At 35.7% G+C, this 116755-nt stretch overlaps 2 protein-coding genes across 2 annotated transcripts; both read left to right on the forward strand.

Annotated features, from left to right (window-relative positions):
- The first annotated feature begins 14538 nt into the window (after positions 1–14538).
- Positions 14539–59212, forward strand: LOC138711930 (cytochrome P450 6j1-like). Its single transcript, XM_069843231.1, has 6 exons — positions 14539–15649; positions 20145–20418; positions 25424–25521; positions 32569–32790; positions 39515–39769; positions 57842–59212. Exons 1-6 carry the CDS (start codon positions 15127–15129, stop codon positions 58009–58011), a joined length of 1542 nt encoding a protein of 513 aa, XP_069699332.1. The 5' UTR covers positions 14539–15126; the 3' UTR covers positions 58012–59212.
- Positions 59213–78641: 19429 nt separating this feature from the next.
- Positions 78642–102592, forward strand: LOC138711929 (cytochrome P450 6j1-like). The gene is made up of 6 exons (XM_069843230.1): positions 78642–79314; positions 85050–85323; positions 89042–89160; positions 89599–89820; positions 92424–92687; positions 98610–102592. The coding sequence occupies exons 1-6, from the start codon at positions 78792–78794 to the stop codon at positions 98777–98779; spliced, it is 1572 nt and encodes a 523-aa protein (XP_069699331.1). The 5' UTR covers positions 78642–78791; the 3' UTR covers positions 98780–102592.
- The last annotated feature ends 14163 nt before the right edge of the window (positions 102593–116755 follow it).

Below are 116755 nucleotides of genomic sequence, written 5' to 3' on the forward strand. Positions count from 1 at the left end.
ACTTTTTCAGCCACGGAGCCCTTTTTGAAGCAAAAGTTTGTCGTGGAGCCCCAAGAAATGTTTACTTTTTAGTTTTATCTGTCTACGTTCTATGAAGCATATTTCACACGATACATAAACGGAAGAATGTGTGTGTGTGTGTGTATATAGTAAAAAATACTGGATATAATTTATTTAAATCTACAAAATGATATTAACAAGTAGTTAAGATATTTAAAAAGTGTTACAATGTTATATGTACACCGAAGTTTATGTGAAGAATGTGCCTGTTTCTTGCGACAGAATTTGTCAATGTCCGGTGTCATAGAAGTCCGTTGAAGACGTATATCGTCTTCTGTGTCCAAACAAGTTCGATATTTTGTTTCTGTACCCGTGTACCTCGAAAAGGTCGTTTCACTGAGGTACACAGTAGGCTACCAAAAGGCAGTGAGAGAAATTTAGCTTTTGAACTTAATATCAAAAGATCCTCCCCTAACTTAGCTCAAAATTCGGCAAATGGTTTGCTTTTAAATGATGCCTGACAGTGGCTGTTCGAAACCATGTCTATAAGGAACTCATATTTGAAGCAGTGAGGGCTTCTGATTTTGACATCACTGGAAATGGATCTACAATCCACTCATATTTCTTTAGAATCGATTCCTGAGTGTCCCTTGGAAAGTATGAATTCATATTTTGAAGCAAATTGTCAAGATGTTCTTTCATTATTGCTATGAATGAGACATTCATTGTTATATTATTTTCTTCTATCAAGTTTGAAATCAATGAGAAACGTAAGATTCTTATTGTCGAAGCTTTCTATGTAGAACGCTATCTTTTTCTTCAGTGCGACAATGTCGTCATCAGCATCGAATATAGTCTCCCGTTTACTTTGTATGTATGTGCTGAATTCATTTTTGAAAAATGTCTACCAAGTAAATAATTTGTACAACTATTCCTGATCATTCAAATAATCTGCTAGCAATCTGTTCTGGTAATTCAAAAGTGAAGAAACTTCCGTTCGAAGTTCATGTAATCGGGGCACCATTTTACCGCGCGACAACCATCGCACTTCTGTGTGTAATACAGTATTACTAACAATGACTTGTGTATATTACCCATATCTTCACATAGGATTTTAAGTAGCCTACACTGCGAAGGTCGTGCCTTAACAAAGTTGATAATTTTGACGGCGTTGTCTAGTACCTGCTGTAATAACGCTGGCATTTTTTCGTTGTGAGGACGTGTTGGTGCAGTACACAGTGACTACTTGTTCAGTTTTTAAAACTTTTTTGATCCTTGTAACAGCGCCAGCAACAGGCCCAACCATGGCTTTGCGCCATCTGTGCACACGTCAGTGGAATTGTCCCACGGTATCGAGTTTTCAATGAAGAAGAAAAAAATTCAGTATCACTTGTAGAGGATGGCAATGGCTGCAGAATAAAATATTTCATGAAAGAACCTGAAAATTCATACCGCACAAACATCATTAACATAGCTAATCCGGCAAAGACCGTGGATTTGTCAAATTGTAACGAAAATTTCGTTTAAATGATACGGGAAATCATGATCTTTTTTACTTCTTTTCATAGATTCTGGATTCGATTATGCAGTTTTATTTGATAAGGACACACTGGAAATCAAGTTTGCAGTTTTCTTGTCCACCATGCACTTCACTACCTTCACTAATAGTGGTTTCATAAGAGTTTCAGCAAGGGTGAGGATTACCACCAAGAGCCTGGTCATGACTAACCAAGTACGTTTTCAGTACTTTCTCGTTGTTTGTTTTTACACGAGGTAAAATTTTGTCTGAACTGCATGGAGTTCGTCACTTTTTCTTTCGAAGTAGTCTGCAGTTTCATTTGTGAATTTTTTAATTGAGAAATGCCGTCTAAGCTTGGCAGGGAACATAGAACTATTGGGAAGAACTTTGTTACATATCACACACTGTGGACGTTCATCAGCAAACTCAGTGAATCCCATGTCCAAATATAAATCACAATATTTTCGTTTGTTACTTTCAATACCTCCACACTAGGCATCGTAGACTCTGAGACAGGATCATGTTCAACATATTATTCCGAACTCAATTCCCAGGAATTCGCACTATCTTCTTTGAAAGTAAGGTTATAGCTGTTGTTATCTCCCTTTGACTGAGCACTGGTTGATGGCCAATGACTCTTAGGTCTTAGGGAGCCCGTCTTAAGCCACAGTTCCGGTTCAACGAAAGTTTAGCTAACACATCTGCTATCAAATTAATATGCAGGTATACAGATTTTATATATATATATATATATATATATATATATATATATATATATATTTAGGTAACGTAACAGTCAATAGATTGTAGATTCTACGTACCACGAATAACAAACGCTGCCTGCCCGGTATATGAAAAATAAAATAAATTTCGAGAATCATTGAGTACTTAGCAAGCAAGAAAGATCGAGATAGTTCCAGTGACGAGTAGATCTAATATTAATGCTTCCATGTAGCAAGAAGAACGTAAACTACTTTCTCATGAAGTATTTTTCGCTTGATAGAAGTAGTTTCCGTTTTCCCCGTTAGAGACTAGATGGAATTAGCAACTTTTGTCATCTTCATAACTTCTGCAGACGGAGCCCCAGATAATCATTCGCGGAGCCCTTAGGGCTCTGCGGAGCACACTTTGGGAACCGCTGTACTAGACTGTGATATTATCTCCAGTCATTCTTTCACATCCCAATAATCTGCCACTTCACGACCACCTCACTGAATTTCGATCCATTTCATTTATTTTTTCTTTTTTCAAGGAAGAAATCTAACCTTCCCTCACTTATAGCAAACTCCATAGCTGATTACTAAAACTGGAGGGAATAAGCTCATTGATCAATGTTAACAACTCCCTACGTTATAGTGTAAATGGCAATGGCGGATCCGGGTCCATTTACCGCGAATTTCAAGCTCAAGAGAATTTTAGAAAATGGCAATTTTTCCTAAAGGAAAAAAAAAACGATCTGGAATACAATGCCTGTACGAAATGTCACAATTTTTTAAACAAAAAGCTACAATTGCACTAGAAGTCTTTCAGATATGTTTAACTCTAAACCAAAATTCACTGATCTAAATTAACCCATTCTGGAGTAAATAATATTTGTCCTACGAAATATGTAATTTTTCAATAAGTTTTAATAACAGAAAAATTGTTATATAATCCACAGTTCTGAAGATAGACAGATAGGGTTTGCAGTAAGAACTTGACTTTTCATAGGCATTTGGTCCCTGTATAAACATCAGGGGTTTTCATATAAGGATAAGGATAGGAGTGAAACATCACTTATGGAAGGGTTTTCTTAAACTTTTTGTAGGATCTGTATGTGTATTTCAACAGAATTAGGGTATTTGAGTAATAGAAACGTTTGAGCGTAACTGTTAAAAGAACAAAAGTTTCGGACTAAATAAAAAAAAAATAATATATGTGTTTTACACACAAAATAATTACCAATCTGGAAAAGTTACAGTATGAATACATGATCGAAATACTGAAATATAATTACTCAACAATTTATTTTATAATACAAATTTTATGGTAACTGAAGAACAACTGCTAATTTTAAAACTACGTATGAATGAGTTTGAAGAGACTCAGTAATGTTAATCATTGCCAAAATGAATTTTGTTACTTAAACTATCGCACTTCATTAATTGTGAATGGATTTTCAAGTAATTTTTAGGCATGATCATAAGGGTATAAAATTTAAAATGCAAATTCACAGGCTTCTAACGTGCATAGACTAAATCCAATTTTTGGTGCAGTCCATAGCTTCACTTCGCTAAATTTGTCTGGCAGTTATGCAATATTTTACAGTAATACTGTGTATGTTAGTTGCAGGGATGAGACATAGGCTTACGCCGGGCATATATTGGAAAATGTGAAACATTTTGATTTATTTAGGGGTTACTTTATCAATGAATAGGAAATGGGCTAAGCATATTGACATAACGAAACGCAAGTGCGGAGTAAAGTGCACAGAAGTATTGAAATTGACCACTAAAGTGTCAGACATTCCTGCAGCAACATGGAGCTAGTATACGGAGCTGTGGTAAGATCATCTATATTTTATGGAGCGGAAATTTGGGGTTGGGAAAATGTAGAAAAATTAAATAAGATACAAACGGATTTCCTAAAAGGAATACTTGGCATTGGAAGAAGCACAAGTAATTGCGAGTGCTAAAGGAGTTTGAGCTTCAAAACAAAACAATGCACATGAAAGTCAGGGTGGTAAAATACTAGCTAAAAATTGAGACCACTCGCTTTACGGTCGATTTGTTAGAGTTCAACAGAGAGAGGAGTGAGAAAAAGGATGGGTTTATAAACTCCAGAGAGGGCTGGATAATATAGGAATGGGATGGGTGCGAGAAAAAGGAGAAAATAATAGAAAAAATGTAGGGCGTAATGTGAAGATGCGTTTAATTGATATCGAAAGGCAAGAGATTGAGCTCCAATGTTCGGAAAAATCCTCACTACATTTACAATAAGATCTCATGCTTAATTGGAGGAGGTGTAAGTGCCTACAAACATTCTTGTAGCAAAGGTATTGTAATAGAGCAAGTTTAGCGTATTAAGATTGGGGACATGGAAGAGTAATATAATTGTCACCGAAGAAGGAGACCGCATCTGTCCATTATGTGGGGAAAAGGATTCTTGGACACACATTTTAGCTCATTGTGAAAAAAAAAAAAAAAACAGAACACAGGCTATCCGGAGAAAATATTTACCACCCTCGATGCTAAGTCGGAATAGGGGTTCGCTTGGATATCTTGACCTCATGGGGAATAGAGGATGAGAACAAAAGACTGGATTGTTCCTCTTGAAGGCGAGACAGATTAGAACATCAGCTGTTGAAGTTTATGATGCGAACTGAGAATGGACAATGCTAACTATTAAATTATACACGTCTATGCCTGTTTGTATGTTAGGTTAGAATATATGATATAATGTGTTTCGTTTGTACCATTTTCATATTAATCTTTTTTTTTTTTTTTTTTTTTTTTTGAAGAGTGGATTTAATCATAGGTGGGGGGGGTGAAACATACAAAGTAGGACTTGTTTTGTAAAGCACGTATGGTCAAACGACCCGTGCATTGGATTTAAGAGCAAATTCTGATATTGTAATGTATCTGTATGTATAATATTGCTGAATAAATCCATCTATCTACTTGTATCTACTTAATAACCCTATAAAAATCAATTCGTGTTTTATACTGTGGTATTATTTACAAATACGTTTTTGCATATTAGGTTTTGTTAACTCAAGAGCTTGCCACCATCACGGTCTATGCTATGGGACTCTGTAATCAAGACTATGCTTCGGGTATGGCTAATTAACTGATTGGGTCTCTTGTGGAACTTTCAGAAATTATTGTAAGACGAATGTGTTAGTGAGGCATTCGAATAATCCCGCCAGTGTACTCTCTCCCTTTCACCTATAAGCGCGCGGGTCATAAAACGTCGTTTAATACAATACATTAAAACTATGTGTTCAGGATTTCTAAGGCCAAAGTAAGAGTATTACTTTCAATATAGATGAAATAAGTCCACCGCTGTTGACTAACGGGTAGCATTCCTGACTGTGTAACGAGCAGACCCGGGTTCAAAACCTGATTGGGACAAGTTACGTAGTTGAGATTCTTGCCAATTGAAGCAGAAATGCTGGGTTCTTTCGGCGTTGGACCTCAGACTCATTTCGCCATCATAATTACACATTTCCCCTATATGAGTCCGCAGCGAACAGCGGATCAGTATAGACGTGTGCGGAGGGAGCTCGGCAGTGGAGAAATATTGTATAGAGGCATTGACACCGACATCGCGTAACAGTGTAATAATGGCGAATATTGAATAAAATAGTCAAGCAGTAGTAAAACTGGAAGCGAACATTGAAGAGATCTACAAGAAGTTGGAAACGCTACAGAAAGAAAATGATCTAATGAAAAGTAAGGTGAAATATCTAGAAGAAGATCAGAGAAGAAAGAACTTAATATTTTTTGGAATCGAGGAAAAGAAGAAGGAACAGGCATTGGAAACATACGAGACTGTAATGAAAGTGTGCTGGGATTGGTTCAGGATTGATGTGAGTGATGGTCAAGCAAGAGAAGCATACAGAATCGGGAAAAATGGAAATAGACCTACACTAGTTAAATTCTCAAGTATAATGACAAAAGAAAAAATGTTGAGCAAACGAAAGTACTTTAAAAACTCAAATATTAGACTGGAACATGATTTTGAATATGAAGTAAGATGCAGGAGAAGAATATTGATTCCTTTTATGAAGGCGGCAAGAAAAAATGGTAATTTCGCTAGATTATACGGAGACAAATTAAAGATAAATGGGCAGAAGTTTGATGTGGAATTCTGTTTGGAAAATTTGAACCATAAAGAGATAGGGACAGTGAAAGAGGAAATAAGGAGCATTATAGTAAAACATACAATGGGAGAACTATTTGAAAAATTAGAAGGTGGAGAGGTCATCACACAGGAAAGAATAGCAAGCGATGGAATGAACCAGTCAGCGAGTAACATGAACCAGGAAGAGAGGCCAGCGACCAGAGGAATGCATAGCTCAGCAACAGCATCGGACGAGGATGTCAACAAACGATTAAAGAAGAAACAAAAGACTTGCACTAAAATTATGATGACGACATCAGGTAGACAGGGGAGAACAGAAGGAGGGCATACAGGAGCTGAGAACAGCAAAAAGAGTTCAGAGAATCCAGCTGGAAGAACAAATATGGGTCAGCAATTACAAAAGGGATCGGGAGATGAAGAAAATACCAAGATAAGAAGACAAGATTCTGCAAGAACTGGAAGGGATGACGTAACATTAGCGACACCGAACAGAGGTTTGTCTGTGGGAAGAAGTAAGGGACAGAAAACTTAACTTAAGAAGTTGGTGCATGAGTGACAAGACATAGGAAAATGATAAAGTGAAAATAGTATGCATGAGTGACAAAACTTAAGAAAGTGACAAAGTGAAAAGAGTGACAGTGACAGAAAAGACAGTAAGGCAAGGGAATAATAGTGAAAAAGGATAAGATACAAGTAATATCCAGAGATTGATAATAAGTAAGTAGTGATATAATATAATAACGAAAGTGGGAATGGAAAGGTAATGAAACTGTAGAAACTACTTCGTCTGAAAATATACAGATTAGATTAATGGGAATAAGTGGTTAGTGAATGTTAGTGATTCAAGTGAATAAATAAGTTAACTATGGAAGAGTTCAACAAACACAAACAATGTTCGGAACAATTAATAAGAGATTGAGAGAAGTCATTGTTTAGTTAAATGAGATTAGTAATAATAAGATAGATAACTAGGAAAGGGAAGGGTAAATATAAAAAGAAGGGAGTGAAACAGAGGTGAGGGACGTGATAGAAAAGTGATCAGGGTCAATTATATGTAATAGCCGGATGTTTAGAAAAAGCGTAAGCAGAATGTTATGTATCCAAGGGAGTGATGGCACTGTATACAGAAATGTGAAGGGCCATCACGACCGATGTAAGCTGGTGGAATAAATATATCATATCATATCATTTCCCCTATATCATCATCATCATCATCATCATCATCATCATCATCGTTTCTTTCCCATATTTCAGGCTACAGTCGGCTGCGGGCCACCTCCGAACTTGAACATCGTGGCATGTAATCATTAGTTGCTGCTGGTAATGCAATGTACTCTGGTCTCATGGTAGCTCGTGGGACCGCGGTGAGATCTATGCGGAAAGCTAAAGGGATTCTGCAGGCTGTAAAGAAGTTCGGGGGCGGCCCACGGGAAAATCTGTAGCACGGCAGAGCCTTACGGAATGCAAATCATTCCATCCAGGGTGGTTCAATGGGCTCACCCAAGCGGGCTACAGTATGTGCGAGAGTAGTCCCCAGCCCGTGCTCCTCCCCCAAGGGAAACTAATATATGTACAGGTCTCGCAAGCAGGGATTACCGACAGGAATGCGAACGAAACAATTGGATAAGAAAGAGCGGGCGACAGGAAAAGTCACGAGATAACTTGAATGATATTCAAGACTACAATCGGAAGAGAAACGACATCAGTAGAATCAATCTTGCATTGTAATAGTTACATTATGGTTTTAGTTTCAGTTCCACTGCATGTGAATACGTGTCTTGTTCCACGTGCGTTTATTATTTTATTATGTAGTGATGGAGCGTTCCCCTCGCAGAGTATCATTATTTTATTCGTAAACATAATATTGCGCGTTTAATTCGCTTCAAATTTTTCACTTGCTACGCTTTCATTTCCACAAGCGATGTTCCCATCTGTTCATCTTCTCGGAAGAAACAGTACTTCCATCGGCTCGTACCTCTCGCTCCCTTGGCGTGCCTACATACACACGTCAAAACAGACAAAAAAGCCACTACTGCTTTTGGTAATCGTTCCTTGCGCGATCTGTAGTAATAATGAGGAGGAGGAGGAGGAGGAGGAGGAGGAGGAGAATGGGCTAGGTGTACATCTTCGTAAAAGAACCAACGCCATTATGAATTAGAATTTATATCTTGGAAATATACAGAGTGGAAGTGAAATAGTCTTGCAGATTTACAAAGCAAATGTTGTATGTAACAAAAAACTATAATATCATATTTGTGGAAAGTTCATAGTTTTTTCAGAAACATTTTTTTTTTCAAATGTTTAACATTCTCTCATTCGGGGAACTATTGCGAGTAGGATCGTGATTTTTGTCCATATCGATAGGAAATCTAATAAACAATATTTCAGCCCTGTGGCGTACTTCAATAGCGTGGACGGTTTTCGTGTAGGCCTAAATTTTATTTTAAAAACCCCTAAATTCAAGTCATTGCACGAAACGAGCGAGTGGCAACATCTTCCCAGCTTACGTACGGAGACTCACCGAGTTCGTTGACCTCTTACATCTGTATACGAGTAGAGTGTATTAACGATGATGTTGCTGGACTGCTGAAACTTCAAACTTAATTTTTTTAATTAAGCATGCATTTAATCACAAAACCTAATATATTTATAGGTTTTATATTCACTTACGTGTACCCAATCGTTCCTTCCAATCGGCAAAGTTATTTCACTTCCGTCCTGTATATAGTTGAAAAACAGCAATAATGTAGTGTACAGTACACGATAAATCAGTTTCTGAAAATATTTCTTTATTACTACATTTTTCATACGAATATAATCGTGAAATAAATCATATCTCAAAGAAATGTACGTTTTGAAGTGTCTCGCAAGCGTTTGGCTCTTTTCGTAATAACATCTGCGTTTATATGTAAAAGTGAATCTGTGGCGGAATGTTGGGACTAAGATACAAGTAACCACTGGCGTAGCTCGGGCGGTAGCGCGTTTGCCTGCTGATCCGGAGTTGCGCTCGGGCGTGGGCTCGATTCCCGCTTCGACTGATTACCTGGTTGGATTTTTTCCGAGGTTTTTTTCACCCGTGAGGTGAATACCAGGTAATCTAAGGCGAATTCTCGGCCTCATGTCGCCAAATACCATCTCGCTATCATCAATTCCATCGACGCTAAATAACCTAGTACTTGAGACAGCGTTGTTAAATAACCAAGTAAAAAAAAAGATACAGGTTACATAGTTTGTAACTGAAGGACTTCTTTAAACCTAATCTTGCGATTTTCAGTTAAACTGTTCAGTCTTCTTTGCGCTGTGATCAATGCAATTATGTATCCAATACCTTCCCCCTTCACTTTACGTGATTCGGGTTGCTTTCTGATCAATTCTATAGTTATTTTACTGAATATCCTAACGTAGGCTCTCAGATTACGTTATATTGTCGAATTTTACAATTACAACACATACCGCTAATTAAAGTTAGTGATAGAGAGAACAGGAAAAACATCTATATAATTTCACGTCAATGTCACTATAAAATGTTATAAAAGTTGACAATAAAAATCCCACGATGTTATGATGTAATGTCTTTGAAACAAAGTATTGATATTCTAATCTTCCAAAATTAGTGCACTCCTATATCTGTTGTTAGACTGTACCAGGACTTCATGAATTCGAATTTATTCAAAATTAGAAATGCCAGGTTGACACGGACACAATGACCTTCAATTTTGCTAAGTATATCTTGGGAGATTATACACTTCTTACACAGCTCTACTCAATTTTCAAACACGTACTGTCGACCGCTTTTCGTCACCTTCATTAGAACAGTCAAGTAAGCTTTTCGAAACTTTGTACGTCGTAACTACTTTGTAAACGCCATGTGTTACATCGTATTTGTTTAAAAGACAATGTTCTCACTTCAAATCTAGCCTTATGTAACCTTGCGTTATCTTGAAGCAGTAATCACTCTTCTCGGAAAACAAATATTTCGTTTGTTTTTCAAGGAGTTCTTAAAATCCCATTCAAGGAGGATAAACACCATGATATTTTTTCTGTGGGACCCCAAGTGCTGCAGAATAGCCTCTCTGGCGACAAACACAATCAGCATAATTTAATACAAGGGAAATTGACGTGATTATAATATTTTTCAAGGAGGGAAATACGCGTGTTCCCAGATTCAAGAATGCTGTCTTATTTCATTATCAAAATTCTCATGCAATAAAGATAATGATGATGATGATGATACTGAGAATCTTTTAATAATATCCTGAAAGTGCTTCATGATAAATTTTGATTCCATTTTTTCAGATATTCAGAGAGATCTTACCTACTTTGTACAGACTCAGAAACAAAATTTTGGTCACCTGAATTTTGTTTCTAGGTCTGCACAAACATCCTAATTTTAAGCCATTTTAATAAGCCTCTCTTCTAAAACTCATACACACAGACAATCTCTCGTAGTGAGAATTCCTCATTCCAATTCAGTAATCCCAGTCCTCACTCCACTCTTCTATCTGTAACTCAGCCTCATTTTTCACATTACTTTCGTCGTCATCGTTGTAATGTTGCCACAATTGAGAAACGCAGATTTTACATTGCATTTTCATTGCAGGCCTCACTATGAGATGAAAACAAATGCGTAAGTTACATAACACTGTTTACAGAATAATACCGTTTTAATGATTAAAACTAGCAATGAAGCCAGCATACGGATATTTCAAACAGGTCATACAAGTAGAGAGAACTTAATTAGTAAAGTGGCTGGCAAATACAATATAAAAAGTGCGTGATTCGATTCCCAGCGTACATAACGTATTTTGTTTGTTCTCGTAAGTCAAAGAACAACTCTGAAGCTCAACTACTTTCTATATAGGTAAAACCAAAGTGCGTTTCCTAGAGTAAAGGAAAAATTGTAAGACAACATACTCTGTTCTGAGCTGTTAGTAGCATAGGATGAAAATAAATGCAAACAGGACGAAGACCGTGGTTATCGGAAGAAAACGTAAGAAATAAACTTGCGAATTCGAAATGAGGCAGTGAAACAAATGGACTGTTTCACATACTTGGGGAGTATTATAAGTAGCATTATGAACTGCTGCCAGGATATCAAAAGAAGACAAGCAATGGCAAAGAAAACTTTTAATAGATAAAGAATAATCATCTGCGGACCTCTGGAAAAAGAACTAAGGAAGAGACTAGTGAAGTGCTTTGTATGGAGTGCGACAGAAACATGGAGAGTACAACAAAGTGAAGAGAAACGATATAGATATAGATATAGATATGGAGAAGACTGGAGCATGTGAAATGGACAGACAAAATAATAAATGAAGCTGTGCTAGAAGAAAGAATAATGCTGAAACTGATCAGAAAAAGAAAAATAAATTCGCTGGTTCACTGGCTCTGGAAAAGTACCTACTGAAGGACACACTGGAAGTAATAGTGAGTGGAAGAAAAGTTCTGAGCAGAAGAAGATATCGGATAATAGACAATATTAAAATACGTGGAACGTATGCGATGACTAAGAGGAAGGCGGAAAATAGGATTGATTTAAGAATGCTTGGTTTGCAGTGAAAGACCTGCCCTTGGGAAGAACACTATGAATGAATGAATGAATGAATGAATGAATGAACGAATGAATACTCTGTTTTATTATCGAAAATGGGACCTATTACCCCTTTTCTCTACTTTAAGTTACGCGTTTAAATTGAAACTTTACTTATGTACTCGTGTATTTAAGTATAGGCAGATTATGAATTGGGTGAAGTGACAGAGAGGTATGGGTCATTTTTAAATAACTTACACATTTTACCACTTACAAAAACTTTTTTCACGAAATAAATTTTAGTTTGTAATCACCTTAAATAACAATTCCTAAACTTACTCATGCTGCTCAGGTTTGCCTGCTGCTCATAAATCTGTGTTTCTTTTTATTGGTGACAGCTTTTACCTCAATTCTGTTACCTTATTTTATATAATTGTTTTTAAATCACCTAAAGTTACTAATAACTTTCGACACAACTAACCTATACACAAACATACCCATAAAAGATACACTACAGATACTAGAACAAATGCTCAAAAACAACAACACACCACAAGAACAAATCAAAGAAATCATCCACACCACACACAACAACACTACTTCACATACAATAACAAATACTACACATAAACCGAAGGCCTACCCATGGGATCACCCATTTCAAGCATACTAGCAGAAATATTCTTACACCACATAGAACAAACATACATACTAAACAAAGACAACAACAAACACGCAGACAACATCATATATTGGCACAGATACGTAGATGACATACTAATACTATACAAAGGAAACAAACAACAGACCCAAAACCTACATCAACACATAAACAAAATACACCCAAAGCTACACGACACATTAGAAATTGAAAACAACAAATCCATAAATTTTCTAGACATCACAATAACAAAAGTAGACAACAAACACACATTCAAAGTATACAGAAAACCCACAACAACAACAACAACAACACACATACACAACACATCCAACCACCCCATACAACACAAACAAGCTGCATTCCGAACAATGGTACACAGACTACTCAACATACTAATGAACTAACAGGATTACAACGAAGAACTAAACACAATCAAATACATAGCACAAGAAAACGGATATAACTCGAACATAATAGACAACATAATATGTAAGACAAAACAAAACTACAAAAAACAGAAGAATACAACACAAACACAAGAACACAAAAAATACATCACACTAACATACGAAAACAAAAACACACACAAAATTGCAACCTCATTCAAGAAATTAAATTACAACATCGCATACAGAACAAATAACACTCTACAAAAACATTTCAACACAAAACAACACAAACAAACAAATACAACCACACAGGCGCATACAAACTCAAATGTAACACCTGCAACAACTTCTACATAGGACAGACAGGCAGATCATATTTTCAAACACGTTACAAAGAACACATCACAGCCATAACAAAATTACAAAACACCTCCACAGATGCAGAACACATCACAAATTCCAACCACACCTACAGAGATATCAACACAGACATGGAAATACTGCACTTACAACCAAACAGCCAGAAACTCAACACACTAGAATAATATGAAATATACAGACACACGAAAACACACCCCAACCATATTCTCAACACACAACTCAATTTCAAAACACATACACACTCTTTGACTCTACACTACGAACGCACCCTCACAGGAAACAACAAGAGGCGCCAAGACCAACAACGACCAGTTCTGAAGATGATCCATAAATAGGTCGAACATGTAAACCAGGTACGTTAAAATTTAACACAAGAAAGTCTTATTATACATATTCCGAAGTGATACAGTGTAAAAAGTTGTGTAATCAAGATGTATTATATTTCCAGTTCTGAAAATGAGTACCATTGAAGATATGAGATTGTGGCCCTTCACTTGCAGCGAAAAAATTTGAAATTATCAAATATGCGGAGGAACACGGAAATAGTGATGCCTCCTATTAATGTTGTAGGATATCGTTAAACAGTCGATTAAGGAAGGCAATCGACATGCATGCAGTGTATGCGCATAGGATATGTTTAAAGATAAAATTTATTTATTTATTGTTAACTAAACTGTATTTGTGTTTAATCACTTTTGATTTGTCGAGAATACATTGTTGAAAGTTTTGTTTTTGTATTTTTTTGGGTGTGGGGTGGGCGGCTTACTCGAGGGAGCGAGGTAATCGAGAAAATAAGGTAGCCTATTGTATTATTGCTAGGAATAATATGTAGCCTACAGTAGTATTCGTCTTGGAAATATGTCTACCAAAGAATCTGTCATGTCAATGCTCTTAAAAGAACAAGAATATACAGTAGGCTACATTGGAAATCGATAAGAACATTCCAAGTATTGTTACGTAAGTTATGGGAAATACGTATTTTTCTCCATTAACGTTATCAGGCCACAGAAAAATAGAAAAATCATGACAGCATGAACGTCTGGATGAATGTCATATCTTAACATGCATAAATTACTTTAAAGAATAGTGATCTTTCTGCAATCATTATGCATCATAGCAAACGAGATAACGGACTGACGTCAGTTAGAAAAAATATACAATTTAATTCTCTCCGCTAGAGTATATATATCAATATTAGCAATAAACGTTTCAGTTCCCATTTTCTTCTGAGAAGCCTGAGCCGCACTGAACTAGATCAAATCAATAGATTACTCTCTGGCAATACTAATTTGTAGTTCAAGTATAATATTGTATTGAAGCTCGTTTACAAAATTATATATCTATAAATTTACAGTGAAGATAATTTTAAAACTATATTACAAATTATACAATTATTCTCACAGAAATCTCGTTTTTATTAATTTAATTTTAAATAATATATTTTAACAATGCAAAATATATGTAAATTAATTTTAATTTTCGCGTAATTCGCTTATGACCTTATTTCTATTAATTTTCACTCAGTATCAATAGCTCCAATTAATTTAAAATACAGATTTAAAAGTAGTAACCTCATTGGAAACTTTAATTTTTTTTAATTTTGTCTTCAACTTTTTAACGATATCGATAAAAAAAACTTAACACACATTCCACATTTCCTTCCTTAAAACTTATCTACAGTAAATACTGGTACACGCGAACGAACATTGCAGCCTGTAAATTGATTTAAGTCAAGACTGAGGTATATAAGTACATTATCGCGAACGTAACACGAGAAATCCGTAGAATTACAAACACAATGACATCTTCCTCTGCTTCCCAAGGCTTCTACGTGGTCGCTGCACTCGTTACAGTGATTGCAGCAATATATTTCTACGTCACACGAAAGTTTAATTTTTGGAAGAATCATAGAGTGGCGTATGTGAAGCCGGTGCCCTTCTTCGGAAGTCTCAAGGACTTGGTGCTGCAAAAAGTGAGCATTGGCACGTACCTAAAACAAGTGTACGACGATCACAAGGGCGAGCCCTACGTGGGCATATTCTCGTTCGATAAGCCTGCAGTAGTCGTGTGCGACTTAGATCTCATCAAGAACGTCCTGGTGAAGGATGCCAGCAATTTCAGCGACCGTGTTGCAGCCATGGACGAAGGTCTTGATCCTCTAGGAGCCAGGAACTTGTTCGTAGTGAACGGGGATAGGTGGAAGCACATGAGAACACATCTGTCTCCAACTTTCACGTCTGGAAAAATGAAGACTATGTTCCACCTCGTAGACGCATGCGCGAAGGAACTTGTCTGCTGCTTGGATGAAGCAACGGTCAATGGTAAGTGAAATATTTTTAAGACTATTTTGCTCTTATACACTGGATTTCATTAATGTTGTTTCAATCCTTTGTCGTATACTGACAAAGAAACTCCGTATTCCACCCCACCCTTACCGTGCACGTGCGTCTGACTGTCTTGTGTATTCCGGTTTTCAATGGTATTCATGCTAGAACAGGAGCTACGTAATTAGAATTCGTTTGCGATTATGCCATCATTGCAGAGGTAGAGCGGCACGCCACTGCTCGTAGCAATGGCTTTCTGTGTGTATAGTGTAATATATATTGTTGGCACAACCAGTGGGAGGAGGATGATAAATATCAAATCGTGACGGCATTAATGGAACAGATTGCACCAATGGAGTGTAAGAATCTGTTGAGTTTTAATCAAACAACTGCACTCTTTTCGAAACAATCTTCATGATATTGTCTTATTCAAACATCACAAGGGTTCTCGTTTTGTTCCTCGTTTGAATGAACGTACCTAGTTCAATATAAAACGTTACAGCCTCGAATATTTGTTTAATTTTGCTGTTTCACTAATCATAATTTCTACAGCTATTTTCAAGTGCTTACCCATGAATTTCATATTGCGGGAAGCCAAGGCCTTGCCGGCCAATGAAAGTTAGCAGTTTAAATATCTTATTTAATAGTACCCGTGAATGACGGATAATCGAAATATCTGAAATCATATTTTCGGAAATGAGCTATATTACAGGCCTACGATTATAAATGGAGCACACGATAATTATGGAATTCTTAACTTACCTACCCTGTTCAGTACTTAATTAAAGTCCAACAAATATTTTTTGGCTGATCGTTATTTTAACAACCTTACCGATGTCGTTGGTAGACCTTGCAAGTTAAACTTACAACACACGTGCCGTAAGTAAATAATTCAAATCAACATATTTATTTACTTAAAAGTAACGAACTATCAGTGTAGCGCACCACTATGTGGTATGAGAAAATAACTAAATGTCCTATTATACCTGTACATTTTCTAAATGAATTTATTGGGGTGGAGATTAGTAAGAAAACAGGAATTAATGTAGATAAGACGTAAGCGTGAAAACCATTTCTGACTACTTCCGGTTATTGCTGTGAGCGGCACTCGTGGGGTCGTGGCTGAACGCGAAAACATCCAGGGAGTAAAATACATAGGTATTCAAGCATTAACCTATATCGGTATGCAATTTATTTAGCCTACACTGATGTATAATTAATGCGCCACCTACAAACGTTTTCTATATGCTATTTATTTAAATTGATGTATAATTAATGTGTCACCTACTTCTTTGAAGACAAAACTAAACATTCTATAATTTAGTTTATTACATTTTCACAATCGCCGCCGAATAAAAACGAATGAATAACACTATCGACAAATACAAATAATAACAAATGAATGACACCTTCGATAAATAACAAACAGCGATCACACATGAAAATGTTAGCGTCCAAAAACAAACTATTTATTTAAATTAAAAATGATTAATAGTAATTAATTCTTTTATTAAGATCGGCCAAAAAAATGTATGCAATACATGTGCATAACAGAATCTCGGAAAGAGAAAATACTCGATTTCAACTCGTCTTCTCTAACTTTTCCTCGATTCTGTTATAATGCACTTACCACGCTTATATCGCAATATAACTAAAAGGAAATTAAGAACAGAAACAACTGAAGAAATGTAAAATTCGCCGCAACAATGGCTAAATAATGTCACTTACAGTAATTCAATTCGTGACACTTCGAATCCATTTCTAATGCCCAATCAGTGCTCTCGGTTATCTTAATTTTTTTTTAATTATTCTTCTTTGATTTAGTTCGTCTTTTTATCTCATCTGTACTTCTACGAATATGTTTTAATTGCTTTTTTCATGTTTCCTGATTGCGTAAAATATTTTGTGCGAGATCGTGCGTATTTGCTTGCTTTCCGCACAAAACCAATATGCGGTAAGTGTGAAATACCACATTCAGTATTCCCAACGTAACACACATAACAATTTCCCTCTTCTTACCGCTTAAGAGACATATTCATTTTACTCCTTTAGGCTTTTAACATATTATTTTTAGAGACGTTTAACATAGTAATAATTATAAATTGGAAACTTACCGCTGCAATTTCACCTAAATTGCACTGTTTGTTTTTAGATATTTGCAAAAATTAAGTAAACTCTACTACTCCACTAAAGTTATTGCATTCGTGATGCCAGTAACATTAAGGAAGCCGTGAAAAAATCAACAAGATTCCAGACGCCGATGTTATTACTGCAATAGCCTATGTTATATAAATAATTTTCTTAAAGTATTAAAATGAAAAATAAATTATTACATATCCTTACCGTTTGTTTTAAGTTCGCATTTATAGACTGGGGGAAAAAAAGACAGACGTATATCACGGTCTGCTGGAGTATAATAAACACAGAAAACATTTTATAGGAACAATGTTGAAGATGGATATATTTGTTTTCCAAAGTTGCCGTCATTGAACAGAAACCAAGATGGAGATTTCATTGCAACTAATTAGAAATTCCTCTTTCAGGTATGTAATAAACGATCTTCGCACAAATAATGTACGATACACGAGCGGTATGTTTGTTTTCATGTTCTCCGAAATTCAAAAAGCTCAACTACGTTTCGCTTTTTCAATCTTTTCCTCGAACATGAAAACATCAACATACCGCTCTTGTAACGCATATTACTAATTTGTGTCTCTCACTATTTTCCTCTTTTCCAGCAAAAGTCTAAGTTTTCTGTGTCTTTTGATAACATAATACAAGTGTAACACCGCTTTACGAATGGTTTTGACCTGAAAGATCTATACTCGAGCTACAAATTCGGAAATATGTAACACAACACTTTATACAAGTTGAATTTACTAAAGTTGATTACAGCACCATCGCTTTCGTTGCTGAATCAGCAGACGGATGGCAATTTCTAAATGGAACGTGTATAAAATGAAATGATGACGTCATACACTACTATTAGTGGTCGGCTGTGCAAGTGCAAGCTAGATGATTCCACTTGTACAAGAGAGGTTACGTACTTAATTTTATAAACCCAGTATTGTTTTATTCTGAAAATGAAAAGGTCTTACACAGAAAACATACGTGCTTATCGCAAACGAGAACGACAAAGTAATAATGAATGGAAAAGGTGAACCTCTGAAATCAAAATGTGCCAAAAAGAGGAGAGGGGGAAACAGATAACGAAAAATGAATGACAACCAATTTTACAAGACATAATGACTATAAATAATAATGCATCTACAACAAACTGAAAATGTGCAAAATCATAAATCAATGTGTTACAAAGAATCTCTTAATTATTTTAATAAACATTTTATTAAAAATAGGTTTGGCTACATTTATAACGTGTGAGACAAGCTATACCCATGTATTGTGGGTCCCTATCACCACGACATGGCGCGTCCTCAGGTTGCGGATAGAGGAGACGGCCTCAGATGTGGAGGGTAGCTGCGAATATGTTGAATAAGCAGTCGCAGACAGCCGATAAGAGGTAGTTTTCCAGCCTGGGGGTTGGGCGAAGGCGAACAACCCTCACCGAAAAAAAAAAAAAAACTGCTTGTTACGAAACCTCAAAATAAGCCTCGGAATGGGACTGATTCTCTGGCACGACCACAGCAAAGAAATAATGTTACCGGTTTTTCTGTATGGTTGTGAAACTCGGACTCTCACTTTGAGAGAGGAACAGAAGTCAAGGGTGTTTGAGAATAACTTGCTTAGGAAAATATTTGGGGCTAAGAGGGATGAATTTACAGGAGAATGGAGAAGTTACATAAAACAGAACTGCATGCATTTTATTCTTCATCTGACATAATTAGGAACATTACATCCAGAATTTTGAGATGGGCAGGGCATGCAGCACGCATGGGCGAATCCAGAAATGCATATAGAGTGTTAGTTGAGAGGCTGGAGAGAATAAGACCTTTGGAGAGACCGAGACGTAGATAGGAGGATAATATTAAAATGAATTTGAGGGAGGTGGGATATGATGGTAGAGACTGGATTAATCTTGCTCAGGATAGAACCGAAGCAGGCTTATGTGAGGGCGGCACTGAACCTACGGATTTCTTAAAACCCATAAATAAATAAGAGACAGGTTGTACTACGCACCTCTGAACTCAAATACCAATAATAAAAAAGTTTCATCCAATTCAAGTGATTTTATACATCCGTAATCACTTTTCAATTGATTCTTTATATTTTATTTTTCCCCTTTTAATACTACCTTCTTACAATAGTTTCTTTTTTCCATATTGTCTCCTTTGATTTTTTATATTTTCTCCGCTTGTGTACTTTCTTCATATATTACTCTTTCTTCGTTTCCTACTTGCATTTTTCTTTCCTTCCTTATTTTTCCTTCATGCTAATTTTGAACTCCTTTTTCACACATGGTTCCATTTTCTTAATTTCCTCCTTTATTCCTTTATTCATATCTTAATTCTCACTCAATATGCCGTGCTTGCAGGTGACAGAGTGGAAGTGAAGGATGCAATGGCACGCTATACAACAGACGTGATAGCATCCTGCGCCTTCGGCATCGACAGCAACTCGCTGAAGAACCCCAACTCCGAGTTTCGGACGCAATTGCGCAAAGTTTTCGAGATGTCGACCGTGAAGTCCTTTGCTTTGATGCTGTCCTTTTTCGTGCCCGGGCTTCTCACTTCGTTCAGGCTCAGCATCATCCACGACAGTGTGAACAAGTTCACACGCGAGACCGTTTGGAGTACTGTGGACTACAGGTGACTGCAATACGTAAGGCACCGTTTACACGCTCATGCAATTTGCATGAACTAGTTTGCATATGCAATATGCGCAAGTGAATAACTGTATTGCGGAAAAGCCTGGTGGGAAATATATTCCTTGTGGGTGAGCACCAGTCTCTAGATGGCTCTAAATCTACCTCTCGCTTTTTATTGGCTAATAATATTTAAGAGATTACTTTCAAGTTATATAAACTAAAGAGGTTTCTGCAAAAAATAAATGCATGGACACAGCCCTGTTTGTACAAATTTGCATGATAGTGTAGACGGTAATTTGAAGAAAGGTAATCATACAACTGAATATTAATATACCTTGCAATAGTTCTTCACACAAAGAATAACTAACAAAATATTATTCTCAAAGATACACAAATTAGAGAGAAAATATAGGATGTCGTTCTACTGTTTAAGAATCATGTACCAATGTAACATACCGGCATGACGCACGCAACTGCCTAGGCGTGCAGTTTTAATTTCGCTTACAAGGCCCTGTCGTGGGTTCGATATATACATTTATCAAATGAGATGTTATCTAAAATAACAACTTAAAGCACGTTACGTCGTTCTTCAGTTCCCAGTATATATTGAATTCTTAACACTTCTCCCTCCTGAAAACATAAGCTTATTATTTACCTCGAACAAACACAGCGCCCTTTAAAAATTTAACGTCGTTCTCAGCAACGCTGTTATAATAATAATAATAATAATAATAATAATAATAATAATAATAATAATAATAATAATATTATTATTATTATATTATATTATATTATATTATATTATATTATATTATATTATATTATATTATATTATATTATATTATATTATATTATATTATATTATACGTGAATATGTTAGGAGAAAATCCACAAACGATTAGGGAAAACACGGGAATTTTACTGGAAGCAAGTAAAGAGATAGATTTAGAAGTAAATCCCGAAAAGACAAAGTATATGATTATGTCTCGTGACCAGAATATTGTACGAAATGGAAATATAAAAATTGGAAATTTATCTTTTGAAGAGGTGGAGAAGTTCAAATATCTGGGAGCAACAGTAACAAATATAAATGATACTCGGGAGGAAATTAAACACGGAATAAATATGGGAAATGCCTGTTATTATTCGGTTCAGAAACTTTTATCATCCAGTCTGCTGTCGAAAAATCTGAAAGTTAGAATTTATAAAACAGTTATATTACCGGTTCTTCTGTATGGTTGTGAAACTTGGACTCTCACTTTGAGAGAGGAACAGAGACTACGGGTGTTTGAGAATAAGATTCTTAGGAAAATATTTGGGGCTAAGAGGGATGAAGTTACAGGAGAATGGAGAAAGTTACACAATACAGAACTGCACGCATTGTATTCTTCACCTGACATAATTAGGAACATAAAATCCAGACGTTTGAGATGGGCAGGGCATGTAGCACGTATGGGCGAATCCAGAAATACATATAGAGTGTTAGTTGGGAGGCCGGAGGGAAAAAGACCTTTAGGGAGCCCAGACGTAGATGGGAAGATAATATTAAAATGGATTTGAGGGAGGTGGGATATGATGATAGAGAATGGATTAATTTTGCTCAGGATAGGGGCCAATGGCGGACTTATGTGAGGGCGGCAATGAACCTCCGGGTTCTTTAAATGCCAGTAAGTAAGTAAGTAAGTAAGTAAGTAAGTAAGTAAGTAAGTAAGTAAGTAAGTAAGTAAGTAATAATAATAATAATAATAATAATAATAATAATAATAATCATCATCATCATCATCCATGGTGCTACAGCCCTCTAAGAACTCAGATCGACTAGCCGACTGCTGGCCTCAAGGTCATAATCTAAGCAGAGGTGGACGATCATCCAGTCAGAATGGAGGTATCATTTGGTTAGCATGATGATCCTCCCATCACTGCTACTGTTTCGATCTACTGCGCTAACTCTCAAGCTAGACGGATTCCCAAACCCACACCGGCTGACTAGGCCTACGCTAAGCTCGCTGCGTACCAGGTTTCGAGCAGCAACCCCCTCGACCCTCGGCCAGCCTCCTTCGCCGTTCGGCGATAGGGGAATGCTATGGAATAATGACGAAATGAAGAAATAGTGACGGAATTATGTAGATGCCTAATATTAGAAAAATAGGAGAAACCCGAGAAAAAACTCGATTGAGACCTTGTACGCCACAAGTGTCACTATGAATTCTGTAGTGCTCGGGAAAAGTGGCATAAGCAAAAATATTAATTTTACAGGGGAAGGAAAAAAAACTGTCTTCACACTGGTTTATGCCGATTTGATTTTCTTCTGTGTGAATTATTGTAATGGGAGAAATACTTATGTCTCTTTTCCCAAGCGAGCAGATGTTCCGTAAATTGTCAATAAATTATTAAAAAATGTTTGTGGAAACTGACTTTCCCCAAACACTGGAGAATTTTTCAATTAAAATTCCAGATCTGACAGGAACTCGAACCCGGGCCACCTGTGTGACATGCTGGAGGTCTGACTACGAGCCATCGCAGGACTAACGATGAGGGTTAGGTTAGTTTTGAAAATTGATGCCCTAAGATCCTAAAAATTTGTATCTAAAGAACTCACGTCAACATGTAATTCTGTAGCTATAAATTAATTTTTAGTGAAACAAAGTAATGTTTCCGCTCTATTCCGAATCCAGTAGGGTTACGTTAATATTCTGCAAAGCAATTCTGGTAGAAATTTTAAGACCAATTTCATGTCAACGACTTTCAGATGTTTAACATATTATGTAAATAATAATTCCTATGATATGAAACTTTTGGAAACATGCCGACTATAGAATTTCATTTTTCACTTCATCCTACGCAAGAAGTAAAATTTAAGGGGAAAATTGTTTGGACTAAACAGTTATTCCGTATTTTTCATTTCAAATAAAGACAATTCATTTATTACTAAAAATTATTCCACTTTATGTACTCGTATGTCACTACTGCATAAATTGACCTATATAGAGTTGCTACTGGTTTGGTTTATCGACCTACGTCATGTGGACCGACCGACGACGCCAGTTTCCCGTCTACCGCCCACGTTGCTCCCCGTTTATCCTTCACTATGGGCATGCTTGTGTTTGTTGTGCAATTGTGCGATTTTTGTGAGTGCAGTTTCGTGTGAGGTACCGCATAGAATGGCTCGCTATTTGACACTAGATGACTAGTGTTTGTATGCAAGAGATACACGTATGAATAGGCTCACAGGCCTGTACGGAGTTCATTACGAAATTTCCGAATACTCGGACGTCAACGAGGCAGACAGTGGATACGATAGCGAATAAATTTGAGAAAAATAAGTTGGTGTTAAACTGAAAACGCCCGAGAAGCAGAACACTTTTGACAGAGACCAGATTAGATTACAGTAGCGCTACTCTGAAAAAATCGTTAAAAAATTAGCTCAGTAGACTGACATGTCTGTATCATCTGCAAGAAACGCAACACTTTTATTACAACTTAAACAATAACACTATACCCCAGTGCACGCTCTCAAACAAGGTGAGGCACGTTCCAGAGTGTACTACGTTTCAGAAAGTGAAAATTAACACTGCGTTAGAAATTACAAGAATTTCAGTAGGTATGAGCACCGGAAAGAAAATACATATTTACACGATATTCGACTTATGTAAGACAAGAGAGTCGACATTTTCTGTATCTTTATAAGGTAAGTGTGTTGCAGTTTAATTGAGCTGTTACGGTACCTAATAATTCTGGCTGTCGAAGCCTCGCCGAGAACTCTCACGTCAGTGCACGGGAAACCAAACCAGTAACAACTCTATAGATGAGGAATATAAATAAATTCCGCCTATTACTTCTAGAGAAAGCGCTGCATAAAGGTATGTGCAAAACCATTGTTCTGTAACATAGATACTGAAAACGTGTATTTCCGTGAAAATCTCGAAAAGATTTGTTGCAGTATCATAATACTTCCTTCCTTACTTACTTACAAATGGCTTTTAAGGAACCCGAAGGTTCATTGCCGCCCTCACATAAGCCCGCCAACGGTCCCTATCCTGTGCCAGATTAATCCGCTCCCTATCATCATATCCCATCTCCCTCAAATCCATTTTTATATTATCCTCCCATCTACGTCTCGGCCTCCCCAAAGGTCTTTTTCCCTCCGGCCTCCCAACTAACATTCTATATGCATTTCTGGATTCACCAATACGTGCTACATGCCCTGCCCATCTCAAACGCCTAATTATGTCAGGTGAAGAATACAATGCGTGATGTTCTGCGTTGTGTAACTTTCTCCATTCTCCTGTAACTTCATCCCTCTTAGCCCCAAATATTTTCCTAAGAACCTTATTCTCAAAGACCCTTAATCTCTGTTCCTCTCTCAATGTAAGAGTCCAAGTTTTACAACCATACAGAACAATCGGTAATATAACTGTTTTATAAATTCTAACTTTCGGATTTTTTGACAGCAGACTAGATGACAAAAGCTTCTCAACCGAATAATATCACGCATTTCCCACATGTATTCTGCGTTTAATTTCCTCCCGAGTGTCATTTATATTTGTTACTGTTGCTCCAAGATATTTGAATTTTTCCACCTCTTCGAAGGATAAATCTCCAATTTTTATATTTCCATTTCGTACAATATTCCGGTCACGAGTCATAATCATATACTTTGTCTTTTCGGTATTTACTTCCAAACTTATTGCTTTACTTGCTTCAATCATAATACTTCCTGTAATGAAAAAGTAAAACTTCACTCTCATAAATACGTGAAATCACTCTCTCGTTTATTCATTCACTCATTAGTATAATCACATAATTACTCACTGCTTATTTCAGATTTAGGACGAAAGTTTGTTGTGACTCCTCTTTTTGATGCTTTATTTTCCTTCTATTTCCCGTATTACACGAAACTTTCACGATACTTTTGATCGAATTCCAGTACATATTAATTTTAATTGTAAAATGTTTAAGAAAAAAAAAGGTTGATTTACAAGCTGAAGAAATGTGTCTCTTCTCAGGGAGAAGAATGGTATTACGCGCAGAGACTTCCTGGACATCATGATAGAACTCAGGAGGAAGGGCAAGCAAGCAAATGGAAAGCAAAAGCCCGTGTACCGTAAGTACTGCATTACTTATACATTTCGACAATATTAAACTCGGGTCAGGTCAAGGACTTAAACTCCTCCTATTACTTCAATACATTACGAATTCACAATGAAAATATATAATTTTCATGTACGAAACTAACAGTGTATATTGAATATAAAATATAAAGCGTGGCCCATTTAACTCTTTCACCTCCGATAATGTGTGAAATATTTTAGATGTACACAAACCGACAATACTACAAGTTAAATTACATCGAAGGGGACATCTCAAACACGTAATATATTTTTTATTCATAAAATGCTTTTCAAGATACTAGAGTGATTTTTTTTAATGTGAACCAACTATGTTTAGGACTGGAAATGTTGTGTTAGCTCTACCCAATAACAACTGGCTACTTTACTGACTGTTTGAATGTCTCCGGTAAGAGTAAACATAAACAATGTCTGACCAAGGATCGAACAGAGGGAGGACAATAATTCTGGTTAAAGTTGTGCGTCAATTAAATCACAATCACAACGTACTGTACATTTTAATAACATGGAAATGTTGCACATGGTGAAGTGAGACATAAAAAAAGTATTGACGCACAACTCTAATCAGAATTGTCCTCCCTCTGTTCGATCCTTGGCCACACACTGCTGTATCCATAACTTCATAGTGTTCCTGCTAGGAACGGCACCATGATGTGGAACATTAAAATGTTGACAAAATGTGTAATGACAACTGCGTCAACATTTAAAAAAAATGTTTCCACCATAAATGCACGATGTTCAGCATTCCATTTTTACAACAATGGCATACATTGCGCGTGCGCATAACTCACGTACCCAATGTCATTGTTACCAACTTTTTGTATGTTAAAAATTGTCAGATTCCCATGGCCCACTCTGTATAATATCACGAAGAAAATAGATAAGGATACTAGTAACGGGAATAACAAGTATTATGTGGCACAAAAGCCACTTGCCAAATACAATGCATTATTCTATTTGGACATGACTGCTATCAAATAGCTTACTACTAGTAACAGAAAGCTATTTGCTGCTCAATTCTACAGACAGTTTGTGTTTTGTTCGTTTATTTTTTATTTATTTATTTTTTTTTAATTACTGAGAGCTGAAGGAGAGATCATCATTATTTTGAGTTGTAGTTATTGATTGGGCGTTGAAAAAGAGATCGTGTTAACTCCTTAACAGCGAGTGGACCTACTACTGCTCTGTGGGGATACTCTCAAAACAATAAGAGAGTTCCAACGTCGTCGTACAGTTTACACTAGTTGTCAATAAGCCTTTGTACAGGGTGGGGCATAGGAACCAAGTGTTTTTAAAATAATCATAAAACAGGTAGTTTTTGTTTTCAACACATTTTATTGGTAGAACAACATTTGTGAGAACATACCATTTCAATTATGAGCGGAAAATTACATCTGACATGTGATGTCCGTCTGTGTTGACGCATTGTTTAAGGAGCTAACGAAAATTCACCTCTATTCTTTTCAGGAGATCTCTGTTGATTTGGGTGATGTGTTGACGTACTGTGTCCTTTAATTCATCTAATATTCAGGGTTTATCCTCGTAAACACGTGCCTTTAGGTACCCACATAGAAAAAAATCACGTGGACAGGTCAGGGGACCGAGGGAGCCATGAAACATTACCAAATCTCGAAATGAGACGATTGGAAAACAGGATGCAAAGAACTGCCATTGACGCTATGAGATATGCGCCGTGGCCCCATCTTGTATGGGTGTAAATGTAAATCGCCTTGCAAAATCAGTCTTACCGTACGATTTCTGATTCCAAGATCAGCTGAATGTCTTCGAGCAGAGCGGCCTGGGCTGCGCAGTATCGCTTATCTGACTGAAAATTTTCTGGAGTACGCACTCTGTGTTGGGGGCCGGGCGATTTATTCTTAAGTATTGCGTTTTTATTTTTAAGATTTTTTAACCCAACATATGATTGTGTCACGCACGGGAACAGAATCACTGCGATTAATATTGAATCTGTAGCAAAACTCACGCCGCATTGAGGTCACCGACCCGCCATTTCTAACAAAACAATCATACTCAAACATGCATCCACTGCTCCATGATGCCGACTGCAAGTGAAATACTATGAGCCACGGAATGGAATGTCACTTGCCGCACGTCTCTCCCTTTCATAATGACTGAGTACAAGCCATTCCAAAAACACTTGGTTCCCATGCCCCACTCTGTAGTAAACGGACGTGAGTTGAGCGCGGCTCTGACGTTGCAAGTGGAAAGGCATTGCCCTCAGGAAATGTTACGGAAGGAGATTCAATCCAAGAAAGTGAAAATGTATAGGAGTGTACAATAGAAAATATTAGCAGAGGCGAAATAATTAGTAGATCGGAATATAGGAGCTGTAAATAATGAAGAAAGGGCAAATAATAATGAATCAAATGACAACAGACAGGATATTGAAAGAGTTAAGATAAACATAGAGGGACACAGTGAGAAGATTGAATTGTTGAGACAAGAAATAGAACAAATGAAGAGGAAAATTAAGCAGTACGAAATAAGTAAAAGAAAAACGATATTGTTATTCTTCGGAGTAGAGGAAGAGGGACGTAAATTTGCAATAGAAACCGGGAAGCCAGTACGCAAAGTATGCTACGAGATCTTCAAGGTGGAGGTAGGAGCAGAAGACATCAAGGAGGGTTATAGAATTGGATTAGGATGTAACAGGCCTATTGTGATAAGTAGGGAAAGGGATTTGGAGTATTATAAAGAATGGTGAAACGTAGTATAGATATTCGATGATCAGTGACTGTCAAGCGAGCTGCGTCACAGAGCATGGACGAGTACAGTTCACTTCATAGAAACTTGCACGCAACGTGCTGTAAACGTATTTCAGAATAAACAAATGGAATAGTTTAATGACATATAGTGGCCTACATATATAATCTGCATTTCACTTTGAACTACATGTGTTTTTCTTGGCAACGCACAAGACACCAATAAACAACATTAAAAATATACATAATTAAATATCAATCTCTGCGTCCTCGTGTGTCAGGGGAAATATTGATGGCTGATAGTTGTCTTCTGTATGGAACTCGACTCTGAATATGTGTGTTTTTCTGCCATGAGCGTGTTAAATTAAAAGCTTTATTTATAATATCATGAAATATGATAATATGTATACAACATACACTATAGTATTTAGAATATACAACATAGCCTAATAGAATATCATTAAATGTTGAACAAAATGTAGAGCCAAATGAAATGGTATTTTCAATTAATGCTATGTTTTGGTGATGAAACAATTATTCCTGCTGTGCATTGTTATAATAAATTGTAAACATCATTTTAAAATTTTCTAAACACAACTTTGCTCTTTTGCAAGGAAGGAAATTTTTTAACATGGAAAAACTCCGCTCTAAATCTGCAGAGACAATAGGAGAGTATTTGAATGACGTCATTGGGACACGTGTTTGTTAGTGCATCTAAAATCCGACTGAGAATACTATACCTATCATTTTTAATCGAAACTCTGTTCATTTTTTCACCAACACGTTTTCCTACTTCACCTTCTACTGGACTCAGTTTATTTACAATAGTACTCGTAATATTTATTTGCTCAACTAGTTCTACTCCTGACTGTACTAATCGAATAATGACATCCGGTAAATATAAAAAATTTGACTTAATATCCATGAATTCTTTTTTTATTATTCTATCATTTAGCAGTTCCTGGCATATTTGAATCGCAGCCGCGTCATCAAGATCGAAAGACTGGACCACTTTCTTCACAGATTGGAGGTGATATGCGTATAATAATTATTGCAAGCTTCTAACCATGACCCCCATCTCTAAAGAAGTGAAAATGGGGGAAGCGATAATTTAGGAAATTGTTTCCTGAATTTTAATACTCGATCTTAGCTTTTACAAATATAGTCTTTCAATTTTGTATTGTTAGTTGGTTCCACTTTCGGCATTGTACATGCACTTTACTACGCTGAACTGCAAACCTGCATGTTGAAGTTCTTATGCGACAACTGTCCCGTTCACCTGTTGTTAACGTGCAGATATCTGCGAATATGTCATGAAGGGGAGGACTTGGTATAAAGGGTTGTAAACAAATGACTGCGTAGATGCCAATATTAGCTTTTACTACTCCAAATTCCGTTCCCTAGTGATAAGATTCTCAAACACAATAACCACAGAACAAATATTAAGGAACTTACACAGAGTGCGAGAAACGGGAAAGATGGTGGAAAAAGACCTGATCTACGAGATCTGATGTGAAAGGAAGCTACTACTCCGTCTCACGAAGGCGGCAAGAGCGAACGGACAATGTGCAAAGTTGTATGACGATACATTAAAAATCACTGGGAAATTCTATGACGTAGAATTCTGTAAGGCAAATGAAGATCACCCAATATGTGAATTAAATATGAAGAAGCGAGAACATCAATAAGAAAAAGAGCAGAGAAGATATGAAGAAATGGACATGAGGTCGTAAGGTACTAATGGGCAAACTGATGGATTTACAATCGTGAAGAAGAAGGTCAACAGAACAATGAATGAAGCAACCGCAGTTATCACACAAACTAGAAAGTATGACAAATTAAGAAAATCATTGGCATAGATTAATACCGATCAGCCCAGATTAAACAGAGGTTAAGAGAAGATCGTAATTCGAACTGGGACAAAAAATACGTGATGGACAGTCTGTTCAATCTGCAATTGTGGTGGAAAGTAACTATCATAACAAGATTGTTGACCGTGTACGTATAGACGACGGAGAATTTGCTGGATTGCAGAATAAGCACTTCGTGCCTGAGGAAGCGAGATAGAACCAGGAAAAGCTGAGATCAAGAATACATAAGAAGGAAACATATGTGAAGAAATCAGATAAGAGCTGCTTAAGTACCACAAGTGCAATGAAGTCTAGTGACACGAGTGAAAATTAAAGTGATTCGGGAAGTGAATTAATTAGCTTAGTGGGAAGGAAAGTCAATGCAGAGGGGAAAAATAAAAGTGTTTCTGTGAATGCAAGGGACGGAATGGGGAGAAATGAAGAGGAGAGAAGAAAAAAGAAGACGAGTTTATGACAGAAGTGGTGAAGTGGATATGTCTGGTCCAGTGATGATTGAATGTATAGTAAGTAGATTATATAATACATTTGAGTTGTTTAGTAAGAATATAAGTGAGAAGTTAAAGGTAATGAAAATAAGTGAGATAGAAAATATAATGCAGAAAATATAATACATAATAACGATCCGATTGGATAATGGCGTAATAAGGACTAGCAACAAGTATTACTAGAAACAGTGTGTGTTCGATATAAGCGAACTGGAAATTAAGAAAGAAGTTGTAAAAGTGTTAATTTTGAATGGTTTAAATTAGTAAGTCGTTAGGTTTTAAAGGTGGGAATACTGATGAATTCTGATGGGGACAAAAGTAAGAGATTATAGTAAATAGTGAATGAGTGTAAGGAAAAAAAGGAATGTAAGCAAGAGGTATGAATCTAAATTAGAAGAGCGTCTACAAAAGTTATATCTGTAATGAATGTAATTATGGCACCGGATACAAAATTGTGAGGTTCGCATTACATGAATGTAAATGTTAACATCAAACATATATCATATATTACAGTTTACACCACCGTGTAGGCAGTTTATTACATAAATTTATATCAACGATCAGTGTGTTCAATGAGAAACGAAGTGGTCGTCCTAAATCGGCTACCGATAAACATCCAATGGTTGTGACTGCAAAAAATATCAGTCAGCCCTATAGGGTCAGTGAGCTATGTGAATCGAGAGAGCGACATTATTAGAGAAACTGTTCCTTCAGCATGCTGCATTGTGTGACGAATGCTCGTCGTTTCTGGATTGGTATTTTCATACACAAAATACACCGCACTGGTCTGAATAAAACTCAGTGTGTGAACTAGTACATTGTTTAACAGCATTGCGATGAGCTTCCTATATTACAACTAAATAAAAGGAGGAGTATGTGGTTTCAGCTAGACGAGATCACAGCACACTATACTATGACAGTTCGTGAGAAATTAAATATGTCCGGTGTGCATTGGATTGGACGAGATGGACCTAAGATACTGCCTTCACAGTCACCAGATCTCGCATTGCTACATTTTTCCTATGAGGTTGTAAGAAACATTACGTTTTTCATAAAAGGCTTTCATCTATAGATGAAATGAAACATACGATCACTCATTTTAGCCAACACAATCTAGAAGAAATACTGTTAAGAATGACAGAGAAATATCAGGATCGAGACACTTGTCTTCAAGTAAATGGGACACACTTCGAATGTTTGCGGTAGTGCATTGTGTAACTGCACTGGCAACAATAATCTTTACATGCAAACCTAGCCACGTTTGCCTGCGGGTAATATAATGGTAGGCTAATAAAATTGTGCTATACGATATTTTGTGGCAGAATGTGATTACCGAGAGATTCGCTCCAAAGAAAATAATTCGTTATACCTACATTTGTCATTTCAAAATAACATTGTTTTCCGCATTTGACAGCTGACTTACGTTACAGGCCCGCCTCGCACAAATCCGGACTACACGAGGGATAGTGAGTGGTTTCTATAGTTGCGAGGTGCGCACACCTTGCATCTCGCAGTTATAGAAACCACTCACTATCTCTCGTGTAGTCCGGATTTGTGCGAGGCCGGCCTCGCACCTCGCACGTCGCATGACTCGGTTCAGAAAAACCAAGGCTTTATAGAAACCACCCATTGTCTCTCATGTATTCCGGATTTGTGAGAGGCGCGCCTAGCACCTCGCACGTCGCATGCGTCCGGTTCAGAAAAACCAAGGCTTAAAGGTAATAAAATTAGTTTTATTTCATTGTATGTCTGATCATGTGCATTGTCTTTTTTTCTAGGACTTATAAACTTTTTTCTAAGGTTGTACAAGATTCAGTTACTAGGTAAAAATGTATTTCCCCCCTTATATTAAAGTATTTTATATAAAATGTATGATTAAGAAGGATTAAGCTGTTACATTAAAATAGCACAAAAAGTAACCAAATATTGTTCGCTTGTTACAGAGATGGACGGCGATGACTTCGTAGCTCAGGCCCTAAGTTTCATGACGGCGGGATTCGAGACCTCGTCTTCCACAATCAGCTTCACGCTGTACGAACTGTCCCTGCAACCTGAACTACAGCAACGCCTGCGCGATGACATCGTTGACGTACTGAACAAACACGATCATCAGCTCACATACGAAGCCATACAAGATATGAAGTACCTCGACATGGTAGTATCAGGTAGGTCTAGGTTACGTATCTCAATACAAGCTCTGAAAATATTTTGCATAAAAATATAGCAGGGTTTTCCGGAAAGCAATTCACCATTTTTTTTTCTCAGCAAATATTTATCATACAAAGCGATGACTAATCGACATAGGTAATCTACATTTATTTTTCAATATAGTATGGCCTTGTGCCGAGTAACGAGTGCATATGTTAAGTTTTTCGGTACCAGTCCTCGTCCTACCCACTCAGCCACGATCTCATGTTATACTTCCTTCCGTAATGTCTGACAGATGACATAAGTAACTCTTGTATACACGTAACTTTTGTCTTATTCAATCTGTTGTGTCCTTTGTAGCTTGCAAGATCATTCATAATTATGTACGTATACTTGTATGTATGCCTGGTATTTTGAAATTATCTGATTTAAAGCCTTTTACAACTACTGGCAGCAGAATCGATGGAATATACTCTTTGTCAACGATCATAAGTCTCTTTGTTCCTCCTTGTTATGGTTGTTGCTCATAGGTGGCTAGTAAATTGAGAGGTCGAAGTGCGAATGTAAGTCTAAATAGATATTTTCAATTCTCTTCAATAATTAGTTCCCTTGACTTTTATATGTAGGTAGCTGTAAAATCATTATTATTAAGTTTTATCATAATTATTTTGTAATAAAATAGATATTAGCTAATATACTTTATGCTCGACCTTGCCGAAATGTAGTAATTGTACACCTGGTAGCAGCCCTTTAATGGACCTCATTAAAGTACACCTATTCATTAAAGTTCAGGTGTTCCACCAATCAGAAAATACCATTGTAGCAATATGAAAGCGCAAGTATCGATTATTCTCAGATATGCAATCGAAAGACAGCTAGTTCTGTTACTATAATAATCAGCGTTAATTGTAAATAATATACAAATAAATAAAATTTGTCATCTCGTTTTTCAATGTCTAATTAAATTTCAAGGTTATATCAAGATTGATGTTTATTTTACTCTCTAGATTATATCAAGGTCAATGTCGACATTTGTTTCTCGGAAAAAAATCAATACTTTCGCGTCTGCGCACATCTCACAATTTACGAGATATTGCACAAGGTCAGTTCCGCTCCTCAGTCAGATAAGAATAACATGAATACTTATGAATAATTTCAAGTTAGAAATATGGTCGAGTATAAAAAGTCGTATGAAACTTGCCTATAATGGTAATTAAGACGCTCGTATTAAAAATTATGAAACTCGCTTGCGATCGTTTCATAAACATACTCGCGTCTTAATTACTACCATTATAGGCTCGTTGCATAATGTACTATTTAAGTATGATATAAGCCTAAATGTGTACTGTAAATATTTTGTAATAAAATAGACATTGACGTAAATTAAAGTATAATATAGGCCTAAGCCTAAATCTAAGTACATATTTTCTGTCCTCTTTTTTGAAGCTTTGTGTCCTCATTTTTATCGATGTGAATCTGGTCACTCTAATCTAACACTACTTATACAGTTCATGTCTGCTGTTCAGTGAACACGCAAAACAAAACTAAGCTCTTAGATATTAATGCTGTAATAGTAGAATTTGGTAGCAAATATTTCATTCGAGAAAAAATAACTTTTCATTTGAAACAGTTGGACTGTTTACAGCCATTGATTGTAATGTTTAGAGCAGCGTTCCTCAGCGCAGAGCACCCTGGGGCTAGCGTCTCTTACCCGCCAAACACAGTGCACCATGGTGCACTCGTAGCTGCTAGCGGGTATGCTCTCTACCTCTTCCTGCTGCACGACGGTGCACACGGGACTGTACTGCTTACCCTTTGCACATTTCAGCAAGTGCTGACGACCACTGGTTTAGAGACTCATAAAGCACGCTCTCATAATAATAATAATAATAATAATAATAATAATAATAATAATAATAATAATAATAATAATAATAATAATAGTAGTTTATATAACCTGGCAGAATTAAGGATATAAGGCCTTCTCTAACAATCAACCAGGAATAAAAGTGTGATACAAAAATACTACATTTGTTTCTTTTTTATTTGTTAATTCCAACCTTCAATTAGATCTAAAATATCCAGATGTGTTTTACTTATAGTAAAATTCAGAGGTAGATAAATTCCGAATGGCATGCAGCATTGGTGATTGAAAATGTTTAACTCCATACACTGTCACTACATATCTTCAGTGAAGAGCACAGAGCTTCTCTAAGAGCGTGTGTTTACACTGCGTATATATTTAATATTATCCAATATATTTCAGTAAATGCATTTTTATCTTAATGTGCTGGAACGCGCAAATAAAGGAAATTATGGCTCTTGTTTTTTTTTTTTTTTTTTTTTTAAGTTCCGACTGTCCCTGGTAAAAATTATATTGCATTGCATTTTGTTGCATATAAGCTGCCTTTAAGTAAATACTTCGTTATTACTATTATTAAATCGAAGTGGTATTTTGTACGGCATTCCTGTTGTTCACCGACATATACATACAGATACACGAATAAATGGATGTAAACACACAGTACCGAAGCGCACGGAGAGACCACTAGTTTGTTTTTATCTAAAAGAGGTAAGAAACAATGGTGCATTGTACAGAAAAGGTGTTGACTGCACTTTTTCATTGCTTAATTCTAAATTTCACTAATTCACAACTTTTTGAAGACTGGTTCTATCTTCATCTTCAGATAAGAAAAAAGAGAAGATGAAAAGGACAGCCCACACTTTGGGGTCATTACAAGCATACTATATTCTACTTCACTAAGCAACAAGAGGTTGTAGAGAGCGGAATACAATGTACGAAAAGGATTTAAATTCAATATGAGGATACACAAGAACGGAGATATGACGAAAATAATAAAATATCTAGAAAAAATAAAACAATTTATAATTTATATAGGTACGTGGAGTAGGGAAAGATGATCTGTTTGACGCAAATAACAGTGCATCTAGCATAAAAGAGTATTCAAACATTCATAGTTTTCTGTCTAAGTCTTTCACAGCAAACCCAGCGTTTTACAATCTTCTCCATTTTCCACCTTCCCCTAAGTCTCCGCAAATGATCCATATATCTTAAAGTTGTCTATCATCTGATATATTTTTCTGCTCCGAACTTTTCTCTCGTTCACCATTTCTTCCAGAACATTCTTCAGTAGTAGTTTATTCTTAGCCAGTGACCAAGCCAACTTTTTTTTTCTCATTCTGATCAGTTTTAGCATCATTCTTTCTTCACCCACTCTTTCCAACACAGCTTTATTTCTTATTCTGTCGTTCATTTCACACTCTCCATTCTTTTCCAAACCCATATTTTAAATGCTTCTAGTCGTTTCTCTTCATTTCGTCGTAATGTCCATTTTCTGCCCCATACAATGCCACACTCTACACAAAACTTTCCACCAGTATCTTTGTTAGTTCTTTTTTTCAGAAGTCCGCAGAAAATGCGCCTTTTCCTACCAAAAATTTTATTTGACATTGTTACTCTCCTTTTGACTTCTTGGCAGCAGCACATGTGAATAAAGATTCTGGAACCTACAGTATAACAGGGAATAATACTAATAACCAGAGCTGAGATTCCTGTAACCTGCGCGGTCCTGTAAACGACGCAGCGACTATGTTTCTAGACGAAAGAAAGAGGCAGAGAATACCTTTTACAATCCCATTCGAAAGCAGTGCTCGCGTGTATATAGGTACAATCGGGTGAATAATCTTCTAGCAGGTCAATGAACAAAGTTTTATGTCTACTAAATTTTACATTATTCAGAAACATTTGCACTGGAATTTAACACAGAACTTCATAAACATTGAAAAGTAATTAAATAAAATACATAAATATACAAAAATAACAAAAACTAGTAATTACAGTTTGACATAGACCTACATAAATAAAATGCACTTTTATGCATAACAAATACCAGTATATGGTTCAATGATCTTTATGACAATAAATTACAATATACATTCTAATTGTGTCAAAAGGAAAGGAGGTGCAGTCGGGTGAAAAATCATGTTAGGTACTTGTACTCCGTGAAATAGACGGGAGTTCTTCAGGTGTTTTAACATGAATGTTCATATGTTCACTATGTCTTCTTGAATTACAATGTGAATGAGCAAAATTTATTTTTTCTGTTCTTATTTCCACATTACATTCTTTACAAAATATATTACACCCTTTCACACGAAAGTACTCACAGCCAAATTCGTTTACCAATATTTGTTGCATGTTGTGTTTTCTTATTTTCGGCATATTTCTGAAGAACGTAAGACTACCTTCTAACTAGCGCTTGAGCTCCATGTACCTGAGTAAGTAAGACAAATCTTCACGGGCGATTTCCTTTGATATCGTGTTCTCGTTGCGAGAGTACGCTCGCAACTCTATACGTCAGACTCTAGCTATAGTCTAGACCAGTCATGTTAACTGATTCCCATAGGCGCAAGCGCGAGTTTTAGAGCTCAGGAGAGCCTGAGCGCTTTACAGCGGAAAGGAAAGAGACAGACGAAAGCGTTAGTAGCCTATATGCCGCTTGGTCGAGCTGTATACAGGGATGGCCAGGACTGAAGCAATGGATGAAGGGAAGATAACTTATTAAAACAGTATCCATGTTAATTTTTAGATTTGTCTGAGGACTATAAGTATATTATAAAAATATAAGTTTTAATTTCAATGCTCATTTTTCACAAGTTTATTTTTTTATTCAAAAGGAATATTTTCTCACCTTCTTTTCTTACAGAAAAGTGAAATTTTCAGATATGTTTACTTAGTAGCCTTACAGGTACTGAAACAATGTTTTCGTAAATGTAATATATCGTAAATACGTAATACTGAAGATAGTGTATTGAACATTTTGAAAATACTCGTATGGAAAATGTTTGTAAGGAAATAAATTAACAAAGCAACAACTGTTACATCATAAAAGATATGTGCCCATGTGTTGTAAAAACGTCATCTGTATAGCTTCAGCAGATTTTGAGAAAATAATTTAATATTGTGATGTTAGGAAATTGCGCACCAACATCACCTTAAAAGCATAATGCGATAAGAGTTTTCTTATGTACTATTAGTTACAGTTAAAACATATACCCAGGTATATAATATTGCTATAATATTGTTTTGATTAGTTTATTGATTACTTTTATAAGGCTAAAGATACCATCAATATTAATTCCAACTTATCATGTAATACTCAAACTCTTTCTTTGGGATATCATTTTCTTTATGAATGATGTGTTTCATTCACTAAGTACAGTATAGATGTACTACTATGAAATTTATGTGAATATTCCTTCTTAACTCTTTATTATGTTATTAACGTTTAAACCACAACTGCAATATTAATAAATTGGTGTTAGTACTTTTGTTTTACTGACAATATAGATAATATCAAACAGAAAGAAGCCATTTAAAAATAACGACATAAAATTTCACGTTCCGTTTGAAGTTTGTGCACCACTGTTTTCTTAATTCAACAGGCTACTTATTCAGATACATGCGCTTGTTTTGACATCACTGGTTTAGATACCACTCACCTATTTTCAATGTTTTGGTTAAACAATCGCAGCTCTGCTAATAACAATCGATTCTTTATAAATGACAGAGACTCCATAAAAATTATAGTCCATATATTAGAACAGTGGTCTAACATAAGCACCTAGGGTGCTATTCATAGACATTTCGCAGCACGCGCTACGAGCGTACTAAGCTAGCCCCGGCTATCCACTGGTTACTAATACAGAATTCAGACCATATCCTATCGCTAACACTGGTTTATGAATACGAAAAACACTGATCATCCACCGGAAACCCGCGCTAAAAATGTCTATGAATACGGCCCTTAGAGATGTGTTCTCTTAGGATAGTCACGCCATTTGAATTTCCACTGTATGTTTGGAAATGTGGTTTGTATGTGATAAAAATAAACCACCAATTACGATTACTTAACACTAGAAATAATAATAATAATAATAATAATAATAATAATAATAATAATAATAATAATAATAAAATTTTGGCATGTTTGTCTCGTATTCGTAAGGTCCGGGGTTAAATTCCAAGAGCAGGCTATTCTGAGTTAGGTTTTTGGTGGTTTCTTTTAAGTCTCTTCAGGAAAATGCCATGATAGTAGACGAGGGCCAGGGCAAGTTTCCTGTCCGTCCTATAGGTCCTAAACCTTGCTCACCACGCTTCGACATATCAGTCATCATAAGTGTTGAAAGACAAGATTATAAATATAGAAATAAAAATTCTCTCATCATTTATCATAAATGTAGTCATATTCGAACTTTGCATTGTCACGGACTGATAGGAAATTAAAGCCCTGCGACTCCAACCTTCATGAGAGATGAAAGAACATAATTATGATAAGAAGAGCCGAGAAATTGTTTTTCAAGATTTGGCATATGCTTATCATTGGGTCCAAAATTCTCGGGTTCAAATATGGCCGATGGCAACAGAAATACTCAGCATGTCTTCTTTTGGAAACGAAGTAAAGCTGAAGCTCAGTGGCCTAAACGTAGGGCACGCACAAGTGCGGTACCCTTTACTGACAGCGCTCCAGTAATATTTACTTGCCAGGTGTTCTTACCCTCATAAATTCTTGTTTGTGGACGGATATCTATATAGAATATCTCATGAGAGAGCAGGGATCTGTAACGGACAAGCAGGAAACAGTACAAAATATGAGAATCGGCTGAAGAGAATAAAAATGTCACAAGCTTCCAACTCTTTATAAACTACTCTGCTTACAGAGACACTGAGGAAGTACCCGATACTTCCATTCTTGGACAGGAGATCCTTCTCGAAATACCAACTCCCCTGTACCAAGTCTGTGACCATTCCCGAGGGAACTTCGGTGTACATTCCCGTGCTGGGCCTGCACTACGACCCTCAGTACTTCCCGGAGCCCGACAGATTCGACCCAGAGCGCTTCTCGGAAGAAAACAAAGTGAATCGACCCGCATACTGCTACTTGCCATTTGGAGAAGGACCGAGATTCTGCATTGGTAAGTACTGGGCATTTAAGAAAATATTTTTACATTAGTGCAAGCTCCTATGATGATGAAGTATACAGTACAACTTTAATTCCTGTCCTTTTCCTGATTTCTTCGTTCCTGATCCCGACTTCTAATCCGACGCTCAATATTTTTCGCTCGAATATCCTAAGCATTTCGCTTGAGATTCTTTGTAAAGGTCGAGTTTTGGGCTTCATATAAAGAGAGTAGGAAAATACGTGTGCTTATTAGTTCGCTTCTGATGTCAATGTTGTAACTTTTGTCCTAGATGTAGATAGTTGTAGATATTCCTGAATGTATTGCATAAGTTTCTTGTTTGTTATTATATCTTTTTCTATATGGTTTAGCATGACTTTAGTTTGTCTTGTGTTCAGTATCAGGTTTACTTCAATGTTGTTATTGTTATGTATTTAAGTCATTGCTTCTCTTAGACATTTGAAGTTGTTAGAAGAAACATGTCATCTGGAAATGGAAGGTGGTTAGCTTCCTTCCATCTATGTTTCTACAGTGTAGATCTTTCATTTTTCCCGAAGATTTCTTCAAGGAGACGGACTACTATTACTTACGAACAATATGTTAAGTGTACATGGAAATTGCTCTCAGAGTTACTACCGTCGCGCGCATTATATTTTCACTTGAGTACAAAGGGAGGCAGGCATTTCACAGCAATGTAAGATGAGGTTACATTATCGCTGTTATTGCAGCTTTCCTTTCCAAAATAGCCATCTCACCATACTCCTTTGCCAAAATGCATTTCTGACAAGTAACGGATTTTGACGAGTATCCGTCGACCTGAACTTGACAACACTTCAATATTATGGATATTCTTGAAGCGAAATTTTCATTCATACATCTATATATCCGTATGGAGACATTTTTCGGGCACACACACAATGGAAATAATTTGAAAAATCATCACTAAAATTCCAAAAAGAAACGTGGCAACGCTACTTCTCTATCTCCCTCTTATTTTTTTCCCACACCTTTGCCAGAAGCTGTCAAAAGAAGTGTTCACGGCTTGGATGTTTGTTCTTTGTAACTGCAAATTTCTATATTGTTTGAAAAGAAAACTCTGTTCCGTTCTCCCCCATACTATTGACTCCTTTTGTCCGTCTAGAGTAAATCAAAAGTTCAAAATATATGTTCAGTACAAATTTAATGGTGAGATACAACTTAGATGCTATGTTTTATTTAACGACGCTCGCAACTGCAGAGGTTACATCATCATCGCCGGATATGCCAAAATTTTGTCCCGCAGGAGTTCTTTTACATGCCAGTAAATCTACTGACATGAGTCTGTCGCATTTAAGCACACTTAAATGCCATCGACCTGGCCCGGGGTCGAACCCGCAAACTTGGGCATAGAAGGCCAGCGCTATACCAACTCGCCAACCATACAACTTAGAATTCGACATGATAGTATTACTTAGGGTAATACTCCTAATTCTGTAATACGTATTTTTCACTGAATGTCACGGGGTTCGGTATCTTGCTAGGAAGTCCACAGAGGTCTCAAAAGTAGGCGAAAGATGCACTCTTTCGAGAAAGATGTCTGGCACTATGGTCGAACGGCAAAGCTTTGACTGACATTCAATTTTAAAAAATTATCACGGGATTAGGGTATCAAGGAAATAGGCAACTTTACCTTATATAGTGTCACTAACATTGTAGCACTAAACATTGAGCATTTACATGCAATTCACGGATCACAAATAAAAAAAAAATGTCACAAAGATGATACTTTCTCATACGTTTATACGTTTCGTAACAATTCAGATGCTTTATCATGTATCCAGTGATAGTACTGTTTATAGTTTAATTTTCTGGAGTATAGTTGTAAGGAAATACATTTATAAAATAATTTTATGTAAATTAAAAAAGGAAATGAGGCTTTTATTCACTGGATTGTACATAAAAGGAGTTCTTTATAGAATCCAAGTAGAAATATATTTCGTTTATGTTATATATTGTACTGATTAAATACATTTACTCAATTAATTTTGCATTATCTTAATAACAAGCGATAAAGGACCCTTCTTTATCATCAGCTCAGTCTCAATAGTGACAAATTCGCAACGAAAATCAGAAATAGTTCTATATGTATATTGATTATTTCTCCTAGTAAAATGTTTTTCAGTACCTATATATTAAGTCGGCCGTCTTTTCTTGTCAGTTCTACGTAATAAAACCGTCTTATAGTTCTTGATTAAAGTGTCATTGTGTGTTTTTTATATCAAAATTTTTGCTAAAATTATTGTATCTAGTTTACATCATAGTACCCAGATAGAATTACTCATACTTTTTAGTTGGTTATTAACGACGCTGTATCAACTACTCGGTTATTTAGCGTCAACAGGATTGGGGATAGAGATATATTTGGCGAGATGAGACCCAGGATTCACCATAGACTATTCGACATTCGTCTTACGGTTCGGGAAAATCTCGATCCAACAGATAATCAGCCCAAGCGGGAATCGAATCCACGTCCGAGCGAAACTCCAGGCCGGCAGACAAGCACCTCAGCCGACTGAGCTACGCCGGTGGCTACTGGTATTCTGAATATGAACAAAATTCGTCGAACAGTTTACGAGAAATCACTGTCCACGGACGGACGGTCCGAAGGATAGCATGGTCATAATGGCCATAATTACTATTTAGTACCATGGATGCTGAAAAATAGAATTTGGGAAAACATTTCGAAAACGATGCTTTCTCTTTGTATTTCGTATAAGGATTTTTTATCGATTAGTTAACGACGATTTATCAGCTAGTAGGTTGTTTGAGGTCGATGGAATTTGTGTTAACGAGATACGGTAAAACCTCACTGATTGGGATTAATTGGGGTAAAATCCAGTCTGAATTAGTGAAAGTTATAATTAGAAAATTTACTGGAACAGGATTACTTAGACAATTAAAAATGATACTGTATAGCTGTTTTATTTCTAAATTAGTGTTTAATAATTCTGTTTTACAAATACAGTATATGGAACACGAAACATTAATTATGATTTAAGTTCTTTTACGCCATCCTGGTATTATAAACAGGTTTCACTACATCCAATATCATGCGTAATCGGCTTATTATGGCACGGCATGCCAACAATAGCAATAACGTATTCGCTATGACGTAATACCGGAACGCTTGGGTAGGAATGTATGTAACTCTTCTGGCTATCTTGCTTACCTCTTCTATGCGCCACGTAACAAGAAATGAAATGCAGGATAGAAGGTAACGTATAATTTATTTCCAATCTTTAACAATTTGTGTCTGCGGGCTAAAGCAGGGAGATGCACTATCACCTTTACTTTTTAACTTCGCTCTGGAATATGCCATTAGGAAAGTTCAGGATAATAGACAGGGTTTGGAGTTGAATGGGTTACATCAGCTTCTTGTCTATGCGCATAACGTGAATATGCTAGGAGAAAATCCACAAACGATTAGGGAAAACGCGGAAATTCTAGTTGAAGCAAGTAAAGCGATAGGGTTGGAAGTAAATCCCGAAAAGACTAAGTATATGATTATGTCTCGTGACCAGAATATTCTACGAAATGGAACTACAAAAATTGGAGATTTATCTTTCGAAGAGGTGGAAAAATTCAAATATCTTGGAGCAACAGTAACAAATATAAATGACACTTGGGAGGAAATTAAACGCAGAATAAATATGGGAAATGCGTGTTATTATTCGGTTGAGAAGCTTTTGTCATCTAGTCTTCTGTCAAAAAATCTGAAAGTTAGAATTTATAAAACAGTTATATTACCGGTTGTTCTGTATGGTTGTGAAACTTGGACTCTCACTTTGACAGAGGAACAGAGATTAAGGGTGTTTGAGAATAAGGTTATTAGGAAAATATTTGGGGCTAAGAGGGATGAAGTTACAGGGGAATGGAGAAAGTTACACAATGCAGAGCTGCACGCATTGTATTCTTCACCTGACATAATTAGGGACATAAAATCCAGACGTTTGAGATGGGCAGGGCATGTAGCACGTATGGGCGAATCCAGAAATGCATATAGAGTGTTAGTTGGGAGGCCGGAGGGAAAAAGACCTTTGGGGAGGCCGAGACATAGGTGGGAAGATAATATTAAAATGGATTTGAGGGAGGTGGGATGATGGTAGAGACTGGATTAATCTTGCTCAGGATAGGGACCAATGGCGGGCTTATGTGACGGCGGCAATGAACCTCCGGATTCCTTAAAAGCCAGTAAGTAAGTAACAATTTGTAGCACTTTTGTAATATCACATAAAACAGTTCTGTGATTCACAGAAACTATATTAACAAAATAAAGGAACATTTGTAACATACAATTTGATACCTAAGGTATAACTAGAGTTTGTAATACCTGCAAGGTCTTCTATTTCTCCTTATTCAATGCCAATGCCAGGCGCAACTAATCGATACGATCAATAGGAACATATCAACACTTATGTCAGATATGGATGCCGAATTATTTCATAATTTATTTACTACAATTTATAATGCCAAGAATGCCATAAATTGTTGTATCCAACTCGTTGATAACATTATAACACTCGTGAAAATTGTCGCACTAACGATAGTGAGTGCGACATTCACTCATACTGTAATCATCAAGATTATCCACTTGTTGCATAAATAATTATAGTTCAACTCAATTAGTCTAATGTTTAGGAAGTATTAGCTTTGGAACTTCCAGATTGTGCTTTAGTTTAAAGGAAGAGGTAAGTGTTGTCTGCGTCTGTTTTCGCTGCTGTTCTTTATGTACACCCCTTGACACGGAAATTGGTGACTGTTTAGAGACAGAGTCCCACCTCGGAATAGCTCGGGAATCATCGTCTGCGCTGTGTTTACACACGTGCGTTTTATACCGTTTGAACCGTAAGTAATATAATTAATTTCAAGGGATTATTCTTTGAGGTATTTCAAATAAAAAAGTTTAATACAATTTTGCTCGTTTTTGCTTCCTTTTCGAGATGAAAACTGTTTTATATGAAACATTTCATAGCGTGTTTTGGGAAAGTCATTGATTTAATTCCCAATATGCTCAGTCAATTTAAGAGAGCAGTGTATTATGATAATAATTTAATAAATTATTGAAATAGTTTTAGTTTTGTCCTTCAAACGTGTAGAAATTTGATCGAAGAAATGTACATTTTCGTTCTGCAAAGTAATTTTATAATGCTACGACTTGACTTCATCCTCGGACCTCGGAGCTTATCTTGTCGTGTGAATCTCGCATTGACCAGAACGACTCTTAGACAAATTCACGCTACAGGAGAGCAACTATTTTCCGTGTCAAAGGTTGTATATCATGACACATTTCTTCTAGGAAGATAGTATTTCTCATAGTGTTAATGTATCTAAATTAATCTCATGACTGATAATATGAATTTATTACCACATTTTTCACCTTCAGTGTTGTGAAAATTAATCTCCAAGAAGCTGTTCGAATTATCGCGAATTCCGAATTAGCGGGCTTTCACCGTATTTGACGAGATGAGACCGAGGACTATCCGTGGTATTATGTGACATACACATTACAGTTAAGGAAAACCTCGGTAAAAATTTAACCAGTTGTGAACCCAAGTGGCAATCGAATCCATTCCCGCACAGCTCCAAATCAACACGCAAACGTGCCGAACGCGCGTCAATGGCTTTCTAGACAAAGTAAATATATAAATGTATATACGTATATATAAGCATAAGTATATGCATGTTGTATGTCTAATATAGGCCTACTGTCTGCAAAGTGCAACAAGATATTTTCAGGGCCAGTTCAAATATCGAGTTCAAAGATACAAAGAGCATAAGTTCGATGTAATGTAACAGGTTAAGGTTAAACAAACAATGTGGAGTAAACGACACACATCTTGTAAATTGCGTATAGTTGTGCTAAATTAATTTCCAGAGATGAATACTTCTAATTTTCTTTCCGTTCACGAATTCACGGCTTATATCACAAAACTTTTCACGGCCCACATCGCAGACAAAATACAAAAGGTTTGGATTTTAAAGTGCAGGGTACAATTCTTTAGCACTTTTCCAAACTGCTAATTACAAAGTTGTACTAAAACCAACTAGGATCTTGTGCCATTTCATTCACTCTCTAAAACTACTGGAATTAAATAGTTATTTCCAAATAATTTTACAAGTTTTCTTCTACTCTAGGAATGTTTTCCTACAAGAACTTCCATTTCATATATATTTTTGTAGATCTTATTCCCATACGTTAAGCGTGTATGCAAATTTGTTACAGTTATTGAATGACAGATAATTAAGACTCCGTTTCACATCTTGTGAACAAAATTCTATGCTTAGGACCTATATTTGGCAATGTTTGTGTGAGAAAAATATAAAGATTATCTTTACGTTCGGTTTTCAGAAAAATAACGTTCAGTGATATTTTCTTTTTCGTTAAGTGTTTCAAATACATCACGACGACTGCACTAATGGGCAGAAAGCAAAAATTAGCTTTACTCTAGTGGTAACAGGATGTACATAATATGTGTGAAAACCTGATCCAAATATTTTCCCTATACGTCATAAATTGAGGGAAAACGTCTAAACATTGTCTTTCGAGCACAAAAGAAAGCGTGCACTCTGAAGTCTAGATATAATTGAAAACTGAACTGGGCCTATTCTTAAACCGAAACAGACAATATATCAAGATTTGACTGTCGTAGGAAATGCAAGTGTGATGTTATTGTACTTCGTTACCCAACCTATTAAAATTAAAACCTATAATAGGGTAAACTAGGGTCTGTTGGACAGTCGGGCATGTTGGACACTCGTTACTTTAACGTGTTACCACGCCACTTGTAGGCACCACATTCAGCTAGAAGTCAATGACGGAAGTAGCCACGAGTGGGGTTACTTCCGTCATTGACTTCTAGCAGAAATTGGTGCCCACAAGTGGCGTGGTAACACGTTAAAGTACGGAGTGTCCAACATGCCAGACTGTCCAACAGACCCTAGTTTACCCTAATTATATTATCGATGTTCTAGTAATATCATTTTCAGTCCTGCGATGCTGTGTGTGGACTAAACCTTAAGCCTGTCATGCAGTCCGTCTGATTCGAGTTCCGGTCATTTTTGACGGACAAGGTTTAAGTTGGGGTGTATTCTCAGGGTTCTTACATTCCCTCACGTTAGACAATCTCATTCCGTCCAAATCTCATTTCGTTATCACGCCAAAGTATTTCCCGATTGTCGGTGGAAAGGCACTATTTGGTATGATCTGCAGACGAATGCATTGCCTGCTCAAAACCTAGATACTCCACGAACCTTGATGTAGTCAGCTGGTGTGGATGGAAATGCGCCTATAGCCCAGCAACAAACGTTTCAAAGTGTGCAGAAACAAAGTGCTCCTGTCGGTCATACTGGAGTGGAGATTAAGTCGTTTGTTATGAAGCTCTTGACGATTAAAGTTCTACTCGTATGAAGTACGGTTTACACTAGATAATGTGAATATAGCATTGTTGTATTCATATTACGTCAGCGTATTTCAGATAAATCTTAAAGTGTAAAATGGTCTCTGTCACTTCTCACGTTATCAGTTAGTGGGCATGAAAATATGACGCCATGCGATAAGCTGGAACGGAAGATCTATGTGTAGTAGTAGTAGTAGTAGTAGTAGTAGTAGTAGTAGTAGTAGTAGTAGTAGTAGTAGTAGCAGTAATAGTTTTTTGCCTGGCAGAGTTAAGGCCATAAGGCCTTCTCTTCCACTCAACCAGATTTCAATAATATATATGAAATGCATAAACAGAATACAAAACAACACAAAAGAAGATACCTTAGAAATTATATAAAATAAAGTAGAAAATTACATATAATTAAGACTAGTTACACAATATAAGGGGAATATATGATCCCTTCAGTAAAAAACTGGTCATGTTCACTTTCGGTGCATTTCAAGATATGTACATCTTCTGAAAGTTAAAGAGCATATGTATCAGTAAAAATATGGATCACGTCCAGAAAAGTGAATTTCCCTTGCATCTGGTGCCATACTTGTGTACTTCGAAGAAGTAGAAACATTTTGTTTAGTAATATAATGGGTCATGTCCAGCAGCTGATTGAAATGGCGGGATCTGAAGTATATTTCACTCATATCAGTGATTCTGGAAGTGCTAAGAGTAAGTATATATGCTATAATATAACATATATTTGTGTTCAATGTTTAAGTGGCATGAAGCAAATTGCTTCAAGAGGACAAGGTGAAATTGGTTCATGTGTAATGAAGTACTGTCAAGAAAGGTTAAAGAATAGTGTTAAAGATATTGTAACATAATCTGACAGTTGTGGAAGCCAAAATCAAAACTTCAAGATAGCTATGATAGGATGTTTTCTTATCAGCAAAAGGCGTTAGAAGTTTTGAACAAATATTTGTGAGAACATGCCACAGCACAGTTTTCTACCAAATGATTCCGATTTTGGTGTGGTTGAAAGAGCTTGCCACAAGCACGACTTATACATTACTGACCATTGGATGGCATTGACATCAAAAGCAAAGAAAAATAAACCATTCAAGGTTATTAAAATGCAGAAAAACGATTTTCTGTCACTTGCTGATTGAGTGAAAGACGTTGCTGTTAACAGACATAAGACTGTTGGACAACAGATTAAATGGTTACACATTCAGTGTCTACGTATAGAATCTAGAGACGCAATGATGATGAAATTCAAGTACTTATTAAATGATTTAGAAACTTGGAAGATTGTGAACTTTTCAAGACGAAAGAAAGGTTGCCCTTCATCCACAACTGGTGTTGGTCCAGTTATTTTATATCCAGAAGGAAGAGAACTCACTGAAGCTAAATTGAAGGATCTCAAGCAATTTCTTCCTTATATACCATCAGTGCACCACAGATTTTTCCAGAATCTTTTTTTTCTTTAAGTTAGTCATTTAACGACGCTCTATCAACTACGGGGTTATTTAGCGTCGATGAGATTGGTGATAGCGAGATGGTATTTGGCGAGATGAGGCCGAGGATTCGCCATAGATTATCTGGCATTCCCCTTACGGTTGGAGAAAACTTCGGAGAAAACCCAACCAGTTAATCAGCCCAAGCAGGGATCGAATCCGCGGCCGAGCGAAACTTCAGACCGGCAGGCAAGGGCCTTAACCGACTGAGCCACGCCAGTGGCTTTCCGGAATCTTACATCCGAGGGTGAAGATAGTGAAGATGAGATTTTTATTTCTGAACAGCAGCGGGAGAATAATGAACCAATGCCTAAAGTGTTCATTGCAAAGGAAATGTGATTTAGTTAGTGATGTGCTATGTTATGTCATGAAATCTGTATGTTGTGAACAGTGGACATGAATAAAATGGACATGGACCAATGTTCTCTTTAAGTTTTGCCATTTAGTAATTAGAAGAACAGTAATTTTGTACCACTACAACCAATCAAAAGCATTTTTGTTAACAATTACATTTTGCGTATGTTACTGACTCTTTTGCAACTAATGAAGTACTTGTAGTGTGTATACTATTTTATAATGTATCATATAAAACAATTTATGTAAACAAATGCAGTTTTCTCGAAATGTGATATTATGGACACGGCCCACTATTTTACTGAAGGGCTCATATAGACCACAACTTATAAGACATAAACTGCTCAAGATAAACCCGACGATTACGTATATTATATCAATAAGAGACGCATCGAGAGAATGAGAATATAAAAAAATTAGATGATAACGAAATCACTGGAGATAGAATGTACACATAACGGCAAAAAGATTGGCCCCCCGAAAATTTCAAAGGTCCAGAAACATAACATTGCGCATGATCGTCTCGTCAAAGCCGTAGTTCACCAGGTAACACATAATTAAACATTTAAATTTGCTGTATTATGTTTAAGAGTCTAAAATATATTATAAAATCGAATGGATCGTTGATTCAAGATATATCAGGACCTCTGAAGAGTGAAATAATAATAATAATAATAATAATAATAATAATAATAATAATAATAATAAAATTGATAAATACAAAATCAACCAAAGCGAATATGAACAGGAAAACCACGTATTACGCCGAAACGATATTAACAGTCTCAGTAGCTAAGTCGTTACGACATTGGTCTATTGAACGAGTTAATAGTAGTAGCTCAAGATTCGAATCTCCCACAATTTTTTTTAATTACAAATTTGCCATCATATATGTCTCGCAAAGCTATATTTATATGGCGACATCTCTTAGAATACGCACACAAACTGTAATAAATAATAAACCTACCTCTCTTTTCCAAGCAATACTCCTGTCTGTTAATAAAACGTTCTGCCTCGTCATCATGCTTGAAGATGGCAGAGAGACAACTCCGCCAACAAGTCATTGCACTGGTTCGCGTAGGTTATTCTGCGTCAATGGCGGCCAGATAAATTGGAGTCCCATTGTCAACTGCTAGGCTAAATTGTTTATCGAGAATAGTGAAGTTGTGAATCGTCCCATTCTTGGTCGGCCGCACATTTCTACAAGGGAAGAGGACGCCATGTTACTGAGAGAAGTTGAGAACCACCCCTTTAAAACTTCCTCCCAATTCGAGGTGACGTCCAATTCTGCAGGTTCCCCACAAACCGTGAGGAGACGTTTCAGAGAGCATGGCCTACGGTGACGTCGACCTGTGAGGAGAGAGCATTTGACGATGGAGGATGCCGTGGACCGTCTAACGTATGCTACTCTCCGACACGACTTCGATTGGAGAAATGTCATTTTCACCGACGAGGTAATTGTATCCAGTAACAACGATGGTCCTGCCCTAGTTTATCGTATGGATGGCCACCAATACGATGAACGCTTCGTGAGACGACTTAACAGGTCGGATCGCATAAGCGTCACGTGTTGGTTCTGGATGTCATACGATGGGGCAGTACTTCTGGAACGCATCCACGGTCGGTTTACGGCAGAACTCTACAAACACATTTTGGCAAATGTAATGATCTCTTCCGCCCGAGGAAGATATCCAGAAGGAACACTTTTCTTCCAGCAGGATAATCACCCGGTACACACCGCCAACGGGATTCAATGGCCTGATGAGGCCTGATGTCGACCTGGTCGATTGGTCTCCAAAATCACCAGATATGAATCCGATTGAAAATTTGTGGGCTACAGTCAAACGGATCCTACGCTCTAATTTGGCAAAACAACCACCCGTTCAGACAGGTGACGAATTGTGGGACAGAGTTCTAGATGCGTGGAAGGAGGTGGTCATGGATTTAGACTTGTTTCATAATCTTGTGGACTCCATGCCGCGCAGAATGAGGGCAGTTGTTGACGCAGGTGGCTTGCGGACGAAATACTGTTACCTAACCATAGGTATTTTTTTTAATATATTAACAAACTGTTTTTTGTTTATTTAATTATTTATTTATGTTTAATATGCGTCCAGTTTTTCAGAATGTGAAAAAGGTACAGGCTAGATCTCGCCTATTAATAGCCCACAGGTGATGGGCAATAATATTTTTCGAAGCAGGCATAACAAAGTTTATGAACAAATTCCATTTCACATTTAAACTAATAAATTAATTAAAAAATAATAATTTTACCTTACCGGGAGCCGAACTTACAACCTGTGGTACAAATTTCACACATCTTACCACTGGGCCACACACAGATCGTAAGGTTGACTAAATTGTAGACGTATGACTTTCAATGAAGAGACACGACAGCAATGCCTTGGAGTGCAGTGTGTTTACAAAAGTGAACCGGTCGATAGAACTTAGCATTTCTATCGACCATAAGTCGGCCCATTCTTTTTGCCGTTGAGTGTACATTTATATGTTACTGTAAATGTACGAAGACCGGTAAATTCTAAGATTTACCGGTATAACCTAACATTTACCGTTATAGTGTGGTAAAACCCCGAATTATCTTATTATATGTATACATTTTGAACTTTTACCAAGAGATGTTGGTAAATCTCAGGATTTACCGATCAGCTGTGGTAAAATCGTATTAATTTAGTAAAAAAAAATCTTTATTAAAATTTTCTGTTCTTCGTACTTTCACATATCTATTTCCGATTCATTTTTTATTCTTATCTATTTAAAACATAAATAAAAATCACCTCAGCAGTAACTGAAATAATTTGTATTTATTTTAAATTGAAGTTATTCAAATATTCATACATTCTAATGTGAGTATAATAAACAATATGCCTATTCCATATTAAAAATAGTGAAAAATATTATAGTTTTAACCACTAATACAAAAATTAACAAAACCTTTACATTCCCTCAAACAGTCTAGTTTCACAAATAAAGTAAAACATTATGAATGTTAATTCTTGTTACAACAAGGTTGGCTGTTATTACTTTTAGAATTACACAACATGGGAGATGATTTGCACAAGCACTTTTTTGTTGAACACTTTTTAAACATTTACACTTTTTGAACCCTTGTCCTCCAACCACTTCCCGTACACTAATTTCTTCTTTTCGTACTCCTTCGATTCTGATAAAATTGTATTTGCAAAATGTAAATTGGTTCCTAGTGTACAAAGACTTCAGTTTGCCAGCTTTGGTACCAAATTGATAATACTCATCTTAAATATTTATGATCACTGTTATTATTGATTTTGCGTCAATTTTTGCAACCGGTAATTTGATTCTCACATTCTGTCCGGCTGAAAGTTTTGGAATTTTGTTACAAGTGGCTGCTTTCATTTTTTTTCGCTTGCATTTCAAGACGTTCCTTGGCAGCCTCTCAGAATCGCTTCACTTTATCGATCCTGCAAACATGTCCGAATCTGCACAACGGAGGCGGGATTCTTCGTTCTGGATTCTTCGATTTAGCTTTTACCAGCTCGCATAGGTAAATCCTGAGATTTACCAATATTTCTTGGTAAAAGTTCAAAATGTGTGCATCTAATAAAATATTTTGGGGTTTTACCGTACTATAACGGTAAATGTTAGGTTATACCGGTAAATTCTAACATTTACCGGTCTTCGTACATTTACAGTAACATATATACTATAAGCGAGTTACAAGACATAATAGGTTGAATGGCGAAAACGTACTATATAGCATAAAGATATAAACGGTTAGTAAAATATCAAGATAATAAAGAAAAGGAAAAAATTTAAAAAAAACTTGGTCATGTAAAGCAAATTACTTTCGCAAGAGTCTAGTTCTGTTAAATAAAAATATTTATCCTAATAGAATTACTTGCGTTTCACATGGATTAAGATTTAGCCAGCATTTTCTAGTCCAGCTACCGATTGATATGAGATCATGATTAATTTTGATAGGCTGTCCTTAAGTGAAGATCATTTGCATAGAGATGGTGTTGACAATGTTTAAGGACAGTAGAGATGTCGTTAATGTAAATAGCGAAAATTAGAGGCCTTAGTACAGATCCTTGAGAGATTCATTCCTTCACGTCTCGCCATGAAGAAAACCGATTATTGTGTGACATACGAATACATTGATAACGATCACTAAAGTAAGACTCCATTCTCATGATTGCCGTGTCTGACTAAATGCAACATTTTCAGCTTTGCAATAAGAATATCAATGTCGACTATCTTAAATGTTCGAGATAAGTCCAGTAGTAACAGTAAGGTCACTTGGCGACTATCCATAGCTTCACAAGCATCTTAAGTAGGGCAGTAGAGGTGCTATGGTTTGGTCTGAAACCAGACTGGATTGGGTCAAGGAGATTATACGAGTCCAAGTAGTCGGTGATCTGCTTGTGGACTATACGTTCTAGTACTCTAGATAATGTTGGAAGAATACTTTTTGATCTGTAGTCTGTTGACGTGGTAGGCTGGGTGAATTTAGGGAGGAGTCGAACAAGAGCATATTTCCATTGTACAGGGTAGGAGGATGTGATAAGAGAAGCGTTGAAGATATGTAGAAGAGCTGAAAGAATAATGCCGATTATTTTATTAAGGATTATTATGGTACTATCATCGGTGCCTTGTGTTTTCGTTTTGATACCTTCTAAAGATTTAATTACGTCTGTAGGAGAAACATCAGACAGAAAGGGTGGGGATCGGAAGATGAGCTTACTTAAAACTTGTTTTGTGAAACTGTCAGGATAATTGGATGGTAATGAAGTATAATGGTTATTTAGTTCGTCGAGTGAAATGCTAGTAGTATCAGTGTGCGGTTTTTGTTTACATAGTCTCATTGCGCGCAGGTTTCTCCATAAGTTGTTCCCTATGGCGTTAGGTTCGATGAGTCTATGGCTGTACTGAATTTTGGCATTAAGTATTATTTGCATCGTTTTGTTTCTTAGGCTTTTGTAATGCTGCTAGTTATTATCGGTTTTATGACGCTTGTAAGTACGAAAAGCCGCCCCCCTTTTCGCCACTTTTAGTTCTCTTGTGTCGTCATTCATGGGCAGGAAGTCTGGATATTCGTCTAATCTTTACAGGTGCATGTGTCATATGGTTGTATCATATCAATGAAAGCTTTCACTTTCTCGTTAACAGTATTCATTAATTCAGTGTTCCGTCTAAGGTCAGGTCTTTCACTGCAAACCCAGCATTCTCAAATCTTTCCTCTTTTCTGCCTTCCTCTTTCTCTCCTCATATGATCCATATATCCTAATGTTGACTATCATCTGATAACTTCTTCTGTCCCGAACTCTTCTCCTATTCATCATTCCTTCCAGTGCATCCTTCAGTAGGCAGTTTCTTCTCAGTCAGTTGTCCAACCAATTCCTTTTCGTCTTCCTGATCAGTTTCAGCATAATTCTTTCTTCACCCACTCTTTCCAATATAGCTTCATTTCTTATTTTGTCTGTCCACTTCACACTGTAAGTTCCAAATACAATGACTTCATTTGGACCCGTGGCTGGCTGGTGGGGATTTGCTTGGCCTTGCGTTGCACTGCTTCTGACCGTTTATGCCCCTCTTCACTCTACCGTCCCTCAGTATGCCAGCTAAATCAGTTTCAATGAGACCACGTGTTTCAGTGTGCAGGCCCAAAGGGGATTTTAAAAGTTTAGTGGCAATCCAAGCCGAGGTTTGCGAAATTTCTGATCCCTGAACAAATTTTCTCAGAGATTTCCTTGGACTTTTTCTAATTTTTGCCCGATATCATCGAATTTTCTCTCTGTAAGAGCAAGGCGATTTACTCTTGGTTTATTATCAAGAACGGATCCCGTTTGCCTAAACCTATTCACGAGATTACGAACCGTTTCTCTATGGGTCGCACGAACAGCAGGGAATCTGTCTATAAATCGCCGTCTCACTTCTCTACAAAAGTTTGTTTTCACATAGGAATCACATAAATATTCTGTGTTCTAACGTATACTGACTTTTTGACATGATAACAGCACTAACAGACTGTAGAAACACACTGAAACACGTGTAAACTTCCGTACAGCACAAAGACTTCGCTTCAACTGATTTAGCGAGCACACTAAAAGACGGGAGAGTGAAGGAGGACATAACCGGTTACAAGCAGCGCAAAGCGAGGCCAAGCAAATCCCCGCTATGCGGCCACGTTTGCAAATGAAGTCACTGTAGAATTTCAAGGCAATTCTAAAGTGTCAGCTTTAAGTTGAGTTTCGTTCGATGTTATTCACGTCCCTAAAAGATATTATCTTGGATATCCGTTTATTACATGGAAGCGAGTACTCCACGTGCTCAGATAGCGGGTACTGGTAGTTGTCGGTGTCCTAGGATTTTCTGTGCGTAGAGGAGTTCTGGACGGGTTGAACACTGGGAGAGAGAGTATAGAATAATTTTAGGTTGGAGATCATTTCTAATATAAGCTGCTATGATACCTCCCCTATATCCTGTTCTGTAATTTCGAAGTTGTGTATTCCCATCCAAATGGATGAGTGAAGAGGGAATTGTGGATTGAAGTCAGGACTCAGACACAAGTATGCAATGAAGTTCAAGCGGTTAGAAGATGGAGAAAAATTAATTGGGACAATAAGCTTTGTGCATTCACATGAGCAACTTTAAGCGTAATGGGAGCGGACGAGAATGATAGCTTTAACAGATCTGAGGCAGACGTAGGCGGAGGAAAGTGATGGTCATCATTATCGGTTTTCTTTCTTTTTTCTTATTTTCTTGGACAAGGTCAAGCCTAATGATAACTAATAGGATAAGAATAGCTCATGAAATCTCATTAGGGAAAGAGCCTTCTGTAATGCCTGTTACAGGGCTAGCTCGATTATTCTCAATTGGCGAGCCAATCCAATTGAAATTTTTGTTTTCTCTCCTCTGTTTGCGCATTCGGGTTTTATAAGCTACATAAAGTAAAATATATACTATCAGGGCTGCATCATAGGAATGGGTTTGGTGTGAGAAAAAGGAGTAAATAATAGAAGAAATGTATGGAGTAATGTGAAGATCCGTTTAATTGATATCAGAGGTAAGAAACTGAGCTCCAATGTTCGGAAATATCCTCACTGCATTTACAATCACACCTTATGCTTAATTGGGAGAAGGGTAAGAATATATATTCTTGTAGCAAAGATAGCGGATTTGATGTGGCTAAGAATGAGTGCATGGAAAGGTTATAAAATTATCACCGCGGGACGAGACCGCATCTATCCATTGTGTCGAAGAGGAGTCAATGAAGCACATTCTAGCGCACTGTAAAAAAAAAAAAAGAAAAGAAAAGAAAAGAAAAGAAAAAACTTCGAAGAAAATATTATCTACCATCTTCGATGCCAGGTCGGAATAGGGAAATTGAGAATACGAACAAAAAACTGGATTGTTCTTCTTCAGGGCGAGAAAGTTTAGATCAGGACATCAGCTGTTATAGTTTATGATACGAACTGACGAAAGGATAAAGCTAGCTATTGAATTATACACTTTTATGTCTGTTAATAAGTTAGGGTATATGACATAACGTGTTTTGTATGTGCCACTTGCATATTAATATATGTGTTTTATGGAGAGTGGTTGAATTCTAATAATAGGTGAGGAGGGCGCAACTTACAAAATAGCTTTTTTTGTTGTTGTTGCAAAGCACGTATTGTCAAAATACCCGTACACTGAATTTAACGACAAACTCTATTAGTTTAACGCATCTGTATGTATAATTCCTGATTAAATCCTCATCTATATACTATATGTAGCACAGAGCAATCCAAGTAAACTAAAAAGAATTGACAGTAATTCCCTAATTCCACTTACAAACGAAACATCGGTCCCAAGACTCTGTAAAACTCCATTTTAATGTTATTCAGAAAATAATAAAAATTCACTAGGATGAGGCTCGAACCGCTCTCGTCTGCATGACAGCTGAAGTCCGAGCCATCTGATCTACCGATTTAAATAATTAGTTATTTAGACTGGGAAGTTTTGAAATGCAAGCCCTGTATGTATAGATAGGCCTATAGCTATTTACAGCAAATCCATTGTCTTGGCATCTCTTCAAGTGCGTCTTAAAACGAGTTATGGCAATATTAAAAATAGAACGAATTTAAATAACTCCATCAACGATAACTTATGTATCTGTGCTCTAGGTCTCTAAGTATGTGCAGTGTCTTCTATCTGTGACTTAGAATAAACAAGCGGTCCATTAATTTTTTCTTGTATACTGTTTTAAAATGGTCTCGCCCCAGGAAAAAGGTACCAAGGAAAAAGCTAGGAGATCGCGGAGAGGAGGTACTTTAAGAGCCGTGGCACAACGGAGTCTGAGAGAAAAAATTGGATGGAAAACCCCATCTGAAATCTGTGAAAAGGCGTCCTCTGAAAAGTGAACAGACCTGTGATGATGAAGACGATGATGATGATGATGATGATTATTATTATTATTATTATTATTATTATTATTATTATTATTTACAAGTTTCGACCTCCATTTGTTGGACGATACCCTTGTAACGTATGGCGTCGAGTACTTTATGACTTCGCTTTTGCGCAAACACTAGAATACTGTACTAGATCATCAGTGTGGAATTCTAGCGAAGTAGGATGTCACCATCCTTGACCTCCACCTAACACAAACACAGCATTTCACACCGAAAAGGGGCACAAACATATTATATTTACAGACAATTCTCAACAACAATCTGATTAGCACATTTTCCAAATAACATCTACCTCAGACTTTCAAGTGAATTTCATTATGTACTTATGAGACATACTTTGTCTTGTTTCAGGAATGCGATTTGGACTGATGCAGACTAAAACAGGCCTCATACACATTCTCTCACGTTACGAGGTTGCGCCTTGCAAGGATACTCCAGTGCCACTAGTGCTTGACAGGAAATCTTTTCTTGTGTCTACAAAAGAAGGCATTCCACTTTCATTAAAAAAGATCAAAACATAAATTACTCTGTAATTATCATTTCACCGTACTCTAAACAGCAAAATATACTCCCACTGATAAGACTTAAGTAATTCTCCGATCTCTAGAACGAGAATTTAATAATACGTCTACAAGAGAATGGATTTTAATATCGTTTATGCTCGACCATGCCGAAATGTAGTAATTATACACCTGGTAGTAGCCCTTTAATGCACCTCATTAAAGTACACCTATTCATTAAAGTTCAGGTGTTCAGCCAATGACAAATCACCTTTGTACCGTTATAAAACCGCAAGTATCGATTATTCTCGGATATGCACTCGAAAGACAATTAGCGAAAAGTCACGGAGGCTGGAAATCCAATACTGTCGCAGAAGGTTACGTTCTGTTACTATAATAATTAGCGTTAATTATAAATAATATTCAAATAAATTCAATTTGTCATCTCGTTTTTCAATTCTAAATCAATTTCCAGGTTATATCAAGTCTAATTTTCATCGTATTCGGCCTCGGAAAAAATCAATACTTTCGCGTCTGCGCACATGTCACAATTCAGGTCAGTTCGCTACTGACTTACATAACCATAACATGACTTTTGAATAATTTCAAGTTAGAAATATGGTCGAGCATAAAAAGTCGTATGAAACTTTCCTATAATGGTAAGTAAGATGCTCGTATGAAAATTATGAAACTCGCTTGCGCTCGTTTCATAAACAAACATACTTGAGTCTTAATTAGTACCATTATAAGCTCGTTGCATAATGTACTATTAATACCTAGTCACGCAAACATTATAACACATCTACAGTATAAGCATTCTAATAACAACCCGTACCACTGTGTAAACGACTCTACAAGACAACAAATGGATGCTAATTTGCAGATAGTTGAAAGATCCTTTAATATTACAAGCATCTTGAACCGAATTATAAATTTATAAACATAATTAAAAATACAAAGCAATTAATATTCAAAGAACTTCCACAAAATGATTCTACAGTAGGCCTACATATGAAGAACAGTTCTGTGAAAACTGTAGTTTTAATATACATACATACATACATACATACATACATACATACATACATACATACATACATACATACATACATACATACATACATACAGACATATATGTAGAGTATATATACACACACAGATACACACACGCACACGCGGTTGTGTTGTTTATAAAAGTGGTTTCTCACTATCCTTCCCAAGATATAGCCTACTCCCTTGTATGTTTCCTCATTCCATTCAATACCATCTCAGTCGATCTTGAGATTTCTTCAAAATTTTTCGTTTCAGTTTGCATTTTAACAACTTTTCTAACTCAGGATATGAATCTACAGCACAAAAGTTAAGTATGAATCAATATTCCAAATCCGATCGAACTCATGGCTTAGAGAAAAGTGTAATGTAATTGGGAATAAGTTCACAAGAATTTCAATAAAATATCTAACCACAAAAAAGTAATTTTTATTTAGTTATCCACCATTCCTCTCTTATTTTATTTGTCTCAACTAATTTATTTTCGCCTCGTTACGAATTATTTCAACATCCTTGAAAACTACAGTGTTTCAAAATCATTTCAAAGATGACAAAACGGTAATGCAACAACAATACAGTGACCGCTCACGTGAACTTGATTATTCGTAACACCGAATAGTAGGATAGCCTCCTCTCCCTTTTGTTTACGTAACGATGGAGCTCCTACTTCGAAATACTGAAAGTTTTATATAACAGCACTTCACCAACGATGGATAAAATCTGCGCTATAGGCTACCTTTTCTCAGTAATGTACCATTGCTTTTCCTGATTTATATTGATAGCTATAGCGAGGTTCTCACTCTGATCCAGACATATACGGCGTACGAATAAATAATGAGATATTATGAAGATATGTAATCAAATCATGGTCCCGCCACGATTCACTGTGACACACCTGTTTCTAACCATATACAAAGTCATTTAAATTATGGTATTATTCTTTGGGGTCACCATACTTCTGCTCAAGCTGTTTTCATATTACAAAAGGAAGCTTTAAGATTAATTTATGGAGTACCAAATACGACTCATTGTAAACCTCTTTTTATAAGGTCACAAATCTTGACATTGCCATCTATGTACTGTATGTATTGGTCTGTCTTCTTTACATTCGGAATAACATTAATAATTACATAGCATGTACTTCTGATCATAAATATTCTACAAGAAATAATACAAATTTATTTATTGACAAATGTGAATACAGTATTACTCAAAATAGTTTTATATTCTTTGCTTTTAAATTATTTAATAGTCTACCTGTTGATATAAGGAATCTTCCATTCCGAGTGTTTAGGACACGAATTAGGACTATATTATTGGCAAATCCATTGTATGATGTCGATGAGTTTTTTAATATTCATGTATCTTAATTTGTATCCATTGTATGATATCATGTATTTTTAATTGTATATGACGATGCCATACATGTTCCACATGTTTTTGCAAAATAAACTACCTACCTGTCTGTCTGTCTGTCTGTCTATCTATCATAATCAAACTCTCCATTTTTCTGTAATTGTACAGATCTGCTACAATTCGAAGAGCATTTTTAGATAATTTGACGAATACATGGCATTTTATAAGAGTTTCCAAGAGCATTTTCAAAATTAAATACCAACCGCGAAGGGATATTCCGGTCGTGCATCCGCACCACTTCGCTTCAGCACAAAAGAGAACTCACCCGTTTGTAGTTTATTCTACATTACTATTTCCAGTAATAATTGTAGAGGGGTCCATGTAAGAATGCTAGAAATCAATATATCAAAGGAATAAATAAAACTCAATAATAATTTTCCTAAACATTATAATAGGAAGTGGCCTTTGAGAAAATTATATGGACAACTTTTAAATGTACACTCTTCGTGTGGCACAGAAATATTTCAGAATATCATATGAAATGATGGTATAACATTTAGATTCTATGGTTTTCCTAAAAAATTAAAGTTTCATCTAAAATATTTTTCTAGAATATAATAGTAAGGCAGTGTATCGGTGAAAAACCTAAAATTTGTATTTATTAACCTATAAACTTCAAATTTTTACATGACCATGAAAATGCAATGTTAATACAACATCCCAAATTGCATTGTCGTATAATGTATCATTCCTGAGATATTAAGTTTAATTACATTTTTAATCGCTAAATTTTTATTTCATCAATATGCACCATGCGATGAACGGTTTCAAATTTCTATCTATAAATTTAATACTTGCCTCGTAAGACCAACATAAACAAACTGATTTGGGTTTTTAAGAAACTGTTGTTAAATGACACTCGGGAGGAAATTAAACACAGAATAAATATGGGAAATGTCTGTTATTATTCGGTTAAGAAGCATTTATCATTCAGTCTGCTGTCAAAAAATCTGAAAATTAGAATTTATAAAACAGTTATATTACCGGTTATTCGTTACGGTTGTGAAACTTGGACTCTCACTTTGAGAGAGGAACATAGGTTAAGGATGTTTGAGAATAAGGTGCTTAGGAAAATATTTGGGGCTAAGAGAGATGAACTTACAGGAGAATGGAGAAAGTTAAACAACATAGAACTGCACGCATTGTATTCTTCACCTGACATAATTAGGAACATTAAATCCAGACGTTTGAGATAGGCAGGGCATGTAGCACGTATGTGCGAATCCAGAAATGCATATAGGGTGTTAGTTGGGAGGCCGGAGGGAAAAAGACCTTTAGGGAGACCGAGACGTAGATGGGAAGATAATATTAAAATGGACTTGAGGGAGGTGGGATATGATGATAGAGAATGGATTAATCTTGCTCGGATAGGAACCAATGGCGGGCTTATGTGAGGGCGGCAATGAACCTCCGGGTTCCTTAAAAGCCAGTAAGTAAATAAGTAAGTAAGTAAGAAACTGTTACTTTTCTACAAAAAAAAATTTAAATATTGATAAGAATTTTCTTTTCGCATTTTAAATTACCTGCCTATTATTTAATCATTATTAGTAATACTGTGAAAAAATCCCAAATCCGATTTTTAGTTTAGTATTTATACAAAATTGCTGAAAATTTCAAGACAATTGCATGAAAACTGTATCGCATAGTCGATTTTAAATGCAACAAAATGATGAAAAAAATATTAGAGAAAATTAATTTTAAAATTCAAATGTGAAAAACTGTACATTACCATCTTCCTCTTGCCCTAGAACTTTCCAGAGGAAAGCGCCATATTAAAATAGAAAATTTGTTCCTAATATAATACTGAAGAACTAAAAGTCGTATTTTTTTCCATTTTTGACCAAAATTTCACCGAAGACTTGCATTAAAAAGAAACTAATTTTTTAAAGTTCGAAGCCATACTGTACTAGGTAAAGACACCAAACAAGTAACAATTGCAAAGTTAATTACTATACGCATAGTTATTATGTGTTCAAAACAACCTCTAGTAACATCTGAATAACAATAAATCCTTTATTTAACGGACCTCAATTGAATGGACTTCGGATTCAATGTTTATTATTATTATTATTATTATTATTATTATTATTATTATTATTATTATTATTACTATTAATTGTGGTCACCAGTGAGATAAAATATACATTAGTCTTGTGTGACGTGGTGATATTCTAATATTGACGTGAGAAAAATGGCATGTAACAGTAGTTCAGACTATAGTGTTATATTTAGGAATATATATAATTTTTAATTCGTGATTTAACATACTTTAGAATTAACAGGCACCGCTTAATCCCCAAAAGTCTATCAAATCGAGGGTTTCTTATATACAGAAACGGTAAATAATGTCATTAATTTCAGGGAGTTATTTTTTTTAGATATTTCAAACAAAAAAGTTTAATACAATTTTGGTCATTTTTTCTTCCTTTTCGAGACAAAAATTGTTTTATGGGAAACATTTCATACTGGTAGCGTGGTTTGGGAAAGTCGTTGATTTAATTCCCAATATGCCCAGTCAATAAGAGACCAGTGTATTATGTTAATAAATGATGGAAAGAATTTTAGCTTTTTCCTTTAAATGTACAGAAATTAATTTGACTTTTCGTTCTGTAAAGGAATTTTACAACTTTCGGAACAAATTTCCTGACATTTAAAAGACAAAACTAACATTCTTTTAATAATTTATTATCATAATAAACTACTTTCTTAAGCTGACAGCATATTGAGAATTAAGTCAATGGCTTTCTCAAAACACGGTATAAACTGTTTCATGTAACACAATTTTTATCTCGAAAATGAAGCAAAAACGAACTAAATTGTATTAAACTTTTTTGTTTGGAATATCTCAAAGAATAACCCCTGAAATTTACGGTTCTTCCTGTATAACCTCCTGGGTCCCGGAGTACAGTATACTGTAATTCATATACGCATTTGATTTCAAATTTGCTACAAGAAGGGTCGGATTTAGGTATAGTGCCGCTCGTAAGCAGTGCTAAAATTTGCCGCCCCCCCCCCCCAACTCTCACAAACAATTCATGAGCAGCTATTACACATGTCATGTTTAGTTTAAATTAGTTTTAAATGAAATGTTACAATACAGAAACAATAAATTGCTGGAATAAAAATACATATATCTTACTTATGAATTATAAAGATTTCTTTCGCACTTCCTTCACAGAAGTATTGTTGATGTCATCAAAGTCGATCTGACGAAGCACATCAGATTCGATGCAAAGAAACATATTCAAACTTATTCACTGTTGAAACAAAGTTGATTTGTGAAAACCAGGCTGTGGTTTATTTTTAAGCATTGGTTTTATTGGTGGTACAATATTATTACGAGTATTTCTTACTTCGATAGGAAGTGTAAACGCTCCAACAATGAGGTCAAGATGTTGTAAAATTTATGAAAGCTCAAAAACTGAGATGGCTAGGACATTTAAACAGGATGCCTGAAACACGCACACCTATTAAAATATTAAAGGGTAGACTATATAACAGGAGGAGAAAGGGTAGACCAAAGTTAAGGTGGATGGATGGGGTATCCAAATATCTTGACATTATGGGAGTGAAAGGATGGACTAACATGGTAAAGGACAGAGTAAGATGGAAGGCTGTTGTTAAGGAGGCCAAAACCCACCCCGGGTTGTAGCGCTAACTGATGATGATGATGATGATAGGAAGTGTAAAGTAAATTGAAAAATAATCTCAAATTCTTTGAGGAATAAACCTTTCATTATCTAATTATATAGTGCAAATGCTGGAAAGTGATTAAATAGTATTGTTGGCGATATACAGGCTGACCCAGATAAAAGTAGTCCGTGTAAGTATAGAGTAAATACAGAAGCGGAGTGCTAAAAGGACTCACCTTTCATAGAAGATGTTGAAAGTGGCTCCATATCAAACACAGCTGTGCACGTCTAATCATGTTCACATACACTTGCACAGATCCCGTACCGCGCCACTTTTTAACCAATCTCTGTATTGCTCTCTTTGCCGGTTGTCCTCTTTCCGGGAACTTTTCCTGAAAATTTCGCGGGTTTCCTTAATCGAACCTGTTCTCACATACGTTTCCACAATTTCCACTCTTTCTTGTATCGAGTAAGTCATTTTGCAGAATGCGAACAAACACGTGTAATTTGATTGATGACTGATGAAATACTGACAGGAAGAATCGAATATAGCATAAAATTGTCCATTGTTGTAGCTGTTTACTCATTTCATTATGATACGATAGAATACGATAAGGGAATTTCAGACAGTCAAAATATCGCATTCGCATTCAAACGGGAGGCGGGCTGCTTTTATCTGCGCCACCCAGTATATTGGAAATGTAACAGAGTTGTGGTTACTATTCAAAGCGATAAATAAGAAACACACATCCAATATGATTTTCAACACTGCATTTATGTTCATACAGGCAGTTAAAGTTAAGCAGTTTCATAATATAATAACGTGATACCGGTATTGCAATATAATTATGCGGTTGGACACATTCCCTTTTACTCTCGCCGCGACCGCGACAATGCAAATTCCGATTTCCACAAGGTGTTCAAGAACAAACTTCAGAAAAGATTTACCAACAAGTTCTTTTTAAAAACAAATTTCACTGTAAAATTAAAATGGAAAACAAAGGAAATAAAAAAGGAAGAAAAGGAGAGAAAAATGTTGCCCCCCCCCCTGGAAATTGCCGCCCTAGGGAACTGCCTAGGTTGTCTAGGCCTAAATCCGGAACTGCCAGTAGGTGGAATCGTTATCGATCACTTCTTTTCTGTGGTTGCCAAGCTCCTGACGTCTCTTTGGAGAATAAAATCGAGTCAATCATTGAAATACGTGTTTCAACTACTTGTAAATGAAAAAGGTGACCAGATACGCAAAGCCAAGGCACCGTAGGACATGCTTCTGTGGTAAGTACACATAAACGTTACATTTTAAGAATACAAAAATATGATATAAGATGTATGTTCAGAGATCCGATGTATAATATAATAATATATCGACAACTAAGAGTGAAAACCTCGTAAGTCAACTTTTTTTTTCCCCAAAAAACCGATTTTTCCTCAAATTTACAGGAAAACGCGTGTTCTTATGATCTACAATGGAAAAATTTCCGTTTTAATTTTTTTTTTCATGTAAAAGGAGAAAAATTCAAAACCATGTATGCTTTAATTTTAATCTGAAAAGCTCGTATTTCTGTTCATTATAGAAAATTCGACTTACGAGCCATCTATTTAACGTGAAAACCTTATATGTCGAAATTGTATAGAATTTCCGTCTTACCAGCCATCTATTTAAATGTGAAAACCTTGTATGTCGATTTTGTATGTTTTACAAAACCAACTTTGTCATATAAACACAATGTAATTCAATATCGAATCGATGTTAACGATACAGTAATAGTAAGAAAAAACATTAAATATAACACTTCGCTCCTTTCCTTGCAGCTGCAAAGTGGTGCTGTGTCGGTTGTCTGAAAAATGAATTAATTAACGTGCACTGTAATAGCTGCTGTAGTTTTCCATGTGGCTGACGAATGGCTTGACGTCCTGTTCTCAAATAGTTTTATGTATAATAAATTAGTTTAGCAGTGTTTAAATAAGTACGAACAATGTCCAGAACATTATTATTAATAATTAATATTGTTGTTTCTTATTTTTATTAGATTTATCGTGCTGATTTTATCATTCTAAAAATTTATTGAAGTACGACTTTCTGTTTTAACGCTCACAACGCGTCTTAACTTTTCAGTTTTTTTTTTTTTTTCATCAAAATGTCTAGAGGTCAGCGTATGGTTCAATTGACTCTGGGTTTAGACAACACATCCTCTATGTCCAAAGTAAAGGGTGCGTATCATCAGTGTAATTTTTGTTATTAATCAAATTATTTTATTATAACAAATGTTTGCGAACATGACATAATAAAAATCATGTAAATTTTATTCTATTTTGAGAACCACACATAAATGAAAAATTACCATGATATTAGTAAAGTTGGAATAAATGCAATAAGTGTCTCCATAAACATTACATAGTAGGCCTACATTCGGGATAATTGAATAATAGCCTATTTCTCATTTTAGAAGATATTAATAATATTAATATTTATTGGTCTTCATTTACTAATGTTCACGTTAAATTGTTAATCGAATAATATATGAATGAATTAATATTGATAATTTCAATTACCGGTACTGTAATAATTAACTTTATTTGCAGAAAAATCCACAGTTTGTTTTGAATCTGCTTCGCTTCAAAGAAACTCTACACAAAACTTGGTGTGAGACAATCCTAACCAAAACAACTGAGCATAAAAATCCAGTCCATTTGTTACAGTATTACAAATAGTCAATGAAAGTGAAGTTACCTCTATTACCTTACTAAATAACTATGAATTTGGAAAAATGAAATTGAAAGAAACTAATTCAAAAATTAATTCCTTCAATGACAATGGTAAGGATTCTAACACGTTCAATACAGTTGATAAAATCAATTTCATTGAGAGTGCAACGGTTTAGAAATTATTCGTAATGGAAGTAACCAAGAACAGAACCAAATTCACAGTGAAGACGACTATGAACTCAACAACTTGGAGCCGAACGAAGATTAAAACAATCAATAAAAAACACAGGATGTATGTGAAATCGAAAAAAGACAGCCTCAGAATAATGAAAATCAAAATAGTAAACGTTGCGTAAAGAGAGAACTAAGAGAGATTTATGGACTGTGCAGATTAATAAAAATAAACGGATGAAAGGTGAAAAGTATTTAGGAAGGAAGAAAAATGATGACCAGGTACCACCTTTTCATGTACAAAAGAAAGAAAGAAAGAAAGAAAGAAAATTGTGACAACCCTGTTCTTGTAATGCAAACAAAAAAAATTTAAGAGTAAAATGTTGAAAGTTTTCTGAAAATAGAAGACAGAAAATATTTGTAGATTTTTGGAAGGAATCATGGTCCGGAAAGAGATTCACAGCACAGCTTCTCGTGCATAACAAATATGTTAAAGAAAAGAAGACAACAGCTAAGAATTCTCGTCGATCTAATTCACTGTATTACCATCTACAATGGGAAGAAACTGGTGAACGAATACAATTATGTAAGTCGATGTTTCTGCATACTTTGTGCTTAGGCGAATGGACAGTAAGAAACTGGGTGCTAAATCAAAAGGCAAAAGATGCTGTAGAAGAATCAGTTTCTGAGAATAAAGACGAGTTACAGGAAACAAGAAAAAGGAAGAAAAATGCGAATACGAGTACAGATAATATATTAATATCCTCCTGAGTGCTGAGACATTTTTTGTTTAATTTTAAAGTTCAATCTTAAAAAAATCACTGAAATGAGGAAAAATAATAAAAATTCTGCATGTTACAGTTAGGGCACAAATGCAGATATCGACACCTAAGAGTGAAAACCTTGTATGTCCACTTTTCTAAATTTTACAGGGAAGAAAAAAAAATTAATGTATCTCGAAGTATCTCAATATTATGGATCCTCTTTTTTGACATGAATATCCGACTTCACTTCAGCTCATTGAGATCACTTTCCGCTTGCGCCAATGACTCTTTAATTAGCATACTTGACTAGTCTGCGATGAGTGTAAACATGCTAACATTGATGTCCACACATAAATCTTAGTACGAATTCAGTCTTTATGAAGCCACGTAATATGTAATTGACCCTTATCCTATTTATCTAAGTTGAAACTGAACTGTTTCTTGAGGCGTCGACACTAGACTCTCACATGGCGGGCCTCGTGGTCAGCACGATGCAAAGATACCGGGGAGATGTTAAAGAGCAACAACACAAAAGGACAAACTGCCAGTTCCGCAGGATGAAGTTACATCTCTATGTACGATAGTTAGGAATCGCAAAATAATTGCTTGGATAGGGAGTGCACGCGCCATCCACTGAACAACAGCGGCACAAGGAAGCTCAACTACAGATACAAATGAACCAATTCACTCTACTTATTTGCTAAGTTATATCAAGTATTGAACGTAGAGAAGAGCATCGATATAATTCAAACTAATTCAAGAGTGTATTCCAAACTGGCCTATTCCAAATGACAAATTATGAGAAAAATGATAAAAACTGTTCAAATAAATTTGACGCCCTTAGATCGGTTTCAAGAAACATATGTAGACACTAAGTCAAGATATAGGAGTGTCTGTTAAATAAACTTACACAATCATATACCGTATCAGCCGTTTTTCTCGAAAAATATGTGATACTGGTTGTTCATACAAAATTTTGTAAAGAATCGATTGGTGGTAGTACCATTTCCTGTAACAAACCGGAAGTAGGAGCACCTGTGGTCAACTTCGAAATTTCAAATGAGAACATGGGTCATTGAAGGTACCATTGGCAAATACTTTTAAAAAGAAACAACTTTTACTGAAATTGTTTTCTAACTTTTATAGTTTACTTACAAAGCAACAAAAATGGTATCTTCTGAGAAATAGTGTATGTTGTTTATGTACGTAGGCCTACACTCTTCATAGTAAGTCAGGGATGAGACGATATTAGCTCCCAATCATGGTAGAAGAGCTCGACCTTGATCACGAGCGCATAGCGCATCCACTACGTAGCGTCGTAACGTAGACAACAGGGATGTACAGTACATGCACATGCAGCGAATAAAGGCAGCAATTATTACAATAACTTGCGTTGCTAAATTTCTGGCTATCTAATAGGGCTAATTACTAAGTTATTTAATATACATGTACATATATAAACAAATCGCAAAGGGAAGGGTTTTTTTAGGAACAAAAAGAGAAATAGTAAAAGTTAATTGTATGTAAACCATTTTATTGTTAAAAGCAATTATTTATTATGTTAATACTTCACTTCATTGGTTAGAAGAAACTAATAGGGTCTACCTGCTCGACGTGTGTGATCTCTAAGTACTTTTGAGTATTTGTTGAAAAAATAATAATGACAATATTGATTGAAATAGAGTATATTGATTGTGTGAATGTGAAAATGTAGTCCTTACTCTCCAGTCGTGATTATGTAATGAGTTTTCTTAGAGTGATTTGTGAGATGCACGTAACACAAAAAAAACAAATTGATTAAATTAAGATATTGAGAGCCATCGAAATTTTTGGGATCAATCATTTAAGGGGATATGTATGATTTTTAAAACTTCCACAATTTCGGCCAAAATTTATGAAATTTAAACTATATAAACAGATCTATAATAATATCATCTGTACAAAATTTGGTGCAATTAGGTCTAATAGTTTTGAAATTATATTTTAAGTATATTTTATATTGACGTTACTAAAAAAGCTTCTTGCATCAAAGTTTTCAAAATGTTTAGTTCATATTTGCTCAAAATCCTGAAAATAGTTATTGTAATAAAAGTGCATTAGCATTTTGAGCTTAGTAATAGTATAAGTTAAAGTGCAATCAAAGATAAAATATTATTTCTAAATTAAAGAAACACTAGTCTAATAAAAGTAAATATCCAGAAACAAGCAACAAATAAAACATCAACAATACATTTAAAATAAAGAAATAAAAGGAATCTAGATACAATCTACTGACCCAAATGTAAATTAATTTACCTTCGATGTCAATTCCGAAATCAATTTATTTCTCTCTCCTCCTGAATAATGCCTATATTTTTTTTCATGTTGTGTCTCATAATGCCGTTTTATGTTGCTTTTTTTGCAAATGATATTTTTTTTTACACAACAAACACTGGACTTCATAACCATGTTCGAAGCAGAAATATTGTATCTTCCACTCTTCCTTGAAAGCTTTAAGCGCTTCCGTTTCGTCATGATGCGCTGTGTTCTAAGATCTGTACATCCTTTAGCAATGTTTACAGGTAAGAGAGCTCCGCGCGCGCGCAGCGGACATAAAAGAACTCTCGCTCGCAATTATTATTAATCACCATCGCAAGACTGTAGTAAGTATTCAAAATGTACGTCCCTGTGCTAAACAATGTTCTGATCACTTCCTAATATCCGTGATTGCACTTCAGCACAGCTGAGAGACCCACAGGCTTCTCTAATTCTTTGTATCTTAAAGGATACATTAAAACGTGAATTAAAAAGGTTAAAAGCTTAAAAATAGGACTTTGGAATTCACTTCTTCAATTGGAATCGATGACTGTTTAATTATCAGCCATATATCACATACACGAGGAATATAAAAGTTTTATTTTGGTATTCAGCTATAACTAAAAGAGCTCAACTTCCATTTTCTTTTACTTCCTTTACCAATAACTGCCCCGAACGTCACGAAGACAACCTCAGGTTAAAGAGATGGCGACTACTCGGACAAGACGTTATTTCACATACACGAAATGACATAGATGAACAGGATATCGAATCCATCACATGTCATGATGCATTCGGTGACAAAAGGCGAGACAGACATCGGAATGGGCTGTCACAGACGAAAGTGACGTAGGAGAGTCTGATACAGAATTTATCCCACACAGAACAAAGTGACATGGACAAGACAGACAGCGAAGGTATCTCATACATCTCACCCAGACAGAAGTGATGTAAACTACCCGGACATACTAGTTTATCTAACATAACGAAAGTGACGTAGATGAACAGGATACAGAAGTTATTTCGACCTGGACACCGAAGATATTTCACACAGACGAAAGTTAACGAAGACCACCTGGGCACCGAAGTTATCTCACGTAGACGATTGTAACAAAGATACTGAAGTTATCTCACACAGACGAAAGTCACGTAAACGAGCCAGGCACTGAAGTTGCCTCACACAGACGAAATTGACGGCTAAGAGCCAGACACCAAAGTTCTCTTCACAAAAACGAAATTGACGTATACGAGCCAGATACCGAAGTTCTCTCCACAGAAACGAAATTAACGTGTACGAGTCAGACACCGAAGTTCTCTCCACAGAAACGAAATTGACGTATACGAGTCAGACACTGAAGTTGTCTCATATAGACAAAATTGACGTATACGAGCCAGACACCGAAGTTCTCTCCACAGAAACGAAATTGACGTATACGAGTCAGATACCGAAGTTCTCTCCACAGAAACGAAATTAACGTATGCGAGTCAGACACCGAAGTTCTCTCCACAGAAACGAAATTGAGGTATACGAGTCAGACACTCAAGTTGTTTCATATAGACAAAATTGACGTATACGAGTCAGACACCGAAGTTCTCTCCACAGCGAAATTGACGTATAAGAGTCAGACACTGAGGTTGTCTCATATAGACAAAATTGACGTATACGAGTCAGACATCGAAGTTCTCTCCACAGACACGAAATTGACGTATACGAGTCAGACACTGAAGTTGTGCAACATAGACATATACGAGCCAGATACCGAAGTTCTCTCACAGAAACGAAATTGACGTATACGAGCCTGACACTTAAGTTGTCCAACATAGACAACCTTGACATATACAAGCCGGACGCCGAAGTTCTCTTACACAGACGAAATTGACGTATGAGCCAGACACCGAAGTTCTCTCACAGAAATGAAATTGAAATCGACGAGTCATCATCGAAGTTTGGAATGAAACTAAAGTTATATTCCATGAAATGTAACACAATGAATACATCGTGCTTATATATATCTCTGAGAATATGAGTAAACGCGTGTAAATGTCGGAATTTTTCAAGCGACCAACTGCAGATTCATACTCGGTTATTTAAACATTCTCTAAGTGCCACTTCAACACAGCATTAAAGGTGTCACAGACAGAAAGGTAAAAGAAGTAATAGATGATTTCTTATCCTTAAGTGTAAACAATCGTCTCGTTATCTGCGACGACGGGATTTGAAAGTTACAGGAGATATAGGTGAGAATGTTTTTATCTTTCTTACTTGTTGTCAGTTCATGCTTTGCATGTTATGTACGCAGTATTTGCAGTACAAACAACCACATAACACATTGTGAGCAATTTAGTTCTTTACAGAGGTCATATGATAAATAGAGGTGATAACTAATCTTAACATCACATTATACCATCGCCAATAATTGGACGAGATATTTATATAAATAAACAGGCAAGCATGATTATTCGCAATGTATATGACTTTGAAATATAGTCGCATGTTAGTCATTTGATACACCCGTGCACCCTTTTGAGGATGGTGCCAGCAGTGTGTTTCTATGGCGACTAAAAACCATCATGCACAGACATGGATTACTATGGATTAGCTCGACACTCTCTTCAATCCTAAATCCTCGGTCAAAATTGAATATACCGATCCAACGCTTATCCCACCTCGTTCGCAAGTTCTCGGACTCTGAGACGACGATCCTGCATGACCGAAGTCCGCACTTGGTCAGTAACAATGTCGATTCGACTTGAGAGCCTACCGGCGCTCGGTTCGCTGTCCACTGATGTGCGGCCATCTTTGAAGCGGTTGTACCACTCCTTTATCCATGAGATGCTCACAGCATCATCCCCGAAGACCTGTTTGGAGCTTGCGAATGGTTTACACTTGCGTATCACCAAGCGTTACGCAAAATTTAATGCAATATCGCTGCTCATGTCGTTCCGTCATTTTACAACAATTCGAATTCCGACGAGCACTAGCTACACGTCTTCACTCAGAGGCTGACTGCAAGCGACTAACGCTATCTGCGGGCGGGAAAAAATTCCCGCGTGTACATGAATGTTTTGTACACATATCCACCACAGAACACCTCCCTTGCTTCGTTTGTTTGGTCAAAAAAAATAAGGCTCGATACTTTGACTTACCTCGTATACGAAGGACTGACGAAAGCGAATCCAAGCATCGCAACATAAGAAGAGAGTACCAAAGTGTGACACCCATGATTGTTACAGATGTCAATCAAGAAACAACATCGGAATCTGAATGAAGGTAACATCACTGTTTCGAGTTTTACGTAAAATTATAGTTCATTATATTTTCCCGTGAGCATATCACCTGTACTATTATTTTTGACCGTTTAAGCTAGATTACTTAAGCGTTTTATGTTTGCATTTTGCCAACGTATTCTATTTAGTTTCTTATTGCAAAAGTGTTAGGTATTTAGTAGGTACTTCTACTTTTGCACGTACCCTTTGTATGGCATGTTGCCCGAGAATAACTCTCTTAACTCAACATTATGACCTATGCCTAGAATAGGGCTGCAGAACCCTTAAGTAAGGGAAATATGAAGTCAGCCTCACTCCATTCTATTGGGGATGATCGACTTCCGCGTAGACTTATTTACATTCTCTGCCCGTGCAAAGGTCGATTAGTGGCAGCATATAATTTTCAAAAAGGATTGTAATAAATTCATTGCATTTATAATGAGTTATCTCGTTTCAAGGTTTACAATTCCTGTCGGTAGTTTCTTTGAGATTTCTTTGGACCTAACCTGCTTTAGATTTTCGAAAACTTTCCTCCTATCATCACCTACGGAAACAAATTTATAGCATTTAAGTAATGAACCTTGAAAGTCACTATTCATTTCAATTCAAAATGAACACCACGAGTGACGTCCTTAATTTAACAGTATATAAATAAATAATCAATATACAGTTCGTAATAATGAACTTACCCGAAACTTTGTCCATTCCATAATTCTTAATATGAGCTTTGTTGAAATGTGGTTCAATATTGAAATGACGAGTAGAAATAAATTGGATGAGACACAGTAAAAAAGGAATTCCTTCGTTTCAAACAACAAAATAATCATATTCCCATTTCTTTGGAAGTAGTTTAGATTTTTCCATGTTCCAGTACGCGTATTGTATATATTTATTTATTTGGCTGGAGTGCGTTATAATGTTGAATGACAGCACTGATATCCAGTCATATAGCTATCACTCACTTATCAACGTACAATTTATTTATATTTATCGTCCTAGTACTAGTAAAACCAGTTAAGACCAGTAATGCAAGTTTTGTAAAAATACGAATTAAAACTTTATTAATGCACGAAAAATCATAATAAATTCTTCAAACAAAGTAGGCTAATTGATTTGTTGCCTGCGTGTAACATTTCGGACTTATCTCATTTTAGTAGAATACAGAGCACGGAAAGACAAGTCAGGGACTGTACTTAACTTATTTTACACAAAAAGTGGACTTAATCGGCTTTATTAGTAATAGAACGATATACAGGGTGTTTAAAAAATACGGGGCATAATTTCAGGTATGTATTTCCCACATGTAGACAATCAAAATAGTTCATTACAACATGTGTCCGGAAATGCTTTATTTCAGAGTTATGGCCTTCACAACATTGAATTTCACCGGAACGTTTTTCTTTCCGCAGGTCGTTACCGTCAAAGGAGACATTAAGAGGGCACTCTGACAGTTCATTCCGAGGCGAAGGTTACATTCAGTGTTGTGTAGGCGTTAGACTGTGCGACATGTATTCAAATCAAGAGCTGGCAGAAATACACTTCATGTACGGTAAGGCGGATGGCAATGCTGCGCTGGCTCGTCGTTTGTACCAGGAGAGGTACCCACAGCGACAATGTCCAGATCGGAAGACATTTGTACGTCTCCATTACCGTCTGTGCGAGTATGGAAAATTTAACTCTCCTGGTTTGGGAAGAGGACGACCAAGATCTACAACTCCAGAAGTACAGAAGGAGATTCTGGAGGCTGTGAACATGACTCCTTCTATCAGCACACGAAGGGTAGCGTTGCAAGTCAATGTTCCTCATACGACTGTATGGAGACTGTTGAAAGAGTAGCCTATCAATTGTATCCTTATCATTTGCAACGTGTACAGGCCCTGTCACCAGCAGATTACCCTGCACGAGTTAGGTTCTGTCAGTGGTTCTTGCAGCAGTGTGGTGTAAATCCGAACTTTTCTGCCTTAGTATTATTTACAGATGAAGCACAGTTCACACGAGATGGCATAACAAATGTCCACAATCAGCATGTATGGGCGTATGAAAACCCACGTGCAACTGTTCCATCTCATCACCAGGTGCGGTTCTCCCTCAACATGTGGGCCGGTATCATTGGTGGTCGATTAGTTGGACCCCATGTACTTGTAAACAGACTTACGGGGCAGGCGTACACAAACTTCCTGGAAAACACCATACCTCATGTTTTAGAAGACACTCCACTGATCAATTGTCAACACATTCACTTCTTGCATGATGGTGCTCCTGCACACTTCAGTCGTACGGCTCGCCGGTACTTGGATGGAAGGTTTCCTGATCGATGGATAGGTAGAGGTGGCCCAATTGCTTGGCCTCCACGCTCACCTGATCTGAACCCTCTCGATTTGTACTTGTGGGGCCATTTAAAATCATTGGTTTATTCGTCTCCGGTGCCTGATGTGGAATCCCTTCGGAATCGAACTGTGGCATGTTCTGAGGACATACGCAATACTCCTGGAGTTTGGGATCGTGTTCGCAGGTCAATGAGATATCGATTAGAGGTCTGTATTCAAGCAGGAGGTGGACATTTTGAACATCTTCTGTAATGACAACGACCTGCGGAAAGAAAAACGTTCCGGTGAATTTCAATGCTGTGAAGGCCATAACTCGGAAATGAAGCATTTCCGGACACATGTTGTAATGAACTATTTTGATTGTCTACATGTGGAAAATACATACCTGAAATTATACCCCGTATTTTTTAAACACCCTGTATACATAGGTAGACGTTCTTACATTATATGGACACATATATTTTAAAATTTATTTTACACGTCTTTTAACTTATTTATTGCCCTCATTCATCTTTCTCTTACTTTCTAAAGGTATCTTCCTAAGGATTTTGTCTGTTCATTTGTAATTCTTGATAGTGTATTGTATACCTGCCGCCGCGAGAATGAATGTTGATGCAGCCAAGAGTAACTAGAATGCCATGATCGCACTTGTAGAAAAGGTGGGTGGGGTAAGAAAGGGTAGTAAGGCAGTCGCTCTGAGGAGTTACAGTTCTGCAGGTCTGGCCTAGAGCAATCCTGTTTAACGTAGTAGCTGTAGACTTCATGACACCTTCGACAAGACGTCTTGGAGCCGAAGAGTACATATTATAAACACTGCGTATAACTACTATATGCGTATGTCCTTCAAAATCAGAGGAAAAATTTGGTTATTTATTCAAACTCTTTCATAAAATCATCATCATCAATCATCTTCACTCCATGGTTTAGACATCATTGTCTGTTCCGACTTCACAGTAATCCTTCCTTGCAGGGAAGGAAGCGAGTGTCAACCGATGATCTTGTTCAGCGAGTGGATCAAACGATTCGAGAAAATCGCCGGTTCAGAATTTCTGTGTTGAGTGATTCGTTTCTCGGAATTTTAGGGTCAGCTCTCTCCATCGTGACTCAAAGACTACATTACTGGAAACTGTGTGCGAGATGGGTCCCCAAGATGCTGTCCGACCATCACAAAACACAGCTAATGGGCGTCGCCTTAACGTTTCTCCAGCGCTACCATGATGGGGAAGATTTTTTTAACAAAATTGTCAAAGGGGACGAGACATGGGTCAATTTCGAAATTGAAGAAACAAAAGAGCATTCTCATTCCCCGAGTAAACCAAAGAAGTTCAAGCGAACCTTCTCCGTCAGAAAGTGTATGACTACAGTGTTCTAGGACCGAAAAGGAACACTATTGGTGGAATTCATGGAACGTGGCACGACCATCACTGCAGCCTCATACAGCGTGACTCTTCAATGTCTACGAAGGGCAATTCAGAACAAGCGACGAGGAATGTTGTCATCAGGCATTGTCCTTCTTCATGATAATGCTCGGCCGCACACTGCAGCTGCAACAAAGAGGCTCCTGCAACGGTTTCGATGGGAAGTGTTTGATCATCTATCATACAGCCCGGACTTGCTCCCTCTAATTTTCATCTCTTTCCTCGTATGAAACGGTGTCTAGGAGGACAACATTTTGGCACAGACAATGAGCTGCAGACGACCGTAGAGAATTGGCTAAAATCACAGCCGGCTTGCTTCTACTCGTATGACGAGGCTGGTACCTACCTGTAACTTTTTAAGACGGTAAAGTTCCCATATTATAATATACATTATGAATGTATCTATACAAATCATCAATCCTGCAAATGTGTGCATTGAAATAATCAACTTGTTGCAATAAAATAAAATATTTGTACCGATCAGAAAATTCGCGATAATTATGCCAAGTTCGAAGATACAAAGTTTCATCATAACTAGATCCCGGATGTTTAGGCATTTATAATAGTTAAAATAGACAGGCAAAGAAGGCATTAAAACGTAAAAAAAAGCACAATAATCTTTCAAAAAGCATTATAATTTTTAAAAAGACTTAATATATTTTAACACAAAGTTTAAATTATATCAACGTAACACACATATTTACTTCGTAGGCAACACATGTTGACTTATAAAACACTTTTTTCGTGATTAAGTGCCTTTTCACAAACCTTACATAACAAAACATGTTCCATCGGTTGAAAACACATGGGCACCAAGTTCACTAACGTAAGCATAAAGTTTACTTTGCAGTGGTTTACTGAATTTAGACATTCTAGCTAACCGATCTTATAACTTCTGTCATGTGACAATAACTGACTATTCCTCACTCAAATGTCTTTCTCCTACAATAATAAACACGTGTAGCACAAAATTGTAACAGTAAAATTTGAAAATATAAAAGCAAACAGTTGAAAATGCTACGTTACAACTTCTATGAGAACGAGGTTAATATTTAAAATTATAAAGTTGATTGTTGGTGTCGTGAAGACATGACATATTATATTTGTAACTATGGATTGTCGATCATTATTCATATTACACCAATAGTATTAAAGCACAATTATTAGCAGATTAAGCACCGAAATAAATTACTTCTATTTACTACCGTTAGTAAAGTTAGTCATTGTTTCAAAAATTTAAATTTCATACACATTACATCACAATTGATTAGAAAATTGCAAATAAACAAGAAATATTGCTTTAAAATGAAAGAAACACCTTAAAAATGCAAAATAAAAATTGGCCCTATCACTTTGATTTACTCCAGATCATATCTATGCAAATAAAGGTTTACTTCCACACAGTAAAAAAGGCATTTTGCCAAACATCCGGGCTCTAATCATAACACTATGAACCGAATAAAGGTCAGTGAATAAAAACGTCACGCATAGGGCTCAATTTAATGTACGTAATTATTAAGTCAGAATATATTATCTGTTTTCTTAAAAGAGTGGGTCACTCGCGTGTCAGTGATTCTCGGTAAAAAAAATACCACGTACTCTGTTCATCTTTAGCCTCACAGCATAAATAAGTAAGTGTATTTCGAAAGTCCTGTAATCATAAAGTAACAAGATCGATGTTACATTGCAAGCTCACATTGTAAGCTCCATCATCAACGAGAAGTTGAGGTATTTCAGACAAGATCGAAGGCAACAATGGCATTCGTCATTGAATCTATATTTCTAAGTTCCATTTTTTTGCTGAGCGTCTTCTGCATAGCACTCTATTACTATGTTACAAGAAAGTTCAATTTCTGGAAAGACCACGGCGTTACTTACGTGAAACCGCTTCCGTTCTTCGGCAGTCTGAAGAGCGTAACACTTCAGAAGGTCAGTATTGGCTCTTACCTGAAAGATATATATGATGATTATAAGGGCGAGCCGTACGTGGGGATATTTTCGATGACAGAACCGGCAGTAGTACTACGTGACTTGGACCTAGTGAAGAATATCCTGGTGAAGGATGCAGAGACATTCATGAACCATATACTGGATCTGGATGAGGAACTGGATCCTCTGGCAGCAAGAAGATTATTGACTTTGAGAGGAGAAAGGTGGAGGCATATGAGGGTTAATTTGTCACCGACTTTCACTGCGGGGAAGATGAGAAAAATGTTCTACCTTGTGGATAACTGCGGAAAAGAACTCGTCAAATACGTAGACGCAGAAGTGGCTGAAGGTGAGTTATCATAATGACAATATGTATCATCTTAGAAAAAAATGACCGGCTGCCATACGCCAAGCCCCCTTCGGGAGATTTCGGTTGATTTCGTGAAAGTTTAGATTTACGCGTGAACGAATTTCTTATGCACGACTCCGTTCTGTTTTTCCTTTGTTTGTTTGTTTTTTTTTTTCTTATTTTTTTTCTTTTTATGTCAGTTTATAGATTAAGTATTATACATAATCTATAACAAAGATATATTCAAACAATAAGTTAGATGAAAAATAAACATCCTTTCCCTAAAAATTTGAATTTTGAATTCATTTTTGTAGGTTTTTCAAGAAGTCATATGATAATGAAAGAACAATATGGTGTCAATATTTCCATCTCTGACATATTTATTGTAATTTCGACCAAAAATTATTTTTTTAACACATTTAAATCATATTGCGAACGTTTTCGCCCTGTGTGGGCATCTTCAGACAATTGTGTAGATATCTGTGCATAGTGTACAAAAATCAATATTATATAATACGGAAATGTGACCAATTATACAAACATTAATTTTTTTTTAATCTATTAAACAAAACAAAAAATAATTTTTGGTTGACATTACAATAAATAAGTCAGAGACGGAAATATTGAAACTATAATGTTCTTTCACTATCCTTTCCCTAGTCGTGTGAACCAGGCGCCACCCGAAGGTGGTCTTAAGACAAATTTACGCTACAGGAGATGAGTTATTTTTATGTTTAAGATTGTACCTATTATTGATATTTGAAACTTATCTACTTTATATTCTGCTGTTTTAACTTCATCAATATTAACGTTTTACTTCATCAATCATCAACTCATCAGTAATATAATAATGCAATTTTTTGTCTGGTATAAAAAGTGAAACTATAGAGTATTCCGCCTTAATAAAAAAGCATTGGTCGTACGGGTCTTGGCCAGTACGCTGTTGCCGCAAGATACCTCCGTTAGTAGAACGAGTGAGGTATAGTATCTCTATCTCACTCTCTTCCTAATAAGTACAGTTCTCAAGCAAATTTGTCGCACAACATAGGTACGTTGAGTCCGTTGAAATGACAAAAACCTATTAATGCCACAATGATGTCTGCAATAACATACATTATATTTGATATACATTATAACCAGACTACGGATATTTAGGCCATTAACCAACTTTCAGAACCTCAACTAGGCTCCATAATGATCGAAATTACGCATTAAAATACAGTTTTAGGGACTTAAAAAGTTACTGCAACTACTACTACTACTACTACTACTACTACTACTACTACTACTACTACTACTACTACTACTACTACTACCACCACCACCACCACCACCACCACCACCACCACTACCAATAATAATAATAATAATAATAATAATAATAATAATAATAATAATAATAATAATAATAAAACTGTTATTTTATTGGTTTAACAAGTGGTTATAATACAGAATTAAGATTATGTGCAGCACACTTTTACAGTTATTACATGTTAAGAAGCGCTTATAATACAAATTTAGGATTATGTACAGCACACTTTTTCCATTATTAACTTCACACTATAATCAAACAAGAACCTAAGATACATACCTAATGCCTTTGTTGATTTTCTGACGTTAAATTTTGTGCACATTTTCAAATAAGCGTGTTTTAACAGTGTGAAATCTTAGCCTTAACTGTACCATCCCTACTAGTTTTTTATTTTTTTTTTCAGAGGAGATCTTTGGCAAGAGAGCGGAAGACTATTCTTTCAATTTAGCCGTTATCCCGTTATTCGTAAATTAAATATATAGTAATTTTAGAGATGTAATACAATTTTAGCACACGAAATCGATCTAGTTCTCAATGAAATTATGTTCTATGAATTAAACGAAATTAATTAATTCCCAGTTCTCAAGAAAAATACTTATAAATAGTTGCTGGAACAGCCTCCATATGTTCAATGCTATTTTCTTAAAGTGGAATCCTCTATAATTCTAATTAAGTATTATACCTAATCTCTCTTGTAATCGCAGTCGACTACGTCATTACATTGATGAAATGAGCATGAATCACCTTTCTCTTTTTCTTCTTCAAGGTGTAAACCCTTTGGCTGTTCTGGTAAAGTCTCATAGTCCTAACTTCTAGGTCTTTCTGGATCATTCTTCCTATTGACTTTGCTAAGTAACAGCAGGCATCTTTCCTAATAAAATATTGGTACCAGATTCTTTTTCTCTCTACTGTATACTGCAAGTTTGTCATTAATACTGAATGTATGTAGCTGGTCTCGTAAATAGCTTCTAATTTTACCACTTGAGCAGCCGTACACGCTTCTTAGAAACATCATTTCCGCTGTCTATATTCATTCAACTTTTATATCTTTGTTTACAACTAAACACTCACATCTATATAAAGGCAGCACTTGAGTTTCACTCCGTGTCTTTTTATTTAACGTTCTTTTAAATTTGTCAAAACAAGTTGATATTCTGCAAGTTTATTTTCATCATCATCATCTAGAGCAGTCGTGTCAACTGATTTCCATAGGCGCAAGCTCGCGCTTTAGAGCTCAGGAGAGCCTGAGCGCTTTACAGCGGAAAGGAAAGAGACGGACGAAAAGGTAGTTTATGCTGCTTAGTCGAGCTATATACAGGGATGGCCAGCACTGATTCAATAGATAAAGGGAAGAGAACTTATTAAAACTGTATCCATGTTAATTTTTATATTTGTCTGAGAAGTTGAATTGCATTATAAGAACGTAAGTTTTAATTTTAATGCTTATTTTTCACAAGTTTGCTTTTTTATTCCAAAGAAATATTTTCTCTACTTCTTTTACAGAAAGGTGAAATTATCAGATTATTTTTAGTAGCCTTACAGGTACTGAAACAATATTTTCGTAAATCTAATATATCGTAAATACGTATTACTGAAGATAGCGCATTACAAATTTTGGAAATATTCGCATGAAAAATGTTTGTATGGAAATCAATTAAGAAAGCAACTATTGTTACATCATAAACAAAAGATATGTGTCGATGTGTTGTAAGAAAAGTCAGCTCTATAGCTTCAGCAGATTTCGAGAAAATAATTTAATATTCTGATGATAGGGAGCTGCGCATCACCTTAAAAGCATAATGCGATAAGAGATTTGTTATATACTACTAGTTACAGTTAAAACATATACCTAGAAAACTTTGCTTTGTACTGTAATATTGTTTTGATTGGTTTATTTATTACTTTCATAAGGCTAAAGATCTCATCTATACCAATTCCAACTTACCACCACATACTCAACCTCTTTTCTTGAGATAGGCTATCACTTTATTTATTAATGACGTGTTTCATTCATTCATTCATTCATTCATTCATTCATTCATTCATTCATTCATTCATTCATTCATTCATTCACTTAGTACAGCATAGTTCAACTACTATGGAATTTATGTGAATTTTCCTTCTTAAATCTTTATTATGTTATTAACGTTTAAAACACAACTGCAATAATAAGAAATTGGTGTAAATTATTTTTTTTACAAACAATATAGATAATATCAAAGAGAAAGAAGCCATATAAAAATAACGACATAAAATTTCACGTTCAGTTTGAAGTTTGTACACCATTATCTTCTCAATCCAACTGGCGGCGTATTTATATACATAATCCTTCCTCCTTCCATACTTAGCGGTTGACGCCCGCGTATGACGTCAAGTTCAGAAAAAATGCGCTTGCTTTGACATCACTGATCTAGAAGGTGGATCTGGTGACTCATTCTGGTTCAGAAACCATCTTTTAATCTCCTCCTTAGTCTTCCAGGGCCGTATTCATAGACATTCTTAGCGCGGGCTTCCGGTGGATGATCAGCGAACTAACGTTTTTCGTATTCATAAACCAGTGTTAGCGGTATGATATGATATGAATCCTGTACAAGTAAACAGTCGATAGTCGGGGCTAGTTTAGCACGCTCGTAGCGCGGGATAGCGAAATGTCTATGAATAGCACCCCCAGTGTCTCGGGATCTTGCAGTTTTATGCTGTAATATTTAACCGATAATTTTTGTATTTTCTGTTTTTGTATATTCTTGTCACAATAAAATTAAGAAAAAATATAACTCCATTACATTCGTTTCTTCTAGGATCCATTGTTCTTCTATCTCCGCTGTATTTAACGTCGACTTGTATGGGGCCGTGGAAGAAATAACACAAAATTAAAAGTCAAAATCAAACTTACATTTTAGAAATATTTTTTTCCTCCAATACCACCAGGTTATCATTCGACATTTCTGGTCATCTCTCCTGGCAAAGGCTTATTTGTAATCCACATCTGAGGTTGGAATGCCTAGAAGGCGGAGTTATGCTGCCCCGATGATATTATGATAGGATGATTATGAATATGTAGTGCCAGGAAAGGTCATAAATTTAATTAAACTTAACCAACTTTCCAGACTATACACGAACGCAGGAACAATTCCTTTTAAGGAAAAATTCCTCTGTTCTAATCGGGAATTGAACGCAGAATCTCATGAACTGTAGCCATAAGCTCTGTCCACTAGACCATGAGGCTGGTCACATTTTAGAAATGTATTTTAACTAATCTGTGAACTATTAAGAAAAGTACAATAATTGTTAGTCCATTTCGATGTATTTTTTCTGTAATGGAGTTCACCAAACGAAGTTACAATTTATTTTTTAGCCTATGTTTTAAATGAAACAAGATAATATCAAAACATTGTCATTCCGGCTCTGAAACAAATTCTGAAAATAGTCACTAAGCATATCAACATTTATTGTTCAAAATATCCTCCCCTACTACTCCGTAAGGTGAGGGCATATAATTTCTTCACGCACTAAACGTATTATATCGCAGACAATATCGTATCTTGCCAATCCTTAATGTCCCCATCAGGCTGTGTATATAAACTGTGATAAACAAAGCAATTGTGGGTACATCTTCTTACTTTTTTAGTGTTCCTTTTTCATTTTGCATAACAATGTCTCCACTTCGTCAATTAAATAAATGAAAACGACATAAAAAAAGCCAAAGAGACAAACCGCAGAAAATAGAGCTTTCTTCTGCGACTAGTAACGTAATATCATACGTTTTGTGAAGTAGTGTAAAAAAAACCGGACCGACCCTTGTAGCTGATTTCAGAGCCTTGTTCACTCCAGAGCATGATAGACTGCCTGGGAACGAAACTTTTTTTTTTGTTCCTTATTCAAATTTATTCCCAATACTTTTCGATTGTAGCTATATTTTACTACTTATTTAACTTATTATTCCCAGAATATGAATTTTACCAGCAATCGAAAATTATTGGGAATAAATTTGAATAAGGGAACAAAAAAATTTCCTTCCCAGGCAGGATTCGAACCACGAAAGTCTTAGTTACCAATGTATCGTGCTCTGGAGTGAACAAGGTTCTAAAATGAGCTACAAGGGTTGGTCCGGTTTTTTTTGCCACTACTGTACATCTCTGGGATAAGATACGGCCTAAATAAAATTACAATGGGACTTATCATTTTTATTAGTGGATTGAGTCAGGGGGATAAGACTTTATTTTTATTTATTTTATTTTATTATTATTATTATTATTTTCTCTTTTTTTTTTTTTTTTTTTTTTTTTTTTTTTTTGGAGAAACTAATTTCCAACGACATTGGCACTTGCAGCCTTTCTTATGTCGAGTCTTTAAATACTAAGGGACTATTTAATTCAGTGCCTAAAATGCACAACTCAACGCACCTTTATTCGCTTGTTTTCAGGCAAATATGTACAGGTGAAAGACACGATGGCGCGATTCACAACAGACGTGATTGCATCTTGTGCATTCGGAATCGAAAGCAACTCGTTCAAGAATCCTAACGCAGAATTTATCGTGCAGCTTCGCAAACTGTTTGAGTTCTCAACCCTGAGGTCATTTGCAATCAGCGTGTCCTTCTTCGTGCCCAGCCTACTCAGGCTGTTGAGATTGAGCGTTGTAGATCCCAGCGTTAACCAGTTCCTGAGAGACACCGTTTGGACTACTGTTAATTACAGGTAAGCAAGTTTAACAAGGATAGAAGAGCGATATTTCTTTATAATTATAATACGTGAATAAGAAAAATTTTATTGTGAGTATTTTTATTTTTGGTATGATATTAAAAAGTTTAATTTTTTCAAGATTTTGGAAAAACTTACAAGTTCCATATTCGGGCAGATAGGCTCGAGATCTGGAATGTTGGTTTTGTGTAATTTTCATTATGTTTAATTGCCCAAATGTGGATGGAAAAAATTACAGTTTAAAACGCCAATGCAAACTTCTAGTTCATCACGAACCAATTACACTAAAAGCCTGAAATATCATTCAGAAGTACGCCTAAATATAAAAATGTATATTTATTTTACACTTACTAATCTTCTGAGGAAACAGTAAAATTGTTTTGAGAAAATTGGCATTACATTAGAGCAAATTAACACTATCTTATGAGCAAATTTGTGTGTCCTTTGAGCAAATGGTAACTGGTACAAAAGAGGTGCTTACCTTTCTCTTTTTGAACATGTGGCACAATATAAATGTTTCTGCCCCATTTTCGGCGGTTTTCTTCCATTCACGTTTGTATATCTCTTTGAAATCTGTATTTAAAATTATATAATAGAAATAATGCACTGCAAACCCCGATCGTTAATGGTTTTTACGAAGTCCATAATAATACAGTATTTCTTGCTGGTCTCTGAATACCGGGAAGTGCCAAGTTACAAACGCTGTTGTCCGGAAACTTTATAGTCATACGACATCCTCTCTTATATGAACAAATTTTAAACTAGTAATATTGCGTGTAATACTAGATGTATCGTATCTAAACAGGTGGAATACAGCTTACGACAATCATTACTTGCCTACAAACAGCCTACAAACACCTACCTCACTTGATAAAAAGAAAGCTCATTTTTGCTCAAGTGAAGTAGGCCCTTTTTTCGTATTTGTTCTAAAGTATCTCACCCGACAAAACATGCTTTCTTCCTTGAAAGATTAGATCTTCGGATAGCAGTACCTGAGTTAACGGTTTTAAGTGACATTTATTAACTTCATAGTTGAAAATTCTTAAACTGCAAAAACGTTTTGTATTATATTTAACTGAAAACGTGACACAATACTTTTTTTTTTTTAAACAAAAGTGACAATTCGTCATATTTCATATTGCATCCATACAGTAAATTTTGCTAAGATATGAAAAACCAAATCAAATTTGACAAAAAATGTTAAATATATTATTTGTAAGCCACAACTTAAAGCAGAGAAACTGCATATTAATCTCCCTAAGTTTCCGAATGGTTAAATGTTTTAACCAATGTCATTAAGTCGCCACAGGAAAAATGTAATTTTTTCAGATTCTCATAACCGTAAATTGAAATAATTGTCTTAATGAAATAATTAACTGCAAACAAATAACACAATATACTTAATTCTGACTTCTTAACACTCATTCGCTTACAAAGCATACATCCTTTGCTATTCTTGTCCTCTTGAAAGTAATAAATCAACAGTAGACATTCACAAATTCAGAATATCTTTGTTTGCAAGATAAACATTGTTCGAGGTCACCGACGATGACGCAATTCAATGGACAAACTCCCGCAGTTCCCAAAGAATATATTTGCCTATATACAGATTAAACCGTAAGTAATATAATTAATTTCAGGTAGTTATTCTATGAGATATTTCAAACAAAAAATTTTAATACAATTTTACTAGTTTTCTTCCTTTTGAAGATAAAAATTGTTTTATATGAAATATTTCATAGCGTGTTTTGGGAAAGCCATTGATTTCTTTCCCAAAATGCTCAGCCAGTTTAAGAGAGCAGTGTATTATGATAATAAATTATTGAAAAAAATTTAGCTTTGTCCTTTAAATATGTAGAAATTGCATCCGAATAAATGTAATATTTTAAAATTCCTTTTTAGAACGAAAAGTTACATTTGTTCGGATCAAATTTCTGCACATTTAAAGGACGAAGCTAAAACTCTTTTGATCATTTATTATATCATAATACACTGCTGGAGGAAAGGAACTGGCCACCCTGCCCGCTTATCTCTTAGCCTAGTTGCCTCATAAGTAGTGTCTTCTTGGTATCATTTATGACAGCGGTGACCAAAGCGGGTGTCGTGATTACATCTACAAACTCCATCTCTACAAAGCAGTAAGAGGTGGTTTCGTAAAGAATGAGAAGGAGTACTTTTTTGTTGTTCTGTCTGACTTTGCTCAACGGTTCAATTAGGAATATATAGAAATATTAATTGTCACGCTGAATAATGTATTATTATTATTATTATTATTATTATTATTATTATTATTATTATTATTATTACTACTGATCACTAAGTATGTGTTTCTATAATTCTTCTGTACGTGCATGGATATTGATATTTTTAGATCTTCTCTCAAGAAGGATAAAATTATTAGGTTTTATCTCAATTTTAATTATCTTAATCTTTAGATGAGGGTAACTATTTATTAGTTATTCATTTAATAATAATATTGTAGAAAAACTGATTCAATATTATGTGCCAAAGAACTGTTGAACGCTAGGAATTGACATGTCTTAAATCATAGCCAGGAAGACAAAGATGAGATAAATAAATGTAAGGAAGTTAGCTACCTAATGGGGTTTGAAATATCTCGTAATCTAAAGCCTTTTAATAGAACGGAATTTCTCAAAAGAGTAATGATTAAAATAGCTCAAATAACTTGTCCATAAGAAGTTTTTAATTTTGAAAACTACGAATTTCTCGACCAAGTATCGAGAGAAGAATTTGGAAAATTCCTGATTAGCGTATATTGAAGAGGAAGGTTAAAAAAGAAGCAAGAAAAATCGTATATTATTCACTGGCTCTTGATGACAGCAGTGACGTTACTGATACAGCAAAGCTTGAGATTTTTATCCGCGGGATTGATCAAGATGTTAGTACAGGAACCACCACTGTTATAGTTATCATGCCAACTACCTTTCCTCCGTCACCTTACTCCATAGGCTGTCTGTCGCATGTAATCACTGCAGCTCGAGTTTCGGTCACCGCTGATTTATGAGGTTAGGACCTGTCTTGGACAGTTGACTAAATAACAATACACTGTTCTCTTAAATTGAATGAGGAAACTGAGAATTAAATAAGTGGCTTCCCAAAACACGCTGTTAAATGTTTCTTATAAAGAAATTCTTATCTCGAAAAGGAAGCAAAAAAGAGCAAAATGGTAGTAAACTTTTTGTTTTAAACATCTCAAAGAACCACCCCCCCCCCCCGAAATTAATGACATTAATTAAGGTTCACTCTGTACATACATACATACATACATACATACATACATACATACATACATACATACATACATACATACATACATACTTACTTGTCCACACCTGTGGAGTAACGGCTAGCGCGTCTGGCCGTGAAACCAGGTGGCCTGGGTTCGATTCCTGGTCGGGGCAAGTTACCTGGTTGAGGTTTTTCCGGGGTTTTCCCTCAACCCAATATGAGCAAATGCTGGGTAACTTTCGGTGCTGGATCCTGGACTCATTTCACCGGCATTATCACCTTCATCTCCTTCAGACGCTAAATAACCGAAGATGTCGATAAAGCGTCGTAAAATAACCTAATAAAATAAAAATACATACATACATACATACATACATACATACATACATACATACATACATACACAGTCACTCGCGCGCAAACAAGATACAGAATTAAAAGAGTGAACTTATTCTTTTCTTCTCAGAGAGAAGAACGGAATAACTCGTGGAGATTTCCTAGACAGCATGATAGAACTTAGAAAGCGGGGCAACGAGGCAAATGGTCATGCTTCCAGAGACAGCAAGAGTGAAACGCCAGTCTTCAGTGAGTATATGTCACTGCTTTAATAATCCAGAAATAATTTCACAAGAAATCTTACAGTCCTTATACCAAACCACAAAGTGATGGTCATTACTGATGGGCATCCTTGAACTGATCATTTCAGATATGGCATTCCTCATATAGTACTCCGAAAAATGTTATGTTTTATTTAACGACGCTCGCAACTGCTGAGGTTATATCGGCGTCGCAGGATGTGCCGGAATTTTGTCCCACAGGATACTCCGAAAATAAATTAATATAGTGCATGAAATAACTTATTCAATTGTTACACTGTTTTCATTGAATTAATAACAAAGTATCTATAGATCAGTGATTAAAGGCTTTAGTTTCAGTAATAAAAAAAATCGTAGATCTTTTGTAGTTATTTTAATATCACCAACTGAAAATTGTCTTCACTAAAAGACAACGTTGTAATTTCAGAGGTGGAAGGAGATGATTTCGTAGCACCGGCCTTCAGCTTTCTCATGGCGGGATTCGAAACCTCGTCTTCCACCATGAGTTTCACACTATACGAGTTAGCCCTGCAACCAGACCTGCAACAGAGACTCAGAACAGAGATCCTTGAGGTGCTGGGAAAGCACAACAATGAACTCTCATATGACGCCATGAAGGAGATGAAGTACCTCGATATGGTTGTCTCAGGTGAGTAAAGGAGTCACTGACTACGTTGCTCTTGGGCCATGCAGGAAATTTTCCTTCTTTATATACAATTTAAATCTACTTCTGACAGAAATTTATTTATTCCATAACCTCGCATTCCCTCACTACCAGCTATTTTCTGAAGTTATCCTAACAGACTTTCAAAAATTGCTCTCATTTTGTTCTTAGTCTTACAGCTTAGTACACCTATGAAATAACGCAATTCTTAAAAATTATAATTTTCCCGGCGTGTTTTACGACATTACGAACACGCTAGTTTTAAAACCCTGAATGATGGCCACAGTCGTCAGTTCTATTTCCGCCTAGACCAGAGAATGGAGATTTGCTTGCTTTCATTATAGCACGCTGTTATAATTTATTCGTTCACTTTTTTATTTACTCTGAACGAAGAAGTGTTGTATTTACGTTTTCTATGTCCATATCGTGGCGAGTTCAGAGACATGGAGAAAGATTATCAGTTATACTTATATAATAGAAACATCTCGACCTGTGACTCAGTAGAAGAATTAGCTCGGCGGTACGTTAACTATTGATTCTAGTGAGTGTACCTTGTTTACATTGCTTGTACCTGCTCATAACGGAATTTCATTGCGTCACAAGAAGTAACTCGCCTCCCTCGCCTCTCGCGCTCAAATAAGGATAGACTTATACTCAAATATCACTCCTTAGGACCAGCTCACCTAGTGAGTGAAGTCTACTGAGCCAAGCCCTATCAATCAGTAGGCCCTTGCCCTTACGGGATCTAGCAGGCTAAATTTATTTATTTATTTATTATTATTATTATTATTATTATTATTATTATTATTATTATTATTATTATTACTATTATACTTAAATGGATGTCCGATGTCAAGCTGATTTCATATCAACGGAATTCAAAGATATTTATGTACAGGGTAGATTCATTGTGCCTATTAAAAGTGTTAAAATCATGCAGAAAATTATGTACTTTTGAATTAACATTTTATTTTATCTTATCTTCAATTGAAATGTAAGTTTAATATTGTTACGACAAGAATCATGATAACATTTATCTAAATGATTTGAAATTAAGTTCTCTGACTTATTTTGACGATATATCAGAATCGACGTCAAGTAACGGATGCAATAATTTAGTTTAAAATCACGAAAGAAAAAACAAAACAAAAACTTGGAGAAGGGGAAAAAACTCATTATGGTCTAAAAATCGTACAATAATAATAATAATAATAATAATAATAATAATAATAATAATAATAATAATGAACCTCATTACAGTAAGAATAATATCTCATACTTACGTACTTTCGGAAAGTTAGTGACGCTTGTTACATCTGTCGAAGATAATAATGTACATTACACCAGAATGATATTATATATATATATATATATATATATATATTTTTTTTTTTTTTTACTGATTAACATGAGGAATTTACCTGGCTGACTAATTTCGCAGTCATATTCTTCATTGTCCAAAGCATAGTGAAAGTCCCGCGCTATCTTCTGGTTTCCTGTTGTGATGGGGTGTGTTCGTGATTGTGTCGAAAAGGATATGTGTTTTTAAATTCAGTTGAGTGTTCAGTATGTGCTGGGGATGTGTTTTTGTATGTTTGTAAATTTCATATTGTTCTAAAGTGCCAAGTTCCTGGTGTTTTTAGCTGGATGTGTAGTAATACAATGTTAAAATACAACATACAACATGAAATTGGATGTGTAGTATTTTCATGTCAGTGTCTATGTTGCTGTAGTTGTGATTGGAGTTTATGATGTGTTCTGCGTAGGTTGGATTGTTGTGTAGTTTGGTTATGGCTGTGATACGTTCCTTGTAACGTGTTTGAAGTGATCTTCCAGTCTGTGCGATGTAGAAATAGTTACAACTATTGCTTGATTGTTTGTATACACCTATTAAGTTGTATTTGTGTGTCGTGTGTGTGTTAAGATAATTTGTAGTATGTTTTGTGTTCTGTTTGTAATGTTATACTTAAGTTTCTTAAAAGATGATGCAATCTTGAACGTGTTCTTGTTTTCGTATGTTAGTGTGATGTATATCTTTTGTTCTTATGTTTGTCTTTCTTACGATGTTGTCTATTAACTTATGACGGGTTATATCCATTTTCCTGTGCTTTATTTCATACTGTGTATTTTTTCCTTGTAGTCTTGTTGGCTCTTAGGAATGTTGATCAGTCTGTATCATGTATGGAAATGCTGCGTGTTTGTGTTGTGTGGGGTGATTGAGGTGTTGTGTATGTGTGTTATCGTAGTAGTTGAGATTTAGTCATTTGGATACGGCGCTACAATAAGAACACGTATGACACTATCTATAGGCCTACTCCAAAATCCTGAGCACCACATTTTTTTTATTTTTATTTTTTTCATTTCATTTATTATATTCCATAGATCTTACATTAGCAATGAAGCTTTAAGATGTGAAACAAGTCAAAATTTTACAAGATTACAATTATAATTTGTACAAATATTTTACAATTTTTTCACAATTTTATTTTTACATTTTTTTTTTTTTTTTTTTTGGGCAAGATATAGTGAGATAAGGTGAGGTCCGAGGATTCGCATTCTAAATCAATCAACCTGCTTTTGTATTTTAGAAGCGCTACGCAAATACCCAATACTTCCATTTTTGGACCGCATGAGTCTCAAGGACTATGAGCTGCCACATCCTTCAGGCAAGGGCACTGTGCCTATTCCAGCCGGAACAGGCGTCTACATTCCGGTTCTCGGAATGCACTACAATCCGGAATATTTTGAAGATCCCGAAAAATTCGACCCGGAAAGATTCTCAGAAGAAAATAAAAGTTCAATACCGAACTATTCTTACTTACCATTTGGTGATGGACCCCGATTCTGCATGGGTAAGTCATATTTTTAATTATTAATGTACTACATGATATGGATATATTTTGTGACAAGACTTGTATAATCTTCAACCTTAAATACAGCAGTGATGTGTACGCATATCTGTAGGGAAGTACAGTAGTGGAGTAAAGACCTGTCCTGTGATCTTATCATGTGCCGTGGCTATATCATTAATCGGTATGAGGGGGAAAATAGGTTTTAGTCTGAGATGAACTTCCGTGCCGGTAGGTTCGTATAATATTAACCATCATGAAACAAACTCTCTTTCTGACAGCTCATTCTTTCCCCTTTCGCACAGCTCACATGCCAGATCTCGCCTCCTCACTTGTACTGTAAGTTACTCTTCTTCTTCTGTTTGTCCTGTTTTCTTGAGCGATAACATTGCTTCATAGCAATCACAAGGCTAAAGTTCTGCTGCGAATACATTTCCAATGTGGTTAATAATTCCTATGACAGTGAGAACGGAACGAACCAAAGAGGAATTATGATAAGTTTAATATAATAACATAAAAATATAACTTAAGTGCAATGATATCACCACTTATAATTTTAATTATGTTTGCTAAAATTGTCGCATTAATAAGCAGAGAAAATTATCAACATTCAATTTCTAAGCTTAGAAGAAACATTTCTTGATTAAATATCATAAAATTAGAGCAGAAGTATACTTTTGGGTATACCATCAAAATAGGTGAAATCAGATAGTTAATAGTTTATTATAAACAATAAAATAATTTTATAGAAGCATATGAATACTGTTTAATATCATCTCACATGTTAGGGTGACTTTCTCTTCTTGTAGGGTGAAATCGGAAACGTAAAATTGTTAAAAGAAAATTAAAAAATGAAAAGAAAAGAAAAGAAAAAGAACACAAACAAAGAAATCAAACAAACTAGCCATCTGAAAAGTGAAACATAAATTCATTGGATGACACTATCTTTAAAAATAAACTTCCCCTTATTCTGTATTGGATCAGGAAGAACTTTTCCGAACTGATCTTTTGATATTGTGTCCTTATCGGGAGTTTCGGAGATCACAAATATCTTTCTACTGTTCTCATACGATCGCAAGAAATTCACCTCCACGTTCTTGGTTCCAACTTTCACAGCTATTCCAATTAATTGTCGTGTGAGCTGTATCTGATATCCCACAGACCGCTATAAACGGATAGCCCCAATGTGCAGCTCAAGTTTACATGTACAAGGTTGCCCTCTTCTTTTCCAGATAAAACAGGCTGTCCACCAAATTTTTTTGGGTGTTTTCTATTTATCGATTTCCTAGAGTTGAACTGGAAATTAGATACAACTCCGATACTTTCCTACATCATAACATTAATAACTTTCCTGCTTATAACCCGAATAACCCTTCCAAGTTTCTTTCCATCGTAATTGCCTTTTGACTATACACCAATCTGCCGTTTATGTAGCATGTCCAATTTTACCCCCACGTGCTTTTCTTTCCTGTTTTTTTTAAGAAAATGCAAACAGGGTAACAACTTACGTCAAAAGGAGTAGCAGACTCAAATACGCACTTCAAAGCACTTCCACGCGCAAAATAAGTTAATTTACGATTTAAAATACCAGACTATTTTGTCTTTAAAACAGAAACTTCAAACTCTACAAAAATCACTACTTTTCTTACTCACAACGTAATCCCTATTAACAGCACATCAACTTCACGCAACAATCTATATAACAGCGCAAAACTTATTAACGAAAAAAAAAACAAGCAAACAAACAAAAATAAACAAACAATATACCAAAAAAGCACGGTATATAATTTCTATGCAGCTCGCAGCTGTGAACCTAGAAAGTTAAAAAATATAGCTGATGTCCGAACACACCCCGTGTCCGAAGTCACCTCATTTGACATTAATACCGTGTGCTGCGACTTAACATCTTTAAAATTTCGGAATTACATACATACCAGGTTCCACCAGCAGGATAAATAGGTACGATCTGAAGAGTCACTACTCTGTTGAATCAGTAGTTCGGAGTAGTCAAGAGTAACAGGCCCAACAATACAATACAATACAACAGAGTAAGTGACCCTTCAGTTCGTACCTGTTTACCCTGATAATTGAACGTGTACGTAATGGTTGACACCAGTGGCGTATATTGGTTTAAGGGTCTGGGCTATCACTGACCCTATTATTACGCAAATTATATTTTAAAATCCCTATAATAAAATGCCTTACCTATTTATATGTGAATTCCAGATGTCTTGATTGGGACGAAAATACTTTGATGACTTCGTCATTGAAATTACAGTTGGGCCACTTGCGAAGTTTCTGTAGAAATGACTTTTCAATGGACATCAGTGCCAAACCGGATAAACGTTCTTGTGTATGAGTTCATCTACAGTAGGATTTTATTCTCTTCAACGCAGAAAATGTTCTTTCTACCGTTACTGACGTAGCTGGTATTGTCACAAATAATGTTGCCAATTTAAGGACTTCAGGAATAACTTGGTTCAGCTGGTTTTCATATATGGCAGATAATATTTCATGGATAGGTTTGTTCGAAAAATCAAAGATTTCTGCTGAATATATTACATTTAATTCATTTTTCAAACGCACTTGATCAAAGTGACTGTTATAGGACTGAAATAATTTGTTTAGTGCCTCATTCGGAAAGTTTTCTCTATAAGCAGAAAATGTTTGAGAATTTAGAAGATGTGTGAACTGAAGCTTTCCATAATCAGAAAATCTGTCAGTAATTTCCATGTGCATACGATCTAGTATGCTGTAGTACAGCTGCCTGTTTTTCAATTCATCATCTCCTTTTCTTCGCTTTAATGGTAGTTCCATTGTATTGGCTGAAGAATTTTCATTTTCCATATTAGTCCATATGGACGGAAACCCACTACGTCTGAACTCGGATATAGTATTTTTTAACTTCGATACCTCTTGCAAGCAGTATGCTATGTCTAGACTTTTTGTCTGAAGAATATTGTAGAGCACATCTGTATGTGCGAACACTCTAGCATAGACTTCAAGAAGAAATATATTCTGAAACTGTGTGAAAAAATACAAATATCCTTGAGCCTGCACAATTACATCATCATCCCAGTTCTCTTCAGAGTCATTACAAATGGTAATTTTCAAAAAAGCAGTCAGTTGTTCTCTGTATTCCTTCACTATATTTACAAGCCGAGATGTAAAATCCCATCTAGTTGGTGCTACTTTTGGGAGTTTCTGTTTCATAAATTCCTTGAGTTTTTCTGATCTTTTAGGAGATGATGAGAAAAATGCAGCTAAACCCGACAGTGTTTTGAAAAAAATGCGGCATTCTGGAATGGATGAAGTAGTTTGTTGCAAAACTAAATTGAGAACATGGCTGTAACAATGGACAAATAGGTCTTGACGATACTTTTCTTGAACTTTTGTTTTTAAGCCATTAATATTTCCCGCCATAACTGAAGCATCATCGTATGTCTGTGCAATTAATTTATTGTCGACATTGTATTCTGCTATAACACCTTCCACATGTTGAAACAAAGCAGCAGCAATTTTGTCCGAACTGACATTTGTGAATCCTATAAACCGTTCTTGAACATTGGCAGTACTATCGACGTATCTTAAAACAGTGGACAATTGACTCTGATTAGAGCAGTCACTTGTTTCATCAACAACAATGGCCACAAAAAGTGTTTCTTCTATTTCAGATTTTATGTTCTTTATCATAACCCCACTTATAGCAAATATTAAGTCATTCTGAATTGCAGGAGAAGTACCACGAAATACTGTTGAACTCTCAAGATGATTGGCCAGTAAATGGTCAAATTCACTTAAGGAACTTAAATATTCTATATAATTTCCTATATTGTCTGATTCCACACTCTCATTATGACCCCGAAAAGCCAATTCTTGTTTTCCTAGAAAGCAGACTGCGTTAATAAGACGCAGTAAAATCTCCCGATTTTTTTTCACAAGAGCATTGTGTTGATTGATGTGTAGAGCTTTTTGCTTATCTAGCTGTAAATCAATTCTTGTCTTCCCAAAGTTTGCAAAGTTCATGCTACTACAAATATGAGCTTTTGATTTGTCGTGTTTTAGAACTGCCGTTCGAAGGGAGTTCATATTAGAAAACCCCTCTTTTGACCACACATTAGTTTCGCGGCTAAATAACAAACATGGCCAGCAAAATAGTTTAGACAGTTTAGAACTACCACACAACCAATTCCACTTACCATATGATGTTGAAGTGAAATGGTGTGTGTATTCACGCTGTTTTTCTTTTACGTCCATGGACAAATTTAACTCAGGAGTTGGTCTTTCCATTTTCACAATTTCAACTTTCTCGTTGCATGTACGACGGTTAAAAGGCACTTTTAATAAACCTTCTATTACACAGTCATTTTCAACACAAACCTCTCCAGAAACTTGTTCTGCCATATTTTTCACAATATCACTTAATTGGGAAATTAAAAACTCAATAATTAACAATTAATATAACTCTTAGACACTCGAACAAATCACAAATTTAAAATACTGCACTGCAAGAACGCAATCACATTGATGAGCTAGCGTACTAAGCGTATTGTTGCTTCGCGCCTGCGAAGAAACCGATCAAGAGAGCGGCAACTCACCCGGCCTATACTGCACGATGGAAACAGAAGGGAGAGGGGGACGGGCAGTTGTGCGACAGAACAGCGTTAGCGGAACGGTCACAGGCTACCCCTCGTAGCAGCGGTTTCTCCAGAGATGCCGCCTTGACAACTTGTTTCTTTTCGAGAGCAGAGAGCGCATATAAATCTAACGATTATCTTAATTTTAATTACTGTGGTAAAACTAATACGGTAATACAAAATTATTACATTATGTTATATTATAAACTTTTTCTTTTGCAATTTCCTTGGGCTACCGCCGGTAGCCCCGGTAGTCCGCAAAATACGCCCCTGGTCGACACAGCGAACATGCGTATCGGATTGGAGATGCTGTTGTTGCTCGATTATGTGGAGTTCGTCGCAATAGCTAGCGCTACCAACAATCACGTTAAACTTTTCAAGCTGCCGTCAGTAGTCTGAAAGCAGCGCTGAAGAAGGATATTCCTGTTTAAAGTGAACCAATAGCCTACGTTTTCTAACCAACAAACCGTTTTACACAGCCAACTTATGTTATAAAATATTGTGGCATGGAAAAGCGGAAGGTGAAGCAGCGATTTCTTCAAAATCAAGCCACAAATCTATCAAATTTAGCTATCTTTCTCCAGTGTTTGTAACGTTAGGTAGCAGAGAGTTGTATGTCAAGGCGTAATGACGTCACACGGTATGATTCGGCCATTCGGCGACGCGCATGTTCGCCGTGTCGCCCAGTAGTTCCGAAATGCTGAATATGTTCTAGGATATGGTCCAAAAGTCTACTTCTCAACATAGTTATCTTATAAGCTTAAAGACTTTTACCATAAAATTATTTGAATTTTAAGGTAATAATCATACACGTTTTGACAAAACAACTTCAATAATAACTATCATTCGCTGCAGTTCTAGCTATAAGTCTAGGAAACACGGAATCAATTTCCGGCAGGTAAGGAGGAGATTTTTCTCCTTTTCATAGAGATCTTACGTTATTTCCCTTCTCTCGTGTTTATTCTGTTCGTGGCCTTGAATACTGTTACAACATGGCGCAGTTCCGCTATATGCTAATGAGTAAAATCAGTTAAATATTTTCAAAAACAAAGACAGAATGGACTTAAAGGATCATTATCAAACGTTTGTAATAATGAAGATAGAAGATATTGACGATGACAAAAATAATAATAATAATAATAATAATAATAATAATAATAATAATAATAATAATAATAATAAATAAACGAATTTTGTTTTTAATTTCCTCACCACTCTTCTGCAGTATTTAGCAGTGAATTTACATTTCATTTAGGAAGCTATATAATCTGTTCTTTCAATATTTCAGGTAAGAGGTTCGGTCTGATGCAGACGAAAACAGGGCTGATCCACATCATCGGCCGCTATGAAGTCACCCCATGCAAAGAGACACCTGTGCCACTCGTACTCAACCAAAAGGCCTTCGTAATATCATCCGTAGCGGGGATCCCTCTCAAGTTCAAAAGGATTGCAACTTAGAGGGATAGTTAACAATATCAGACATTTTAACAGTGTGCTGTAGTAGTAGAGTATTCATGTATGAATTAATTCATGTTTTCCACTCGTATTTCACCAAGCGAAAAGAGTTGTCGAAAAAGATACATGACACATTCATTCGGCACGATTCTGACTTGCTAGTGACGTGTTTCTGACGAAATTAGTATGTTAGGTGGTAAAATCAAATCTTCATTCCTATTCTTTCACTTTATTCGCATTCAGTCTATCTGGTCAACTAAGTCGCCCTGTGTAGTCTACTGGTTACCAAGCTTGGCGACAGATTCTCGGCTTCAAACCTTGCAGAGGACAATGAGTGATGAAAACTCTAGCATGGTTTTTCTAGAAAGGGAAGTAAATATGGGGTTCAATGTTATAGATATTTGGAACATAAAGAAATCAATCCCTGAAAGAGTAGGCTTCATGATAAAATGAAACAGTAATTTCTTGCCTACATCAAAATTTGGGCTTACGATAGCACAATGAGTCCATAACACTGATATAAGTACAGGATAGCTTTTCCCACCCTTCATCAGCAATTATCATTATCGCATCAGCTACAAGTAACGTACGGAAGTATCCGTGTACATGTCATTAAGATGTATAAGAGGCAGGGGATAGATTTCCTATTAATTATGAATACTGACACCACTGAAATGGTTAGGAAGTGACTCAATATTAAAGTCAGGTTCTTACTGATCGTAGTATGTCACTCTACCATAACACTGATCTAAGTACAGGATAGCTTTTACCACCCTCCATCAGCAATTATCATTATCTCGTCAGCTACAAGTAACGAGCGGAAGTATCCGTGTACATGTCAATAAGATGTATAAGAGGCAGGGGTTATATCTTCCTATTAATTATGGATACTGACACCAGTGAAGCAGTTAGGAAGTGAGTCAATATTAAAGTCAGGTTCGTCCTGATCGTAGTATGTCACTCCATCGACAGGACTAACCTGGATTGCTATGTATATTGTATAACATGTCATGTTGTTAAGTGGGATGGAAAAGTCAGTTGTTTCATCATGGAGAAGTCCTGATGACTGATGGCCTAGTTGACAACGACGATGAAGATGATAATGACGACGACGATAATAAAGATGTGACAGAGAAAGCAGAGTAGCTTAATTTAAGCTAGAATTACATTGCTACTTTATCACAATTCAAAATGTTTAGTATGTGAGCGTGTGTGTGTGTGTGTGTGTGTGTGTGTATGTGTGTGGAATATATTACTGATACTAATCTATAACACATTGAAATGTCCTGAACATTTCTCGTGGGACATTTTTATATATGCACTAAAATTGATGGTAATTAATTCTTTACCCATGTATGACAAGTATTCTAGTTTTAAATTAAGGAGAAGACTATTGTAATGTGCTCAAGAGGTTCTTGCATTGGATTTTCTTTATTGCTGTTTAAAAATAGAGTAGGACCTATACAACAGTCCAAAACTTGTATCTGCTTTCGTTTCCAATTGGAAAAGGAAGCAGAATTTCGCCAAAATTTAGATATCACTTATACAAATTCACACTTAGAGATCCTCAGACTAAACCAATCCGTAGCAAAATAAAATCGCATCACATTGGATAATCCTTTGCCGATCCGATAGATTGTAGCTCATAGTTCATTTCTGCTTTTATTTCACTCCAGTTGTGTCTTATTACATACATTTATAATTCACATACCGGTTTTACTTAGCTTATATTTTATTTGTTTATTACCTATTATTCCTATTCAGTTACTTATGTCAGGCGTGTGAAAAACAATAGGTATAGTCGTGTCGCTGTTATTTCCGGTGTGACTCCTCCCCTTTGCTTACGTCTTAGGAAGTGAAGGTTCTATAAAGTCTATCGCCATTTTTGTTCTTTCATTGCCGAGCTACCAGATGAGGAATCTATTTGCTTCACCGTTAAACATTATCATGTCGTAGCTCCTATGATAATAAATCAAACCCACTGTAATAGAGCAAATAATTGAGCGGCAAATAACGTCCTCGTGTGATTTCTGCGAACGCCAACGAAAGAGCCAAAATGGCGGGCGATTATATTAAGTATTTATCGAGCCTTAGGAAATTCATTACATCATCAATAGCGAATGACAAGACGCACACGTTTAAATGTAGCCGACCTGCAACGTGATTGGATGCCGGAAATAAGAGCGACGGGACTATAGCATCGAATCACTGTTGAATGCAGCCCGCAACGTTAGAGGATTAAGGATTGAGAGGTAGCTCATACAAATATGTGGCAGTGGTGGATTACGTTATTTAGCTGTTACTAATGGCTGTTCATTCGTCGAATTATCAGCTTATATATATATATATATATATATATATATATATATATATATATATATATATATATATATATATACACACACACATACATACATACATACTTATTTACACAAAATTATTCCATGGAATATTTCCCTACAGTAATTTTTTTTTAAATAACACAATCAAAATTTGTTTGAAAATGGATATAATGCATGTTACTCTCTTCAGTGAGCTAATTTATAATGCTTCTTATGTAATAGCATTTGCTATACTAATGAATTGTTACCAGTATTAAATAATTCTTAATTACGTCGTATCTATATCAATTCAATCAATCACTGTGAAGAACTTGTTTGTAATAATAAGTAATAATTATGTTTAATCACTATTGTTCCCTAATCTTCTACATCGACTCGAATAAAAACAACTTGAAAATCTGGTGTCCTATCTTATACAGCCAACGTAATAGTGACAAAATGTCCTTGTCCAATATACGTATCCGGTATTTTTTTAGAACATCTACAAAACGTTATTGACACAGTATATTAAAACAAAGTTCCATCAATTATACACGATACAACATACACCCTTTCGTCATCATTCCAGTCGCACAGAATGCACAAACTGTGTACTTCCGCATTGTCTACCTGTCTTCGTATTCAGTCAACAGCATCAGTCTCCTGTACCAACGTGACAATAAATAATCCCACTCTCACTTTTCTGATCTTCACTTGACATCGTACGTTTCCAGGACGTCAGTCAAGTGCTCGTTGTCTCGCGGTTTCTTGCGCGGCCGCTGATTCGGTTTCTTACGCTTGTGGGGTATCGGCTTCTTGGGTCCATGATCTTGCATTTAGCGGATTCCCTGTTTCTCCAGATATTCCATTTCATATATTTTCATTTCACAATATTCATCACACTTATAGGTGACGCATACATAGATTCTATGGAACAAGCAAAGGAACTATAATAATAATAATAATAATAATAATAATAATAATAATAATAATAATAATAATAACGTAGGTCCAGCCTTTAAACCAGAATATTGGGAGTGTCACGTAGTATATAATAGCGTTTTATATTCGTTTTGAAAAGCCACACAAAACTTTGCAGAAAATGAGGCATTTAATATTTATTTGAAACTCAAAAACTAAAATTTCTTCTCCCATTGCGAATGGAAGTTTCTTTTCTTCACAAACGACAAGGAATAACACGACTTCGATACAAACATTGCGAAGGAAAAGCGCCACTGACATAGTTCCTCTGTCATGAAGGGAGTAGTGGAAGGGGTTGAAGGAAGGCAACATTACGTCTTACAGTACTCGATGCTCGCAACTCACAACTCACTAAATGGACACGCCTGGCTTAGGTTGTTATAAAATGTACATTTTATCTGAGGATCCCCTCTAATTATCTGGTTATTTATCGATTTTTCATGTCAAATGTGTTTGTTATTTGCAACGTATACAGTTCTCCAGTCGTTTTGTCTGGCCACGAAGATACATAACATTAAAAAAAATTGTATAAGTTACTTTACACGTCATCAGCAACTAAAAAGCCCTCTTAAACAAGTGATGTACTCTATTTTTGTACAATATTCACATTATGTATTTTGTTCAAAGCGCACTGAGTCCGCTGTCTCAAACAAATAATTGTGAAAATCGGAGACTGTTTTGTATAATGTGTGTGTATTACATGTCTAAGGAATATATATGAAGGGTACAATAACAATATCGATTCAAGAGTGCAGTGTGAATACCATACTTCACAAGAAAAATTAAAACAAAACTTCACACAAGAGTTTCTACTAAATTCCAGCTTTGTAATTACAATAGGCTATGTGCTTAATACTTCGAATTAAAAGCACTTATGTCTTGAATAATTCTAAGCAGAAATAGAACACGTGTTTTATTAGTATAATGTAGATGCTAAAAGTCCAACTTCATGATATTTGCAATTTTCTTCACGCAATACACCCATTTCAGCCATAAGTCTGATAACAGTTTCGTCTAAATCAATAACATAAAATATGTAATTTTAGGCGACTCTAAGAACGTGTGTACTTAAAATTTAATTCTCTGAATAGATTTCAATAAAAAAATTATTTTAGAATTATTTTTCCGAGATGAAAAAGCTTAATAGAATAAATAATTATTTAATGAAGAATGAACAGAAACGTAGTAAAACATTCAAACTAACTGCTAACAGCTATTTTCGTCTTCGTTTTATGTCCCTCATATTTTATTCGTGTTATCACCTACCTCATAAGTATAGTAATTAATTTCATGGAGGAGAAATAAAATATTTAACACGTAGAACTATTATCGAGTAGTTAAAATATCCTAAGAAAAGGTGCAATGAAACATATTTTGTTATGGTTAGGAAGAGTTCTCTTCCTTTTGAAAATGGGAATGTCATTTATTCATTTCTTCACCTTTTATCACAACAGTATAATGTGTGAAAAAAAATGTCTATTACTACGTTTTCATGGAGTATTCAGATCGATCTGAATACATTTACCGTATTGGAATCTTCATGAAAACGGGGATTCAATTCGATCTGAGTCTCAAAGTCGATACACCTAAAAAGTGAGATCGGATCGTTGGCCTATTCAATTCGAATTGAGTTCCATGAAAACGGATACCGTATTCAATACGATTTCAATACGCTAAGCGCGTGATCGATCGTCATTTGTTTCATGTGTCAGCTGTTCACCAACAGCGAGGGCAATAATGTATGTTGAAAAGGAGTGTTGTAAAACATTATTGTGCGAGATCGTGCGTATTTGCTTGGTTTCCGCAAAAAACCAAACCGCGGAAAGTATAAAATTCCACATTCAGTATTCCTAACCTAACACACATAACAATTTCCCTCTTCTTACCGCTTAAGTGACATATTGATTTTACTGCTTTAGGCTTTTAACATATTATTTTTAGAGACGTTCAATATAGTAATAATTATAAATTGGAAACTTACCACTGCAATTTCACCTAAATTGCACTGTTAATTATTATTTTTAAATATTTGAAAAAATTAAGTAAACTCTACAACTCCACTAAAGTTACTGCATTCGTGATGCAAGTAACATTAAGGAAGCCGTGAAAAAATCAACAAGATTCCAGACTCATCATAGACTGGGGAAAAAAAACAGACGTATATCAAGGCCTGCTGGAGTATAGTAAACACAGAACACATTTTAAAGCAACAATGTTGAAGATAGATATTTTTGTTTTGCAAATTTGCCGTCATTGAACAGAAACCAAGATGGAGATTTCATTGCAACTAATTAGAAATTCCTCTTTCAGATATGTAATAAACGATCTTCGCACAAAATAATGTACGGTACACGAGCGGTATGTTTTCTTTCAATTCTCGGAAATTAAAAAAAGCTGAACTACGTTTCGCTTTTTCAAACTTTTCCTCGAACATCAAAACTTCAACATACCGCTCTTGTAACGCATATTACTATTTCGTGTTTTCCTAAAAGTCAATATTATCATTATTCATTAACAGCCAGAATATTAAGTTTCCAAGCGCCTCATTTGGAAAACGCAACATTGTTTATAGCTCATGTCTACAGAGTGACCAACACGCTAATATGTCGATGATATTTTAACCAACATAACTACTTTCGAAACTTCAGCTTCCGTACTCAGATCGTTTTCAATACGTATCGAAAATTGCATGAGAACAGGAATCGTATTCAGTACGGAAAATGTATTCAGATCGATTTGAATACTCCATGAAAACGTAATATTTGAGAGGAAATTATCACTGATTTAACAGTTGTGAAGTGTAAACAAGTACGACTGCATAATACCACCGTAGAATGTCAACTGAATTAATTTATTTGAATGGACTATGAAACAGGACGGACGAATTTTAACTTTCATTGAGACAGAGAGATCAGTGTTTACTGTCTGTGTTTTTGAGCTCAATATCTGTACTTTCATAGCCTATTGTGACAAACAAGGTTATGTACAATATTTGACTTATTATTTAGAATAATATAAATAAAATTGTTTTCTGAGAATAAATACATATCATTTTATAGAAGTTTCTCTAAGCACTTTCAGGTAGCATGAATGTTCATTTATGGAATTTAGAGATCAACTTCAAAAAGACCATGCACTTCAGCATTACACAAAACCTATTATGAAGACAGCCATGTATTAGTATTATAAGCTCCTACAAAATCCATTCTTGAATTCATCAATGACTGGTGCCAAAACAATTTACTCGCAATTAGAAACTAAGATAAGAGACAAACAGCAACTACGGGTTATTTTTATTGAAGAACTTGAGTTTTACAAGATAACATGGGGCGAAGTTATAAGAATGCTGGTAGATATGGTGGACGGAATGGAAAGTAGAGCTTTATTGTTCACATTTATTATCTGTGCATTTCGAACTAGCTGATCAAGCTCACGTACAAAAGAACAAACCACGCACGAGTTACTGAACTGAAAACTGTGAACTGAAGCACTGGTAATTCCGGCTGTCCCAGCTGACTTTATTTGAGGAGAATGGTCCAGGATTGGAGTAAGCACCCGTGGCAAATGCAATCCATTGCTTGACCTTGAGCCGCCAGTTCGAAATGCACAGATAGGCCTAATAGTGTTTTTTGTATAAGTAAAATATGATGACAAATGTCGTAGGATTAAACAAGGAATGAACTAGGTTAAGAAAGACGGGGACCCGATTGTGGAAAATTCTCAGTATTGTATAGCTTTGCGATTGTAAGCAACAAAGTGGCTTATGAAGCCTTATACAAAGAGTTTAATGTTTAGTCGCAAAGGTCCAACCACAGAAAAGACTGGATGTGACTTGAGACTTTCACGATTATCAATATGGCGTGTGATCTTGGATAATGGAGTGACGAATTAAGGGGGTTGGTTCGGGAGGAAATTTCCCCTACTCTCCCGGATTTCAGGATGTTTCCCCGAAGATTTCAGACTTTTTTACTAAAAAACATTTTAATGGATACAATATTGCATTTAAATTCCATATGGCTTTCCAGTAGCTAAAATAAAATCTGTTATGTACATTTTCAGGTAGTTTCCTTAAAGGATGGTGGTCTTCCGGTCGCTCTTTATTAGTTAAAAATTTAAATCTTCTGAATTTTCAGTCTTTATTATTACAGTTAAGAAGTCAGGAATGCTCTCGTTTTACTGACGTGCTTTTCAGTTTTATTTTTGTTTAGTGAATATAACAATCTTGTTTGCTAAATTATTAAATATATACCGTAAACCAGGGCTACATTGTGACAGTGGGTACAACTTTGTGACATTTAAATCACAAGACTTATTTTTTATTTTACCAGGCATTATTTAATCGTTAGAAATAAATGTTATTGACAGCGTGTCCCCAGATATTCCTGCTATCTGTTGGAATAGTCAGAATTGCTAGTGCAGCACTCAAGTGGTCTCATGAAGACTTTGTGTGAGTTGGTTGTGACTTTGGTTTTGAGAAAATGTTGAAACTTTTTTCGATATAGAAAAATTCTAAGCGGAGAGGATTTGAATGTATGTTTATTTTAATATATTACATTTTCTGATAATATTGTACACAATGAATTTTAAATAAGTGTTTATCAACTTGGCGTTTTTCTTCGTGAACATAAGTAAAACGTGAACATACATGGTACAACATTGTGACAGTCAGTGGCGGTGGCACAAAATTGTACCCCGATTTTTCAAAAATTTTACTTTACTTTTCATACTTAAAATAATATATGTTTTACCGTATAAAATGCATAGAATGATGTTTGAATCACGTCGATATCGGAACGAGAGATATTGCTGTTACAGACACTTAATGAAATTGAATAAAATTAAATATCCTTACGGAAAACAGGTGAAAAGTAAGTTTCAACTAATTTGTTTCGACTTTCTGTTTTAAAATTATAAAAAAATTTAATACTAATTTAATTTCATTTGGTCAGAGAAATCAGTACAAAACATCCGAAGAACTCTGTCCGTAAAATTCCCACTACTGAAACTTAAGATGAGAACGGTGCAAATAGCGTGGTATATGCAGAATCCACTGACAGCTTGGAAGAAGAATCTTAGCCTGAAGACCAGCATACACTAGGTTTCTTTCCTTTCAGTGAAGAATGTACTGTAAAGTTATTAGAAGCCATGTTGGTGTCGCTTATGGGGGAAAATATTATTCGGGAACAATATATAAAATCAGTAAGAAAAAAAAACATTAATTAATGTAATGAAACCGACAGGAAAACGCTGGACGTAACCTGCAGAAAATGACGAAATGTGGTATGAAGACAAGAAGATAGTTTGGAAGATAAATGTTCCTTAGCATAGAGTGAAGCGAGCAATTTTTGATGTACCAGAAGTAACCCGGTTCTTTTCAATGCAGTGACTAATGAAATTAGTAACTGCTTTGAAGGGCTTCTTTTGTTATTTGTAGCGGAGTTCCTACACTCATTCCTATAAAAAAAGAATGTGCTAAAATAAAAAATCTGACTTAATAATAAAATGCAATGATAACATTGTTTCATCAAAAAAAAAAACTGAATAACTGGCTTCTTTTCATCATTTAATGATCCTAAAGTAGTCGCACGCACGCACACACACACACACACGTATTCAAAGAATGTGGCATATTACTTATAACTTCTCTAATTTTAATTTAAAAATAGTTTTATACAAAAGCTGTTGGTGATAAACCATACAATATGACAAAAGTATTCGAAAAACGTTAGAGGATGTGACAGTAAACTTTATTTTTTTTAATGGTACCCTATACTAAAATCTACATATTTCGAATCTACATTAAATTTTATGTACGAATGTGTAGAAATTTTACCCATTCACCCGTTTGTTGTCTTTTCAATATTTATTAAACTTGTTTCGTGGACTTCAAACTTAAGACAAATAAGTATGTGAAATCATGTTGAGTAGGCCATAAAAGTAAACAAAACAATATCACAAACCAAACTTTACAACAGATGCTCAAAATGAGAACCATTTACAGCCAAACAATGTTCCAGTCTATAACGAAAAGAGTACATTTTCTTTCCCGTAGTTCCCGTTACACGACTGAACTGTTCCACATCATATTTACAATGGACAAATAGTTAAAAGAGATGAAAAAGATGAATGGATAAAATTTCTACACATTCATACGTAAAATTTAATGGAGATTCGGAATATGTAAATTTTAATATAGGATGCTAATAAAAAATAAAATTTACTGTGACACTCTGTATGCCTGAATAACTTTTTTCGAACAATGGTATCATACTGTATGGTTTTGTCTTCAACAGTTTTTGTATGAAACTTGTGTTATAATTAAAATTTACGAAGCTATGTGTAATAAGCCATACTATTTTTAACACTCTGTATATTTAATATTTCAGTACACGATGGCAAAACAAGAGATATTGTTTACTTTTGTTAAAAAGAAAATACGTATTTGAAAACTCGATGGAAAGAGTATGACTCGAAATTAAATATAAAAAACTCTTGAAGGAGTTTACGACGAACAAACTCAGCGCTAGTTTAGCCGACATATTCTTTTCAAGTCAACAGTGTGGTCTAGGGGTAGCGAGTGAACTCGTTCTTCAAGTCTGCGATCAAACGCGAGTTCAAATTCCGATTGAGCTGGTTACTTAAATGGGTCATTTCGGATGTTTTTCTGAACTATAATTATGGTGAATATCCAAAGATATTCCTGGGACTCATCTCTTCAAAATATATATATATATATATATATATATATATATATATATATATATATATATATCATCTCGCTATTACTAATTCCAACGATACTAGATAGCCACGCAACTAAATAAGCGATTCTCTCATTCAGTACTACAACTAAACCATCACATATCTCTTTACAAATTTCAGACAAATAACCTCATTATTTAATAAATACTTCATCTATGTTTACAAATAAATCATTTCCTGACCTTCAATGAAGTGCGAAGTAAAGTCTATGTTTCGAAGAATCTTAACGGTTTGTATGTACCCAACACATTGTAAGGTTCAAGTTCATTCTATATGTTCCGCAAATACAAACATGTTTTTTCCTTATAGGTATTATGAGGAATTCTTTAAATAATGTATGTGTGACACTTAACTACTCTATCTCCAACCACATTGCTTCAATTTAATGCTGCATGATTTGTTCAATTTACATTAAGATACGTTGAGGGTCTCTGTAACAAAGGTTAAGTACTACATTCGGAGACATGAATTCGAATATAAACTAACATAAATTCCTTTTTGCTTGCGTCTGTAACAAGGCCTTTTTACGCGTATTAGTAGAAACAGAAATATGAAAAGCCTGAAAATCCGCAAGGGCAACGGCTTCCTGCTGTAGCGTAGATTGAGCTGAATGTCTACTACACTTGGGGAGTCAATCCAAGAGAGCTTACACTATACACTGACAAACTAAACACACAAACAAACTATACAAACTAAACACAAAAAATTATACAGACTAAAACACAAATTATACAAACTAAACACAAGCAAAAAAACTATACAAACTAAACACAAAAATTATACAATCTAAACACACAAATAAACTATTCAAACTAAACACATAAAAACTATACAAACTAAACACAAATTATAGTCTGATCACACAAACTATCCAAACTAAAGACAAAAAACTATACAGACTAAACTCATAAATTATATAAACTAGACACACACAAAAAATATACAAACTAAACATATAGATTATAAGTCTAAACACACAAACAAATTATCCAAACTAAACATACAAAAAGCTATACCAAATAAACACACAAATCGTACCAACTAAACACACAAACTATCCAAACCAAACACACAAAAAAACTTTACCATCCAAACTAAATACAACTAAACACACAAATAACAACAACTAAACACACAAATTAAACCAGTTAAATACGCAAATAAACTATCAAAACTAACACACACAAAAAGATATATATACAAACAATGCACAACTAAACACATTTTACATAGTATTCGTAATTTCTTCCAGTCTTTTCTAAGCCCGCTTGTCCCTCGCTGTTCTCGTTCACCGCGCTCCAGTTTCTCTCCAAGAAGGTCCAACCACCTTCTCCTTTTCCCAATGCGTAGGTCCCACATGATCGAGGCATAGGTCCACCTGTTTCAGTCCATCCTACTCGCGTGTTCGTCCCATTTCCATTTGAGACGTTGCTCCAGCATTACTGCATCTTGCATACCACTTCTTCAGATGTCGGAGTAGAAATAGAATCGAATGACTGCTAAATATCGCAATGCTAGTCATCTTCAGTGATCTAAATTTTACTGCATTTTCTATTAGATCCGGGTTCACGGATTCACATCAGTCAAGGACGATTACCTTTTAAGACAGATAAAATCCATTAGGTCTACATGACCTCTATCGTTAATTTACGGTAGTACGTGAAAGAATCCTATCCCTGAAAGACATTGATGAGTATATAACTTTTCCGTCATTTCTCTTTAGACAAGATAGAGACTGGATTTTTCCCATTAGTATTATTGAGTAAGAATTCACCCTCCCTCTCCTTGGTAATTGTATATGTAACTCCTCCTTTCGCTGCCAGATGGAAGCCTGCACAACTAGGTCCAACTTTGATGTAGAAATGCGTATTTGTATTGATCCAGTAATGCAATTACAGTTGAAAAATTCAATTATGTAAATTAAAGCACAATTTCACAACTTGAACGTCAACAAATTGGCAAACAAATCACAATCACAGTTGAAAAATTAAATTATGTAAACTAAAGCACCGCTCGGTAACGATGTCCAAAGGAAGTGTTACTTAACAAATACCGGTAACCATAACGAAACGTGAAGTATAACACACTGTAGACAAAGGATGCCCGTTACCGTAAACATGTCACGACACTGGTCGGACCCTAAAAGCCGACATGAAGGTTGGGGCAAAACATGCCATGAAAATGGGGTTCCTTTCATGAGCGTAACTCCGTGAGACCTCAACAAATCCGGACATTTGAGGTGTCGGATAGAGGCAGCGAGACGAAATCGACTGAACAAGCGCTAACAAAATGATTATCATCTCTAACAAAGTAGTGGTATAAACAAATGCAGCAATTACAACAACCATTATTAAAATAATCTATGATCAAATTCATACACACAGCTTTTTTTGCAAATCTCAAGATTATTGTCACATGAGTTCTGTAGCTGGTGTAATCTTCACGCCCAGCGATATATTATAACATGCAATGAAATTGAAGAGTGTTACTGATTTAAAAAAAAAAAAAAAAAGTTTACTAACGAACATATTAATCGTGGATTGCAGAAAACTGTGTCATATTTTTTCTCAAATTCAGTTTTTCATATAGTTTCAATATTCATACATAGGCCTTTCAATTGCGCAGAAACTCCGTACGTCCAATTCTCACTGTACATTTTACTGCGGCAGTAAATTACAGTGAACTGCAGGATCACAAGTACAGGACACGTGGAATATTTAGAGACCAAAATTTTTTTCTGTTCACTTTCCTTTGTTTCTTTGTTTTGTAAGGAATTTGAAGAATTAGATATAATAATCCTATAATTTTCCATTTTTGAATGTTTGTGTTTTTTCCAATGTCTAGGTTTAAATGCATATTTAAAATAGTTTATATGCATATTTAAAGTAGTTTATAAGATAAAAAATTGTTCTCCGTCTTTTTGGCATAGAAATTGTTTTAAATCAATAAAATAATTGTCACCAGTCATGAATTGCAGAAAACTCATAAATCCAAGCAATTCATATTTTTTTCCCAGACCATACTAAAGAAAGAAGTAACAAATATAAATTAAACTCGGGAGGAAATTAAACGCAGAATAAATATGGCAATTGCCTGTTATTATTTGGCTGAGAAGCTTTTGTCATCTAGTCTGCTGTCAAAAAATCTGAAAGTTAGAATTGATAAAACAGTTATATTACTGTTTGTTCTGCATGGTTGTGAAACTTTGACTCTCACTTTGAGAGAGGAACAGAGATTAAAAAACAGTTATATTACCGTTTGTTCTGCATGGTTGTGAAACTTGGACTCTCACTTTGAGAGAGGAACAGAGATTAAGAGTGTTTGAGAATAAGGTGCTTAGGAAAATAATTGGGGCTAAGAGGGATGAAGGAGAATGGAGAAAGTTACACAACACAGAACTGCACGTATTGTATTCTTTACCGGAATAATTAGGAACATTAAATAGAGACGTTTGAGATGAGCAGGGCATGTAGCACGTATGGACGAATTCAGAAATGCATATAGAGCGATAGTTGGGAGGCCAGAGGGAAAAAGACCTTTGAGAACGCCGAACGTAGATGGAAGGATAATATTAAAATGGATTTGAGGGAGGTGGGATATGATGATAGAGACTGGAGTAATCTTGCAGAGGATAGGAACCGAGGCGAGCTTATGTGAGGGCGGCAATGAACCTCAGGGTTCCTTAAAACCGTAAGTAAGTAAGATACTAAAGAAAGACATTCAAGCTCAAGTGTGTCAAACACTATATCTCATTATGTTTTAATAAAAAAAATAGTCATTTTAAAACACCAAACGCTTTCAAGATAATCAATATCTTGTGTCTTCTGGAAAATGTATATTCTATTGGACATCCAGATTTTCTGAAATTCACTATTCGTAAACTTAACAAAATAATTCTGAGGACATTCTTTTAATATGATAAAATATAATAATAATCTAAGACTCCAATTTTAAGTCATAGCTTTGTACAATTTAGGCAAGCAATTCAGTTAAGGAACCGGCAGCGTTATTTTTACTTGTACAGTATAATCTTTATTCTTGATGCGCATACTTCTGAGATAGAATTATTTGTAGCTATTGCATATGAGCACAAACCGCCCAGTAGTAAACAGAAAATGGTCCAGGGACAGACAAACAGAATATCCTAGTTACTACTTTTCTGTGTTAGAATCGTAGAAAAGACATATTGCATTTCTGTAAAAAATCTGAAAACTGATGTTTTATGCTTTCTATATTTCATGTGAGAACATTATAAGTTTATTCTTAAATATTATAAACATCCTTCAAATAAACCTCGGAATGGGACTGATTCTCTGGCACGACTATAGCAAAGACCTTTAGGGAGGCCGAGACGTAGATGGGAAGATAATATTAAAATGAATTTGAGGGAGGTGGGATATGATGATAGAGAATGGATTAATCTTGCTCAGGATAGGGACCAATGGCGGGCTTATGTGAGGGCGGCAATGAACCTCCGGGTTCCTTAAAAGCCAGTAAGTAAGTAAGTAATATTATAAACAAGAATGAATGACTTCGATAAGCTTTTGATCAGCCTATATTGTTTGCGTTTCACTAGAATGCACTTTCACCTTCTTTTCTAAGATAACACCGGTTTTTGTATATTGGGGTTGCTGGCTTAGGTAGTGTGTTCATTTCTCTCTACGCCATTTTACTTCGTTACTTCATCGATAACAACAACAGGTCTTAGGCTTCTCGATCTGTTCCGGTCTCAAATTAAGAAAAATGATATTTCCATCTCTTTGGTGGAAGCTGTAATCTCTTCCCTTTCGGTTTGTGTTTTAGTATCTGTTTCGGAATCCGGTGGTCTCCCATTCTTTGAATATGTTCAAAGTAAGTTTTTTGTTAATATTTCACTTTTCAACTTAAATTAATAATTATATTCAGTTCCTTTCTAATGTCTACTTTTTTATCTCTTCTCTTATAACCTGCCACTGCTCTTGGCATTCACAATTTGTGACGGTGTCGTGTAAAGTTCCTGGGGTAGCTCAGTCGATAGAGCATTCATGCGCTAAACGAAGGGTGCCGGGATCGATACCCGGCCCTGGAACAGTTTTTCCTTGAAGTTATTCAAACCTGCTTCACAGGGAGCTACTACCTGAAAGCCAGATTTGCCTAATATAAACTTTGTACGGATCTCAGAAAGTGCTTAGGGAGACATGTCTCTTCTAAAATTTGCCACAATATGTTTCTATTTACACTCTCGAATGCTTTTGTATAATCCACGATACAATCGTCACTACTGGCGGACTAGGTCACACAGGTCAGGCCGCGAAATCATAACACCCAACACTTCCTTCTTATCGTGACGCGCTATACTCCGTCTTAAAACACAATATTCTTCCACACGTCCCATTACTAACCACTACGTCTCTTTACTAAATAATGTCATGATGACATATTTTCTTGACATGAGTGTCCCTCAGCTTCGAGCACAAATAATATTTTCATTCTTCCTCTTCCCTATTCCCCTCCTATGCACATTTGTGATTAAATTTCATTCTTATGAGTTTATGACGCAACACACAGCTCGCTCACTAGCCAAACAATGAAAAACAGGGGCCATTAACGCTGAATCGAACATGGCTAAGTTGCATTATTTCCTTTTTTTAATTAATTGGGTCATTGTAAAAACGTATCTATAGTTGACCGGCCTTTTTCGGAAACAATTTGTTGTTCTTGTAACATTAATTCAACTATTTTATTTGTTGTATGAGATAATACCGTACTCTTTTGTACATTTTATAAGCTGTGTTTAACAAGGTTATAATAACCTTGTAATCTGAACATTCGTTTCTATTAGAGATGGGTAAAAAAACCTGGAACAGTTTATTTGAAACTGTTTCACAATTGAAACTGTTTCGATACGAAACAGTTTCGTGATATAACCTGTTCCAACTATTCCAAAGAATGTTACACTGCTCCAGTGATCACTTCAACGTTCCACATGGTTCAAAGAGATCAACAGTTCAATTTATAAACAGTTTTCCTCTTCTTTGTTGCTTGCAAAGGCCACGTGTAGCGCTATCTTCGACCTCCAATCGAAAGTAGATACAAATATTATCCATGTTCCACACGGCCTTCGTGCAACAGTAGCCAATGTAGGATCGCGCAATTTAATAAAATTGTACGAATCAAATTCTCTAACAAATCTCCTAATTATTAGCAGCCCATTGATGTATGTTCATGGTGCCCTAACATAGTGTTAATTATTAATATACCGCGAAAAATATCATCGGCTAAATGTTTTTTTTTTTGCGTTATTTTTACTAAAATCAATTTATTTTGAATTGCAGTTATTTACTGTACCCTTAACAGTAACCTACGAAAAATAACTTTCGTTATCATAATACACTGAACAGCTGATTTAAAGACGATTCAAGGGCTTTTAAGTATGTTCCCGAAGTAGATGAGAAGTTGAAACAGTCGGAACACTTGGAACAGTTGGTACTGATGTTGTAAACACAGTCTTATGAAACTGTTTCTTTGAAACTGTTATTTTGGAACAGCTACGTTCATGAAACAGTTACAGTCGAAACTGTTTCTTAAAAAGAACAGTTTATCCTATCTCTAGTTTCTATTACCTTTTTTAAACATGGGGCATGTTAGAGCATCTTTGCATTCATCTTGGATCCTCTGTTACTTAAAGTTAAAATTTTTCAATTCTCTATAACAGTTTTATGTCTTTGTTCTATCTTTTATGGCCTGTTAAAACTTATCCACTCTTAACAATTTCATATTAGCTTCATGTATATGGAGACAGAGTTCTTGTTAAGGTTCAGTACCATTATTCGTCAAAGTGTATTAGATTGTAAGACGAGCGAGCAAGTAAACATTATCGTAGGCTAAGAATGAAAACCTCGTATCTCAATTTTTTCAAACAATTTTTTTTTTTTTAAATCGAAAGATAACTTCGTAACCCATCCATAAAGGATGTAGAAACAACTGTTTCAGTAATCTGATGCACTTTTCTGACAAAGTATCAAACATGAAAATAATTTGTGATTACGATTACATATCAGACGTCTATCATTTTCCCGTTCAATGCTAATAGGCTATTGCTTACATAACAATTAAACATACTAGTATTAAAAAACATAATTAAAAATAAATTGACTATAAACTGCAAAATACACCATTAAGCACATTAATAAGATTCTTCGCTTTTCTTTTCTACAAATAATACTTCTATAATTTTTAATTCCATTTGAATGAAATAAATTATTTTTTCATTAAAGTCTTAGCAATACTGATTGCATTATTACTCATTCTGTCGGTATCTTTTAAAGCTGCCTTTATATTTGAATATAATTCGCATGGAGAAATTAGTGCAGTGCAATGAAGCGCTAAAGCATTCAATCCAGGTTTCTTAGTATTGGTGTTAACAATACATACGTCAAAAAAAGTAAAATAGATCAGGTACAATAATTGAAGTTTCATAAAGTGTAAAGTTTAATTGGTAAACATTCAGTACATCACCGCCACTTCGTAGCAATGCCATATTGTATTTTTGGTTCAGGGAAAACACCACTCGTCCATTATGGAAACGTGAGTATTAATCCCTGGACCAAAAATACAATATGGCGTTACTACGAAGTGGCGGTGATGTGCTTAACAGTGAATGATAAATTTAACTTCATATAACAGTAAATCGTATAAGTGCATGTGCAGGCGCGTCTTCGGATGTTTCAGAAAATATGTCGGTGTGATCAGATATTCAAAGATAGTCAGTTGGTGTTAATAGATATTTTAGACTCCTCTTCGTGGGAAATCAGCATTTGCAAGTTTTTAAATTACTCTACACATAAATCTTGAATAGTATGTTGCATTGAAAATTTTCTTTATTTAGCCCTTTATTATTACTTTATTTAATTCCTTGATGTCAAAAATATGAAAT

Source organism: Periplaneta americana, chromosome 13 (assembly GCF_040183065.1).
Source record: "Periplaneta americana isolate PAMFEO1 chromosome 13, P.americana_PAMFEO1_priV1, whole genome shotgun sequence".
Taxonomy (NCBI): Eukaryota; Metazoa; Arthropoda; class Insecta; order Blattodea; family Blattidae; genus Periplaneta; species Periplaneta americana.

Bases quoted from the DNA above. Each gene is read 5' to 3' on its own strand.
- LOC138711929 (XM_069843230.1), top strand. From the start codon at position 78,792: ATGGCATTCGTCATTGAATCTATATTTCTAAGTTCCATTTTTTTGCTG. The intron at 79,315-85,049 runs GTGAGTTATCAT...GCTTGTTTTCAG, and splicing joins AGACGCAGAAGTGGCTGAAG to GCAAATATGTACAGGTGAAA. The intron at 89,821-92,423 runs GTGAGTAAAGGA...TTTGTATTTTAG, and splicing joins CCTCGATATGGTTGTCTCAG to AAGCGCTACGCAAATACCCA.
- LOC138711930 (XM_069843231.1), top strand. From the start codon at position 15,127: ATGACATCTTCCTCTGCTTCCCAAGGCTTCTACGTGGTCGCTGCACTC. The intron at 25,522-32,568 runs GTAAGTACTGCA...CGCTTGTTACAG, and splicing joins AAAGCAAAAGCCCGTGTACC to AGATGGACGGCGATGACTTC. The intron at 39,770-57,841 runs GTAAGTACTGGG...GTCTTGTTTCAG, and splicing joins AGGACCGAGATTCTGCATTG to GAATGCGATTTGGACTGATG.